Consider the following 122,438-nt stretch of genomic DNA (forward strand, 5'->3'; position numbering starts at 1 on the left):
TTGACAGCAGAAAATGTGCCAGCTACTAAAAAACACCAACAGTAAGCACAGGCTTACTGGTGGTGTCAGTCCCTGACAATCAAAGAGCAGGGGCTTCTTCTGAGAGTCAGGTTTGCACTGACGGGGAGGAATGCATGGGAGAGGAGGCAACGCAGAGAGAACACTTACCTCCTGTTAACATAAACCTCAATAGCTCATGTATGTAATTCAAACATGGCATTCTTCACTTTTACTTTTTCTCTTACTAACGTTATCACTGTTCATGAACCAACAAACTTTAATTTGAATACAAAATCTTCTTGCACATTCTTCATAAACTCAGTGAAGTAGAAATTCAGACAAGGTAGATTTTTATCACAACATCACTCCTGGAATGTTCGGGATTTAATAAACACAGATAGTGAAGAATATTGTGAGATTGCATTTAGTTTTCATTCCATGTCATTTATCTGTTGGAGCTAAAGTTTCTTAGAGTTGTAGATAATCTACAGTAGATGTCTCTGTATTGTTGGTATCAGACAGAGCTAGGTGTTTTAGGCTCCGTCATCCAATCCTGCGGAGGGAGACGCAGCCAAACCACAGCCCTTTTACACACTTGGAGAATGTCCATGTTAATACAGGAAAGCAAAGGTGATATAAGGTGAGTGAACAGGCCTACATGAAGCGATCAGAGCCATCCAAGGTACTGTATGCAGTACAAGGGCATTCACAGATCACTGCTGGAAGGCTTTGAAACCTTCCACTAATAATTTACCTGAAAGATGTGAGTCTGGCATTGAAGTAGAAAGAGATGTGGGACACACTGATACTTTCTTGAGTATAATTTATGAAGATGCAAAACTCTTTATTACCATATGTTGCAGTAATAACATAACATACAAAAACATATATTAGATAATACCACCTTATAATTGCAGACCAGACCGATTGTATTATGTAATGCATATAAATAATGTTAAAGTAAAAACACAACAACAACAACAACAACAACTAATAATAATAATATTCTCACACACAGTAAGTTGGAGCAATATGTTTCCTGCCTGGTCGGCATGTACCAGGCCTACAGTGAAAACAGCCAACCGCCAACGAAAAAAAAACAAAAAACTTGGGAGTTTGTAATTAGGGCGAGGCTTATTTCGCTCGGTTCCTGCCCGTGATTCTGCTCTCTGATTCCCCGTAGCGATCAGTCGGAGCGCTGCAAGTTACTGTGCCGTTTTTAAGCTTTGTTTTTCGGCTCCATGTTGAAGTTTTCTGCGTCCGGAGCACAGACTCTCGTAGCCGCATACAGTGTTCGCCCATACACACACAGATACAGTACACACACGGACACACACACACGCATAGCCCTCGCCTGGTTTGCACTAGCGCGGGTCATTTCAGGTTAAACCCTGGCGCTGTGTCCCGTCCAGTTTACCCGACGGAGATCAACACTGCTTCCAGCTGAGGAGGAATGCACAGACACTGGAACTCTGACTAATTTTTGGATACGAGCTTCTTCTTGCATATGCGGTATGTTTCATTTTCTGGCTATTTATGTCAACAGTCTAGCCAATGACAGCCTCTCCAGAAACTGGGTGTTTGACAGTATAGCTACTAGGTGAACGCACACTGCGTTCATTGACATAGTGTTCATATTAATATTCACGCTTTTAACACAGCCACTAATGTATTTTTGATGTCCTATGGACGAAATAGTGTTTGCGGAACTACATTAAAAATTTCTGCAATTCAACGCTGGCTTGCTAATCGGCAGACGTTTCACACACGGGTGAACATGACTTAGACCTTTCCAGAATTGACTGAGTGTTCATAACAATTCGGACTGCAGTTTATCCAAAAAAAAGTATTTTATTACTGTAATATTTGAACTTCATAAGTGGTTGACACTCCTCCTTTACGCCCACGATGGTGTGTTTTGTTGGAATGAGATAGCAGGAAAACAGGAGAATTTATCCAAAAAGTGTCATTTTATTTTGTTTCTGGGGTGTTTTATTCACGCCGAATTGAACGCCGGCTCATATTAATTCAGAGACGTACTTACAAGTTGTTGTTTTGGATTATTTAGTTTAAAAAAAGCAAGAGCAATTTAAATTGATTGATATTTTGCTCGAGGTTCTGTGAGTACTGGAGACCAGCACGTACCCGGGCTAGCTTTTATTAAAACTTGAGGTAGTTTTATGGGCCGTAGTTATCGCTTCCCTCACAGCCTGGGGGCCTAGGCCTGACGTCCAGCTTCTGATGATAATACTCGTGTGGCAGGCTCTGGCTCACTTTTACTTCTGTGGCCTTGAAGGTATGCCTTTCCATCCTACTGTGATGTAACCGCTGCTTTCGCTTTGAAAACACCAACTTAACTGAAGCGCTCGATCAACATGTTGTATTCAAAATAAACAAGCATCTTCGTAGTACATGAGTGACCTTAAGGCTTCTGAACATGACTGTTCACTGACATTACACAAACAAAAGTCTGAGTTGTTCGCTAATTTGACAAAACATGTGCATTTAGCCCCGGGGGACAGAATTGTTTGTAGGTGTAAAGGTGGTTAGGCTTATTGACAAATATTTCTAAACTGTCCTTTTGGCCCTGCCGTAGTTTGCAGTAGCATGACAGATGACATGTTACCTTCATGAACGATACGTTCACGGTTGCTTTATGAGCAGAAAATGATGCCTTCAAAGGCTGTCCGACATTACGGTTGTGATCCAGCAACGTGTCTGTGGGCGGCTTGTTTTGTCTGGGTGTTGAGTTGTGAGGTGAGGATTGTGCCAGAAACAAGGCACTTGACCAGAGATATGAACATATTCTTTAAATGTATTTTTAAACTCAGCAACAGACAAAGCTTTTCAGACACTCATCATCAGTTTTTGGTTTAATGAGGAGGCAATGAAAAATACAACCTTTCAGTCATGTGTCATATCAGTTTTTACTATTAAGTAAAAATATATTTAATAGTACCAATATTAATACTTTTTCAAGACATAGTTAAGTGTTTTATGTGCATACCTGGTTTATTTGTCTCTTTTGATGAAAAAACCATGGATACATACATAAAAAAGTACTTTTGATCCTTCATAAATAGTGTCTATTTATCTATGAACCAGAAGCAATAGTACGCATGACAAGTCATACTGACATCATGCAAATGTTGGAGTTTTCCGAGGAGGAACTGAAGGCAGCATCGGTTTTCAGCTGAGGGTATTTAAGGTCATCCCATCTGCCTATTTGCCACTGATTTGTGGGAGCTTGCATGAACAGTATCCACTCACAGAGCAGGCTCATATTTGCAATAGCGCAGCCTACAGCCTGTATATTTCTGCAAGTTGCATACAGCAGGTTTTTTTCAAATGATGTCATCGGTCTGCATTCGGCAGAAAGAGTTTGTGACGCCAGGCAAAAATCTGGAAAAGCATCAGTAATGAATGTTCAATTCATTAAGCTCTTTCATGTTTTTGTTAAAACTTGTTAGATTATTTTCAAGTGTAGAAGGATGCCCCACCCCTGTGATGACAGTGGTGAATATTTAATACCAAGCCCTGACTCCTAATAGGGTAAAGCAGAAGGATCGGAGCACATACAGTGAGTGAATTCAGTCTGTTGATCAAGACATCTTTGATATCTTGAAATCTGTAATTGTGCATATTATATTACTATTATCTATTATTTATCTTTTTTTTTATTTGATACTGACATTTGCAGTTTACTTTTCTCTTCCTCTAGTCACTTTGCTGCTGTAACACTGCAAATGTCCCCACTGTGGGACTAATCTGTTGTGCAAACTGAACTTGCAGCCTTCCCTTTACAGTGAGGTCTGTAAGATAATTACATGTAATTGATTCAAATCAGTTCATCAAATTAGAAATTGGAGTCATTTCAGCCATTTTGCTGTTCCATTCACATACAAACCCAAGACTGGATTCAGTAATTAAAAATTCTCTTCATTCTTAAATGAGCAGAAGCTTAATATGACTGATATTCCCATAAAAGGTGAAAACCGGGAGTATCATCAGATTTAAAGCATTATTTTTTTCATTTGGCACAGTTTATATCCCATGCATGGATCCAGCAAGTGATTCATTACAATCCTATTGTCTGCTCTACAAGTTTTATCATGTGGGCCTGTAGTTTGAGGGCAGTAAATATTAAAAGTGTTACACACTCAAAATAAACCCACACAGGTGTTTTCACTTACTCAGCCTGATAAGACCTTTTTAAGGAAAGTGTGGGTGTGTGCAGACAGTTTGATTGACACTTCTCTCACTCTTACTCTATTTTATTGCACTTAAGGCAGAACAGCTTTATTTATTTTATTCATTTTTATTGATTGAATTGTTTATTAATTGATATTATTGATTAGGTTGATTTATTTAGACATTTTACTAACAGTTTATATCAGTTTAACATTGCAAGCATAGATCTCATCATAGAACTTCAACCTGAAGCTGAAGTCCAATCACAATTAGGGAAAACACCAGTGTGGATGTTCAGGGTTTTAGGGCTTTAGCAAGTGAGCTAGTACAGCTTGATTAGCTCTACCTTTAATTAACCCTAACTTTTCAGGGTTAATTAAAGGTGAAGCTTCAATACCAGTCACCACAGCAGGCTTGGTATTGTTTTCACTTTGTGAGTCTGTGTGTGTGTGTGTGTGTGTGTGTGTGTGTGTGTGTCACGCCAAAATGAGGTCCTGGAGACACCTCCTGTAGTGGGAAGTGTTTGACAGGTGTTTGTATGTCTGTAGACCAGTCTTGTCTTCATGAGAATGTTGCGGCCACACACAGTTAGAGGGTGGTTGTGGTCTGACCCATGAGAACTCATCTCTACAATAATGAGTACTCAGTGCTCATGGGTCGGAACATCAGCGTGTTGTTGGGCGTCACGGCTGTTGCAAGATGGATCACACCAGCAAAGCTCCGTAATGCAAAGCTATACATCTTTCAAAGATGTATACACTGCCTTATTAATTTTACATCAACCAGGGGGGAAAAAGAAATAGTTTTAAATATCTCAGTTTTTATGTATTTATTTTTTTTATCTCCAGCTTGACTCCTGACACCTGCACGAGAGCTGCTTGTTTGTTCCGTTTTGCTCACCATGAATAAATGTTCATGTTTAACTGCGCTGCTGACTGGGAACTGTTTAACTTTCCAATAACTGCAAATATCTAACTGCTAACTGTTGTTGTCCTTATGTCTGTTGTTTTTGTTGTTGTTGCTTCAGAATAAAAGCACCATTTCATTATAACAGTGCTTATTTAACTTTATTGTAACAGTATTTCATTAAAGTAACAGGTAGATGATAACTACTTTGGATTATGGCCTAATGAGGTCATTAGGGGTCTTAAGGGGTTTTCCCAGTGACAAATTTTTGTCAGTGTGGTTTGAAGCTGTAGCAATGATGCTGCTGAAATAAAACTGAAAGGACTGGCTGTCATGATGTGCACTGTGTTTGGAAATATGACTCATGATATACGTAGTCTCTAGAAGTGACATATAAGTGTCTCCCCATGGTCTAGTGTTAAAAAAGTAAACCAATATCGCATTAAATCCAAACATCATAGAATCACATAATACATATTGAACTCCACCCAAGTAAGCAGAGATAAGCATATCATCCCCGCCTCAACGTCCAAAGTGTACACTGTGCAAATGTGTCATGTGCAGCTGCATTGAGTCGATTTATTGAAGAGTTGAGTGAGTTGAGATGAGTTGAAAATTACATGGGAAGTAATCAGATTATAGTTATTTGTCACTAAAATGCCAAAATGTGACGGTTCCACGTTGTTTATTGTAAGGATACTCTTGTCCTACAATATAGTAAATTGTGGTGCAGAATTTTTTTTTTTTTTTGGGCAGTTTTTTTACTGTTTCATAGACCAATTGGTTAATTGTGAAAATAACCTGCAAATTATTCAATAATGAAAATGATTAGTTGGTTACAGCCCTAGAAAACAATACATAATATTTATGAAAAATAAGAGATCTGACTGGCTAACGGCAGTTAACCAGTATTAAATGACTCATGTTGGTTACATTCATTTTCCAGATAAATTTGATTTATTTACACTGAGTGGGAATGTTCAGCTGTGATCTTTAACATATCACAGTCAGTATGTCAGTAGATATTCTAGGCCACTGTTATTGTAGTTGGCCTTTTTCCATTGTCACGGTCGAAAGTTTGACACAGTATGAAAGTGAAGGTGTAAACAAGACATGCAAGGTCTATTCCTAGAATCACCTCATGAGTCATCAGGTGCCTGTTGTGGTGTGACAGGGGATCTGTTGTTTGTCTCCTTAAGGGTTTAACTGCGTTCCACTTTGAAGTGAAGAGAACATAGCGATGTCCCAACATTCCTCTGCCCTAAGGCTACACGTCGCATTCATCCACTCAAACACATGAAGTTCAAAAGAAGTTTGTCCTGAGCCCGTGCTTCTGCCAAAACACTTTGAAAAGAGCGACTGCAAAACAGGTACTACAGTGTATTGTCAACAGATACACCCATAAATGCAACCCGTAAGTGAATGTGTAAGTCTTTCTTCTTGTTCTAGGTGAGTTACCACACTGATTGTGTATTAAGCTTTGAGCACTTCCAGAAAGTGCGTTCCTACATTTCAGCCGCGTATCTGAACCTGAAAATGAACGTGTCACAATAGAATACAGCGGATTACTAAAGTAACATGGTGCGATTTCTAAGAAGTCATCACGCAATCACTCTCTTATGATGAACAGCCAAATCCTCGACTGGCACTCTGGCTGTGTAAGTTGGCAAGTGTGTGTTTGTTTGCAAGTACAGGCTCATTCTGAAGGCGGTGATGTCTGGTATGAATTTATCTCATCTTGCAAAAATAGAGTGAAGTTTTGCAGTAGCTTTATCATTGACCATAAATCAGGCTGCAATTTAATGTGTGATCCATATTGTGAAATGACTGAATAAAAGGTTGAATACTGTTGTTGGCTTTATGGTTTAAGGTGGATAGAAGTTTTGGTAGCATGGCTTCATCACAAATGGGGCTATATTTATATATTATTTCAGTTATCTTGGAGCTTTACACCTTTCCAACTAACACATGTTTCTGAATTGATATTAACTGCACAGTATGAGAGGCACTGAGGGAAGTATGCTGGCCCCTGAGAGCTCAGCACACTGCAGCTTAAGAACAGACATGCAGATAGACAAAACACAAGCAAATCAATTTGACAACACATGCACTGCAAATACCTTCCAACACAGCCCAATACACAAACGTGCTGCAAGTGGCACAGATGACAACGGAAGGGTTTTGCCCAGGTTGTTTCGTGCTTTGAAACTTGTGAAAGCTAAAGAATTGGACACCAAGTGGGCACGGATGTACCAGGGCATAACCCATCCATCCGTCCCCTGGAAACACTTTGGTTGCCGTCTGTGCTCCTTGCAGCATATTTATTTTGCAGTGTAGTTGGTTTAGTGGTTGTTTTCGGAATTTGCCTGTGTTTTGTCTGTATACATGTGTTATCTGAAGTTGCAGTGTGTTGAGCTCTCAGGGCCACTGTAGAAATGGTATTGGAAATATTTCAAAATATTGAATTGCACGCACCCAGTTAAGACTGCAGCGTCCATAATAAAATGCTAATCCAGTGCACTTTATGCTACAGCAATCACAGTAAGATGTGGACCCTCGAAACTGAACAAAGGCAGTGAAATGTTATCAGACAAGTCAGAACCAATGCTAAACATTTCAAAAAGTTAGACAACAGGGAATATAAACTATTGGCTGAAGCACTGAAAGGCCTATTGTGATTTCTGTATTTCTCATGATCTCCTGTCTGCCACATACTTGACCAACATCCAACCCTTCATTCATGGCCATCTAATAGGTCCATATAAGCTGTTCCATGGGTGGATGTGGTGCCTCTGATGTAACACTATTCACTGCCTGTACATCATTATGTTTATTTTCATTTTGGCAAAGTAGAAAATAAAAACATATAAAAATAAAAAATAAATAAATATGAACAATTCATAGTTAAATTCAGTGTGAGGTATATGTGCCCTTTTGATTAGTACTGGCGAGCTAATATTAGCTTGCCTGCTAAAATACTAAAACAACTGAAGAGCTTTAGTGATGTTACTGTAGTGCACAATATATTGATGCCTAACATTTTCTACACTGGCTGATGTGGTTCTAGGAGGAAAGTTCTCTTAAATCTTAAAGAGTGACTCCACTGTTTTGAGTTAGTCAATATCTATTGAGGTACTGCAGGGGACCATATAGAGGCCTGTTCATATTATACAGCGAGTATTCGTGCTGCTCAGATCACCTCCATTGCTTCAAGTATGTCTCCCACATATTTCATCAGCTCACTGCGCCTCATCAATGAGCCATAACCACTTCCCTGCCACATGTGGAAGTATTTCGTTGTAACTTGCACATGGACTATTACAGTCAAAAGAAATGCATAATTGCAATCATGCATAATTCACCTTACCACGCCTCCCCCAAAAGAAATTACAGCACTAACAACAGCAATTACATTAATTTATATTGCACTTTACAATATTCAGTAATGGTCACAAGTTAGTTTCTAAGCTCCCAGCGGTGGGTCTTACAAGGAAAGAGATGATGGTTGGGAAATCCAGTTGCTCAGATAGAGATTTGAATGGCTGCAATTAACTGCTCATGCATTTTGCAAGTGTTAGGTTGAGCTGTTGTTAGTGGAATCAAATCACAATGATTGTTACAGTAACAGGGTGTAAGGGGACCTAAAAGCTCACACCAGGACAGTGAAGGTTGAGTTTAAAGGCAGCTGGTGCACTGAATCAGGCAGACAGGAAACCCAACAAGTAAACAGGAAGGTCTGAACGTTAAGGCAACTGATTTTACATACAAAGATCTGTGTACTAGTTGTAAGGAGTACTACTGAGGGCGTGAAAACAGTTGTGCAATTTCTTCTGTGACTCTGGAGATGTTTTCAAAAGCCAGGGAATCTCAGCTTGGATCTGGAGATGACACATTTTTAACAGAAACTGCATTAAAAATTGGGTGTGAAGTTTGGATAGTTAACAGGAAGAGAGGGTCTAATGAAGGATGTTATTAAGTTGTGTTATGGGGACCCAGTGTTTTTGCAGCTTGACTCTAATGTATAAGGATACTAGGGACTAATAGGATATTTTGGCCTCGGCTGCCTCAGTTTTGACTGTTCTTCTTTTGATTTTTGGTACAACTTGACCAATACTGGAGTTTTCAGGGAATAGCAACGTTTACATTTTAAAGTTAAAAAAAAACCAAACAATTCTTCAGGTAATATTATTTTTTAAAGGGCTAGTTAATTATTTTGAGAAGTACACCTATTTGCTGTATTTCTGGAAGTATGATGGAAAATCTTATTTGTGCATCTAATTTGCAAGCACAGAGCTGGAGTTGGTAGATTGAAGACTAAAGGCTGGGAGTAGGGGGAAACAGCCAGCCTGACTCTGCACAAAGTGAAAAAAACTATGCCTGCCAACACCTCGAAAGCTCATTGATTAACATGTTCTAACAGTTTGCTTAAAATGCTCAGAAACTAAATGTAAAAATGCTAATTTTTCGTTTCAGGGGGGAGCAACACTAGCTATTTTCCCCTGCTTTCAGGCTTAATACTCATCCAGGCTAATTACCTTCTAGCTCTGGGTTTCACCTCACAGGTGACATACAGTACAGACAGCCATACCTTAGGAGACTGAAGGGAAGACCTGCAGCCACTGCTCAAGCCAAAACAATACTCCACCACCTCTGACGTTTTCTGAATTTAAAAAAAAAACATATTTAGATTGTATTTTAGTTACAGTTTATATTCTCCTAAAAACACACATTAGTAAAAATCTATGATAGTAAAGCACAGAGCTCTTTCAAGCAAGGACAGAAATATCTTCCTCTTCTTTGTCGAGGAAACAAATCATGATTTTAACCAGATGTAGTGCATTAAAAGTCCAGCAAAGTTAACGTAACGTTTCTTTGTTTCACTACCATTCCAATGGAGTTGCTGATTTTATAATAATTTCTTATTTCTTAGATTGATATAAATGCAACAATGCTACTCTAACTGTATTTTAGTTGTATTTGTCTAAAAAAAAAAAAAGAAGCCAGCACCAGCAGTTCTCTTCAGTTACAACACTAACATAGGCTGTTGCCATTTCCGTGGAAATGGCTGCATGCCTCATTTTTGCCCTGTCAACAATAAGCTTGAGTAATGGCAATTGCAGCTACTGAAGATTATAAAAAATTATATCAAAGAAAGGTGGTCATGTAAGCTCAGTGAATATACAATAATATTAGGAATATAAAATACTCGGTTTTGCAAGGTCTGTTGTGTAAAGTTTGTAAAAACTCTATGGTGTTTCCCATGCCAAGGCTCTACAGGTAGATAAAATCACTTGGTTTGAATTTGGGTAAGTCTTACATTAGAACGCCTTATTTCACTCTTTTTGAACCAACTTTTGTGTGAGTTGTGTGCTGCAGTAACTGAGCGGGGGCTGGAGGTTTTTACACCCACACATTACTCAGTCTGACATCACATGGTAACTTCACAAGCTTGTTGTTCGCTCACTGTCAAATGTATACCACCCCTTGTCACAGCTGTTGTTAAAGAGATGATCAGTGTCATTTGCTTCATCTGTTAGAAGTCAGAAAGTTTTGGCTCATATCTGGACTTCAGTCAACACTTGAAGGGATTACTTACTATCGTGGGGAACAGAAGCATTTTGAAAAATAATGAATTAACTGTGGTATCATTACTGTTTATGTTTACTCATACAATATTGAGGAGGACTCAAATTTCAGTTCTTTGTGAAGCATACATTGAAGCTCAATACTGATGTCTCCTAGATTATACGTTGCTGAACATTGAGATTCATACAGACATCTGTAACCTCATGAGTATCAAAGCTGTTTGTCCGGTGTGAGATGACCTTTGGCCTTCAGTCAGACATCAGAAACCGTGGCATCTTAGACCTCTCAACCCTCCTGACGACTACACTGCAGAGTGTAATAAGTGCAGTATGGAAAAACATGCAGTGTTTTGTTTCCCTTTGCCATAATAATATGTTTGTAAGATGCTTTCTATAGTATTTTGACCTACATACTGTGTATATGAACAAGAATGTTTTTTCTTGGCACATCCTGCTACTGTGGTGCGGAAAACCACCGTGGTGACAATGAGGCAGAACTCTTGACAAACTGTGGCGGGTGGTGTGTTGTTTGGCTGGCTGAACATACTGTACTCTGCAGCTGTCAGAAACAACTGCTCACATGGCGTTAACATAAGAGATGGGTGATGGGACTTTTGAAATTATGAAAACAGGGGCCTCTTCAGCAATCAAGGCATCAAATTTGACAATAATTCACTTTTAAAAGTGCAGTTTGTGCTGGACTGGACCTCATGGTGTAGGCTTTCATTCACTTATAATTGCAACCGGCAAGGAGCTAGCACCACATTAATTAGGCATAATAATTTTTTTTTCAGTCTGTTAGTAATTGTTTAATTTAATTCACATAAATGTAATTTATTAACTATTACATTTTGTAATTTAGTTGTCTTCACTTGTTGCATTGATTCATGGGAGTTTTTTTGTACTGCTCTGTTGTACAAAGATAAAATTTTGTTGTCTGAATAAGGATGACTCTTTATGGTCCTTTTATCAGGTCGTGCTGCCCCGCATTGGCGGTACCAGTACACTACTACACTAAATGAAGCAGACTGACCAACTGCTAAACCAGCTGCTATAACAACACACAAAAAAATGATCGGTATCAGCCGTGGACATGATCGGTATTGGTGATCGGGGCATCCCTAAAATCAACATTTCCTATAACCATTTAAAATAGTCCTCTAGTGTACAGTGGATCTTTATTAACAGGGCTTTCGTTGCCGTGCTGATATGCTGCAGTAAAGCTGACCGGGATTTCTCCCAGTGCTCCTTATGGCCAGTCTGACTCTGGCACGGCCTACAGTCCAAACAACATTAAAATCTGATGTTTACTGTCAGCGCTTATGCTCCTGGGACAATCCCTGTTTATTTTGATGTTGAACTTTATAAATATTGAACTTTTTAGAAATAAGTATTTTGGCACGCCTGACCTAGTAGCACTCTCCATGGTACTGAAAAGGGGGTTTCTGCGCGTCAGATTAGCATTTAACCTTTTGTTTTGTTGTGTATGATCACATCCCCCATGTGTCAACATGAGGACAGGACAAGGCACTTGGTCGGACCAGGAAAGAAATTCTGCCTTGGACTTTCGGCTGATATGAAAACGCACCTTGTGCACACCCACATGTGGTTCCGCCACGGGCTTTTACCTAGTTTTATTTAGATGCTGTTATGGAGCTAACAGCACTTCACTTGTTGAATGCGTGATGTTCACCATAATACATTCAGTAATTTGGTTGAGCACAACAGTCAGTCTTAGAAAGGTTAACTGCAATATGTTATGCATGATAAGCTGTGTGAGCGCTGAGCACATGTCATTTCGTCTTTTTATTTTTTTTGCTCTCCCGTGCAAAGTCTCTCAGGTTTTTTTTTTTGGTCTGCCTCAGTTCTGCTCACATGTGCTCAGAAATAATGGGTCTTTGGCTGACTAAGCTCATTAAGCAAACACAAAACAGCATCATAAATACTTTATAATACTCCATGTGCTTGTGGGTTTGTGGTTAAAAAAAAAAAAAAAAAGCAAACACCTTAACTGAAACTGCTTAAACTGTGAAAAAAATGGTGCTAAAATTGGCAGTGGCTATAGGATTTTCATACAGTTGCCCTTGAGAAAGTTATTCTCTTGGCTTGTTTCAAACAACACACATTTCACATAGTCGATGTAGGATTATGGTTTTAAATAGTTGCTATACGGTTTACCTTTCCAGGATAATGGTGCATACCTAATCAATATGGCTCTCATGTCTCTGGTGCTTATCAGTGATCAACTCAAGACTCAGAGTCTAAAGGCTTGACCACATTCGGACTTAAAATGGCGAGTTTGCGCCGTTACCAGTAGCAAACTTGACCTTTTGAGGGCTTAGAGACCCAAAGAGTTAAAGTTCCTCTCCAGACATGGTTTAAACTACCAAAAAAAAACAAAACTCTGCAATGATTAATATTTCGTTTAATGTGGTTTTTTCCACATAAAAAGTGAGAAAAAAAAGTGAAAAACCGGGGCTGGAGGCTCATCTACTATCACTTCCTCATTGAGAAATTCTGGGTGCCTCATCGACCACCGGATGACAGGTGAAACAGCAAAGAGTATCAACATGGTTACAGGAGGAAACAGATGTCAGAGAGAAATTATTAAAATTTAGATTTTTATCGGCCGATACCGATGTCGTGCCGATAACATCGTGCATTCCTAATTGGTTCTGTAGGTTCTATGACGTATGTTTTTATGAGACCGTCTTTGCTTCACTGCAGTTCCAAGGTTGAAATATGCAGTCATGACTGATTATTGCACTCATGATGTGTCTTGTGTCATCTAAAAAACATCACATGGACAAGGTTAGAAACTTGATTTTCATTGGAGGGATCTTTAAAAATTGAGGGATCTAGCTCATTAGCTGTGTTGCACCATTAATTTATATTTAACCTCCTTTGTCAGAGTAATTGCTTGCTGACAGGAGACATGAATTGATGGTTCAACTGTGTCTTTTTAATAAACTAAAGGAACCTCTCCTATTGGTGACCAAGCAAAGCTAATAAGCTAACAAGCTAGCTGTCGGTCAGTTATTGGTAGCCGTGGTTCCACTACTTCAGGTGCGGTGGAATTCGTAGGTCGTATATGGTTCTTCATTAATCCTACAGGGGAACTGCACAATAACTCATAATAACTCACACACAACACACAACAACCAGGATACTAAAGTCAGTATAAAGATGCTTATTCATATGGTCCTCAGTAAACACGTCTTTCATGTGATATCTTTTTTAATAATATTTCCTGAACTTCATGTCAAAGTCAGCTGGGGTGGTCATGAAAGAGTGTGTATACAGAAATTAACATACCAGGTGTCGTGACCAGAGGTGTTACCATTAGTTAATGAATGGAAATCATACTGTAAGGTTGTATTTTGATTGAAAGCACAATATCATGGAGGTAGTAGTGAATGTAGTATGTGCATAACATTTCTTTAGAATCTGTCGTTTTGGGAACAGTTGTAACAGTCAGTGTGTATCCTGCTGCTGTGTCATTGAGCCAGTCACTGAACTCTCCTCCTATGATAAGGGCCTCAGTTATATAAAAAAAAAATGCTGAGCCTCCTGTAGGTTTTTTACAGTCTGCCATGTTTTTTTTTTTTTTATATCAAAGCATGAGTGTGAGATGAACAATTTTGCCAAAGGGTCACACATTTCAGTGCAGTGGAAACGGTCTATAGTGATCACAGTTGCAGCGATCAGTAGAGATGCACTGATTTTTTTTTTGTCCAATTCCAGTTTCTTAAAAAAACAGCTTGATTTTAGCCGACACTGATTTCTTTGTAAGAACTATAATTTACAGCTGCACTAACATTTTGTTACTTTTTTTAAGGTGCAATTCAATTGTATGTACAGAATAAAACAATTGACTATAAATTATATGAATAAATAACCAGCTGATGGTGTTTTAAGTGTCAGATTAAGTTTGTTGTTCTGAATGTTTTCGTGGTTGCTCCTCCATTGCGCCTCACAGGTCTTGCAAATTGTGAGCTTTGTGTGTTCTTCTTCACTCGTGGCGAAGTTGTGTCTCAGATACCTGACACTGATGCAAGCAGTCAGATGCTTCTGCTCTCTTCTAATTCATTTGTGCGAGGTTTTCCAACTGCCACTCTCCCAACACTAAGTTCAGTGCGTGTTTGTGTGTGTGTGTTTGCTGTGCGCTCAGTGAGTTATTTTCCCTCTCGACTCACGTTTTGAGACTTTTCGACCCCACTTTCTCACAGTGGCAGGTGTGTTACGTGAGTGGAGTGTGACGCTTTCACCCGGACCATTCAGACTGAGCATGGAGCAGGAAAGGGCCACAAGCGAGGTTGTTATTAAATAAGTAGCAAAACTGTCCGTTTCATTACTTTATATTCGTGCAATGAATATACAAATGTCAATTAGATGGTAATATGCATGAAAAATAAAGAAAAAGAAAAAAAAATGTGGTTACAGTAATCATCCATTTATAGTGATCAGCTTGACCTGGGCAGACATAATGACTGTAAGAGGTTTCAAAAGTAGAGAGGTGAGATGAGGGGAAATAAAGAATATAATTCATTAAGTAAAATAATAATAACTAAATGGAAGAACTAAACTAAATGGAAGAAAATTGCAAAAAAACAGTAGACACGTGGTCCTATCAAGATGATTATTTGTTACATTCAGTGATGTTGTTTGTGACATTGTGCAACTACGTATGCTGCATGTCCCCTCTGCTCATAGAATCTGTTGCTTTTCACCGTCATCCGGCTCTGTTAAGTTTGTTTTTGTGGAGTTCAAGTTCAAACTTTGGTTGGGTCATTCAAGGACACTCAAAGTTGAAGCTGCTCCAGCTTTGCCTTGGCTCGATGCCTTGGCCACTCGTGCTCTTCCTGTCTGAGGCTGTGTGCACTCTGCAGCAGGGTTCTTCTACGGTCTCTCTGTATTTGGCTGCATGAAAAGTGCCCTCCCTGCCTGCAAGACCCATTCCCACTAAATGATTCTGTCATCACCATGCCCCACAGCCAGCAGGGAAGGTGTTATCCAGATGTTTAAGTGGTTCTTGTTGTTTCCCCAGTGTACAGATTGGTAGTTGGGTCACAAGTTTGTTGTAATCATTTATCATTTAAAGGTCCCATATTTTGTGCTTTTCCATTGTTTTATTTGAAGTGTTGATATCATTAAGAAGATATATTTGTGGTTTTAAGGACTAAAAATGGCCTTAGTGTAGTTTTACATCTCTCCCAGGCTTCTTTCTGGAGTAACAATCTTGTTGTGACATCACAAAGTTACAGAAGTCCTGACGGCTGGTTTTAAGGCTCAGTCTCTGAATACAGGCTGTGTGCATTTCTCTGTGGACTGAGGCTTTGTTACTTTCACACTAATAATATAGAACCTAAATCAGCTTTATAATCAAAAAAGTCATGGAAATCTCACTTTATACAACATGGGACCTTTAAAGGATGGGTCCACTTACTGGAGATGGGGATGGACACAATTGCTGATAAGACTTTCTAATTGTCCATGATTGTGATAGGCAGGGTCTAAAAATTCTTCCATTATCATTACCAGTCATTTAAAACTATTTAATAGCAATAAGTTTTCAAAAAGAATTGGATCAACCCCACATGGCACAAATAAATGAACAGCGGAGGACACTAAAACACCATGGCCATTGTGTCTAAACAGACAAATATGAAGGATGCAGTTTTACAAAATTAGAAAATTACTATTACGAACAAACTGAATGTTTCTCCATGGACTTCAACTCAGTTTGATGTTTGTTCTGAAGGTGCTAAAAAGGGGGACTTCCCTCCTGTTGAAAACATCCACTGCATCACACAACAGTTGGCCCTTGAAAGCAGCCAAACTACTGACAGTATCCCCCACATAATAAAAATCAAGATGTTACTTTTGGCATGAATAATCACTTCAGGCATTCAGCAGTTTGTGCGCCCTGGCTGCAGGACATGGAAAAAATCCTGGCTGCAGGACAAGAGAAAACTAAGAATCATCGCCTTCTATTCTGCAACAGAAGGTGTGTACAGGTGTCGCGAACTGCTCGCAGTCATCCTTGAGCAAGAACCTGCTGCAATGGGAAAGGAAATTTTAAAGAACATTGACTCATGTCTGTTGTAGGGGGTTTTGGCAAGCATCATTTCAAAGCTTATGACAGCATTTCTCAATGCTCATAAGCTGACCTCCGTTGCAGTTGTCCTTCCTATATGTGTGATGTGAGAAGAGGCTACAGTGTTCAGAACATTTCTGTGGCACCACTTCACACCTATGGGAGAGCTCTGGAGAGATTTTCAGGTGATAGTATAAAAGTTAGTTTTATCAACATGAATATAGTGACAGCAATTGATTGTTTATCTCACGTTTTCCACAGTTTTCAATGAGTCAGCCACATAAATGTGGAGATCAAAATACAGTAACTCGTTCAAATTTTTAGTTTTTTTTCAGGTTCTTTGATTTCTAGAAAGAAATTGAAGAAAACTAGGATTTAGTTTCTTTGCAACATAAAAAAAAATCTCTTGATGAGAAGATTGTGACCAATGACAAGAATGCATCACTAGTGTTCTGGCCAACAACCTAAACAGCCATATAGGTCATTTGTCCCTATCCTGTCATATGACCCCTGGGGCAGTCTAGTGAAATAGTGCCCCTAATGCAGCAGGCTCACTGGACCTTTGTCGGCCATGTTTACAATAGTAAACACATGGTTGAGCTTACAGAACAGTCTCAGTTTGGAACAGCTCAGGCACCAAAACCCCTTGCTTAGGATTTGGGGAAGATCATGGTTTGGGTTAAAGAGGAGGAGGACCATCTTTACAGTTACAATAATAAACATGCAGTTCCTGCTGTGGAATGGTCGTGGATATAAAAAACAACAACCTGTGAGAGAGTCCTGTGTTCTGTTGACCCATCCATCCGCCCTAACCCCTGCAGCCATTGTTGCTGTATATACTAATACTAATAACTACAACTGCTAGAGGTTGCTTGGCAATAAAATATAACTATGGGTCTTAATAAGCTGCTTGCACAGAAGACCTATGTGCAATTTTTTTACAACAGCACAGTTTCATTATAGCCCCCCATGAAGCCCCCCTGTGATTGTCTAGAAAAGTGCTGACATGTATGGTTTGAAACTGTTAAGATCACACTGATGTGTTCACAAGAGTATGCAATTACCCTTAATGTTTCTTGGAATCCTCGATGAATAAATCAACCATGCGCTGTTTTTTGTTTTTTTGTTTTTTTTGCACATTGATAACATTTTGCTGTATCACAACTGGCTCCATTCCACCATATTTTATACATGCGAGTTAAAACATGTATAACAGCAGCGGTATGTTTAATAGGTCCTGTTACAATTCAGAGCCTGTTCTTAATACCTAACCCTACTGATAATCCCATTTGACCCCACTAAAACAATTTTGGCTCTCCTTTCTTTTAAAATTTGCGAGCCAATCTGATAAGATAAGCATGACACCAAAACTATGTATCAAGTAATGTGAGGAAACACTTTGGGTGTTACTTACAAATGGAAAAGTCTTGGATAAAAGTGAGGCTGTTTGCAAATTTTGTAAAATGCAACAAGTGAGGCAGCAGAGACAGTAAGAATGCACAGAATGTAAATTCTGAAATTATGGGGCAGTGAGTGTAGAATGATGAGGGACAAAAAGAATTGAAATGATTTCATCATAAGGCTCCAACATAGCAAAATGTGAAAAAGGTCTGAATACTTCCTGAATGCACTATAGCTTTAATATTATGGGGCAGCATTTGAAGATAAATGGCCAAAACATACATTTTATCGACAACAAAAAAAGTAGATTAAAGGGGTTGTTCTTCTGTGTGACAGTCTTTGTGTTGTCATGTTGTTTTCGGTAGCACTTCTTCACCTTCCTCTCATCTTCTCTCAGCGTATCACAGAGACAGACACTTAGACAGAGGGAAGTAAAAATGAAAGCTAAGCAGAAAGGAACCTGTCAGACAGCCCTGGGTGCAGCACACACTATCTAACTTACTGTGTTGTTTCTTTTTTGTTCGGCATTATGTAGACTCTGCGTGGACATACATGTATGAGTGTGCAGAAGAACATAGGTTAGCCAACCGTCCTTGCATTCTGTTTCTTTTTTTTTGCCATGAGGTGTACTTGACTCATTCCTGTCATTCTGCTTTCTCTTCCTGTGTCACTTCTTTTTTTTCTTTTCTTGTTCCTTATATATTGTGTCAGGCTCATGTAAAAAGTATATGAAAGTCAAAGAAAGAAAAACGCTGCAAATTCACTGAATTCTGAGTGAGTGGTTGTTTTTCAGACGTTGTATTTACTTGTCAGATAGATGCTGTGGTATAATTCATTTCCTTTAATTTAAAAAGATGTACTGTTTTCAGATTAAGATTAGCTAAATGGAAAAAAATGATAAACGATAATAGCTGATTCATGTCAGCAGGGCCGCAGGGGAAGTATGCATTTTAAGTTGTTTGCAATTCCTTGAAACCTTGAAAAGTGATTTAAAAAAACAGCATTTTTATGGTGGAAGATGAGGCATGGGGACACAAGTAGTGGGAAGAGAAAGACTCCACTTTTTTTTCTTCACAGTAGGATCTTCAGAGAAGACACATTAGGCTGATCACATTTAAGGATATCTTGTTAATTCGGTGATTCAGTCAGATTTGGAGGAAGTGGCACAGAAGTAAACAAAAGGCTTTGACGCTTCAGACACCCAGCCCTCAAACTGCTCTTAATGTTGGATTGAGACCAGTAGATTGTGTCTCGTACCTTGACCTCAGTTAGTTCTAAGAATATTATAGGTTTATGTCAAATCTGTTATGATTTAAAGAAGAAACATTAGGAACAAAGATTTTTTGATTCTCTGGTAATGTATTAGAAAAGCTTCAAGCTTTGAACCAGGGTTTTGGGTTTGCATGTGGTGTGATTGGCTCAGTACTCAGACGCAAGTGGTTTTAAAAATGCCATGATGAAGCATAATACAGTATGTACTTATTGTATTAAAGACTGTTAATGCATTTGTGTTCTGGGTGTGCTGTAGATGCAAGAGAAAATGGATCAGATAGATGTGGTATTTGGTTGCAACTCTAATAGAGATGAAATAACATGAACATGAAATAACACAGAAATGCATGCAGTATTACTCAATAAGTGGAAAAAATGTAATGCACAGGATATCTTCACCACAACACTAATCTGTGTTCTATATAAATAAATGAATTAAGACAATTTAGAAAAGTCTCACTGTCATTATGACTTGTTGTTTCACTATTCTTATTGTCACAGAAACCATTTTATTATTTTAGTATTTCATTACAAAATGCTCTTTCTCAAATGTCTGTTTAATTTCATCTTGTTATTTTCCCAGTCTTTATTTCATGAACACCTTTATTTCATGTAATACTTCATTTCCTCATGTCGCTTTTTATAATGTCTAATTTCTGTGTGTGTGTGTGTGTGTGTGAGACAGAGAGAGAGAGAGAGAGAGAGAGAGAGAGCTTTTTTCAGGCAGGTCCACTAACTACCAGGTAGAAAGAGAGATCCCACTAGCTAAAGCAACCGCATAGAAAGACTGTCTTTTTTTTCTGTCTTTCTCTTAAATCCATCCATCCATTTTTTTGCCACTTACCAGGAGTTAGGTCATGGTGGCAGCAGGTTAGACAAGGTGACCAGACATCCCTCACCCCAGCAACTTTTTTTCAGTTCCTCCTGGCGAACCCCACGGATGTCTGAGCTCCTTATCCTACCTATAAGGTTGACCTCATGGAGAAAACTCATTTTAGCCACTTGTATTCGCAGTCTCACTGATTTGATAATTACCCAAAGCTCATGACCATAGGAATGTAGATCAACTCATAAATTGAAAGCTTTGACTCAGTACCATCTTCACCACAACCGTCCAGTACAATGCCCGCATCGGTGCTGATGCTGCACCAAAAACCCTGTCAGTCTCACACTCCCCCTCCAGTCCTGAACAAGACTCCAAGATACTTAAATGCCTTCATTTTAGACAGCAACTTGCTTCCAACCCAAAGTGAGCAAGGCAAAATTTTCAGACAGCGAACCATGGTTTCAGACATGGAGGTACTAACTCTCATCCCAGCCGCTTCAACTACAGATGCACCTGGAGGTCATGGTTTCAAGAAGCCAACAGCATCTCATTGCCTGCAAAAAGCAAAGGCAATTCTGAGGTCCCCCAAACCTAGGTCACTCCTCTGACTCTGTAAAAATTTGGTCCACTGTTCCATGCCCAGGACAGAATCTGCATTGCCCCTCATGGACCTGAAGTTAAACAAATGGTTGAAACCTCCTTTTCAGTACTCACATAAGCTTTCCCAGGGAGGCTGAGCAGTGTGACACTCCAGTAATCAGAGCCCACTTTCTCATGGTCATGCAGCATTGAAGAGATGTTTCAGCCAAGACAGCCCAACAGATCCTTCAGCATCTCAGGGGGAATCCCTTCAACACCTGGTACCTCCGCAGTGAGGCGCTTTTTGAATACCTCAGAGACCTCTGCTAGAGGTATGAGTGAGGTTTCCTCTGAGTCCTCAAATTCTGCCTCCTTGTCAGAGGACATGTTGGCTAGCTTCAGGAGTTCCTTAAAATGTTCTTTCCACTGCCCAATAATATCCCAGTCAGAGTCAGCAGTTCTCCTCCCTGCTGAACAGCATGGGTCAAGCTCTTCTTTCCTTACCTAAGTTGTCTGATGGTTTGCCAGAACATCCTTGAGGGCAACTAAAAGTCCATCCCCACAGTCTCCTTGACCCCCCCCCCCCCCCACCCAAGTTTTTGTGTCTGTGACCACCACAGCCCTGCTGTCCCTCCAGTACCCAGCTGCTGGTTCAGAAGACCTCATGGTTCTCAAGTTTCTGCTACAACAGGCACCTAAAATGTTCTGACCACAATTCCGAACAGCTGTTCCCACAATGGAGGTGCTCAAGATGGCCCAAGCGGATTCCATGTCCCCAACCTCCTTGGGAACACATGAGAACTTATTCCAGACATGGTAATTGAAGACCTTTCTATTAGGGGTCTCAGTCACATGTTCCCAGGTCATCCAGCTGCCTCCCCTCCTATCTGATCCAGCTCACCATCAGGGGGTGGTCAGAAACGGATCAGATTATATGACTACAAAGTCAGGTTTTTTTTTCAGAATCAGAATCAGAATCAGAATCGCCTTTATTGTCATTATACATAGTACAACGAAATTTGAGCGCTGCTCCCTTGGTGCAAACAATGGTAATTAAATAAAATAAATAGGAACTTAAAGAGAACACAAAATTAAAATAAAGGAGGTATAAAAGGGCAAGTGATATGTACAGCTATTTACACGTGGTATGGATTTTTGGTACAAAGTACACTTATGAACTGCCCTATCCTTCAACATGGTGTTTGTTATGGCCAATATGTGATGAGCACAGAAGTCCAAAAAGAAAACACTGCATGGGTTCAGATCAGGCTGGCTTTTCATTCCAGTCACCTCTCTCCATGTTTCTCCATTGTTGTCTATGTTAGCATTGAAGTCTCCCAAGAGGACTATAGAATCCCAAGGTGGTATCCTTTCCAGGACCACACCCAGAGACTCCAAGAAGATAGTCTAGATACTCCGAACTGCTCATAGGGACATAGGCACAAATAACAGTCAGAGCCTTTCCTTCAACAGTTTGCAGTCACATAGAGGTTACCCTCTCATTCTCTGGGGAGAACTCCCACACAGCAGTGCTCAGCTGCAGGGGGCTCTGAAGTATCTCCATACCCACTACCTCATGCCCTGGACAACTCCAGAAAAGTAGTCCATCCCCTCTACAGGAGATTGGTTCTAAAGCGGAGGTGTGTGGGTTGTGCCCAACCATGCCCCATGGATGAAAGACATTATTCAGTGCTGTAACTCAGGAAGAGGAGGTTGCGACCATATTTCCTGCAACTTGACTGGTTGGGGGAGGCATACAATCAGCAAGGTGGTAATTCTAGTGTATTTAATATTGAGCAGGAGTCTTATTTGAAAGTTCAACAGTACACTCTGGCCTCTGAGGTTGACCGTTTTTAATTGGCATTTCAGTAAAACAGCCTGGAACTAATGAGTGTTGTATTTTGGTTGAATAGAAAAAGGTATTTGACATTTTTCTAAGAGGAACCCCTGCGGCTTGGAAAACACTGCTGTTGATCACAGAAATTACTGTGCTGCATACAAATTTAAAGTTCAGTGAGGAGCACAAACTGTACAGCCATTGCCAGGAAATGCATGTGCCAGCCAGAATTGCCAGTGTTTTTCCAATTTAAAAGATAGGCAATGAATAGGTGCACAGATTTTTAAGTAAAAGCTATTGTCTTGTCTTAAAAGTGGATTTTTTGTTACTGTCCTTTTTGTCCTATACTCAGTTGTTGACATTTGGTCCACGTCCTGACACCTTGATATTAGTACTTCAACCTGTACCAATTATCTGCAGTATCTTTGTCGTGCAAAACCAAACCAGAATTTGTAAAGCCGCAACCAGTATTTCGTATACAGTATTCTGTAGCTGCAGCCTTAGAAATCATATTGTTAACCAAATGAACAGAATACCTTTAAGGCAGGCTGAGGCAATAATGTGAACAATAGTACTGTATCGGTGGAAAATGTGCCCTGTATGGTTGACTGGGCAGTGATAAGCTTATTTCATTATGCACTAATTGTCTGGGGTATGGTGGTGTAGTGGTTACAAAAGGAAGTTCTGGGTTCAAACCCTGCCTGGGGGCCTGGGGCCTTTCTGTGTGGAGTTTGCATGTTCTTCCTGTGTCTACAGGGGCTCCTTCCTCCCTACTCTTGCTTCCTCCCATAGTCCAAAGATATGCACATTAGGTTAATTGGTGACTCTAAATTGCCCGTAGATGTGAATGTGAGTGTGAATGGTTGGTTGTCTCTGTATTTTTGTTGTCATACTGTTTTGTTCATTACAGTAAACATTTAATTTTAAATGGATGAAATTGCCATTTTTGCCCATCAATTTACATCAGTTTCAATAACCCATATTGACAAAGTGAAAACATGTTTTTGTCGTTTTACAATAAGTGACTCTACATTGTTTTTGCTCTTGGCTGTTACTGCAATTTACTTTCCCATTGTATTGAATATACTGTAACTGTAATTAAATGGAGCCACATTTGTTTCAATTTTGCAGACTTTGAAAATTTACCATACTAACCTAATTTTATCTGAAGTGGCCTCTACATGGCCTGGCAGTAGTAAAGTACTGAATCATATGTGACCAAAGAGCATAACTAAGTTAAAGGTGCTCTTACAGACATTGTCATTTCATATGTGAATAGACACAGAACTAGGTTTGACACACACACACACCTCCTTCACTATCTTTTACTAAGGAGGTCATTGCCAGCAAAGTTCAACACAGATATATCATCTATTCAGTGTGTGGTTGTCTTTTAACAAGTGTTTCAAAGCAGCTGCAGAAAAGGAGCAGCAAAGGGAGGCTTTACAGGAAATGTACTGTAATACTCACACAGCTTGAACTAGATTGGACTGTGAAGCCTGGCCTTGTTTACCAGTTTACCATCCTCAGAAATAAATAACTTGAATCTTTAAAGTTTTCATTTGACTGATCTACAGTACAATAAACTAATGTACCTTTTTTTTCTTTTCTTTTCTTTTCTTCTGTGACTGGAACATGACAATCAACCACTGACACCACTACAGGTAAGTTGTTATCTCATTTTATTTAATATGAACTAGATGCCTGTGTAGGAATCCTCTGAACTTTGATCGGTCTTTTCAGGTTCATAATCTTGTTCATTCTTCTGATTTTATTGGGGCAAAGTTTTTGTATGGTTGCTTGTGTTAAGACAACACTGAACATTTTAGAACTTTAGTTTCTTTTGTTGAATAAAAAAGGGTTAGACTTGAATGCACTCACGGATCTGGGGACAGTAGTCTAGACATTATGAAAGTTTTACAGTCATTGCAACAGCAATGACTTGTGACTTCACTTGGATTTTAGCCTTTTGACTTATATGCCCCTAAGCGATTAAACCTAAATATTATGTCATGAAAAAGTGAATCTTTGTAATTTAAAATTGCTATAATTTAAATCAGTGTCACAGCAGCCAGTCACTTTTTGCAAGATGGAGTAAAGTGTGTTTCGTGGTCTGGATGAGTAGACCGACAACAGATATTATAATATCCCTTGGATTATTACATGGAGCAAAATATCAAAACAAGTCGTTGCAAAATATAGGGCTTTAAAATCACAGAAATGGGTGCAACAACTTCTGACTTAATTTTACATTTTAGGCTGCACAGAGAACAGTAGATTAAGGTTAGCATTAAAATTCTGTGGCCAGCTATAGCTTATGTTAATATTATCTATCATTAGATGATTTAAGGTGCATTAATCAATCAAGTCACTTGTAGTGATAAACACACAGAGAATTATTACCCAAATCTGCAGGTCCTCTCAGCTCACCACAGAGCATTTTGGCCTCTTTTAGCTTGCAGTTTTGGTTCACTCACATAGCTCTCAACAGCCGTGTTGCCAGCAGCAGCAGGCAGCTGTTTACAGGGAAATCATTCTGATAAATCTAATGGGCACTACCTCTCCGGCACCCAGCAGCAGACCAAAAACAGTAAATGACTAGCTGGTGAACATAGTGGAGCTAAGTGACCAGTTGGTGGAGACCAAAACAGAGCTAATAGGAGAGTGAATATTGGACATCAAGTGGACATAAATATTACACCAAAGAAATGCTAATGTTGCACTGTGTCTGCTGGGGTTGTAAAGACACAACACATTAATGTTGGTGATATTAACTTTTTTCATTTTTCTTTTTTTTATCTTTTCATCCATGACTTGGTAGCCTAAATATTAATGCTAAAAATAAATGTTACAAATCAAACAACTGGCAAATTCTAACGTTAGTTTCCTGTTAGCTCTCAATAGGTGGTAGCAGCAGTAAAATTTGCCTAATGTTGCCACTGTTTCTACTTACTCCCTTGAGACGTGGGACTTCCAAAATAATGACTTTGTCCAACTAGTGGAAAAAAGTAAGATGTATTAATATCAAACATTCTCAAATGATACCCAATGCTAATTTTTATTCATACAATAAAACAAGCACTAATGTTTTGTGCAGATTTTAAAAGTCTGAATCTACAACATGCAAGAGAGTGAATAATACTAACACATATAGAAAGGCTGCAAAGTGTCACAGCATTTACAAGTGCTTTGTAAAACATGTGGTAACTGTTTCCAGATTTGAAATTATTTGCATTGTCTTCCATGTATAAACCAACCAGCTCTACTCTCATTCCATGTTGTGATTATTGTATAAAGTTGTTTTAGCTTTATCACTGAAACTGTTAAATCGGCAAATTTGCCGAAGCCTCATGTTATCTCTGGTTTCCCGCATTTATTTCAGATTTTGTTTGTAAATCCAGATTTCTTGATGCAGTGCATGATTTACACAAAACAGATAACACAGGGTCTTGTGTTATGGAGCTTAACACACTACCTGTGCCTGTGCCTTCAGCAAAACCTCTAGTTGTGTGGCTTAATGTGATCCTATTATAATCGGGAGTGGATTTATGTTAGGTATGAGGAGCTTATGAACCTCCTGGCAGTCAGTGTGGAGCTGTGCTGTGTTTTCATGCTTCAGGGAAAGTTGAAAAATGCTCTCAGACTTGGATGGGGTTGAATTATTCATGGCGATAGAGGGAGAGGAGCTGTAAAAGCCTTCATCTTCACTTTTCTCCCCCTGGCTGTGCTGATCAGTGGAGTGATGGGGTGAGTGGGGTAAGAGGGGATGTGATTATCCTCATGGAGTATCGATACCACATTGAGTAGCTGGAGAAATGTGGATGGAGTGGCTCCGCTAATGGTTACGCCAAGTGGATTTTCCTTGAAGATTCCCATCCAGACCGCAAATGTTTGGGATGTCTTTGATCCATCGAAACATCTGTTTTGTGTTTTGGGTCACCCATCATGCTGGTACTCAGGTTGACATTTTCACAAAGTACATACTGACGCTATCCTGGGTATCAGCAGGCTGTAAAATTAGGAAGAGTTATGACTATGTAATGATAGCAGGCATGGAGACAAACTGTAGCAGTGCTGGCATAGAGAACTTAGTTATATGGATGAGAAAGTTTAACCACCATTTCACATATTTCTCAGTCAACAAATCCCACGAAAAGACAAAAACTGACAATGAACTGATCCCACTAACAAGTATTGTCTGGACCAAATACTCACTAGAACAAGTGTGTATTACTTCATCACTAAAAATAGTCCCCAAAAAATGCAGTGTTCCCTGCTGTTTGCATAACAGCTGCCAAAAAACTACAATGCCCAGCCGTTTTAGCAGTCCTTTTTGAAATGAATGCATATATTTGTGACCCATATTTTAAATATTTACTTGTTTAGTGAGAACAAATGGGCTCTAGAGAGGGTAGGGAAATTGGAAAGTATTGAGACACGAATCCAGAAATGATGCTGTTTGTATGCTTTTTTTGTGGTATTACGAAAACCAGAAAATTTCCAGCGTTATTCTTTTACAAGAATGGTCTGGTCCGTGCATGACATCATGCACAATGACAAGAAGGTCTGTTTGACATTTTGATGTTTACAGATCCAGTAGATCAAAGAGCTAAGAGTAGGCACTTTTAAACCTTGGCATGTGTTTCTGCCTTTGTTGGCTTTGTTTGGTTATCCAATAGGAAGCAACATCTGGAGTTGAACGTTATGAACAAACTGGTAACCAAAGCAGCAGAAACATCCATTCCTTTGTCCATAAAGGTAGCATCCTGAACTACTCAAGGTTTGCCCGTTCAAAGTGCAGACGTTGTGGTTTTATTCTAAGCGCTCTTACTTGCCATTATTTTTTTTCTAGAGAAAGACCAGGCAGGGTTAGGGAGAAGAGACAGAAATATCTTTTTTGTAATAAGAGGGAAAGTTCACATACTGTGGATGATATTAAATCAGTTTGAGATATTTATACAGTATAAATTCAAGTGCACACAAGGGGATTATCTCTATTTATTAATAGTATGCATGATCGCAAATCTGCAGGCAAACACGTTTCGCATCGCTGCCGACAGTTCAATGAGCGGGCGTGAGTCAGCTGCAATGCAAAACGTGTTTGCTTCAGATTTGTGATTTTTAAACCTTGGTGTGATTGCAGCTGACTCATGCTCTTGTTTCCAGGGGTGGACAATATATTGAATACACTTGATGTATTGCGGCCTGTTCCACGTGGAATGTTGTAAATGACTAAATTGCATAGAGTACATGTCGTTGTTTTAAACCACCAGCATGAAGTTCATTTTGGCCTTTTGCTTCTCTCCCTCCCACAGACAACCCCCCCCCCCCCCCCCCCCCCCCCCACCTTTAGAGGAGATCTCAAATATATGGAGATACATATTGTGTATTGCGATATAGCCTAAAAACACCAGTGTTATTTGTAGGTCATGTCGACCAGGTCTATTACAAATACACTTACTGCAGAAGTGGATCATGCTGTTTGAAGGAAAGTGGGTCACTAAGAGAGCAAAATTAAGAAGAAAAATTAAAACAAACTACTGGACAGAGTTTTTTTTGCTTTGCTAGTGACATGGCCTAAGGATGGTGATACTGTTGGTCTGTTTGTCCAACACTTTTGTTCTCACAGCCAGCAGAAGATAATACTTAGTTTTGCTGAGGCCCTCATCTTTCTTTTCGTGCCACCATTAGGTAAATGTTTTGAAATTTCCTGTGGATATTCATGGTCCCACAGGATGAATCTGAATGTTTGGTCTTTTCCTGTGAGCATTTGGGCCAAAACTTAAAAATCCCATTGTTGATATCTCAAAATTTTGGAAATATCTCTTCCATAAAATACACGGCTGAGTTTAAAAATACCTTTGATTTTAGTGACTGATGTCTCCTCCTCCTGTAGTGTGACAAGAATTGACAAAGGCATAGGAGTTGACACACAAAGGTAAAAGGATCATAAAGTGCAGACACAAGAGACCACAGCAGTTACCTAACATCAAGACAATCCAGTGGGTTTACAGAATGAAGAGAGAGGATGTCAGATTCGGCAAATTTCCCTTTGAATTGTTGTTATGCAATGTATGTGCATTTTACTGATGTCGCGTTTGTGTGCTGCTGTATGTGTATGCATCCTCCTTTGAACATGGCAAATATGAAACTACATGAGGGTAGAATGAATGAATGAATGAATGAATTAATTAATTAATGGACTAATATTGTTTTGTAAAGTGTCCTGCATCTTTCTGGTGCCCAGCCCATATGGGCTTGCAAGACACTCAACCATAAACTTGAAGGCAGCACAACACATCAGTGCATACACTTCCACAGTTATTACAAAGTTCAGATCCGCTGATGCTGCTCCTGACAATCTTGCCAAAACAAAAGTCTCAACATCAAACAGCCAACTCAGCATATCAGCATCAGACAGCCAAAACCAATCAGGATTCTTTGACTGAATCTTGTCAAACAAATACTTTCTTAAATCACAATATAGAGAGCAGTGGAATACAAAATGAAATTCATCCTCAACAACCCCAAGATAGACATGTTTAAAGTTAATGAGAAATTAATAAGAAAACCATATATAAGCAGGTAGTTTTTAGTTTTGGTAAACTCTATAAGTAAATTATAGAAGTGATATTACATATCATTAACATATTTGGTACAACAAGTTATACCATCTAAAAGTTCATCATATAGATATTTTGAATATATGTACATATGCAAATTTTACTACGGGTATTTCATATGTTATGAACTTATATCTTCATTTATCCGGAGGATCTATATATTTTATAATAATACAGTATATCCCCTTATAGTTACCATATATGGCAACATCACTCTTGATATAGGGACATACATGTCATATATGACATTTCTGTATTTTTGGTTTTTTTTTTTAGAAGAAAAGAAAATGTTGAAAAATGCCTGCAATGTTAATAAGGGTGATTTTTAAAGTTAAAGGATCTGTATCTAAACTTAATAGGTTATTCCCTGGGCCATTCCTCATCCCTCCACCAAGTTTCAGTCAAATCAGTTCAGCGCTTCTTGTGCAATCCTGCTGACAAATGAGCAAACCAACAAACCGACACGGGTGGAAACATAACCTCCCTGGTAGAGGTAATAAGGTAATATACAAGCACAAATGACTTTTAAACATCATTTTACAAGCTCAGAATGTTTTAGATGCTTTTTTTATTCCGCATTCCTCATCCAGGTATTTCAAATATTAGAGTATAATGAGCCTTTTATCTTCTGTAGGCAGCTAGTGAGGCTCTAAGCTGTTTGTCTGCAGTGCTCCGTGAGTCCTCCTGGTTTGTGGCTTGTGTGCCTTCACCTTTAAGGGCTGTGCTGGAATGGGAGCATTCGGCACTGTGGCCTGTTATGTAAGGCTTTGGCTGTGGTGCTCAGAGCTGCGTGGCCCCTGTGCTGTCCCTCTGCCAACAAGCACAGGAGGTTTCATCACCCCGATGTTTCAAAGGGCCCTTTGGACTCTGGATATTGTTAACTGCTGCTCTGTAGTTCGCCTAATTCATTTTCTCCTTTCTCTTTCCTTTACACCAGCCATCTGTCATCCTTCCTCACTCTCCCTCTTTTAAACCCTCTGTCGTTTTCCTCATTCGCTCTCTCCTCTTTTGCTGACTCACTCTGCTCTCTGAAATTATAATGCACTGAAATAGCTGACTCTCTTTCACATGCTCTTATTGCACCATTTTGTTTTTATAGCTGATTCTCCTCTGATTCCCACTCCGCTGAGACTGTGCCGAACAAGAAGCTTTGAATAAAGATAAGGCGAGGACGACCTTCACCCACTGTTTTTATTTTTTCTGTTTGTGCTAAAATATGTCATTGGTTATACACACAGAAGAAAGAAGAGTCAATTGTTATTTGTCACATTGTATGAATCTAGATATCATCATCTGCCATCCTCATAATGACATAGAGATTGTTTTTGTGCTCATAGGACTTTCCAGGCACATTATAAAGATGTTACAGATTATTATCATAAGGATGTGAACTATGTATAAATGTGTGAAATAATTTCCAAGTGGAGGGAGAGACATGAGGAGAAGATGCTATGTGAGGTGAAAGGGAACGGTGCATGCAGGTGTTTTAACAACAATAGGGAGTTAGTTTGTGGTTTGGCCCCTTACCAACATGGTGAGACGCACAGGCACGAGACACACAAGCTCATACAGGCAACTAACGTACCTAAAAGCCACACTTTTGCACCAAAAATCATGCTCCTTTTCAGAGTCATAACTCGGTTAAATCTGAACTTGCAGACATAATAGTTCTAGATTCAATGTGACTTCCAAGGATATCGTTATCTCTGCAAAGGGGGGGATTGCAGGTGCAGAAAGTGCATGACAGGTAAACCACAGACTTGCAGTTTTTTCTGTATTAAACCAAACCACAATATTTCCATACCAGTGCTGTAGTCACTATAAGTGCATGTTGTACTTAATGATATGACATTTTGGTGAAAAACAAATATATTGTTTGTGAACCTCATTATATTAATAGAAAATATAATGGGGTTGCAGCTATGTGTCTGACAAAATGTATTTGCTGTTGCAGTTTTATAGAAGTGTAATTTTCAGGAGACAGGGTTGTAAGTGTAACCCAGCTGCCCGTGTGCGTGCTACGCCCCCCCCTACACCCGAGACTCTGCGTTGTGTTAATGATGTTGGGGCTGGGTGCGATGCGAGGGACGAGTCGGACGCACGGGTGGTCAGGATCGTGGCTGAGCGCCTGGTTTATTGACCATTGATGTTGGCGGCTTTTCATCCCTTGCAAACCATGAACAGAAACTGTGTGTCAGTAAAAACATCAAAAGTGATCATACAGTATTCAAAATAAAGCGCTGTACCTCTACAGGTATTAAACCTCTTAAAACAGGTTCAGTTACAAACTCAGAGCACAAGAGAAAATCCTAAATAGCTCACAGTAGCCACGGGGCTAACACACGAAGCTAGTAGCAAACACAGCCAACACACTCATACAAAACGGAGCTACAAAATCCTAAAACTTCATGGAAATAGTAAACAAACAGTTTAAACGAGTTTGTGTGCCGGATACCTCGTCTCAGCCGGACTCAAACCTCTGCTGGCGAAGGCTATGACCCTCTCTGCCCCAGCCTGGACCTGAACCAAGACGGCACCGAGCCCCTCTCCTGAGGCGTCTGTCTGGAGGACAAATGGCAGGCTGTAGTCAGGATAGCCCAGCACTGGAGCGGTGGTCAGCTTTTCTTTCAGGGACTGAAAAGCCATCTCACAATCAGCAGTCCACAAAAAAGGTGGGTCAGATGTCAGGCCCTTCTCCCCGCCCCTCTTCTTCTTTCTGGGGTCACCAGCAGTGAGGCGGTATAAGGGAGCAGCCAGGGCAGAGTATCCACTCACATACCGCCGGTAATAGCCCGCAAACCCCAGGAATTGCAGCACTTCCTTGCGGTTTGTGGGCCTCACCCAGTCCTTAACCCTGCTGATCTTCTCTGGGTCTGTCCGGACTCCCTCAGCAGACACCAAGTGACCCAGATACTGCACTTCCTGTCTCACCAGCTGACATTTTGAAGGCTTCAACTTCAAGCCGTGCTCCTTAAGCCGATCAAACACCAGCTGCAGTCTTTCCAGATGCTCATCAAAGGTTTTGGAAAATATGATGAGGTCATCAAGGTAGATCAAGAGATGAGTAAAGTTCAGATCCCCGAAGCAGCAGGTCATGAGTCTTTGGAAGGTGGAGGGGGCGTTCTGCAGTCCAAAAGGCATTCTGTTGGCCTCAAACAGTCCCATCGGGGTGCTGAATGCTGTCTTGTGTTTGTCATGCTCGGCCACCTCCACCTGCCAGTAACCTGACGTGAGGTTCAGTGTGGAGAAGAACTTTGCCTGCCCCAGCGCTTCCAGGGCCTCTTCTATTCTGGGCAGGGGGAAGGCGTCTCTTGTGCTGCAGGAGTTCAGCTTGCGGTAGTCGATGCACAACCTTAAAGAGCCGTCTTTCTTGGTCACAACAACTACAGGTGAAGCATATGGACTCTTACTGGGCCTGATGACTCCTGCTGCTTCCATCTCGATCAGCGACTTTCTCACATCTTGCCACTGTGACGGGGGGATCTTGCGATAAGGGAGCCGAAAAGGTCTAGAATCAACCAGAGGGATCTCGTGTTGCACTGTCTTTGTGTGGCCATAATCCATAGGATGCTGGGAGAACACATTTACATTCTTCTCCACGAGATCTTTAAGGAGGGAGCGCTGCTGCTCATTCTCAACTGCTGCTTCGCTCAAATCCACCCCACAACATGCAACGACCTGGTCCAGACTCATACATGTCTCCTCGCCTCCACCTTTGTGACATGGACTCTGCTTTTCCTCTGAAAAGTCCACAACACTGCTCACCAGGGAAACTTTGGCCAGGTGTGTGTGTGGCTTGATGGTAATAGTGTGCTGGGACAGGTTCATTACTCTCACAGGGGCATGGCCTTTCTTTACATCAGCAAGGACTTTGGCGACTATGAGGCCTTGGGGGAGCTGCAGGGGGGAGTGGGCTTCAATCATGGCAGTGTACGTCTTTCTTTGTGGGCCAGCCTTAATCCTACACAGGAGATCCATCTCTTTTCCTCCAGGAATGCGCGCTTTGCGGCCAGCGTACACAGCAGGGCCCACCACATCATCCACATCACAAGGCTCAGTGCTCCCAATCTCCAGCAGAGAAGTGTACCATTCTGGATGGCTCTGTTTGACCTGGTGGAGAAACTGCTGGCCATAGATTGCTTGGAGATGGCTTCTGGCAGCACGGAGGACATTAGTGCCCACCAGCAGAGGGACAGAGGAGCGATACTCGGAGTCAGTCACAACAAAAGCTGGCACGTTCTTGAACTCTTTTCCCAACACAGCTACGTTGATGCGCAGGACACCATGGTAGGTTACACTCTGGCCAGCTGCACCTTCAATGGGAATCTTAGAGGGCTGGAGCTTTTGATTCTGAAGGACGGGGTGGTTGCACCAGTATCTGTGTGTGATACTGGTTATTTGAGAGCCAGAATCAATGAGCGCCCTGCACTTCATTCCATTGACTTCCACTTCTCCCTCATTTCTGGGGCCCACTATGGGGGTGTCCTCTCCTCCATCACCAGTTTTGTTCACCTGCAGTGGGGGGTCTTGCTGCTTGCCCATAGTTGCCCCAGCGACTATGGGCTCAAGCCGTTTAAAGGCTGAGCTGGGTGAGGTGTGGTCCCTTCGGCAGGAGTCATAGGCTGAGGTCGGTGAGCCCATATCTGATTGGGATCTGGAAACACTGCTCTGCAAACCCGAGCTATGTGTCCTTGCTTCCCGCACCGGTGGCATGTGACAGTTGAAGCCTGGGTTGCAGGTCTGGGGGGCGGCCGGACTCCTGGTGGGGGGACAGGGGCAGAGAAGGGGGCAGCGATTCTTGCTTCAAGGTGAGTCAGCTTGGCCATCTGTTCCTCTTGGCAAAGGGCTAATTTCTTGACCAGCTCTGTTAACTCTGACCACTCTGATGTCTGTTTAGATTTCTCTGTCTTGTCTCACACTTGAGTGACACTCTGAGGCAACCTGGATCTGAGCGTATGTCCTCTGGGACTTGTTTGATGACTGGAACTTTTTTGTTTCTTTTGCCAGGTTTCTGAGCTCATCTTGGAGCTCCCGGAAGCTCAGAAGCCGAGGTTTCATTGGAGCAATCCTCATGTACACCTCCTCATTATTTAGTCCTCTTAGAAACTGTCGGGTGAGAAATAGTAAACAAACATCTCATTACAAACACTGTTTAGGTCACATAGCATATCAACTGTTATGGTAAAGATATTCGACCACAATGTGAAGAGCCACTTATCGTGCTGCTTACCTTGCAAACCATGAACAGAAACTGTGGCAAAATGGCGGCCACGCAGCGCCAAAGCAAACAAAACACGGTGCCCAGTAGGGTACAAACAGCAACAATCGCGCAGCACCTAAGTGCAAAAACAATGTACCAGCGCCATCTACTGACACTATTAGGCAACTGCCTTACATAAGTATATGTTTAGCTCACAGTGTAAGTCACTGACTCCATGGCAACAACAGATTATGGGATCTGTAGTTACAAAACTATAAGTATAATTGTTTCCCAAATAACAGTAAGACGAAGAATAAAAAGAATCACAAAACCCATTAATATTATAATATTATAAACAGCAGTGAATGACACTGAAATCCTGGCTTTAAACAACTTTATATGAGATCAGTTAAAGTGTTTCCAAACAATCTATGGAAATTTGACTATGTAAGTGTGAAAAATACAAGCATCTTTGTTTTGCTGTGTGTCAGTGGATGAAACTTGATTTCTAGCATTTTTTGTGCTGTGTGGTTCTAAATCACAGTTTGGCTCACTTTGTGCCAAGTCACAGGAGAAAATAATTGCTAAGAGACAACATTTAATGGCAAGTTTGTTTTGTTTTTTTTTTTTATCATAAAGCATGTCTACTGTAGATGCTGTATTAATACTGTGACTCAGTCCGTAGAAAAATGCACACAGCAGATATTCCGAAACTGTGCCTTAAATGAGCCGTCAGGACTTCTGTAACTTTGTGATGTCACAACAAAGCAGTCACCAGCTCCAGCCATGTTCCAGGCCTTGCCTGTCTGGACCCACCATCCAGCCTTGTGGGATTTGGTTTCTTTAGAGTGTTTAGCTTAAATCTGCTATATTTTTATTTGATCACTCAGAAAACAGCCACCCAATCAGAAGGGAGCCTCGGAGCCTCTCTTCTGATTGGCTCACCAACCTGTTGTTACTAGAGCTCAAGAGAGAAGCCTGAGAGAAGAGACAGAACTACATTGAGGTGGTTTTTGGTAGTAAATATATCTTCTTACGGATATCAAAACTTCAAATACAACATTGGAAAAGTGTAAAATATACAACCTAATAAGATAGTAACAAGTATTCTTAACTCAAGGTCCACTTACTAGCTTTTTTTCATCCGCATCTCACAATCTTCTCCTTGTGGTCTTCCTCTCAGTCTTTCATTACAAGTGAGCAAACACCATCCAAACATTGCATAATGCAGTATAAATGTCTAGAAAAAGTGCTGCTGTTTCCATAACCTTTCAATGCATCTCCATTACAGTTTTTCCAACTTTAACGCAACTTTTTTTCTCTTTTTTTTTCTTAAACGTATGAATCTCTGGTGTTTTGATTTTGTCCTTTTAAATGGAAATTCAAATTTCCACAGACACAGATGAAAACAAAGGAATGAAAATGTGAGTTGCTGCTGTCAGCTGATTTGTCCAACAAGATCAGTCACAGTCGTCTTCGACACCAACAAACTCGCCTAGCGTCCTCACGTTGGTTGACTTCCGTCTGCCGCTTAGCTGCACTTTCTTGGAAATGAACAGACGCCAGTTGATGTTGATGAGCAGTGTGAGCAGCTTTGCTGGCTGACAGGGGAAAATGGTGAATTACTGCAGAAATACAGAATTGTGAGCCCACACTGATAGATTTAGAATAAGATAATCAAGAGGCTGATGACAGCGGGAATATTTGTCAGATATTAGACAATCTAAATGCATCTATTACTCTGAACCGCGTGGCCTTTTTTATGTACTGAAACACAATTCTATGTTCAGGGCGCATGGATGCGTCCCAACACAATGGCCTCTTCTCGACTTACAGCTGTGGATGTGGCTTCAGCTGGACTCACTGCCCTAGTTTGGCTGCATATTGGCACACACACACACACACACACACACACACAGAGAGACAGTTGTGAGGACAGTCATTGACATAATGCATTCCCTAGTCCCTTACCAACCTTAACCATCACAAATAAATGCATAACCCAAACCTAAAATCCAATTCTGACCTTAAAACAAGTCTAACCATGGAACGTCAGACAACAAAACAACATGGAAGGACAACAGTATGTGGTATTAGAACGCTGAGTGTCCAGACTGACCAAATGAAAGAGACCCCAGTCTGTCTTGTTTGTCACACATTGTATTGTTCCTTGTTGTGATGTGGCCCAAATTCCCCAAACTGGGTGCCGTGGCTAAAAGTAGCTCTTTGTACACACAGGCTACTCAGTTAAAGTATGTGTGGTTCTGTCAGCACTCAAAGATTTGTAGCATTAGTTACGTCTTGCCTGAGTGATTGCACTGGGTTCAGCCATCTGCAGTCACTTCCAGGGGGATGTGGGTAGGGAAAAAATTAGGATTGGCTTAAAGTATAATATCACTTTTGTTTTTGCTGGTCCTAACTTGTTCCAGAGCCCAAAGGAAATTCATGCAGACCCTCTGTCAAGAACTTAGAGAATATTCTTAGAAGGCAGCTCTTAGTGTTGGTGAAAGTATTTCCACTTTTCTCTAAATACATCATGATAGTTTCATTATCATGAGTGTGTGCTTGGAAAAACATGGATAAGGTTCAATTCCAAACCTGATAACCTACAATATTCTCATGTCAAGGTGATTATGCAAGAAGCTTGGTATGGGGCATGATCAGACAATGTGAAATGGGTGGTTACTGTCTAAACGCTGATCCAGCTGTATTTAACCTTCAATGGTTTGAAAGTGGGCCATTTGGATATGGAACAATATAAGCATTGAGGCCTAACCCATGTTGAGTGCAACCAAGTACCCAAAGGAACTCTCTCCTCATATTGGACAATTCTGTGCCTTTGAGCAAAGCTCACTACCAATGCAGGAAGTAGTCTTTCCCTTATGCAGAAAGGTGGTAGATAAAGGAGTCATTATTCTTAAACTAAAATGCATCCCATTATCCCATCCAACATCCAGGCTGTGTTCAAAACTGATGGTCCCCCAGGTATGCCCACTACAAACAGCAATTCACCAGAAAGTTGGCAGGTTTTGAACTTAACACAATTACTACATGTGTCACTTTATTTGTACAAACAAGTGCAACACAATGACTGTGTTTGAGGGCAGAAAGTCATAAAATGTGCACCATCCTTCCCTTTTATCGCGTCTTGGCCCTCTCCATGATTGTCGTTTTTTTTTTCCCTGCCATTGAGTGTTTGCTGTTCAGAACAGCTATAAACACTTTCGCCTTCAGACACAGTCAGATAATATGTTGCATAAATTTGTTTTGAGTTTACATTGAGTCAGGGCTGTTGATAGGCAAGTGGTGCATCCCACTTCCATGCAAAAGGCTGTGCCAAAGTGTATTTGGTATATAGTCTTTACCTGTTAAATTATCTTTCTGTAACATTAACCATACCATAGTTGCTATTCACATATATTACAGGAAGGATGAATTAAAAATGTTAGCATAGAATCAAATCCATGGTTCTGAAAATTGACCAGTATTGGTATTCTTGTCCGATGTTCGGGTTGTCCAGTGCTAGTTAGGTATAAGGGGTATGAGTAACTAAATTCCTTGTCAAAGGAAGAAGGTTTTCTAGAAAGGAAAACAATCCAAGTGAGCAATCTGATGCTTTTCTTGGAAGCCCCTTTAATTCTCAATTGTATGACCAAGATCTATTTCTATTTCCATCTTGCTTGAGTTTGACCTTTTTTGGAGTCGTTTTTTGTGCCAAATTTTTACATTTTGGCAGAGTTCACTGATATTCTCACCACAAGTTTAGCCTTGCAAAGACTCCCTCATGATCTAGCAAGTCTTACTTAGCATTTGGCTTTGGTTTAGGTCTTCATCAATAAACATCAGACAAATTGCCTTGCAGAAAACTAGATGAGCCCTTTAACCTCTTGGAAATAAAAACCAGTCACAGCACCCAGTTTAAATTCAAATTGCAGCCCTTCCTGTTGTTGTCCATCAAATAAACTACTCTGTGAATTTGCTCATTGGTCTGGCCTTTTCCCAGACCAGTTCTGCATTCATATGGTGAGCCTGCACTGTTAAGGACCTGATTACACCGCACACACTCCACCAGATCACCAATCACCAGAGTGATCAGGCCTTTAATATTCTCAAGACAGAGCAGAACTGCTGGCAGTGTCTTTTTGTTCTTTTTCTTTTGTCACATAGATAATGTAGCTGACGACATTACCTAATGTTGTTAACTAATGAAGAAGAAGCTCTCCATTCATAGTGGCGTCACTCCAAGCCTGGGGCTGCTTGTTGATAAAATGTGATGGGGAAATAGGATGCGCAAGAACAACAAATATCATCTTTTCTATCTTTCCTATTTCCTTGAACTAATGAAATACAGGCCTCTTTTTCCCCTCAGACTGGAAAGGAGAGAAAAGGCTGTGATTGAACTCCGGGTGCCTCAAGTGTTTCTTAAAACGCATTTGGTACACAGCATGGATAAAAGTTTGCATGAGCACTGCACAAAGCACTTAAACAATTACAAGAGATGTGGTTACACTCCAGCATGTGTGTTTCCATTTTGGTATGATTAAGGGTGTCCTATGATTGGCTGCACCAGTGAAGTTACAATTGGGTTTTCATGCCAATGTTGTGTGTTATTGTGTTGTGATTGCTGGCTCAACCAAAGCTACACTGGTGTCAGTATTATAGATGAATGGTGTAAGATTTATTTAGCACCATGGCATTGTTCATTCAGTATTCTGAGAGTGAATGAAAGTCATTTGTAGTCTACGTGTATCTTGAGCTTACTTTGCACCGCACATCTCTAGTATGTGGACCAGATGGATTTTGCTTTTTGCCAAACGCTCAAATTAGAAAAGGGAGATCTGTGTCACATGCGAGAGGAAGAATCAGATCTAGGACCTGCCCCTCTCCCTCAGATGTCTCTCCTCAGTGTCCGTCCAGCTTTGCTTTAGTCTGTTTTGAGGCAATGTTGCCTGGAATAGTCACAGATTTATGTTCAAGTGATATAACTGCACAAAAGCCTAAGTCACCCCTCAGTTCCCTCAGTCTGTCAGCTCATGCCAAGGATTGTCTCAAAAACAAAAGCAGCCCAAAAAAAAAAGTACTTCGGGGTAGGGGGTGAAGGGGAAGCAAGGCGTCTGCCAAAATATGTGAAAGCTGGATTGCTTTCAAGGGGGAAAAGGGGATAGAGAGACAGAGGGAAAGGAGGAAGTAAAGGATGAATAAGGCAGAGAGACATATTGTGGAACTATTTTTCCATATGCTGGGACTCCAGAGTCACCAGCATCACAATCAAACCAAGTATCCACATGTCCTGTGGGCCTGTAGGTAGGTCAGAGGGGGGAAAGAATTGTTTGTTGTCATTCCCTCTAAATGGAGCCGTCAGCAAAGAGGGAGGGGAAGGTTTCTAATAACATGTTAGAGCTCATTGATTTCAACATGTCTCCTTCTTATTTTGGTTTCATGGTTTTAATTTGGGGCAGAGTGTGTTCTGGCTTCGCCCTCGCTTTCTTTTTTCCAATTTTGTATGTGGTTGCACAGTGAACGGATTATAAGTGTGAGTTTTGCTCCGGTGCAACAGCAGTGCAAACTGCCTTTTTTAAGCAGAGAATCATCAATGAATCCAGTTGGTTTGCATCCCTGATGAAAAAAACAAAAGAAAAAATGTACTAAATGTATTGCGAAAGAGTGAAAGAGAATGGGAAATATTATTGATAATAGCCTCCATAAACAGGGATAGACTGATGTTTAGGTTTCCGGTTTCAGCTATTGTTTCTGGCAGGACAATTTTAGGGGTCCATATTTTCCCAGGAGGTGTCCTGGAATTTCCCAGTTTCTCCTCTGGGCATTAATTGTAATTCAATACTAATTATAGGAGGAATTATGACAAACTTCTGAGAGTATTTCAGAGTTAGTTATGTTGAAATGATAAGCAAGTGATGTGGTCCTTAAAAGAACTGCTCTATTTAAACCAAAGCAAATATTAATTTACTGTTCAGTTAATATTGGAAAATGTATTCTTTATTACATGTTTGTCACTTGATTGTCAGTCCACTGTTTAGGTCCAAATTGAAATATGTCAAGAACTGTTGGGTAAACTGGCATTGACTTTGATTGCCTCTTCTGTACAGCTGTACCTTACCACCTTACGATACCATTATCCAATCATATTCACAGAGTAGTTTATTTGATGGACAACAACAGGAAGGGCTGCAATCATAAAATCAAGCATATACAGGTCAGGAGCTTCAGTTAATGTTCACATCAGACTTCGGAATGGGGAATAATATGATCTCAGTGACTTTGACTGTGACATTTTTGTTGTTTCCAGAAGGGCTGGTCTGAGTGTTTCTGAAACTGGTGATCTCCTGGGATTTTCATACACAACAGACTCTGGAGTTTTTACTCAGAATAGAGCCAAAAACAGTGAGCAGCAGCTCCGAGGACAGAAACACCTTGTCGATGAGGGAGGTAAGGGGAGAATGAACAGACTGGTTGGAGCTGACAGATGGGTTACATTAGCTCAGATAACCACTGTTTACAACTGTGGTGAGCAAAGATGCTTCTAACAACACGTCAAATCTTGAGGCGGATGGGCTGCAACAGCAGAAGACCACTTTGGGTTCCACTCCTGTCAGACAAGACCAGTGGGGGAGTGGAGAGCAGTGGGCATAGGCTCGCCAAAACTAGATTTGTATATATACGTATAACACAATATATTAACTAGAGATCAAGGTGATGGTGGTGGGAGCTTTTGTGTCTTTCTTTCCCTGTAAATATGTAAAGAACTGGATCCACTGTCTAGCCGTCATGGAAATACGGTAACCACATTAGTCATCCAATTAATGTTTTTAAGCCTGTTTCTGCCTGACTGGATTGGACATTTTACACAGTAACCTCCTCTTGTCATTGCATCGAGAACTGAAACTTTTTATTTGACATGTATGCAGCCGTATGGTGCACATTTCAGCTTAACCCTGCTTGCAGTGCCAACAGGGCGTGTGTTTGTCTGTCTGTCTCCAAGTAAAGCACTGGAGATACAAATAGGAGCACAAGCCATTTCTAGTTTTTCATCCAGATCATTGATTGTTATCTTGATATCACATCATGTCATCTGTGTTATTTTCTGTCTTGGCTCGTGTGAATGATGGCTAAGGGCTTCTAAGTGGTAAGAATGAATAAGTTGGTAGCACTGACACAGTAAGGGTAGACTGTGTATCGTAGTCTATTTCTGGACTTTGCCTGAGGTCAGATACTCAGGAGTTACACAGATGTTGTTGCCAGATGTGGATCAAACTGTGACCTCATCGTAGTGCTCCACCTTTTTTAAGTTGCTTGCACATGAGAGAGCACACACAGGAGTGGAGTGTATAGCTAATTAAATACCGCCGCTGTGGTCCTAGCATGTTTCCACAGTCATGCAGCAACAGTGCCAAATCACTTCTTCTCTGCTTTCATTTAACTCATTGATGGAGTCACTGGTCAGTAGTGGCACTAATAAACAATATTAGATCTGCTTGTCAATGTATTTATATCACCAGCAAATGCATGATTTCACTAAGCCCTGCCCTGTCACTAAAGCTAACCAAATTCATAGCAGGTTCTTATTGAGCTGAACTGACACTAGCTGATTGTATTAGCTGTAACTAGCTATAATTAAGCTAATATCAGCAACATGAATCGGTTGAAAACATGGACTGTATGTAAAGATGGACGTAGCCTCTGTGACATCATCCATAGGTTTCTGAGGAGTGGTTTCAAAGCTTGGAGTGAGCTGCTCCGCCATCGCCATCTTGGCAGTGCCTGACTCCCCCCTTAACTCCCAGCTAATCCAAAAATGGGCAAAGAGGTGGGGCGTGTGTGGAGCTGAGACACTGGTGCATGCCAGTTCGTGGCAAGCATACGCTCACCCATCTGTCACTCAAAGCGAGTTATATAAGAACTCACCTCTGTACAGTTGCCATGAAGGAGAAAATTAGCTATTAGACCAAAATAGTTTGTTTTTTTTTGTACCAGGCTTTAAACGTGTATTTCTGCTGTAAAGTTTGGCATTTTAACACGAGAGGCGATGGGGACTGACACGCACGTTCAAGGAGCTGCAGTTTTTAGCATTTCAGTGTTAGCTTCATTTTTCGGTTTTGTTTTTTTTTTTGATGGTACCAGCTGACTTTTCAAAATGAGCACCCTGTAAAAGTGGTCCTCAATGCACTTGATGGCCACATACCTGATATAATGCTAAAAGACATGCAGAATACATGGAAATAAAGAATCAGCAATGCTCTTTTGCATTACTGTTTGGCTGCTGAGCTTACATGCTTGTTCTGTACATTTTCAGTTTTAACATTGCAGCAGAAAAAGGTTTTGAGGACTAAGCAACGAGCAGCGGAGGTTGCTGGAGTGGCCAATTCTACAAATCTAAGAGAGTAAGACAGAGATGCTGAAATTAGCTTAAGTTCTTACTTTCTAACTATTGTAGTTAGTTAACCCTTTGACACCTGAGTCTCAAAATGGCCGCCCGGATTCCTTTGCTTATTTTGACCATAAAAAGGTCAGAAAATGTCCTGTGAGTAAGTGCTTTTGTCCATGTCTCCAGAATACTTGGAACTTTCAATATCTGGCAGTTATTTTCAATTTACTGCATGGTCTAACACTGCAATAAGAGTTTAAATGAAGGGACAACACAAAGAGGGAATTTGAGTTTAGAGTTTTAGTAAAGAAAAAACACTGAAACTGTACATGAATAACAGGTTTTCCATCCTAAATCTGAAATTTGAAAAGTATAGAACTATTTACAATATAATTTGTGAACTTACAATAAACCTGTAGTGCATAACAGACCATAAAAATAAAACTATATACAGGGGTTGTTTCCCCACACAGGGCAATTGCTCCTCTCTGGCTGCGGACTCAAACACCTTGGTGGTGCTGCCAGTAGCAGTTCCTCTCTGGCTGCAGACACAGGCACATCACAGTCCTGACACTGCCAGGAAGTCCTCTTTTTACAGAGCTTGCAGCGCCGTCACCCCATGCTGGCTCTGTCAGACTTTGTGTGGCCCATATTGAGAGGGGGTTGGACACCTGGGGTGCGTTTGGGGTTGAACCTCGGTGGCTGATGGACTCCATCATCAGGCTCTGCCTCAGTCTTCCACCTTTGATGACGCGGTGAGCGGCTACGGTCCCTAACACCATCACCGGAGCCTCCAGCATCCCCACGGCTTCTCCCTCTACAGCCCTGAATATGACCTCTGATAGATAGATAGATAGATAGATAGATAGATAGATATAACTTTATTCATCCCCGAAGGGAAATTCAATTATCTAATAGCTCATCGAAACATAAAAACGTGGTGGACACGTGCATGTAATAACACACACAGAATAATTTGTTACACAAACAAGACTTGGTAACGTAAGGTTGCATGATTCTAAAAAAGTCACCACGCAATACAAGCGTCGATTTACACATACAATAACGTAAAGAAAGTAAAAACTAGATAGAGAAAAGTTAGAGAGAGCTTCATTCATTCAGAAATTCAACTTGGAAATTCAACTCGTCTAACGTTACCTTTCTTCATCGGAGGTTGCTCCTTCGTCCTCAAACCCATCTGTGACCGTCCACGGAGGTTTTGTTGCGCGGGAAGGCCGTTTTGCTGACATTTTTGATCAGTAATGTGCTGTATTACTCCACTCTGCTGTCTCTGTAATCGGGGCACTTTCCCGGTTTTATGGTAGGAGCGGGAGTGAAATTACCATAATGACATCTATATGCCTATAAAGCGCAAGGTCTTAGCTTTCAGAAACCGTTGGAATTTTTCCGATCGCTCAAACCGTTACAGTGTTATGGTAATCCAAAGTGCGCCTGCGCAAATGTGTCGTCGACGACACACTCAGTTTTAGAGGGTTAATGATGTGCTCCTTGGCCTTGGAAACAATACTCAGTTACGACTGTTGGTAGTAAGATAGTTAGCTGGATGCCCTCCAAACTCTTGAACCTGTCATGCATCTCTTACTACAGCCCCATACACACCTATTCAGCACATGGAGAAATCCAAAGCTTGTAGAATTGCTAAGCTATGGTTGGACAACTGCTCTGCAGGGGTGGTTTAGCGACTGGTCGGTACTTCAGAAGAAGTACTGAAGAAGTCAACAGTTGGTGTCGGTAATACCATGTATTAATAGAGCTGGAGTTGGCAGCCATATTGCCAGTTTTTCACAGCCAAAAAAATCCCCTGATGAATGTAAAAAAATGTTTGTGAAACAAATACGACAATTAACCAAGGCCAGTGTCTGCTGAGAACGAGAGCTGACTTCTGCAACTTTGCATTGGGATAGATGCACTGGGCAATCTGCACGTTCATTCTGCACCTGAGGGAGACTGTTTGGATGCTGTGTGTTGACAGCAGTGTTGTGCCTGTACTCAGCTGATGATTTGGGCTGAACCTGCTGCTTTTAGTTTTAAATTTACGATAAAAAAAAATGCCACCTCTTTCTGATAAAACCAAATCAAATAATCCTTTTTTTATCTTTTCCTGAGCACCTAAAACATGCTGCTACTATTCACGCCAGATTTCTCAGAAAAGCAAGCACTGTACTGTGCAAACATAATATTTTGGGGTGATGATCAAAAGCAATTTGTGTGATGTGCACTTTGTTTCTGTGGTGACAGATGGCTTTAGCTGGCTGTAAACAGCACTCTGGAAAAAGCATTTTTGCATTCAAAATATCATTGGATTAAATGTGTTTTTTGGGAGTTTTCACAATTATGCATTTCTCTTTTGGTTTATCACATTAAGCACAGCGGGTCATGTGGTCTTAATCAAAAATAAAAACAGAGGCAACATATTTCATTCTGCCTCTGCAGCAGAGACAGCCAGGGACAGAGTCATAATGTTTTCCAATTGACCGTTCCTCCCATTCTCATGAACGCCTTGAGGGACCTTCTTCAAATTTGGCTTAAACATTATTTTGGATGCAAGGATACACTAGATTTTGGTGGTCAAAGATCAAAGGTCAAGGTAATGGCTTGCCTTCCTGAATGTGATATCTCAAGACCAACATTCACTGAAAGATGACCTTATTAGATTTTGGTGATCAAAGGTCAAAGATCAAGATCACTGTTTAACTCAAATGTCTATAAAGATAAATGAACTGATGACATTTTATATCCAAATGGTCAAAGGTTTACTTCACTGTGTCATAAAACATTTCTGGCCATTATTCAACACTGTAACTTAGACAGGGGAAATCGTGATCATATGTCCTGCAGCTAGGCTAGTTGGTGGAATTTTACCACTGCAGGGCCATAATTCTAGTTTGTATAGATAAATTTTTTAATAACCCTCAGTAATTAACTCAAATAGTTGTCATTTTTAACAAATGTTACTCAAATAGGACAAAGTGTATTTGTTTGGGGCTGTTTTCAGTAGCAGAGTGATTCACGTTTGGTAGTCTAGTGAGTATTTAAGGCAGCAGGTGTAGGTAGGATTTTGTGTATGTTCATGGTAATGCAGGAACATGTCAAACAGTGCAACAGTGTGTTTGTGTTAATAGTTTTTGGAAAACAGTGGAGTTCTGTGGCACAGAGGAATGATATATATCAGGCTTTTGATATACACACAAATCAAAAACGAAAAATGTAGAATATTAAAGACCCTTAGCCTTGAAAAATCACTGTATTATAGTTTGGATCACTGATCATGTAATTTCAACCTCACCCTTTGACATCTCTCTTCTCTTATTTTCTATCTGAGCCAGAGGATGCAGAGGATGGTTTCTGTTTGTAAGACCTCGATACTGGCTTATCACATATACAGTGTATTGGCTTACAGTAAGTTCTTCTTTGCTTCTCTTGCCTTTCATTCAGCACGGTCTAGTACTGAACAAAGCCACATTTACTGCAGCCTGTGCAAGTGACTGGCAGTCTCGTGTTATGAGAAAGATCCAACTCGTCCTTCGGTTGGATATTTTGGTATGTTATTTAATGCAAAAAAAGAAAAGCTTGTCCTTGAATCCATCCAGAGTGTTTGCTTCTGTTTCAGTCATCAGGACATTTGTTAGATAGATAGATAGGTAGGTAGGTAGATAGATAGATAGATAGATAGATAGATAGATAGATACTTTATTAATCCCTTGGGGAAATTCAAAATAGTGGTCCTACAGCTCACTAATCTATACAGTTAAGATTTTAGTCCATGACGTGAGCCACTGCGTTTGTCTGAGGTGTTGAACAGTCTGATAACAGTGGGAACAAAGGATTTCCTGAAGCTCTCAGTGGTGAGACGTTCGCTGCTGCTGTAGCTGCTTCTCTGTTCTGCGAGGTTGATATGGATGGTTGGTATTGTCCTAGATGGCCTGCATCTTACCCTGCATTTGTCTCTCCACAACAGTCCTGAGTGAGTCCAGACTCCAAGTATTATTTTCCAAGTACGCATTGACTGGGTTACTGGCAGGTCAAAAGACATCTGGATGTCTGGGTTAAGACTGGGCCTTATAAGAGTCCATCTTCAGACGTCTATGTTACTTGCAGCTATAGTGTCAACAGTCTTGTGTGCATCATCATCAACATACCATTCTGCCTATAACGTTCTTCAGACATCTCTGCTGAATCTCAGTTGTACTGAATGCTGACAAAATGTGTTTTATTCTTGTGTTCCAGTTTGCACCTCTCTGTCATCCATATTCTTTATAGCACTGAAATTCTCCCGTCTGATTTGACCAGACAGCAGTCTCCTGCAAGAGCTGCCCGAGTATATCACTTACCCTTCCACATTTCAAACCCACTACCCACCATTACAGGATCTCTGGCCAGTTTAACTCTAGTCATTCCCTGGACCTACTGAACGTCTTCTATTTTGCACCTTATAAATGCAAACTTCACAGGCCAACGTCAGACTTTACCTTGTTTAGGGACGTCTGTGATTGTCTGATGCTGTAGGTGCTTTTATTATGTCTAGCTAGATTCTTTGTATATACAGTTGAGGTCATTTTTGCTTTCACTGGACCTGAATGCATTTTGTGCATTTGTGGTTATGTTTGTTGTATGTATTTGTCCCTTTTTTTTCGAGATGTCTTTTGAGCTGGAAATCACAGAATCAATGCTCACTCAGTTGTTTTTCAAGAGTGTATTGTGCAGTATGCACATACAAAAAGATTGTTATGTTGATGTATGCAGGCAGACAACAGGTGATGTTTCCATTGTCATGTAGAATAGGAACAAATCTCATTTCTGCTGAGGTTACCAGGTGCGTTTTGCTGTTTGCCGTCACTCATCATAGCTTCATTCCAATGCCATGAATAACATAACAGATGTAATCCTCTCAAATTCTGGAGGGTGATACTGTCATAATTCTGTCCTCCACATTAAAAATAGATACACACTACACTTAATTTATTCGTCTTTAAACGGCGACCTGTAATGCGTTTCCTTATTTTCTGTCATTTATGAAATGCTATGAAGCTGGATGTCCACATTCTTCAAATAATGAGGTAAACAACCGCTCAGGATTCAGTCTGTTCTGAACACCAGATTTCCAAAGTTTACTTCTAACTCTGCCACAAGCTAACATCAGCTCATCACGGATTTCTTTGTATGGCCGTTCGCTCCAAACACAGTTCTCTCTCCCAAAGCAGTTGACTGGAGTAGCATCATAGGTATCTAATGTGAAGGAGCATACATGTAACCGATTGAAACACACATTAACTGTACAGTCATTTAAGGAGAAGAATGTATTTTTACTTGCAAAGAAAACTGCCCTGTGGCAGCTGTGCACGGGGATGGATTTTGCAGGCTGGATTTCTCTTCCAGATAAGTTTGGCGAACTCAGAAGTTTATTTACAACCTGTCTGACGGCTTGTGTTTCTCACCTTGTTTCACTTCTTCTTAGTGATGTTACCATGTTTCCAGATCTGGAAATTGATAGTCAAAACTATTTTAAAAAAAAGACCCAATTAGACCTAGTAATAAATTTAAATAAATTTTATCCTTTAATACTCTGTGTTTTTACAAGAGAGCAGAGGTGTGTTCTGTCAGTAGATGAACAGCTTTAACTGTCTCGAGCTGTGCCTGATCCTGATCCAGCTGTTGGGAAAAGCTGTGTGCTGTTCTGAGTCAGAGAAATCAATCCTTCAGGGCCTTGTGGCCCCAGCTGTTGGGTGGAGTCGAGCCCAGTGCACGCAGAAAAAGCTGACCACCCGCCGAATCTTTATGGATCCAGAGTCCAAAGAATTCAGCCTCTGGTTTAGCCCAGTGTGACATCACCATGTTTACAGGCTTGTACGTATGCTGAGAATGCTCACATGCTGGGGGTCTGTCTGGACATGTGTGGGGTATTTTTGGCCATCCACTGTTCCACATGCAGAAAATGTTTGTTGTGTAATGTCAGGGTTTTAACACAGGTTCACAGGTTGAGTGTGTGGGTATGTATACGGTATGTGTGTGTGTTTCTCCTAAAACCTGGCAGGGTTGCTCGCTAGTGAGGCTTGCGACAGTGTGGTATCCAGGTTTCTGCCCCAGAGACGTGAAAACCGACCAATCAGAGGAGTAGTTTTGGAGAAAATCCTGGGATGCCCATGACTGACCTATTTGCAGTTAGGCAAGCTTTTGCACTCTTTGTAAACCCCACTAGTATCAGAGCAGCCTTATTAGGAAGATACATGCAGATAAAGGCTCTTGATTTTGTTTTTTTTCCCGCAAATTATGCTCCACACGAGTTCCTCATTTTAATTTGCCTACTTTGCTCCTCTTTTTCTTTGTTTTCCTGTATGTCTTTCTTTACTGCCTGGAATGCTGCAGCAAACAGATCCTTGCACATCTGCCAAGAAACATATTGTTCATCCAGTACCTTGCTATGAAACTAGCAGCCTGGCACTCTCGCCTCCATCCTTCCTTTCCCAGCCCTGGCTGCCTCCCCGCCCGCCTGTCTGGGAAAACCTAGTGTTTACTGTAGGCAGCTGGGCAGTGCTGCAAAACCAGTGGGAGGGAAAGCCTCCCAGACCCAGCCTTCACTGGTTTATAGCTTTCTGAATTTAGATCGTGAGTGTTAAGCTCACTTTCTATCCTATGCACTGTCTTTGCGGTGGGACCTGGAATACTGCTGGAAGAGTTAAACTACCAAGACTAATGAGCAAAACATTTGTTCTAAAACTATATGGAAGGCTTTCTAACAAAGACAAGCCTTTATTGTGGCACGTTCTATGAATAGGCTCTGCTTTGTTGTACATGGTGAGGCGATCACAGCAGTTTTAATGTGTCTATGTGCAGTTTTATTGCCCTTGTTAGTAACTAGTATAAGAACAATTATGGCTGAGGTGAAGGGATGAAATTAGCTCTTTCATTTCAAGTTCAGACACCCTGAAATGTAAACTGTAAATGCTCCAAAGGTCACCTCTTGAAGCCTGCACACAAACAGCTGCACAATGGGGCTGAATTACAAGATAGCTTTCCAGTTTCATTTTTAGGACAGTGCTGTGTCTGCCAGAATACACTGTGTCATTGCTCAGATAGGGTATAATGCACATTGTGCCTTCAGGGATTGTGTTTACATTCTGAATTCTGAATTCTGAATAATAGATAATGCCTTGCTTAAGGTCTTGTCTGGGATAAGCTGTTGAAAAGCATCTTCATATGCAATTCAGGCAGTTCAGTTATCTTTGTGCGAGCAGTCTGGGTGGGCAGTCAGTCAGTCAGTCAGTCAGTCTATCTGTGCCACAATGTCTCCTACACTGCTGTGAAATCAACTGCAGTTATGTGCACATAAAGTCCCAACTGACTTAGTTATAACAAAATGTTCTTGTAGGTAATATTCTGGTCTGTTTGGGTGTGTTGTTTCAGGCTTAGGTACCTGTGCATGCACTGTTCAGCCGAAACTACAGTGTATAGAGACACAGCTCCCGGTGCTGCTGGTTTGTATAGGCTGTGCTATGTTTTTGTGCTCTGTTTCGCTTTGTTGAATTGTTTTCACTTCTCTGGTTGTTATGATAAGTAGTGATTCTGTTCCTCCTGAGACGTGACATATGAAAGCCAGAGGTCTTCATGGTTCCACCCACTTTCTCGTAACAAGATCTGGGATATGAGCTGGACCAGGTCCAGAGAATGTGCCTTGACTATTAACTTGTTTGGTGCTGTTCGAACAAATTTTCATGTTTTTGCATGTGTGGATTAAAGAATTGGACCATGACAACCTGAGAGGGGGTATCCAAAAAAAACAAACAAACTCTGGTGCAATATGTTAATGGTGTAAAAGCACACGGTTTTGCGACAGTAGATGTGATTGCATCATAAATTTGAAAGCTAAACTACTTTTAGATAGATTTGCAGATTGTAAACTGTCAAGGGAATAAGTTGGGCACAGAAGCTGAGCGATTTGCTACAGTGGGCGGGGCCATCAGCAAAAACACGTGTTCTTAAAGAAATGTCCTCTGAGAAAACTAAAATCAGGTGAAGTCTTTGCTTTATTATGAATATTTTCCCCACTCTATCAGCCCTTTCCTTTGGAACTGCAGTTTGTGTTAACTGGCAACGCCCTGATCCGAATCTACTGCAGGTAATGGATGCACTATAGATAAGTACCTCGCACAACTCGGCCTCAAATAACCTGAACTATCACTTTAAGGTGTCAGACTGTGTTAAACAAAGTATGTAGTGTGAGACTGTTGAGCAGCATCTGAAACCCCCTCCTCCAAGACCTTTCCCACGTCAGAAATGGGGGACAAAATTTTTTGAAAATTTACAATCCAACAATCACATGCAGTGATTGGTCAGGTGATTGGTCATGTGATTGTCATGTGATCGGTTATGTGTGCAGAGGTGTGAAAGCGGGCAGCAGTTGTACGGCTCTCTGAGGCTCTCTCCGTCCCTCACACAGCTACTTGTCACTTTTCATGTGAACGATTCAGTGCAATACCATGAGTGCCTTTGAGGAGAGAGTGCATTGTTATGCTGATTTGTATGGTTTATTGCACCTCACCTCTCTCTATGAAGACAGGCTCTGTGCACCATGACAGTTGGGAACAGGTGTAAACACTTTGGGTTTCGTGTTGTGTTGTTCGTCGTGATGTGTTTTATTATCAAAAAGATGTTGGTGTGGTATGAATACAGTGCCTCTGTGCCGTCACACCAAATATGACTTCCAGTTTAGTTAAAGATAGGTTCCATAATAGGAATCATTTCTTATAAATTACTAGTTGCATGTCAGCTAAATGCTCAGCATGTGAGACAGACAGTAGCTCTACACATTAACAGTGTTTGTGTCCATGCAAATGTAAATGTGTTTTTATCAGCAGCGTTAAAGTGAACTACCAGGCTTCCTGGGCGGAGAACAATGAGAGTTTGATTTTCTAATGCACCAGCTCATTTTCATATGACCACAGAGGACAACTGGGACAGTTTGGACTACGTTAGTGGGCGGTTGAGGTGCACAAATATTTGATTTGGCCGCAAATGTCACCACAGGACTATCTGGTGGATAGATGTATCCTAATCACTGTTAGTTGTCCTTAGTTTTTAAAGTTGGGTCTTATTAGGTTTTGAAAGGCAGCGTTAGTACAGTCTATCACTTTATATATACAGTTATAAATCATACACTTTAAAGGTCCCAAAGGCTTCATTTTTGGAATTTTGGATATCACCCAAGCCTGGTGCCAAATGTTTACTTGATATCAAACTGAAACAACAAAACTATTTGTCAAAGCCCTCAAAATAACTGTTTCTGATTTGCTACCTCGAAAACTCTGGTTAGGGTTTGATTGAGTTTAAGCAATTAAAACTTAAGGTCAGGGAAAAATCTACCTCAACCTCTGGAGGTTTTGTAACATTATACAAAGCCGAGCTACTTCAGATGTTTCATATCTGAACTTCTTAGTGACAATAACCATTATTAATCATCATTAAATACAGATTGTTTGAAGTTGTTGATATTACTAGTTGAAGTCGTAGAGCAGGTATGTGCTGCTCTGGGGGAACTCCCTCTGGCCTGGCCTCAGTCTGGGCACTGGCAGCCTCGCTGTCACATGTGGCAGGAAGCAGCGCAGCTGATCAGTGCTGACACAGGGGATGTGAACATGTATTTCCTGTAGCCTTCCCTGTCTGCTTGGGGCGTGCACTCTCAGCACTGCTGGTGAAACTAATTCACACACTAACACACTTCAAATACGGCTGTATACAAACAAAGGTTGTGCAGAGGTCAGGGTCTCGCATAGTACGATATGGCAGATGCTCCTGTGTCAGTGCTGTGGTGGTCGCAGTGGCTCTGCACAGTTAAATGTCAGCAGGGAGGCGGGGGGGCTTAGAACAACATGCAAGGTCAGTGTCAATGACACTGCCAGGATAAAACTGTGTGACCCGGGTTAGATGGGCACCCAAGGCTGTTTAAGAGAGGCCAGATGCTTTCTTTTTTTTTTTCACTTCATCTCTTCTTTTCCTCATCAGGGTTAAGCATAGAATCTGCATACGATGTGCTGTTTGTTAACACTATTTATAATTTTCAGTTTATATCCAACAACACACCCTTCCTGTCATCCCTCCTGCTGTCGCACCTCCTCACCGCCTGTACCTAAATAAATCCTCCACAGCAGAGTAGAGCCAACCATTGTCTACTTTACATTATGTTTACATACCAAATATGTTTTCGAGGAAACATAATTACCATCAACATCAGTTACCTCAACATAAGAATAAAACTATTAATCATACTTCAGTTGCTATAAATAGAGATTGTGGAAAAACAAATTAAATACATTGTCAGTGAATCTTTTGCAGATATGTTGAACATTTTGCATTTTTGATCAGATTCACTGATTTCAGAAACAATTTCTCCTTCTTGTTGCTGATTAATCAGTAAAGTAGTCAAATGTTACTACTGCTGTAGTAGATCATATTTAGGAGAAAGGGTTAGTAGATGATAACAAAGTATTTTAATACAAAGTAAATACAAGAACATTTTATATATATGTGTGTATGTATGTTTGTATGTGTATATATAAGTATTTAAGAATTAAGTATAAATACACATCAACAACATTTTCAGGTGGTTTTAATTTAAAATGTAACATCGTATCAATATAATGATTTTGATGTACTACAGTGCATGTTTTAATTAGTATATAATTTAGTAAAACATAACATATTTACTGTTATTACATATTACATATTACATCTTTATGAAAAAAAAAAACATTAAAAAAATGTATATGTTGATTCATAATGAAAATAATTGATATTTTCAGCCCTAATTCTTGTAGGCTACAATTATATTTTTGCATGTAACATAATCAATTTGATTACATGAAGCGTTAATGAACCATTTAAATAGTCATAACATACCACTTGCCTCGACCTGTAAAAAATAATTAGTTCATCCAGCTTTTCATGAGTCCATGTACTGGTTTTATTTTATCATCGTGCATTTATGATAACCTTTATAAAAGGCTTCTTAAAACAAAACAAAGAATACTGACATGAAATAAACAAACACCCTAATATATCTCAAATGCTGTGGACTAATCTGTTCATCCTTACAAAATCGCGTTTTCCTACTGGTGCACTGATGCACATCTAATGACAGGAAGAGTTAAAACAGACAAAAGCTGCGTCAGACATTGTCATATTTTTCAGAATGAAATGTTATTTGAATTCCTCCATCCTTCACTGATCTTTCCAGTATTTTTGTCTCCTTTCCCTCCCCCTGCTGCACCTCCCACCCTCCCTCCCTCTGCATCTTTTCCCTTTTTTTTTTTTCATTGTGAACAGCTTACTGCAGTATCCTTAAAGTCCCCGCATGTGTCCTGAGTTGTCCTCTCCTACCCAGCATGCACTGCAGCGATCTAGAGCTGTGTCGGCTCAGGATGGGCACATGCTTTTGATGTCGGGGGGGGGGGGGGGGCAGACGCTATGATTCTGCTTTATATACTTCTTTCAATGGTTTCCCTCAGCGCCCACTGCTGTCATCAATTTGAAAAGGGCTTTTTTCAAACACACACACACACACACACCCTCCTTTTTGCTTTTTTTTTTTTTTTTCATTTTGGCCCTGAAATAGTGTCCATGAGGCTGAAATACGGGGAAAAAAACTTACTGCTGCAAACAGTCTGCGAGCCAGTGCATTGTCCTGATGTGACCCACACTCACTCAGAGAGGCGAAAACAGCTACTGTCAGCCTGAGAGGGAGGAGTGTGTGTGTGTGTGTGTGTGTGTGTGTGTGTGTGTGTGTGTGTGTGTGTGCGTGCGTGTGTGCGTGCGTGTGCATGTGTGTGCATGATGCCTGAAATTTAAATATTTTTCTAATCTTTATCTACAACATTGCAATAATGCATTATTTTACACACTCCCTACGTTCTCAGTATTAACCAGCATGTCTCCCACTAAGCCCTACAGTAACACACACACTTGCTTAATAAGACTCACATAATTTGCTCTGTGGTTGGAGTTTGTTCCTGGGGTTGCAACTAGTAATTATTTTCATTGTTGATTAGGACGAAATTGACGTGACTATTTATTTAAATACAAAAGCAAGATCACTAATAACAATTAAATGACACCTACATGAAGTGAAACAAAAAAAACAGTTATGTAAACAGGAAACAATCACATGCGCACATCCAACAGCTTTGTGTTTTCTGGTGAAAATAATGTTTTGTATAATCCTAGACTTACCACATGCTTTTCTATAATGTACCTGGATTACAATATGTAACACTCACTTCAAATTAGTTCAGAGCTACAATATAGAACAATGTGAATTAAATTGATTTCAATTAAGAAGTCAAATCAATTATTTTTTTTTTTTTGGTATGGAGCATTTGGACTATTACATTCTCTAAGGACCAACCTAATTACTAGACCCATAGATAATATATTTGCATATGCAGTATTTTATCCAATCCAGATACATTAGAGAAATAATAATCAGTATAACCATGGGCACTTTTAATAACACACCCCCAGATCATCTTCCATGTAATTCAGTTTTTTTGTTGTTGTATTTTTGGCTGGACTGCAACAGCGGGGCCAGCAATATGAACACACATTTCCATGTCTGACTGGCTGAGTGATAGAGTTGAGTGATCAGTTAACACCATTGGTCGGTCAGCTTAATGTTGGACTTTTCCTCTCGGCTGTTGCTCTTTCAAAATGAATTGGCAGTTTCAACTGGGGGGGGTTCCTGCCTGCCGTGTTGCCAACTTAGTGCATTCATCCCAAATATGCTGTCAATGCAAAAAGAAAGAAAAAAAACAGACACATGTTGGTGCAGCAGTTGCTGGAAGCAGAGGTTGTTGCAGTTGTGCATACAGTTACGATACAGGCTAATTAATTGAAACTCTGAGGTCGACTTTGTTTCAACACCAAATTGAAAATCTTTAGGTTTTTCTGCTGTTAGTATGACTAATCAAGAAGTTTGAAGATGACACCTCAGGCTCTGGGAAACTCCACCACTCCATTTTCCTGCAGGCGCTATGCCAGCGCTAAGGCAATTATCAAGTTTGCAGACCTGTACCCAGAGGAGGTATGCAGAGGAAGAGATCAACCTCGGGGTGTAAATGAATTAGTCTGTAACATAATTGTTTGCACAACTGTCAACCAGCAGTGCTGATATCTCACCAGCTGCTGCACCAGCCTATATGGAATGTCTATTCTGGCGTTGAAGGCATATTTGAGCCAAGGTATATTCATTTTTAGGGTGTGTTTTTTTTTGTGTTTTTTTGAGCTTATGTAATCGTTCATTACTGAAGCCTGCTCATATTCTGTATCCCTCCCACAAAAAGCATATTAACCCTCTCTTCAGTGTTGTGTCCTGGCTGTGCCTGTGGACACCAGAATTGCAAATAAATTGCTTGTCACACCGACTGACATACATACATGTATGTATATGACATGTGTCCACCATTGGTCAGACAAATGTGATGTGACTGACTTGGAGTTTCCCCATAGGTCTTTTTGAGACATGTTGCTCTTTCAATATGATTTGGCGGTTCAGGTTCTGTTAGGGGATGTTTACAGCCTGCAGTGTTGCTAGATTTACAGACTCTTCTTCAAACAAGACGGGGTTTAAACCTGGGACACGGGTGGAACATGTATGGATGCCAACCGTGGTCTTATGCCTCTTGCTGTGGGGCAGTCTACTGAGCCACTCTGCCCCCCCAACAGCTCTGAGGCCGTGGGGAAGTGGAGAAGTGCTTCCAATACACTGAGCCTCGCCTCCATCACAGCAAGTAACCTATAAAATAAACTAAATAAACTCATGACGAGGTCATTATTACTAAAGGAGGCAGAGGAATAAATAAACAGAAGACACGCCAAACAAGACAGAGCAGGAAAGAGGGAGGGAGGGAGAGAGAGAGAGGTCATTGGTAACTGCTAAAGAAACTAGCAGATGTGAACAGGCACAGGCGCTCGCAAAAAAAACAAAAAAAACCATCATTCTATCTCTCATTTGGACATCACGTCAATATCATGTCATGTGGGTCAGAACAGGCACTCTTTTGAGTTTTTGAGTCTCCTCTCTCACTCTCAGAGGTGGTGGGAGATGGGGAGAGGGCTAGTTTTGACCACCGGGGGACGCATAAGCTGGGACCGCCACTGGGTTGACATGTATTCTTGATGGGCCACGTTTCAGTCACTGTTTAAAAATGTGCTCCGTCATCTTTATTGTGAATCCAGCTGTATTAAAACGCTGTATACAAACAGATAAACAGATCACGGGCTGAAACAGCTGACACTGGGCTGAATGCAAATATAACGCGATGATGTCAGTTGTTTACAGCACTTCCACAACAGTTTTCGACTACGACTCCTCAATTTCACATATTGACCATATGTGGTGCAGCCACACTAGGTTATGACCTAGTCTTGTTTAAACAAGTGCAAAGTTTGTCAAAATGATCCCAACTCAAGGTCCAAGGTTAGTTTTATCTGGAGCCTGCAAATGTGTCACACATCAGTGGATGTTTGAAAGTACTTTAGCCCATCATAACCAGGGATCTTTTTGGTCTTTTTTTTCCCTTTGAGAATCACAGACTGGTAAAAGTAAATACAAAAATAAATGGACTCAAGACCATAACCAGAACAATTTCCTAACCAAGGTCCAGCGGTAGCCATAGCGGTGGTGGAGAGAATTTGAAATTTGCAATTTCCTGTAGCTTCCATCCATTGTAAAAATGCACATTTCATTTGATTCTCCTCTGTGTGTATCATCAGCCTCCGTCTCTGTAAGCCTCACTCTAAGATGACTACAAGTGTTTTCTTTGGACAGAGAAGGTGATTTTTTTCTTTTCTGTACTCACTCATGCGCTTCAGGAAAGCAAATAAAGCCAAATATCAGTTAAATACATCACAGTAAATCTAAACTCGTGGTAAGTTCAACATATAAAAAAATTTGATTTAAATGTTTAGCCTACATCAGTAACAATTTTACACTTACAACGATATAAGTAAGCTTGCAGTACAATTAAATTTTTTAATATGGGATGCGACAGTAATGAGCAGATCACACTTAAAATTCTGAAGTCTCTGATGATAGATATTAAAATGATGATATCAAGAATCTGAGAGTTTGGGATTTGATCACTGTGTTGCTTGAGACATCATATTAATTTCTCATTGTTTTATTGTTATTTCATTAACTAACAAGCAGCTTATTAGCTGCTGCAAATGACAGAAAAAATTAACCAGCGAGAGCAATCACTTTGTAAACATTCTCAACCATTCAAGTTGCCATGGAAACTGAATGCTCGCTGGCTCACTTCATACGGTATCTGCCCTAGTCTGATTTGCTGGATCCAGGCTGCGGGGTCATGCTACCACACACTCAACATACGCCGTTGCTGTTTTTTTTTTAGGTGTTTTCTTAACAGGGAATTAGCCATTTTAATGATGCATTTTAATGCAAATGTTCCACAAAAACAAGTTCTTGTCCAACGCTATTTTACAGGAGCCACCCAAGAACATTGTGACTGGTTTAAAGAAATGCAAACAAGCCAGAGCGATTTTTTTTTCCCTGAAGCAGAATGGTAATGGATACAGCCAGACCAGTCTCCAGCAGCCGTAGCTCTCTGAAGACCAGTCTGGCTATGTGAGCCTCAGTCTTCAACAAGACTAAATAAAAAATTAAAGATTCAGATTGTCAGCAAACTCAGTTTTCATCTATGGAATAACATGAGTTAACATTCTGCAGAACACTGGAGAAATGCAAGTCAGTTTTGTTACCTTAATTTTTGCACTTCGATCATTATTAATGTAGGAGACAATGTTGTTATCCTACATGTTTATGTATACTGTGCAGGCCTATGCAAGCGCCATATGTACTACATAAGTTGATATCCACAGGCTCAGTTACAGTGATGTTAATCAGAATCAGAATCAGAATCAGAATCAGTTTTATTGCCAAGTATGCTTTCACATACAAGGAATTTTTTCTGGTGATTGGTGCAATTGATCAGCAACAGTGGGGCTCTCTAGCCTTGTTGATGAGGCTAATAGCAGATGGGAAGAAGCTATTTTTGTGGCGAGAGGTTTTGGTCCTGAAGGACCGCAGCCTCCTGCCAGAGGGGAGTGTCTCAAAGAGTTTGTGTCCAGGGTGGGAGGAGTCAGCTACAATCTTCCCTGCACGCCTCAGAGTCCTTGAGGCGTACAGGTCCTGGAGGGACGGAAGATTGCAGCCAATCACCTTCTCAGCAGAGTGGATGATACGCTGCAGTCTGTTATTGTCCCTCTCCGTGGCAGCAGCGTACCAGATGGTGATGGAGGAGGTGAGGATGGACTCAATGATGGAGGTGTAGAAGTTCACCATCATAGTCCTTGGCAGGTTGAACTTCTTCAATTGCCTCAGGAAATACATCCTCTGCTGAGCTTTTTTGATGAGGGAGCTGATGTTTAGCTCCCATTTGAGATCCTGTGTGATGGTGGTTCCCAAGAAGCGAAAATGCTCCACGGTAGCCACGGGGGAGTCACACAGGGTGATGGGGGTGGGTGGGGCTGGGCTCTTCCTGAAGTCCACTATCATTTCCACTGTCTTCAGAGCGTTTAGCTCTAGGTTGTTCTGCCTGCACCAGGTCACCAGACGCTCAGTCTCCCACCTGTAGGCAGACTCATCGCCATCAGAGATGAGTCCAATGAGAGTGGTGTCGTCTGCAAACTTCAGGAGCTTGACAGACTGATGGCTGGAGGTGCAGGTGTTGGTGTACAGGGAGAAGAGCAGAGGAGAAAGAACGCAGCCTTGTGGGGATCCAGTGCTGATGGTCTGGGAGTCAGACACGTGCTTTCCTAGCTTCACGTGCTGCCTCCTGTCAGACAGGAAGTCGGTGATCCACCTGCAGGTGGAGTCAGGCACGCTCAGCTGGGAGAGCTTGTCCTGCAGCAGAGCCGGGATGATGGTGTTGAAGGCAGAGCTGAAGTCCACAAACAGGATCCTGGCATAGGTCCCTGAGGAGTCCAGGTGCTGGAGGATGAAGTGGAGAGCCATGTTGACGGCGTCGTCTACAGACCTGTTGGCTCTGTAGGCGAACTGCAGGGGGTCCAGGAGTGGGTCAGTGATGGATTTGAGATGGGACAGGACAAGACGCTCAAATGATTTCATGACCACAGAGGTCAGGGCAATGGGTCTGTAGTCATTTAGTCCTGTGGGCCTTGGTTTTTTGGGGACAGGGATGATGGTGGAGGATTTGAAGCAGGCTGGCACGTGGCAGATCTCCAGTGAGGTGTTGAAGATGTCTGTGAACACTGGAGACAGCTGATCAGCACAGTGCTTCAGGGATGATGGAGAGACAGAGTCAGGACCGGCTGCTTTGCGGGGGTTCTGCTTCTTAAAAAGCCTGTTGACATCTCTCTCCAGGATAGAGAGAGACGTTCCTTTGGTAGGGGAGGAGGGGGGTTCTGATGTGGCTCTGATGTGGAGGTTAGTGTCAGGCTTGTCCCACTGTCTTTCAAAGCGGCAGTAGAACTCATTCAGATCGTTGGCCAGACGGAAGTCATTAGTGGAGTGGGGGGGTTTAGGTTTGTAGTTAGTGATCTGTCTGAGCCCTTTCCAGACAGAAGCAGAGTCATTGGCTGAGAACTGGAGCTGAAGTTTCTCAGAGTACAGTCGTTTAGCTTCTCTCACCGCTTTGCTAAACCTGTACTTGGACTCTTTAAACTTGTCCCTGTCCCCACTCCTGAAAGCTTCCTCCTTTTGCCTCCTGAGCTGACTGAGCTTAGCTGTGAACCAGGGTTTGTCATTGTTATAACTCACCCTGGTGCGTGATGGGATACAGCAGTCCTCACAGAAGCTGATGTATGACGTCACAGCCTCTGTGAACTCATCCAGACTGTTGGAAGCAGTCCTGAACACCTCCCAGTCAGTGCAGTCCAAACATGCCCGCAGATCCTCTATGGCTTCACTGCTCCACTGCTTCGATGTCTTCACAACAGGTTTACACAGTTTTAGTTTCTGCCTGTATGTGGGAATCAGGTGGACCATGACATGGTCAGAGTGGCCCAGTGCAGCCCGGGGGACGGCGTGATAAGCACCACTGATTGTGGTGTAACAGTGGTCCAGAGTGTTCCCCTCTCTGGTCGGGCAATTAACAAACTGTCTGTATTTGGGCAGTTCATGACTGAGGTTCCCTTTGTTAAAGTCACCAAGGACAATAACTACGGAGTCCGGGTTGGTCTGCTCCACACACAGTATCTGGTCGGCGAGCGCCCGCTGTGCCTCCTGCACGTTGGCCTGTGGTGGGATGTAAACACCGACCAGGATGATTGAGGTGAACTCACGGGGGGAGTAGAAGGGCCTGCAGTTTATGATGAAAGTCTCCAGGTCAGGAGAACAGTGCTGCAGGATCACTGTCACGTCTTTGCACCAGCCACTGTTTGCATAAAAGCAGATTCCTCCACCTTTGGTTTTGCCGGACAGCTCTGTGTCGCGATCCGCTCTGAAGAGCTGGAAGCCGGCCAGCTCCAGCGCAGAGTTCGGAATCGATCCACACAGCCACGTCTCCGTGAAGCACAGGACGGCAGATGAGGAAAAGTCTCTGTTCTTCTGCACCAGTAGCTGAAGTTCATCCAGTTTGTTGGGCAGTGAACGCACGTTGGAGAGAAAGATACCTGGGAGAGGTGTGCGGAGTGCGCGCCGGCGGAGACGCGCAAGCGCACCGGCACGTTTTCCTCTCCTCCGGCGTTTCACTGCGAGAGCAACGGTCAGTGCACCTCTGACCAAAATGTCCAATAATCCCACAGATGAGTCGAGAAAAGTAGGAAAAAAATCCACTGGAGTTGTTTCTCTGATATTAATGAGCTCTTCTCTGGTGAAAGAGCTCCGGAAACCAAGGCAGAAAACTGGATTTATAAAGAAAATAAGGCAAAAAAATGCGCACCAAAACACCGAGGCAGCCATCCGCGGCGCCATGGCAACAGAAGATGTAATGTAGACTACAGAATTCACTTTCATTTACAAAAAAAAAAAAAAAAAAAGAGCAGCCCGTGGTAAAAGTGTCAGACCTCCGCAGTAGCACCGTTACCCCAAAGTCAGCTCCTGCCAGTCACTGAACCTAACTAATTAACAACATCATGACCTAAGCTTTCCACCGTTTTACTTGTTTACAAGACACCACAGATGTACTCCGTGTCCCTGTGTATGTTTTTGACAGAACAGGAAATGCCACAGTCATTAAGGACATTTGAACATTTAGTAAAAGTGCTATTTAAGCCTAACCCACAAAGGCACATCAGGTTTCTGTAACACAGCAATAACAACAGCGGTTGTACTGTTGTGAACAACTGAATAGAGGCGCCTCTCACTGCAGAGGATGTGATGGGGGTGTGGGGAAGGCGGGGAGCGGGTGCGGGGGGAGCAACTGCAGCTAATATGAGCAGATTCTACAGAAACAGAGTAGCATGAAAAAACAATGATGTCATTTGTGTGAATGTGTGTGTGAGCTTAAAAAGCCAACAATATTGGTACTTGTATTAATGGCCATTACATTATTGAATATATAATTATCAGATGTACTCCAGAGCTCACATTCAGTCTGCAAGTTTCATCATGAGCACTCATTTCTTGGAGTTAATAGAAAGGTAATTGGAGGCTGAGCACACAGTACTTATCAGACTGGAAACATGAAGCAGGAACTAGCGAGTTGACATCACAGGCACAAGAAAGCCTTGCATTCATTTATTTCCCACAGACCACTTGACACGCCCCTGGAGGAAAATACTAAAGAGGAGCTCAGCCCGACCGAGCCTTTACTTAACCATTTACAGCCATTACAGTCCAGCCTGTCAACACTCATCCCAACCTCTTTTCTAGACCTTCTGCAGGCTCAGACACAGGCCCGAGCACATTTTATCTCACTCTTCTTTGGTGTAGACACCATTCATACTTTGAGCTCCATGCACTGGAAAAGATGAAGATGACTAACAGCAGTAGTGGATGCTGAAAATGTGCGTCACATTGTCAAATATAACTCAAATCACCATGGAAACTGGGTAACAGAGTGTATCAGTGGGTGTTTTTTTTTTTTTTTCACCATTCTCTGTCTCTCTCCCAGACAAACACAGACTTTCTTTCTCTTCTTCCCTATCCTTGTGTCTTTGTTCATCCACATTATACACGCTCATTTCTGACTTGATATTGGCATCGCAGGCCAGATTCACTTGTTGGTAGAAAATATATTGGGAACAGCTGCATTTTTTGGGGAGGAAAACATGACAAGTAAAGAATCAAGATCATGGAAGGCATCTCCACTGTCACTGTCTCAACCAAATGTATTTATTTAACAAGATAATAACTAGTTACTTTACAGCGTGTTGAAGTCTCGCCCAGGGGAAGTGATTAGAAACAAATGGTACAAAACCACATTCTCAGCTTAATATGAATTATATGTTATATATTAATGAACTGAAAACAGGATAATACATTCTGAAGTGTAAAAAAGGAATCAGGCATCAGTCTAGGCTCTGAGCCTCTCTTCTGATTGGCTAACTGTTGTCTGAGTATAGCAGATTTCAGGTAAACACTCAGAGAAACCAGATCCTGCAAGGTTGGATGGTGGGCCCAGGTGGGTGGGGCTTGGGGTGTGGCTGAGAGCAGTGACTGCTTTGTTGTGACATCACAAAGTTCCAGCAGTCCTGACAGCTGGTTTTAAGGCTCAGTTTCTGAACACAGGCTGTGTGCATTTCTCTGTGGACTGACTCTTTGATACTTTCACAGTATTAATCTAGAACCTAGACCTGCTTTATAATCAAATACACATGGACATCTCACTTTATACTATGTGGGGCCTTTAATTATTTTCATATGCTATGATGTTTGGCTATCTCTGCTGTTTGTAACAGTGATGTTGTACTTGTTATGTTATCCAGGAACGCAGCACGACTGCTAAAACAGAGTAAGGCAGAGCATAAGATATAAGTAGAGCTCTTTTTTTCATGACGGGCAGAAGACAACAACCACGCAGTAGAAACGTATGTGGGTGTGACCAACTTAGTTTTGTCATATGATAACCATTGATGGTTGTACAAGCCAGACACAGCATTGTGCAATGCAGAAAAGAGAGACCACATACATTATTAGTAGAAGGAGTACATAATCAGCAAGTGGATTTGGGGCTAAGCTTCAGTTCCTCTCATCTACTTTAAAAGCAGCTCACATGTGAAATGAACCGTGGAGAGAGGCTGAGGTGTCATAAGCTCATCTGTACTGTGGAGCACCGTGAAGCTCCAAAACACAGATATACATCACCTTTTATATCAGTATACTGTACATCACAAAAATTCTGTTATTCATGTATAAGGACGTGCAATAACATGTGCAATGTGCCTTGTTACTGTTGGTGCTTACTTAAAGGTCCCATATTTGTTTTTTTTAAGATTTGTTAGCCATCAGAAGATAGACTTGTGGTTTTAACCAAAAACTGTGTCAGTGTAGTTTTACATCTTCTCTCTCAGGTTTCTCTGTGGAGCTCTGGTAACAACAGTTCTCCAAGCCTCTCTTCTGATTGGTGAATAAAAATACAGCAGATTTCAGGTAAACACTCAGAGAAACAAATCCTGCAAGGCTGAATGGTGGGTCCAGGTGGGCGGGGCTTGAGACATGGTGACTGCAGAAGTCCTGACGGCTGGTTTTAAGGCTCAGTTTCTGAATACAGGCTGTGTGCATTTCTCTGTGGACTGAGGCTTTGATACTTTCTCAGTATTAATATAGAACCTAGACCTGCTTCATAATCAGAAACACATGGACATCTACCTTTATACAATATGGGACCTTTAAGTGGGGAGAGAGGGTAAGTGTATAGATATGCTTACCTGTGCAGTTACTGCACTAGTGGCACAAACCTTTGGGGCCAGGAAAATATCAGACAAGTACCAGTGCAAAAACAGATAGCACTAGAGAAACAGGACCCAGAGTGGTTTATATAATCTGACTAAACTGGTGGCCTGTTTACAACCTTCTGATTGTCAGACTTCATGGGTTTCTGGCTCACATTTGCCCCATTGTACTAAGTTTGAGTATTCAAAGGAAATGCTGGTTAAAGCTACAAAAATAGCCAAGTTGTAATAAACCAGAATTATCTGGCAATGAGCAATTTAGCTGTATTGTAACATAATATGTTGGAGAGCAGGAGGAGATACGAGTGAGGTTTAACCAGCTTCTGCAAATGAATGAATGCAGGCAAATGAGACCTGAAGAGAATATGAACCAGGCAAATATGCAAATGAGCATCACACACAAATAGGACCTGATTATGTTGTATTGTTGTGGATAGACAGTATTATTAAAGCAGTTATTCCCTTTCAGATGGAAGTGCAGCGTTACATTCCCCAGATGAGTTGCAAATATGCACACATGCATGCATGTGCACACTTTGTTTGTGTGTGGACCAGTGTGTTTCAGGCAGAGCATGGAGGGAGGAAAAGCATTCCCTTCAGAGTGCCCATTAAGTCTGATTACAAGTGATTACCATCTGTCGAAGGGAGATGACCAGTCCTGTCCTGCCACTGAATTAATGACAAGCAAATGCTTTCCTTTCTCAATCTCATCATAATCCAACCTCCTGTTTTTTTTTTTTTCTTTGTCCCTTGAGATCTCACCATGAAATTAACATGACTTCCAGTGATTTCCTTGGCAAAACCAGACTGAGTGAAACAGGTTTTGCTTTCCTGCACATCCTTTTTTTGTCACTGTTTTATTTATGGTCATTTTAGTCTAAAAACGTCATTCTTTTCTTCACGGGCCAACACACGCAAAAAGACAGACTCATACGAAAACTGTGGGTCTGAAAGGGAAAGGAAATGAATGCTGGGATTCCTCCACCCTGACTGCAGCGTGGGGGGAAGTATTTATGGTTGTAACCACATGTGGCAACCACCAGAGGTTAAGTGCATTTGAAAGACACTGTGGGAGTTGCTTTGTTGAGGGAAATGTTGCATATAGGTCATAGCTGTAGTGCTCTGACTACTTCCTGCCACACAGACTCGGCTTCAAAACTGATGTCACTGCTTCAAGGCGACGTTGATTTCCTTTAAATTCCACCTAATGATATATGATTTCAAAGAGGGGAAGAAAACATGGGCAGAGACCTGGATTGTAGGTGTTTTTAAAGCCTCAGCCCTCGACAGTGTGAAGCTTTTGAAACTTTAAAACTCACACCATTCTTTGGGTAAATGTTTAATATCACAGCAGCATGTTTGAGATCATTTCTAGCCGTCCTGAGGACCGACTGGTTTTTGTAGCTGTACTGTGATTTTTATCTTGGTTGCATGTCAGTCTGACTAGTGTGTGTGTGTGTGTGTGTGTGTGTGTGTGTGTGTGTGTGTGTGTGTGTGTGTGTTTGTGTTTGTGTTTGTGTGTGTGTGTGTGTGTGTTTTTGTAGGTGTTTCTCTCGGGGAGCTCAGCAGCTCCTCAGCGCTGCCTGGAGTCAGTTCACCACTTCCTCTGGTAAGACCTTCATGTTGCTCAGTTCCACACAGCCAAAGTCCTGCAGCCTGCAGAATGCCAACACACAGCACTTCCACTAGACCTCCCTGCTGTGGCTGAGACACATACACATACACACACACACACACACACACACACACACACACACACACACACACACACTAGCAGTTGAAAGTTGTGATGTAAAGGTAATCTTGGTTACATTCCAGGCCAAATCACGATGTGCCAGACTGGTCATCTGTCTTTATTCTGTGTCTTGTGTTATAGGTGCGATTATGGTTAAAATTTAAATCAGTGTGATATTAAACTCACAGTATGTAACCTCTGCTGCTAGGGGTCTCTGAATAAGAACAAAAACAAAAGATGGTGTTGGGTGACGTCATGAAGTAGCGTGGGATAATGGGAGATATTGTCTTCAACACCATTGCCATAAGCTTCACCCGGTTTGGATTCCTTCAGTGCCAGTCGGTCAGGAGGTTTTTACCAGCATTCAAATCATTCACAGAAGTGATGGGAAGATAAAGCGCTGAAAAGATTCTAAATGAAGCGTATGTTTCAGGGGATCTCCGATTGTTTCGGTGGACATCTAAAACAGCTTTTTATTTTTCTGATGGTCCGTCCACAGCAGCACATCACTCTGCTTGCATGCCCTGTTCCTTGCTGCCTCTCCTAACTGGCAGCCGCTGATCTGAATCTACTGCAGGTAATGCCCTGACTACGCATGAATACCTCACACAAAAACAACAACTAAAGCAGTTTCACTTCAAAAATCAGTGATTCGCAGATGCTCTTCGACAGTCACAGGACGTCTCATGGGAGCTGAGGTGCCTAACACTTGCCTGGCTTTTTAGTTTAGTAGTTAGATATTGAAATGTATCTTAAAAATGTGGCTTAAAACTGGATAAAAGTCCATTTTAAGCTTCTGGCAGGCTACCAAATGAAATGTATTTCTCTAGGTTTGAGAATTGCTGGAAACATTTGGGATAATGTACAACCCGGTTTCCGAAAAAGTTGGGAAATAAAAACAGAATGTGATGATGTGCAAATCATGTAAATTATGTAAATTATATTATCATCATATTTAACTGAGAATAGATCAAAGACAACATATCAAATGTTGAAATGCTGATATTTTACTGTTTAATGAAAAATATCTGCTCAATTTGAACTTAATGCCAGCAACATGTTTCAAAAAATAATGCTAAAAAAAAAAAAAGAAGACACCTGGCCACTCTGAAAGACTGTGTTGGCAAATAGTGTAACAGTTTAAGAAAAATGTTCCTCAACGTAAAACCCACGACCAACCAATATTGGATGGTCGTGGTCTTCACGTCCTCATTAAAAACAGACATGATTCTATAGTGGAAATCACTGCATGGGCTCAGGAGCACTTCTGAAAACAGTTGTCTGTTCAGACACAGTTCGTCCCTGCTCAACAAATGCAGGTTGAAACTCTACCATGCAAAGAAGAAACCAGATGTAAACATGATCCAGAAATGAGGCCGACTTCTATGGGCCCGAGCTCATTTAAGATGGTCTGAGGTGAAATGGAAAACTGCCCTTTGGTCTGATGAATCAAAGTTTCAAAATCCTTTTGGAAAATCCAGAATGGACTCCAGGCTACAGAGGAGAGACATCATCCAGACAAAGTCTTTTTCAGAGAAGGCCTTGCATATTTCAGCAAGACAACACCAAACCACATTCTGAGAGTATTACAACAGCATGGCTCCGTAGTAGAAGAGTCAGGACACTAAACTGACCTGTCTGCAGTCCAGACCTGTCACCCACTGAAAACATCTGGAGCATAATGACAAAAATACGACAAAGGAGACCCTGAAGTGTTGAGCAGGTGAAATCCTGTATCAGACAAGAATGGGACATTTCACTTTCAAAACTCCAGCAGCTGATCTCCTCAGCTCCCAAACGTTTACAGAGTGTAGTTAAAAGAAGAGCTGATGAACACAGTGGTAAACATGAACCTGTCCCAACGTGTTGCTACATCAAATTTAAATTGAGCAAATATTTTTCATAAAACAATAAAATTTCTCAATTTCATTACATACTGTTCTTAATTTACATTTTACACAGTGTCCCAACTTTTTTGGAAATGGGGTTGAACACAACAAAACTCTGAAACAACACACACTAATAATAAATGAAGTTCTGTATTTTTCAGACATTTCTCTTATAAAAGCAACAACTGTACAAGCCCTGTTCAATCTTGACATGTACATTTTTATCTATTTTTATCTAGTGGGTCTAAGTTTAGCTTCTATTAATGGCTTCCTATCACGCAGGAAAGTGCAGCAGTCTGCCAGTGACATGTACTGGGGTTTTTGTGCTCACACCACTATCAGGAAGTTGCACAATAGGACACTGCACATTTCAGCTGTGAGACAGGTTTTCCTAGCAGCAGACAGTCAAATGATCATAGGTGGAAACCATTGTATTTAGATGTCTAGAGGCTGCTCAGTGTCAGTTTAGTTGGATTTCAAATTGAATCATTTTGAACATGTGACTGTTTTCTACATGTGATTGTATTTCCTTTTGTGCCGCCTTACTGCTGTCTCAGCAATACCAAAACACACTTTTATTATATTTGTCATCCACACATGAAAAAAACAGTGAGACCCACAACACATCAGCAAGAAAGCTGATTTCTCCAAGAGCTGAATATCAGGTTTCTCTAATCCCCAAGCCCCATTAATAAGAAATGAGATTACTGCAGATCGACAACTGTTACTTCCTGATGAACAATTTGATGGTATGCCATACGATATGATTTTAAAGTTCCTCTCCAGATATGTTTTAAATCATGTAAAAGTAGTACTCTGCTAATGGAAAAGCTGGGGCTGAAGCACATCTACTCTTACTTCCTCACTGAAAAATCTGGATCAGGCCTTGTGCTCCACCCACCACCACTGCTTGTACTGGGTTGACAGGTAAAAGAGCACATAGTATCAAGATGGTTAGAGGAGGAAACATCAGAGAGACTCAGCCACATTTTTGAGCGCCAGACCCAGACTGACTCAGGAGTTTTTGAGGAGTTTGTGGTGACCAAAATCAGTGACTAGCAGACATATCAGAATGGTAAGCGCAGTTACCTGTCTGTGTTGTTTGTTAGCTTGAAACTGGCAGTGGCTGACACAGTGTTAGTGGCTGTACTAATGCAAACTCTCACTCTTTGTTCTGACGAGCTTTCCGTGACTGGTGAAACAGCAGTGAGTATCAAGATGGTTAGTGTTGTGTGAGGAAACATCAGAGAGACTCTCAGTCAGACCCAGACTCAGATGAGGAGTCTGTTGAGACCGGAATCAGCGACTAGCAGATGGATCAGAACAGTTACCATCTTTTATTTGTTTATGTTGTTTGTTGGCATAACTGGCAGTGGCTGACACAGTGTTAGTGGTTGTGCTAATAGAAACTCTCGCTCTCTGTATTGACAAGGTTTTGGTTTTACTTTGCTTTATGGACATGTTAACAAGATTAAAAACTTGAATATTTTTCTAAACCCATATTCGCTTGCAATAACCATCAAAGGAATCCCCAGTTTTAATGATGCTAAGTTACAGTCACAGCTGAGTTCCAAATATTATTAGACTTAAAGAACAGTGGATGTTTTGTTCTCCAAAATCCAATCAAACGGCCGTCTAGCTAACAGTTTGACAGTCACATGGATGCATCAGAGCGGAATGTTGGCTATAAAAAGCACAAAATTCAAACTCCTACCCCTATAGGCGTATTTAGCTTCTCATTAAGGGCAGTGAAAGTTTTGCTGCACTCAACACTGGCTGTCACCATTTCAAGCAACATCAAGACCTCAGTGTGACAGATTTAATGTCAGCTAATTAAAAAGAACCAAACCCTCTGACTAAAGTGGTTTTGAAGTAGCATCTACATTTATCCAGCTCGTGTAACCCTAAAGATTCAACTGTGTCTAAATCAGCATTGTGTAGAGTACACTGCAAGGAGGGAAATATGAGGTGTGTGACAGCTTGTTAAAAAAAAAAAAAACACACTGACCATGTAGTTCCGAGGTATCTGAACAAAGGCTTTCATTTGCATACACAAAATGGGAAAATGTGTTAGGGCTTAAATGTAATGATGGTAACTTTGACGCCAAACATCATTCATGGGTCTGCAGGCGACTGTTATAGCCACCTGTCAGCCATTTGTCATGCACCATGCTTGTGTTCTCATTGCTGGTCGTTGCAGTAGTGCATGGATTATTGGTCATAATACCCCTGATGTATTATTTGCTCAGCTCTCAGTCTCCAGTGAGGGATCCTGCTCATGACTGGGTACAGCATAACAGGAACACTGTAGCATTTCTAAAACACACTGGCCTGTATGTTTCTTGTTTTTTTTTTTTTCCCCGGCAGCTTGAGAACTTAATGTAACATGATAAGTGCACCAGAGACTCCCAAACAAAGTCATTCAGTTGATTCTTTTATCAGCTTGAATTCTTTAATGAAAACACCATCTGCTGTCCTTTTTGGGATACTAGTTGCCATGATGATGAGCCTGTATCGCATTGCATAGTGTGATGCAGCTTCGTAAATTAAGTATTAGAGAGCTCCAGGCATAATGGTCGGCAGATCAAGATTGACTGTTATCTGAATGCCACCCCGAATAAGATGCATATTGGTCAAGGCCGTGGTTATTGTTTACTGCTGCTTGGCAGTGTTGATTCGTGATGCAGGCAGATGTTGTGCACAATGAGATTACCACTGAAGACAGTTAGGAGGGCTGACATTTAAACATAGGTAAGGTCATGATGCCCTTTGTGGAGTTTTCAAAACAACTACTGCAATAATTTTTATTGCAGGTGGATACAGAAATCCAGGTAGATTCAGTTGGTGTTAATGTTATTAATGCTGAATCGTACAACATTATTTTGCTAAATAGTTCCAAAGGTCCCCAGGGGATTAACATGAAAAACATTATTATTATCATTATTATTATAATTTGTCGGCTGCACATTCATGCTGCCAATATCCTGTTCTACCACATCCCAAAGGTGGGACCACTTTTGCTTTGTGACATCATACATTATCATGCTGGAAGTAGCCATTAGAAGATGGTCAAAATGGGCACAGATCTGCAAGACGGACAAAGGGCTGCATATGTTCAGCAACAACCCTCAGATAAGATGTGGTATTCAAACCATGTTCTGATTGGTGTTAAGGCCCCAAAGTTTGCCAAGAGCACATTCCCTGCACCATTACACCACCACCATCATCCTGAACAGTTGATGCAAAGTGGGTCCATTCATGCTCTTGACACCAAATTCTGACTGGATTTTGTCACAACTATCATTATTCTTTATCTTACCTCTTTTTGATAGAAAACCATGCAAAGTTTTTGAATAGGAGTTCCAAATATGCTGAATTAGCTATTAGCAATTCCAGTTTGCAAACAACTAACACCAGATTACTTTGTTACTGAAGTAAGCTTAAAAACATGATGGGCCAGAGAATCTCTTTTTGTCTGTGCTTTCCAAAACAGATTCATGATGTCTCTTCAATGGAAATCTGATATAATCCTCTGCAAGTGTAAAACACACACAATCTGAACAGCAACCAGGGGCACAAAGACTTTGAGGTACTTTGAAGTGTGTGACATCCAACAGCTGACTGTGTCAATAAACAGCCCATGCAAATGTTCCTTTCACTTTACACAGTAACTCTGCATGGTGCACTAAATTTGGACATTGGTGGTCCTTGGGAGTTTGAACTTGTTGAAATCAGGAGAATGCAATCCCCTCACTTTACAACTGGGACAGAAGTTTTCTTGTTAACAACACCAGTTTAGGCTCTGGTGACAAAATAATGTAAACTTAAAGATCATCTGGGATTGACCCAGACACCTCAGGAGTCGCGCTGCCAGCTGCCAGTCATCACATACCCAAAAACATCAAAGCAAATGATCAAATAGGCATTATTTTCATCATCAGTGCTCCTTCAGAAGCTCATCCCCCCCAAATTAATGGATTGCCAAGACAACAGCACAATGGCAGAATTGAGAGCGTCTAATACAGCACAGAAGTGGATACCCTTTCTCACAGCTGAAGCAAACACACAGCACTGTAAACACAAAGGAGTAAAAACCAGTCAGAGTTAGTTTTTCAGATTGTTTCTAATAAACTAGGTTTGTAGCTAAGCTAAGGGAGGTAACATTACCTGGCATAGCATTTCAAATTACATTGTTTTTGTTGTCAAATTACAATTGCATCCATCTAAATAAATCCATTTGCTAACAAACTTTTTAACAAATCCTCAGCCTGTTGTACAGACAAACGGCAAACAAGGCGGCAAACAGTCGCTGCAGTTGCTGCTGCAAAGCTAACATGCAGAGAGGACATAACTGCTTCCCAAAGCCAGCACAACACCTCTGGACAGTGATACTCGCAGCTCTCTTGCTATTTTATCTAACATCTAACAACCAGGGCTGTCACTTTTTTTTCAAAGTTCCAACATTCATTCGCACATCGTGGGAAAAAGTTAATGTTCAAACTGTAATGACCAGTTCAAATTCAAAATTTACAGCTCATAAGCGTAACAGACCGTTTGAAGTAGTTTGCCTTGTGATCCAGCAGAGGGCGCTCTAAAACGTCACTATCAGCTTGCCCTGGGGCATGTCTGACTGACCTGTCAGTAAACTAAGCAGCTAGAATTGTTATGTTGTTTGCTGCAAAAATTACACCAGCAGTGTGTGGAAGTATTCTGGGGTCTACACTGTAGAAAGACACACAAATGTAACACACCGCTACCTGCTTGCTAACTAACCAGTTGAAATTAGCTGTAACAAACACTGGCAAAACGGGACAAAGCAATACTGACCTACTAGATCTAATAAACATGGCTAAACTAATGTTGGCTGAGTGTCAAGCAGAAACTTCAACCTCTGGTCCTGTCTGTGTGCCTGTCATTCGGGGCTGGGCTGGTTATAGTGGAAAGGTTCAGGGCTGAATTTGTTCCTCAACCTGTGTCCACCATTGGAAAGCCTCACTTATGTTAACACAGCTCTTAAAACGCCCCCTGATGCTGACTGGATGGAATGGTGTTGCGTTGTGTAATTCAGTCCAAGCCACTGTATTTATTTCCCATTTACGAGCCAGGGCTGTAGTGACTCAGAATTTGACAATCTGACAAAAAAGTGCATTGAATCAGAATCGTTTGCTCCACCTTTTAATTTGTGACACGGTATTGTCAAATTCTCCACCTTTGCTACTAGGTGATGTGTCAGTCTTTAAAGTGTGGGAAAGTCTGTATATGCACTGAATCATTTTGCTTTCCACATCTAACTAAACTTACAAGAAACTGTTTGCAGATGTGGGAGCATGAACGTGGTGAGAGTGAAACCTTCAATCCAGTCATTCACAGGCTTCCTCTTTCTCAGTCTGACACTCACTGGTTTACAGGATGCTTTCTGGTAATGGCTCAACAATGCATTACAGAGAAATGCTATCCTGGTTCGAAAGTGAAGGATGCGGATTCAAAGCATGTGTGTCTTTTATTAACTCTATGTCAGACTCAAAGAATGTCGACTTCTTTTATGCATCCAGCTTCTGCCCTTTTTTGACTTGAGATCCATTGCCCTTGTTCATGCTGACAGAAATGTTTTACAGGTTAGCAAGTAAAACCAACTGATAACAGGAATATATAACAGGAATATATAATAGAAAATGCTCACCTAATAGTGAGCTGAAGGCCTTCATCTGTATGTTTATACACTGTTGTAGCAAATAATATCTGCTGTACACAAGTGAAGTGCTAAGACACCAGGATGATTTAAGACATCTTTGTCTTTCACCTTTGATCAACTGTAAAAAAAAAAAAAAAAAAAAAAAAAAAAATACTCACAGATAATAAAATTTGGATAGAGCTAGTCTAATTTTCCTATTGGTGTCATGAGCCTGTTACCAATAATCTGTTCTTTGTATGCTAGCAATGAGGAAAAGCACAGCATGTACCCCGTTACAGGCCTATTTCCTGTTTCCTGCCTTACCTCAGGCTTGTGAGTGTACACTTGTAGGTTATTTTACCAGGTTATTTTTGTATTAGCTATTGCCTCCCTGTGTCGTTGCATCAAATGTGTGTCCATGTTAAGCTTGGAGTAACTGTTCATTCAGAGATGGGATAAAGCAGTGTCCGTGTTAATATGTTGTTATGTGGAGATTGAAATTTGGCAGCAGAAAAAGGTTTAAGCAATCTTTACGTCAGCAGCAAAGTAGGGTTGGGCGATATGACCTTTTTTGTTTTTGTTGTTGTTTACAGTGGTGGTGTCATATCACGGTATTATAAAATTAAAAGGGATACATTACATTACATTTACTCCTTGGACAGATGCTTTTATCCAAAGCAACTTACAGGTGAAGGATGCTCCACTCAAGACATGATTCTACCTCTTTTCATTCTATTAGGAATGTAAGCATGAAAACATATTTCAAAGAAAATAAAAATGTTTTAAAAAAACAGATGGCTCAAAATAACAATGAAAATGAGGTATAGGTCTGGGCTACATGTGTTTTAGGAGGAGTAATCGATCCCATGATGCAGTTTAATTTGAAACGTGATTCATTCTCAAAGTTAGTAGTTTTCAGCTGTGAGAGGAACTGTAAAAATGTCTCTGTATGACTGTCAGATAAAAAAATACAACCTGATGTGTATATTTCATTTAATATTAGTATTTCAGTTACAAATAAAATAAATTATAACAGCATTGCTTCTTTTACAATAACAAACTGAACTAGACAGTTTTTACAGCTTTCTGGGTGGAAATGAAAACTATAGTGTTGGTACCTGTATTTTAAAAAACGATCTGCCAGAAAGAGAAGGACATCAATTAGATTGCATCCCCTTTGTGAGAGATAACATACCACACATCATGTGTATCAGTGAAGCCCTGAGCCAATCAGGGCACAGTGCTGTCATCACAGAGGTGGTTCCCAGCGCAGCCGGAGGAGAACACTCACAGCCGCCTTGCTCCTGCAAGTTCTAATGTCATGTGACACGGTGATGCTCTGCAGTGCCATCAAAAGTCACACAAAATTTCGAACCAACATGCACCGTTTTAGGTCCCACATGATCCACATTAAGTCAGTTGAGCCATGTGATGTGTGTGTGACACTTAATAAAACCAATATGTGTCCTTCTATCACAGGAATGACAGTATTATAAAATCCATGTCATGGCAAAACGTGGCAGAACGCGACATCAGTGATCATCTCTGGAATATCTCAGTCAAAGACAATCAACAGTCACACTCTACCATACTTTTCATGTTATCGTCTCTCCACCCACACATGTTGCGGCCAAATTTAAAGTAATTCTTGGAAACCAATGAGGTTGACATAGACCATAAATCAAAACACTGGATTACAACATGTAATCACTGAATAACAGTATCAGTGGTTGTCATTTCCCAATAGAGGGTCCACTCATTAGTAAAGCAGCTTCTGAAGAAAAATATTTTCCCTAACAATTCTCTTAAGACACAGATTGAAAAAAGATTGGTCAAAACAGAAGCAGCAGTGGCTGAGATATTCTGACTTTCAGTGTCCACCATGGGTCAAAGTTCAAAAATGCCCTCACCATGTTGAAACAAACTGTTTATTCTGGTTAGACCTCACCAACTTAACCTAACCTAAACATTTCATCACACTTTGCCCCAGTTTGTGACAAAAACTTTCCATTAAAGCTGCGTTTGTCTTTTTTTTGGCAACTTTAACTTGCGTAAATGCGTAAATGCCACTTTAAAGTTGTTAATGCTAATATGTGAGCAAACAGTTGCTTATTACATCCCAGACACAGACCACAGAGCAACATTAGCATTTATTCAGGCTCTTTTGCATCACACGTTGTCATTTATATACAAAAATGCTTAATTGAGTACATGATAAAATAATGCAATTTTAATTCTTAATTTATTTATTTTTCCCCCATACAAAATAGTAAAACATACCAATAAGAACGGCTGAAGTACCTGATTGATAAGCAGTATGTGTAAAAGTAGTAGTAGTATGGTTAAAATCTGGTTGGGTTGAGAAAGAAAGAGGGGTAGGGAAGGAGAGAGAGCAAGAGCAAAGAGAACATAATGTACAGTCCAAGTTCCTCATAGATATGTATAGTAATAATAATAACAACAACAACAATATACTTCTATTACTATTTAAGATATTCAACACATGATCAAAGTTGCATAATGCTTTTCAAGAACTATCTGAGACAACGTTTGATCAGAGTGTACTTGTGAGTTTACATCATGTTATGATACATTTATGTTGTTTTGTGCATTACAGTAATGCACAGAACATAGTGTTCTTTCACCTCTTATCATACAGGATGTGGTAGCTGTTGTAGCGGAGAAATTATGTTTCCCAGTGTAGAGGAGGAAGTGCTCACCCACAGCCTTCAGAGTGTTGCTCCTGTCTGTAACCAGAGGCAGAAAACATTCAAACCCATGAGTCAATCTGACTTCCAAGCACAGTGTTTCTCCTAAGTGTTTGCATTTGTAGGAAGCTGTCAAAGAAACAAGGAGGGTGGTTCTTTTAAACTGAAGATCAAAAGGTTTGCATTAACTATAATGTAACAGTGACAGCCACAACTCAGTAATCTGAAATTTGATGACTTTGGTGACCCCTGGAGTCTCCCAAGTGGAATTGTTTTACATTGTTAGTGTCAAGGACAGTTCATGCCAAATCTTCAGACAACGCCATTTGAATGACTCACTTACAGTCTTTGGCTCGTGCCTTTTCTCTAACTTTTGGCATTACTGGCTTCCAAACATTCACTCTGGACATTAGCTAAGTCAAATCAAAGCAAAACAAGCCATCTGTGCTTTGAATTAGCTGTGAAAAATAAACATCTTAAAGTCATTGTGTCTATTTATACTCAATGAAATCATTGTTTCAGTTGTCTTGAGACAATTGGAAAAAGCTGTCAGCAATTTTGATTATTTTATATGTTTGGAATATACAGTGAATTTAATTTTAAAACCTTTGAATCAAGTTGGATCTCTCGATATTGGTGGATTGGTGGTATCTGCCTTGTTCTCAGATGCAAGCGCTCAGCCCAGAAACACTGCATGAAGTGAAATTATTTCACCCCAAAGACAAAGCAAGCTAGTTTTCAATATATGAAGTCAGATGTCCATGTCTTTTTTTCTATATTAATACTGTAAAAGTATCAAAGCCTCAGTCCACAGAGAAATGCACACAGCCTGTATTCAGACACTGAAACTTAACTTTGTGATCAGTCACTGATTTCAGCCATGACCTCAGCCTGGCCCACCCAGACCCCACTATCCAGCCTTGCGGGATTTGGTTTCTCTGAGTGTTTCTCTGAAATCTGCTACATTTTTATTCAGTCATTCAGAAAACAGTCACCAACCTGTTGTTACTAGAGCTCCAGAGAGAAGCTTGAGAGAGGAGATGTAAAATTACACTGAGATTTTGGTTCTTAAAACCACAAATATATCTTCATATGGATATCAACACCTAAAATAAAACACAGGAAAAGTGTAAAATAAGTGACCTTTAAAACTATATCAGGCATCATAGATTTCCTGTCTTGACATTAAGCCAGGATGTGCCAGTCTTCCGCTCATCAACTTGTTAAGTCCAACACACTGTCAGTTCACTGTCATGGGCAGCCTCACCTGTCTGGATCTCCTTCCCATCAGAGCAGACGAGTGAAAATTGTATTATTAAATGTTTTACTGGAACAGTGCTACTCCTGAAAACTGGCATGACACATTCAGCTAGAGAGGGGACATACCATTCTATTGGAGCTGTTGGAACTACACAGTGGCTCCCCTTGCAGTTATATTGTGGTGTTGCGGAGTGAGAGGTTTTTCCCTCATAAAAGATCTTTGGCTGAGTAGAGGGCACAAAACCTGACAACAGACAAGTTTCATTTTGATCATCAACTTGGATCATCAAATTACTAATTGAATTAACACTCATCAACGACAGCTGATGTGACCTGCTGTGTCGTCAGTGTTTGTTAGTCTGACAGGTCAAATAAGAAGCTGTTACCTGAATGCTTTCTACACCAAGCTTTGCTAAAAGAAAAGAGGGACTCAGAGTCAGTGCTTAGCAAATCTGTGTAACATTATTTTGCCAATCTATGTGTCATAACTCAGTCACTCACTGGTCAGCACAAATACATTCACGCACTCTAATTTTCACTTGCACGCCAGCAAAATGGTGCACTGTGGTAAAGGAGAGCCATGTTGCAGCATTGGCAGACTGAAAGGGCCAAAACACAGTCGAGTACATAATGGAAGATGCACATTTTGATGGGGGTTATTTAAATTAGGCCTGGATTGTACCCAATACTGATACTTGAGACATTTCTCGTGGTACCACGAAATCCCAACCAGTCCTTGAACCTGAACAGAGAGAGGTCATTTTTTTCAACCCTTTCATACTACACATAGGAGCTTCTCCTGAAAAAGCGCCCCTATGGTGGCAGGCATACACAACCTTGGTTGTCATGGTTACAATAATAAACACATACTGAGTCTGTACTGAGAGTGGTGTACCTACCTTCGTCACATTCGTTCACCATATAATAACAGTCATGGCTTGATTAGGTTTGGGCACCAAAACTATTTGCTTAGCTTTTGGATTTGGGTTAAAATAAGTTCCTCCTCAACATTAAACAATCTTTGTTGTCATAAAAAAATAATTAAAAAAATAAATAAATAAATAAAAAAGAAAATAAATTTTAAAAATGTGGTTAATTTTGTGAAACAGTCATGGTTTATAGAAACAGCGTAAACTGCTACTTTCACATGGGCTATAAATACAGTGTCACTGCACTTTTCCCTTTGCTCCTGTCATAACTACTACAGCCACTAGATGTCACCTGACAACAAAATGTAACTATAACCATTAGAAAAGAGACATCTGTAAAACCAATGACAGGATAGCTTGAACTGCAAACAAGGTCACTTGTTGTTGTATAAAGAATTTTTAAATCACGAAGGTTTACCATTTGTAAAGGTCCCAAAAGCCATTATAATGTGCATAACATCATCCCATTATAAAGTCTATGTGTTGTGACTTGCGGTAACAGAAGGGCCAGGTGGGATCGATTGGGCAGGGCAGCAGGAAAACCTTTTTGGATAATGCATTCGGCGAGGAAACTTCCATTAGCTGAAGGGGTGCCATCTTGGGGTCTGGTATCCAGTTCTAATAACAGGACCCATGGTGCACTCAAAACAGAGAAAGGGAAGTTGGCACTCATCCACCCAACACATCCCCCACAAGAAAATACATCATTTGTAATTGCTCTCAAGAACGGTGCATAGAGGCATTTCCTGATCTGATGCCCCTGTTAGCAGGACAACATTATCTGTTACACATCACTATTGGAAAAATAAATCCATTTACTGATGTGATAACACTATCTTAAATGTTTTAGTAGGTTTAGATACAAAAACAGTTCTGTTAGGTTTAGGGAAGGATCGCAGTTTGAGTTGAAATTACTACGGCTAAAAGAAACAAGAATTGATTGTTGGTGGGACTTGAGGAATGAAGTATGATGTTTTGTTGACCTCTCCATCCACTCAGACCTCCTCCCTAAGGTGTGTGTGTTTTAGACAGTCTCTCATGCAAGTTTGTTGATGCCATAGCCTAAAACATCCTGCAGATCAAAATAGATACTCCATACTTGTGTTATTCAGCTCTTTCTGTTATTTATTTTAATAGCACATGCCAGTTCTCTGAAGCAGTAGCAAATTGTGCACTGGTTGATTGAAATAATCATTAGTCTTTAATTGTGTGTGATTTTGTAATTTGTGTGTACTGGAGATGAAGCAGTTTAAAATACCTTACACAGCTGATAATAGTTACAAGAGTACTGATGTGATTCAAGCTGCATAGACATATAAAGACAGGCAGCCATGTCTTGTTGTGGTGGTGAAGCAAGGCCAGCATGACGGCTACAGCATGTTAGCTTATGCACACACATGCACACACACAAATACCATTCCACCGACACCATGACGCACAGTTTTCACAGTCACAAAGTAAACATGAGTCAGCAGATTAAAATGCTCTTGAGCTCTTTCTCATCAGGGAAAAATGTGGATTCTTTCAGGACTCTGTTTGGACTCCTGGAGCTCTTCCAGGACAGTTAAGGGTAGAAATTAGTATAAGCACATTAAGTACAAGCAGAGAAAATGGGAGACACACAGTAACTCCATGTGATGCATTCTCAAATACAGGGAGTAATATAGGATATACTCTATACAAGTTTGAAAGATTCTGAAACGACTGTAACGACTCACATGATGGGCGGTGGGTCAACAAATCACATGTGGGCCTCAATGAGAAGAGGTTAAATACCTGCAACTACCCATCAGTCAGTTGGGCTACATCCACACTAACACATTTTAGTTTTCAAAAACATCTTCTTTACTACGTTTATGCCTGGCGTCCACACTACTCCGGAGTTTATGAGCACCTAAAACTGAGGCTTTTACAGAGACCTTTGGAAAGGATGACACCCACTGCCATTCCCTGATCAGGTCTTATCAGCCTTGACTACCAGAGGTGAAAGCAACATGGATAACAAAATACGAGAATTACTGACCTAGTTGCCTTTGCCAGCTCTTGTGAGGTTAAATTCTGGATTTCAAAGCTACTACTGCCTATGTTGTTCCTCGTTCGTAGAATTTTATGCAACTATCAGCTGCAGAGTAGACAGTCTGCCTCCTGTTTACACTGGCACACGCATGCCCAACATACGTGAATGGTCATGTATGTATGTATGCTTTTTCAGTTGTGTTTGCATGGATGGAGTTTGTTTCTGATACAGAGCTTTAAACAGTCGTATGGATTGAGATCATTATTATTTTAAAACATCCTTTAAAATGAAAATGTGTGGATGTAGCCTTAAAACTGAAGAAGCCAGGGCGGCCCGATGGCGGAGTGGTTAGGGCGCGCACCACATGAGCGGATGCTCTCAGCAGGCGAACGCCGGTTTGACTCCCGACCAGCCTGACTCTTTCCTGCGTGTCATTCCCCCTCTCTCTCTGCCCCTTTCCTGTCACTCTCTACTGTCCTGTCAATAAAGGCAAAAAATGCCCAAAAAAATATCTTTAAAAAAAAAACAAAAAAAAACTAAAGAAGCCTTTCGGATGAGAGGTGAAACATCTTTACGAACCTAAAGCAAGTCCAGTTTCCTTTGTATAGCTCTCAGAGACACCATAACCTGCATGACTGATAATCTTAACAGACATATCATCAGTGTTGATTAGCATGGACCATATTTCCAAGTCCAAATTAGCTTTGTAGAAGTTGGCACCAGGCTCTGTTTTGGATCTGGAAAGAAAATCCTTGCAAAGATAGCAGAGGCAGGAATAAAACAACTAAGTACTCTAGCTGTCCAGCCAAAGCCACAAATAGTTCAACCCAGTTTTCTTTCCTTTTAAAGTATAAAAAAATAAGAAGGGGCAAACAGGAAAGTGGAAAAGGCCAAAGCTCGATTAGAAGGGAAAGGGTGGACTGGGGCAACCCTGCTCCCTGTCGCTGCTGCTAATTTACGCCTGCGGAAGAAGTCCATTATTGTCACTTTTGTTTATTTGGGACACTAATGTGAAGAAATGGCAATTAGACAGCCACAAAAGCACTCAGCCACATGACACCCCACCCCCACCCCCCCTTCAAAATAAATTGGCCATCTTTGGACCTCCAATGTGATGGAATCAGGTTGTCCTAATTCAAATCATATTTTAGCCCAGATAATATATTTCTCCAAAGTCAAAACATCAACTTTATATTAAGAAAATACTAATAAAGTCTGTGTGAGACAGCGTGTCAGGTCTCCAGGGTTCAGAAAGGAAAAGTTCATTTTCTTCATCCTCACTACAGTTTGAATGGCAGTTGCAGCGCCTCCAAGGTTTTGATGAAACTCTCTTGGTAGAGTTAGAAAATAGATTCTAACATCAATGTTACAAACTTTTGTGCAAAAAAAAAAAAATGTGAGCAGGGGAGTCAACTATCACTCTCGTGATAAATATTTAATCGTCTCCCTTAAATAACAGCTGTATACACTGCTAACTGCAAGTGGAAGCTAAAAGTTAAGCTTTCCAGAAACCTGGTGCAACCAGAGGACGTAGTCTGTGGTGCTGCTGAACTGCACTGCACTGTATTGACAGCTGTTCCTGTTATTTTTCCACCACATTTGAATCAATGAGGGTAGGCTGAACACAGACACACCTCTCTGTAATGCAATACAGTTCATGTGAGAGTGACGATTTCATCCTGTCACAGACCATTGTCACAAACCTGCAATTAATATTTGCTTCTATCTTTCCTTAACCTTAACCAAGTGTTTTACTTGCTTTACCACACTGTTAATCATCCTGTAATTCCGAAAAAAATCAAGCATCTCTCACAAATAACTTTGAAATTAATTAAATTAATGGCAATAACACAAACCTTAAAGGTCCCATACTGCATAACTGTCTATATGAGATTTCCATGTCTTTTTTTACAATAAAGCAGGTCTAGGTTCTATATTAAAGTATCAAAGCCTCAGTCCACAGAGAAATGCACACAGCCTGTATTCAGACACTGAGCCTTAAAACCAGCCGTCAGGATTCCTGGAACTTCGTGATGTCACAACAAAGCATTCACTGCCCTCAGCCATACCCGAAGCCCTGCCTACCATCCAGCCTTGCGGGATTTGGTTTCTCTGAGTGTTTACCTGAAATATGCTTTATTTTTATTTGATCACTCAGAAAACAGACAGCCAATCAGAGGAGAGGCTCAGAGCCTCTCCTCTGATTGGCTGACTGACCTGTTGTTACTAGAGCTCCAGAGAGAGGCCTAAGAGAGGAGATGTGAAACTGCATTAAGATGGTTTTTGGGTCTTAAAACCACAAATATATCTTTTATAGATATTAATACTTCAGGTAAAACACTGGAAAAATGTAAAATATGTGACCTTTAATTTATGCAGGAGTCTCTACTGTTTGTGTGTCCAAGAACATTGAGGCTATCAAAATGAAATTGGTAATTTAGAGTGGCAAAAAGCATTTTGGGAATAGAAGGGCCCTCCCATGTGCAACTCAATTAAAAAAACAGATAGTATTTATAAGTATTTATGAGAGAATTTGAGAATTAAGAGCTTTGTTAGTGCTTTACAAATGTGGGTATTTTACCAACTTGAAACCAGATCCAGAGTACAGTTTTAAGAGCCCAGTAATTAGGGATACATACTTCGCCTCAACATCTGGTGTAACTTTGAGCCAACTGTCGTCCTTCAGCCTGCTTGCTTAGTCAATAAAAATCCACTGTTGACTATGATATAGAAATCTGATAGGAGGTTATTTATAAAAATGTTCCCATGAGGAGTTTCACTTTGCTGAGTGTCTGTTGTATCCAGTTATCTCAGCACCCTACTGTGACCTGCAATCATTTATCTTCACAGGCTTCGTATTTACATAACAGCCCATACATTGTCTGTTTTCCCAGTTTTTGTCCTCCATCTCTTCATATTTGTTCCAGCCAGAAGATCACTGAGCATGTATTTGACTGTGTCCTCATTAGAGCCGCAGAAAACCTGTTGTATGGATGAACCAGCTTTTGGGCTTTTGCCAGCTGTTGTCTAGATATTAAATGCTCTCTGGGGTAACAAGCAGTAAACTGAAGCACAGTTTCCCATAATGCTTTTCAAGCCAGCTGTTGTTCCAGTGCCCAGGAATTGTGAAAGCTGTAATACTTTTTGTATTTCCTTTGCTGGCAGTGGGCTTTTGTCTTAGCAGTTGGTTGTTTTATTTGTTGATATGTCCGGGCTTTATAGTTAGAGGTTTTTCTCAGCATCACACATTGTTTCATGGTTAGAGCAGGTAAAAGCTGATTCAGATGAGAACATGTTATGCTGTATAAAATCTTGTTCACCTGAAAGTGACCCCTCAGGGTAGATACATTTAATCTTTTTCTATCTACTTCTCAAGGATTTAAATGCTGTTAAACATTCATAAAGGATCTTAGAATGGTGCTGTGAGAAATCATCCCAGTCCAACAGAATTATTACCTGAATGTTAGACAGTTTACATTTGTACATTTTTGTTTTAATTTCTGAACTGTTTCATGTGTCCATTGTAATAACATCAACATGATGAAACATGCAAACAGTCTGGTAGCTGCAGCATCCAAGGAAAAGCCTTGGAGCTAGCCTAAAGAGATTTTCAGTAAATTATCCAATAAAAGTTGAATCAAGGGAAACTGAACTTAGTTGTGCATATTTGAAGAACAGAAAATGAGATCTTATGGTTTTGGAGCTATTTCTTATAATACGTGACTTTTCCACATTAAGATGTCTAAAAATTACTGGACCTATGTAATATAACTTTTGAGTTGTGTACCTACATAATTTCCATCAATTCTGAAACTAGAGAAATATGTGATTTTAATCATGGTAATGATCGGTTCCATTTGGTCTCCTGTCAATGATATCATATCCTCTGTGCACGTTGTGGTTGCCTGCCAGAAACTCAAAACGGACGTTTATCCAGTTTTAAGCCTCATTTTTCAGATACAGTTTTTAAACTATATATTTCAACTGGATGAAGGATTTTAGTCACTGGATGTCTGGATCTTAAGTCATCAGAGACAAAAAGCCAGGTAAGTGTTTGGCCGCTCAGCTCCCAGCCACTCCGAGACATCCTGTGTCTGCTGAACTGCATCGGTGGATCACTGATCTTTGAAGTGAAACTGCCTTATTTGTTGTTTCTTCTGGTCTGGTTTTAATCCCCTGATTCATTTATTATGGAGAGGAGGACACCTCTGTAGATAATTTGGCTGCCAGTGGAAACCTCCTGAACGTTTGGTTCATAAGTTATTAAAGAAAGAAAAGTCAGGAGTCTCAGCCCTCTGAGACATCCTGTGTCTGCTGAAAAGTGTCAGCAGGTCACTGAATTTTTTCTTTTTTTTTTAAGTGTTGTGTTTTAAACAGTTATAATCACCTGGTGTGTTTGTTTTGGAGAGGAGGACACCCTGAAGATAATTCAGCTCCCTCCAAAAACCTCCTAAATAATGGTGGTGAAGATGAACTCCCATGATTCCTCACCACTTATTGATATCACCCAACGCCATCTTTTGTTATTAAGCTGGAGAAGTTACATAATGTGTGTTTAACAAGTTGGGTCCAGTGGCTGCTTGTAGCATTTCAAAATACCAGTTGTGGTATCAGATTTGTACATGATAATAACTCCATTGTGAATCAAAACGAGTGACTGACAGGATACGATATGTAAATGGGACAGTTCTGGTGTTGTTCAAAGGGTAAGGCAGTTTCCTTTGACTTCATTTGCTATGCTACACTAAGCTAACAGGTCCTGGACCATTGTTTGCACTGGATGAACTTCATCATCACTGGGGACAGTGGGTTTAACTAAATGACTGAGTGTACCTTTAAGTTCAGAGTTAAATTTGTCAGTGGGTAGTCAACCAGGACATGTTAAATATTCTGACAGCTTCCACTTCCTGTTTTTAAAAGTATTTTCATTTTAAAAGACATCTCACAAAGTCTTAATTATGACTTGATGAAACCCACAGATCCTCTTTGTGTACTATTGTAAGGTCTGCAGCATGCACTTTAAAAAGGTCATGAAATTCTTTATTTTGTTCACCTAGGTCACAAATGATCCTGAACATGGTTAAAAGGGCACTCTGCCTCTTTAGCTTTGTAAATCTCAAAAAATGTTCCAAACTGATGGCTGCAGGGCATCTGTCCAAGTGCCGCAGGTGGATGTAACGAAGCAACAGCACAGATAAGAAAGTAATTTGAACCTGAGGCTTGATTAGCACCCAGTGAGAGGATGCATGCCTCTGTAAACTGATTTCTAGCCCCCACTTCCTCCAGCTTATCATCACAATCAGGAGTCCTCCCGTTGTGGCTTCAGCTGCAGGAAAGTAGCTGAGTGTATGTGGAGGCGGACTCATGAGGACAGCCAGTCAAGGACATCTAGCTTCCTGGTTTCTCAGCTTAAAACAGCCAGTTATAGTTCAGACAGATGCACAGCATGACTCTCTCCGTGGAGACGAACGCTGCTGCTGCTGTGTCATATACAGTAAGGGAGGAGATGCTGCAGCAGGGCTCAGTGTGCTCCATCCTGTGATGTGTAAATGGACCGTGTATCCGCTGTTGTGGTCTGATTTTAATATTAGCTGTTCTGTTGAGTGCTGCACTGACAGGACTGTTGATTCAGGATAGACTTGTGAACAAGGCAGTACATCAAGTATTGATGATGACAGCAATATCATGGAATTTGAAAGATGATTATACACATTTGATTAACATAGAATTTACATACATACATAGAATTAGTGAGAAAATATAGATGCAAAAATAAAAGCAAGAGGAAAAAGTAAGAGTAAAGGGTGAACAATTGTGGAGGGGAAAAGGTGAGAACATGCTGCATTTACATCCAAAAGAAAAACCCAAAATACATTTACATAGATAATATAGAGATATGCAGGCACACATGCACATACATAATACACACTCATGCACACACACATGTACGCACATATAATAAAGAAATATTTAAACTATTGGCTGCCTGTTCAAAACAGAATTGATTTAAAGGTCCCATATTGTATAAAGGTAGATGTCCATGTGTTTTTGATTATAAAGCAGGTCTAGGTTCTACATTAATACTGTATATATGCCTGTATTCAGAGACTGAGCCTTAAAACCAGCCGTCAGGACTTCTGGAACTTTGTGATGTCACAACAAAGCAGTCACTGCTCTCAGCCACACCCTAAGTCTGGCCCACCTGGACCCATCATCTAGTCTTGCAGGATTTAGTTTCTCTGAGGGTTTACCTGAAACCTGCTATATTTTTATTTACCAATCAGCTCACCAAGTGGCTGAGATCCTCTCTTCTGACTCACTCACCGATCTGTTGTTATTACAGCCGCATAGAGAAGCCCGAGAGAGAAGATGTAAAACTACATTGATGGTTTTTGGTTCATAAAACCACAAGTATTCTCATGGATATCAAAGCTTCAAATAAAACACTAGAATCCTTCGCCTTTAGCAGCCTGAATTTGAACTGAAAGCACATTAGGAAGTGATCTCCTCATGTCCAGTATGAACAGGAAGAACAATCAGAGCAGGCAAAACAATGTACAAATTGGCATTCATGAGGCTGGTATTGTTTTCACCCTGTGAGTCTGGAAAAATCTCCTGGAGCAGGAACTACCACAGAGGTGGTTTTGAGGAGTTTGGCAGGTGTTTGTATGTCTGTGGGCAGATGTTTATCAGCTGGATGGTGTCACAGTCTTGCCAGATGCAAATCACAAAAACTTCACAGGTGTGTAGTTAAGATCAAAATTGAGCTCATGTAATAATGCAGCTATGACTACTGAGTACTCACAGGTAGGAATGTCAACATGTTGACGGGCGCCGTGAGACTTTACTGCCCTGTCTGTTGTGAGGTTGAGTGAATTGTTTTAACATTTCAACCTTGACCACTAGATGTCACCCTGCACAGAGCCAAACTGTTGCGAGAGCCATGACACCTTAACAGCCTGTGTGCAAAGCTCCCTCTAATAGGCTGCCAATGCAGAGACAGTCTTTCAGATGGTTTCTTCAAACTGAAGAGGATTATTACATCCAATTAGTGGCACTTTTTTTTAATTCTTCTTCTTCACACATTATTTTAGTTGTTGCATTAAATGGCAGAGCAGATACGGCTCAGCACTAAGATATAGGGAGAAAAATGTGACTGTGTGAACTGAGAATAAGAACAGATGATTGATGATTTCTTGGATCTGTCTCCAGCTAGGTAGGTACCCAGATGTCTGAGGAGGCTCTGAGGATGACATCTTGGCCTTGAACCCCACCAGTATGTCAGGTAAGACTCACTCACAGTCTTACACTCCTAAGGTTTATTGCAAATATGATCTATAGAGTGCAAGTGATACACCATTTTGGAGTTAATGGTAGTGGTATGAAAAGGATATTCAAACTCAAAATGACAAAAACAATGAGCACTCCATGTTTCCACCGGATAATAATTTTGTCTGGTTAGAAAAGAAGCTGAAACAGCATGAAGAACATCATCAGACACTAAAGCTCTCCACTGAAATACAAACATTTAGGGTTATTATTTCTGTAGGGCAGTTAATCAGATCTCAGATCACATTAAAACAGTTATTTTCAAAATAAAAGCAGAGAACTTATCAGTATTAAATTTGAATAACAAGATCGTTGTCGGTGGCTGAATGACATTGCTTCTCCGTGTCATTCTTTTCCTGTGATTAAAGCGAAGGTCCCAAACCTGCAGCGATGATCCCACTGGTGTTGTGCACCAGCCAAATTTTACATCTTGCTGCTGCACTCAAAATTCAGTTATTTTCAACTTTGACCTTTGAAGTCTGGACCTTACGTTGAGAGTTTGTTTTTTTTGGTCAACTGACTTTTCCATGGTCAAGATTAAAACCAATAGTCATGGAAGTTTCAACATCTGCAGAAATGACAACTGACAGCAACAAACTCAATCTGCTGATGATGGCAGTGTTCAACTAGTGCCATGAAGGCTAATAGAGTTGTGAAGTGGGAGTGGGCGCTGGTCCCAGAAATGTTTTCCCCTTTTTAAACATGACCACAATGTAATTTTATGTATAAACATGCAACTGTCTCAAATGTTATATAATATTGGTTTGTTATGGACACCAGCTTTAATTATTTCAACCTTGTTTCTGAGAAATCATGCTCAGTCTTCTTGTTTGGTGTGGCGGATGGCTCTACATACTACAGTGCCCATGAGCCTTGGCCACTGTTACTAGGGAGACGAAGCAACCATAAGTGGGAACCCAAGGTGTTGCCAATTCAAAATATTCCGTCATTGAATTTTTGAACAAAAGACACAGCTGGTGAATGAATCCAAAAAAGATTCAAAACCTGGAATCCAATTAACTTAGATACATCTGATTATGTATATCTATGTATAGATTACATCAGCGTAATCTTTAGCTTCTGCCCATTGTTAGCGGGGCACAAAACAAAATCAAAGAACCAGATATTTTCCAACACAGTTACGGTTACTGATGATTTAAGTGTTAAGACTTTCGTGTCCATCCAAGCCCTCAAAGAGCTCCAACTGTGAGTCACCTAATATTGTCTATGGAGAAAAACTGTGGTCATTTGCTTCTGGAACCAGCAGCTCCCAAAATAACTCCATAGACCTCTCAACAGAATCAGTCAGAGCAGCCTTTGTCACTGGCAGATATAAACAGTGATGCTTTGATGATATCTATGGTACGTTTGGTGACGTAAATCTACACACTGTGCCCCACCCAGTCGTGCGCCCAGTTCATACAGCAGATCAGGTGTGAAATGCCACAGATTGTGTCACCATCAGCATACCAGCAGAATACCATTTATGTTGTGTCTTTTTAACGGTTGATGGTGAGCTGTCCTGTGTAAATGTCAGATGTAGTGAACACTGGCTTCTGACAGCAGGAAAATAAAAGGGAGGGAAAATAGAATGTGGTGTAAAGCAGTTTAAATCAAGATTTCAGATCAAGATTTTTTCAGCCAAAAAAAATTTTAAAAAACCATTAAGTCTAATCTCACAGTTATAGTCAAACACAACTTTTAACTGAACAAAAACAAAATGCTTTTTTTCCTTATTTGCACAGTGATTTGAGAGTTTGAACTTGGAAAAGCCAGTTTTTTGTTTTGTTTTGTTTTTTTTTTTCACCCATAACCATTTATTACAGTTCATTCAGTGCACACAGGGAAAATCATGTTCACTTATGTACTTCAAAAGCCATTTAAGGACATGTTGACATGTTGTGGGACATACATATTGCTGACAAACACACAGGTACGCTGAGTCACTCAGTGCATTGATTGACTCTGCAGAGATTGTGCACAGGCTGAATTGGCCGTCACATGTAGATCTAACCGGTCCCGGTGACCTCACTGGCCCCACACATGTTAACGATCTCAGCATGGTAAACAGACACCGGCTTACATGCAGCACATGACGAAATGAACCTGAACCCCATTACTCAGAGTAACAACATGAGAGCAACAACAACAAAAACACACTGTTAAAAAAAAAAAAGTGATATTTCTGATGCTGTTGTTTTTAGGATTCACTTTGACCTGCTGTTTTCTTAGACTAGCTGTTGAATGCTTTTGATTTGATGTGAAAAAGCAGAGAGGCGTCAGTCTGCCTCTTGTCACCTGTTTCACTGAGCAAGTAGCTTTTTTTTAAAGTGCCTCTCCCATCTATTTTAGAGCCAGCAGAAAAATGCTCCCCCCGCTGGAAAGATGAGGCCATTCAAAATGGTAATATTTATCCTCCCTCTCTGCACTGCTTTTCCTCCTCTCTGTCAGTGTGGCTGAGCCCTGGAGCACTCATGAAAAATGTAGAGCTTTTCACTGAAAACTGAGAAGCTGCCTCAGATTCTAACCTCCTTTGGCTTTTGCTTTACATCTTTAACACCTTGAATGACATGATTAACTTAAGATGAGATGACTTGGGTTAAAAAAATCTTTTCTCTTTTTTTTTTCCCATCCATCACCACTCACCAGGCTTCTGGGGAATGTTTTACTGAAATCTAATTTAAATGCCATTTTTGTGTAGATATGTCTCTGCACACAGTCATCCTGTCTTTTATTTTCATTGCATTAATTTTACCTGAGGTTAGAAGAGCTAAGTTTTTGGTTGTCCAGGTTGTGTGGTAATAAATGCAAAATAATATCAAAATGTATTTAATGCAGTCATTTTTACAATACTGTGTGTGCCCAGTTAAATTAATTCATGGTTAAAAGTACAGTTAACCATTAAAGTCCATAAGTTCATCAGGGTTTCCTTGAAATTACTATAGTTAATTGTTCAGTTATAGTTCAATTGGTACATTTTGAATTAACTCGTTTTGATTAAATGCAAAGCATAATTTAGAGGTTGTGTTCAGACTGTTCACTTGTTCACTCATTCACCCACTATATAGCGTTTGCTACATAGAAGACTCACTACGGGTGAGCGCAGACAGCAGTTGGCACATTTCGGACACTACTTGGATGTTAAATTGTTACATAATTTTGCGCCAAAAATCTGTAATTATTATCTTTGATTATCTTTGTCGCATGAAAAAAAAGCCAGAGCATCTTCATCACGTAGAGTCAAAATACATTCAAATAGATGCTGTCTTAAAAGACATGCAACTTTTACACATATTTCATGTGGTATGTTTGTTTGAATTTGTTTCTACAGAGTTTAGTCTGTTTTTTGTCAATTCGTATTGTTTTGACAGTTTGTGTTGTTTATAAAAATATGGTCTTGACAGGCGCTTTAACAATAATTTTTGAAAGCCTGCTGTTCAGGCAGAGGAGGAGACGGGCAACTGCACGGTCCAGATGTCTGAGGAGTGTGATGCTCCCCAGGCACTCTCAACGGGTAGTGAAATGTCATTAGGCAGCAGCTAGCCTGTTAGCAAGCGACTGCTTCTGCAGCATTTTCACGAGACAAGCCACAATGCATGATGGTCTAGCTTGATCGATCTAGTGTACACTACAAAATGACCAATCCTCTATATAGTGGACTATGTGGTGAGTGAGTCTATAGTCACTGCACGGACAGTTAGCTCAACAAGTACACAATTCAACATATATAAAGAATATCATTTCCACTCATAAAATAATAAAGAATTCAAACTTAATTTGGGTTCAATGGATCAAATATTTGAGGAAAATCTAGGAATCAAAACACATTTTTAAACCCAACGCAAACTTAAAATAAACTCCGTCATTAGTAGCTAATTCTAGTTCTTCTTCTGGCTTTTTTTCCAGGACACTTTTGGATATTTTTAGGAATTAAAGGACCCATACTAAAATGTTCAAATTTCTCTTCATGTCATAATTGTCATCAACCAACCAATCTAGTAAAGACCTAAGTGCAAATGACATAACATGATGATAATAATTTGACAATGTGATAATAAAATGACACATCCACTATGCTGTGGTATTCAGGAACAAGGACAAAGTAGCTAAACAGAACACAAATAAGTGCACAACAGTTGTATGAAGCATCAGAAATGAACAAAATGAAAGAGGCAGGAAATGTTTAACCTGTATAGCATACAGAGGAATGTGTGAGTGACAAGCCTGAGTTGTTACATATGCATTTTAATGACAAGCATGTAAGGTGCTGCCTGTGTTAAACGGCCCAGCCTGGTTGTTCCACATGAACATGTGATGAGGTTAGAAGATGACATGTGGAAGAGTCATGAAGCTAAAAGTCATAGGACAAGAAATTCAGTGATTTCATCTCGGTCTCCAGGATGTTTTGATGAGCGCTCTTCATTGTTTTCAAGTTTTATAGACTAATTGGTTCATCAAAAAATAATTGGCAGATGATTCAATAATGAAAATAATCTTAAACTACATCATAGTCCTGCATCCTAGTTCTGGGCTAAATGGTTAAAGCTCCTATTGAGACAAACTGGTTGGGAAAGCACTGGAGAACAGCTTCACTTGGACTAACTAACTAACTCATTTGCTTTGCTCTATGTTTGGCTCCTCAGTTAATCAACTAACAAGTAATTAGTCATGGGTCTGTAAGCATGCAGTGGAGGCTTTCCACTTTCCTCTGTCTGTGTCTTTTCCTCACTCTTTCCCACCAATCAGCAGAGCTTTTCCTACCACTGTAGGACACGAAGGCCAATTTCAAAAGCTTTTGCTAATAGACACATTTTAAATGAAAGAAGCGCACAGTCTTTCAGACATCACGCCTGGCAGCTGTTTTATACTCTACACCGGTCACTGGTGCATTCAAGGACACTTCAGTCAGTGCTGTTACAGCTTTAAATGACCTTTTCATAGAGCGCTGCACTGTGCTGCTGTGAATGGGCCAGACTAATCTCTGGTCCTCTCTAATGACTGTCGACATAAAAGGATGACTTTAAAAACTGTCTCAGTGCAGTTTGAAATAAGTTTTAGAGGAGTGTAAGAATTATTTATTCATGTAAATACAAGATAGTATGAATTCAGTTTTCTTGATAGCACATTCTATGTCTTTCCACACTGCATCACTTTGTCCTTGATTTAGATTAATAAGCCAAATACACCAACTTAAATTTGTCTTTGATTGAAATTGCATAGTTCTCCAGTAATGACAGCGTTGCTAATCGATGCCGACTGTGCAGGGAGTCAGTGGTCTTCTACATTTACTGCAGTGATGTCTTTCATCAGGGAAGAGCGACCAGACAAACAGGGACAGATTTACTGTAAGAAAACGGTTCAGCACAGAGGTCCACAAGCAGACGGTCCTGCAGCTCAGTGTGCAGCAGTGGAGGCAGAGGCGGTGGCAATATGGCTGATTTCTGAGGTCGATGGGGCCAAACACTCACTGTAAATGTACATCCAGGGCAAAGACGAGTGCGCCTTTAGCCCGTAGTGAGCTCACACTTCACTGATGGTCAAGTTCAAATTGAGGTTTAATCACCAAAAACTGCAACGCCCTGCCCTCTGTTCAGTTACTGTTTGAAAATAAATGAAGGTAATTGTTGCGCTGTGCTTTTCATACTTATATTTATCCCCACCTGTAAATCCTGTCTCATCTATTGCACCTGTTTTTCTTCACAAAACCAGTGCTTGCAAATAATGTGACCTCAGTAAATCCAGCATTGTTATAATTAGTCTTTTGTTAAAAGCGTGTCTTTCTGTTTTTTTGTGATTAAAAGATACACAATCTATTTGAGTGTTGGTGAGTGTTTTAGCACAACAGAGGAGTTTAGTTTGTTGAAGCACGTTGTATCTTCATGGGAGTGAACTGGGCTGTTATCTTGCTCCTGTTTGTTGTCTGCGGAGCAGCTGGCATTTGTCTCTGTGTGACATCATCATCATTACAGTCTGTCTCTCGGCTGCTCGGCTCAAGCAGACACGTGTTCAAATTCAAACTGAGACGCATGTTTGTTACTGTATGTCCAGCATTTAGTTTTGTTGTCTTCCCTGCCCCAAATTTAAAGCCTCATATATTTTCTTCTCTGTGTTCAAATCGAAATAGTCTGGTTTCGTCAGCTTTGTTGTGGTGTGTAAGTTTAATTGGGGTTCAGTTCTGTGCGTCTCAGGAGAGATCTCACTCAATAATGTTTGGTCTCTGGAGATCGCTGCGTGACAATTCACTCAATCCATCTCTGTCTCTGCAGTAGCTCATTTCCAGATTTAAATGAGGCCAGTGATGAGAACAACAGCTGTTCTGACAAACCATTCATGACAATGACAATGGATAGAGCCACTTGTAAAAGTATAAGTCTATAGCTATTAAAAAAAGCTTTCAATGCATGACATACACATGTGCCAGAGCAAGGATTAGGGCGCATTTGTTAAATATATTTTTTTCACGAAATATCTCAACATCTCCTTGGATGTTAAAATATAAAGAGGGGCTTGCCACACACCACACAGCAAAAACTCAGCCCTGGACCCTTTTCTGAACTTTGAATGATAATAAATAGTGTTTTAGCACAACAGAGGATATATATATATATATATATATATATGTGTATGTGTGTGTGTGTGTGTGTGTGTATGTATATGTATATGTATATATATATATATATATATATATATATATATATATATATATATACATATACATATATACACACACACACCTATAACACCTATATACACACATACATAGATTAAAGTAAAAAACATGCAGTTTAATTGAGTAACATCATTTCCGTCACTTGCTAGTTACTAGGTGACAGAAAGGTAGGTGCATTTTAAATAGTCAGCAAACCACCTTGACCTTCTGTGATGTTAAAATGTTTGAACACTGGGTGCTTTAACAATCCATTAAAGCTCATTTTTGTTCATTAACCCCCATTTGTAAGAATTTATTATATTTTTATAATCTTACCTTTTTTTAATGTGATCACATGCGGTCAGTAAGACAAACGTTTTCTGGCTAAAGGGCTTTTATCCTGACTGGCACCGACCTGCACTCTATGTTGCCCCCTGTTGGGTCAGGGTGGGTTTTAAAGTGCTGGTAAATGTAATGATATCTCACTAACACTTTGAGATTTACAGTATTAATTACTCAGGATGCATAATATGAACACAGGACATGGTATCAGGCCAATGATAATTTACTGCTATTGCACAGTGATTTTTAACGATGAGTGGGATTTGTATTTTTTTTTGCAAGCCCTCAGTGAATGTGTACAGCTCTAACCATATGTAGGCCTCTCCATCCTTTTTTAGCTCTGTAGGGGAAGCTCTGACAGTATTTATAATGAATGACATAAAAAAGAGATCCCTGCACTTCATTCTAAAGTGCAGGATAATCTTCTCAAACTTTAACCTTCACCAATGGGAGCCTTCTGTTGTTCCCCAGAGCTTACCCTGAACTTTAAGGGGAAAGGTTCACCAACTAATGTGCCCTCCTCAGGTAAGACAGAGTAACCAGGGACATCTGGCTCAGAGCATCATGTCAATTGAGGGCCCAGGGTAAAAGAGATTCCCCACATCCAGAAATTATTCATGACCGGCTTTGACCTAAAGTAATCAATCAGGGAGGGAATATATCTGTGCAAAAGCCTGCTGCAGGGCCGCTGTGGTGAGGCGCCATCAATAGCTATGTTCCTGTTTGCAAGAGTAAAGTAGAACCATTAAGGAAGAATACTGTTGTTTAGAATAGATAGGCCCTGTTGTTTACCTCAGGGGTTTGTCAGGAATGCTTGGAGGTAGCTGCTGGAGCGTAATTACATGGATATTTACTCTAAAAAGATACAACTGGTAAAAAAAAGACATTTGGGGTAAGTAGAGAAATTTAATTAAGGTAGTCTAAAAAGTTTTTCAGATTGATTGTGCTATTTTGAAACTAAAATGTATTTTATGTACATGGAATTTCAAGGTGCTTCTAAAAATATTGAATGTGATAGTCGTACATTTATCTTGAATTTTTGTATATACTTTCATATCGAAAGAAATGCAAAGTGCTTCAAGTAATTCAAGCTCCATTTGTGTCAAGAGTTTTATATATATATATATAATTTGATATTTAATTTAAATATAATAAAAAATCATTTAAAAGTATTTAAAAAATGACAAGTTCACAGTTGCATGTAATGTGAGAGCATGTGTAATGTTTTTATAACATCAGCATCAGCTTCACAGGACATTTTACATTTTTTATAAATAAATGTAATAAATTATAATAATAAATTCAATATTTTTGTGTTGTTCAGCCTTCTTTACAGAACCATTGATCGTTAGCTCAATGAGGCTTAGCTAAAAGTTCTACATTTATTCAGTCCAAATACATAACAGAATAATTTGTAGCTACCCACAGAGTGATCCCAAGAAGCAGGAAACGAGGAAAAACTGTAGCCGTCAGCTCTGTCCTCTCAGACAACAGATTGTTTCGGTGTTAGACTCTGTCTGATGAACGCTTAACAGTTGTTTAACAAACTCCAAACAAGATAAGTCCATGGCAAGGACATCACCTCACCAAAAAGTTAAACTGGTATCAAGCCTTCTTTGCAAGCAGATTTGCCTCATAGGACCTGGCTGTTAGCATCTGTTGCATGTTGATCACATCTACTTGTCACACACTCACACTTAGTAATGGAGTCAGTAATCCCACGGTAAGCATTTTAACTGTCAGTCGGATTATATAGAGTAAATACTGACTCTTCATTAACTCTCAAGTTTGTACAAGTGCACTTAAAAATAAATACAAATAAATAAAGAAGATGTCATTTTGACTGTGGAAAGAATGAGTCCAGGTTTCTGTGTGCATAGTGAAGTAGATCACTAAAAATGTTAGCTGTTGATGTACCTACTAGCTGCAGGAATGATTGTTGCAGCTAGTTTGAAAGAAAAACAGTGTGAATAAGTGAAACAATTTATTGTTTCATTTGTTTAAATCAGTAATTCCTGATACAGTGTCAGTTCAATTCTCTTCAAACCCTCATGTATTATATTTTACAATGTTTTTGTGTGACCTTCATATTTATTTTTTTAATTCTTACTTGTACTTTTATTATAATTATTATTTTTCCTTGCACACTATTCTTTTTTCAGCACAGCATGCCACCTTGCATTTCACTGCACATGTTTTATGAGCATATTAAAAACACATCTTTTGAATTTTGAACCTTAATCACTATAATGAGCTACATACAGAAAAATATTGTAGCCTTACATTTAACGCCAGCCTGTCTGTGTTTAACATTTACAGTCTTAAGTGTTTGACCTTTCCATTGCACCCGTCCTTAATGGAGTATTAATTAAGTCTGAGAGCTTACCAAAGAGTTGGTCTGAATAAACAGCAATATAAGACACTCTCTCAGGAATCACAGAGAAGTTTCTATGTAGATTTTATGTGTTAGTGCAGCGGGCACAACGTTTTCCAGCTCATGGCCCACTTTAATAATCTCATAAATGTTTGTGGCCTATGTCCAACCCCATAACAATACGGAGGCCAAATGATGTGTTCTCAGAGCAATTGTTACTGGAATGATAATGATCAAACACTCAGGACTGAACTGAAAGCTCAGTTTTTTGTTTTTTTTTTTGTTTTGTTTTGGTTTTTTTTGTTTGAGGGAGGGGGGGAGTCATTTGTCAATTCACCACGTGGCCCTTGACTCTCAATCAATCAATCAATCAATCAATCAGACTTTATTTGTATAGCAGTTTTCATGCAAACACAACTAACACAAAGTGCTATACATAATAAAAACTCCCTCACCCCCCACTGCAACACACACACACACACACACACACACACACACCTTTCAATGTAATTTTCCCTGTTGCTAGCCAGCTACCTATTTTGATACAGTTTTTGCCTTGGATATAACACACACAATAGCACAAACACACACAGTCAGACTCAGGTAGTATTGGATGTGGCTGGGTGGTCTGGCTGGGGACAGCATAGAAGCTCCTGTAACTGGCTTATCACAGTGATTTAATTTGAATCACTTTAATCAGCTTTAATATGAAAAAAAAATAGAAGAACTTTGAAAATTCTAATGTTTTTAAAGATCACTGCATTTTAAAACTAAAAATTATTCTATTATTACTTTCTTTTTTTGTTTTACCTAAACCGTACTGCTCTGCAAATGATTTGCAATACCTTCACAGCCCACCAGTTGGCCCACAGATTGGGCACCACTGTTGTTGTAAGGTAAAACAGAATACGTTGCCTGTTGTGTGGAATTACACTAAACACAAATGAGATCATTTTCAGTTGGAGCGAGGCCATTTTCAATAAAATCACCCTATTCCCAACTCACTTCTGTTAGTTAGTGTATATCTGTCAGTCCGTCCAATATCACAGTTCTAACCTGTAATATTGGACGGACCTTGGATTTGTGGGCAACTCTCTCGATGTGACTCAATTTTAATTAGTTTTTAAATAAACTATTAACCATCTCATGAACCTCCTGTTTATCATGAACCTCATTAAAACTGTCACATATTTGCAATGGTTGTTAGAGATATGTGTGGTTACCCGTAAGTCACAGATAAATCTACCATATGTGGACAATTGTATTATGTTTACGCCAAACTTTAATGTAGAAATACGCGATTTTTATTAGTTGTAATGGACAGTTCAGAATTCATTATGCAATTCATGAAATCAGGAAGGAAATCCTACCAAAGACCCAGCATTCTACAGTTGATACAGAGATATCTGGACGTGCTTTTTTAACAAGTTGGAATTTGATGTTCTGTCTATTAACTAGTCAATCTTAATTTAGATTTTAGTAGTAAGATGTTTATACTGTATTTACATATCCTAGATAAAGTTTTTGCTGATATGCACTTAATATACACCTTCAATATGAATCCATATTGATGTATTTTACATCAGCAAAACCGCCATATCTTCTATTGGACTTTCTGATCACGTTAAAATGCATTGTTTATACCTTGTATGAAAATTTAATTATAGGGATATTTTTCCCCAGTGACAAAATTACAAATATCATCAATTAAAATTTTGGTACTAAAACTAAAACTAACTAAATTGTAATTAATACACATAAAGATGACCTTCAAAAATTAAATATTAACACTGCTTAGCTTCAGTATAGTGAATCTTTAGATTCATGAATATCTCACTTTTACACGTTTGAGCTCAGATTGCATCTCAACAGGGAACTGCTGCTGTTTTTGTAAAAGTTTCATCTGTGAAATTTTGTTTCTATGTGTTTTCTATCAAGATAATTCCTGAATTAATAAACCATGTACGACCACCAACATAATTTCCATGATTATACCCAAATTAAAAAACAAATTCAATTAAGTCTACAGTACCAGTATCTTTGGGTGAAAATGTCACAGTATGTAAATGGAAGCATATGTAACTCTTCTGCATTAAAATGTCTAAAAACGAATATAAAGATGTACTTATATTATCCCATATGTTTCCAGCAATTTTGAAACCTAGAGAAAGCTGTAATTTTAATTACATCATTTGGTCTCCTGTTAATGGCGTCACATCACCTTTGTGCTTGCATCAGTATTGTGGTCAACATTTTCTTTGTGTCCAGACGGCCATATTTTTAACAGAATATTTTAACCAGATATAGGATTTTAGTCATCTGACATCAGGATCTTAAGTTACCGGAGAAACAAGCTGAGCAGGCGTTAGCGGCAGCTCAACTCACAGCCCGTCAACTCGCAGCCCCTATGGGGAAATGTGAAACTGCTTTATTCAGTGTTTTCACCTGTTTTAATCACCTGATCCATTTGTTTTTGAGAGGTTGAAACCTCTGCAGATAATTCAGCTCCTGGTAAAAAAAAAAAAACCCTGTAAATATGAATATGGCACTGAGTCTGACAATACTATGATAAGAAAGTTAAGAGATATGTGTTGCAGTTTCTTCATAGTTGGTTTACTCTTGTAAAAATAAGTTATTGGCGTTCCAACAAATCCCAACAAAATTTGAGAGTTTTAAAATATTTTTAAAATTATATAAATATATAATAAGTGCATTAATGGGCAACTGTGCTTTTTTTTATTTTAATTTTTTTTTATTTTTATTTGTAATTGCTGATGTATGACTTGGAAGAAAAAGTCCCTTACAACCCCATGTAAAATGTGTGAGGGACATGTGGAGCACCAGAGGGTGTAAATCTGCCAAGTTTGTACCTTGACTACCTCACAATGTTTCAAGAGTCAGTGGCCCTTAATTTAATACGACTGCCAGGCCCATCTCAGTCTATTTTTACAATGTGTGTGTGCTTCACAGCACATAGATGCAGTGCTGTCCAGATCATCTTGTTCTCCACAACTAATGAGATTAAAAAGCCAACACTCCACAGTCAGAAATGTCACTTCAACATAAGTGGGGTGACATGTTTAAGTCGCTTTAGTGTCATATTATATCTGGACCATAATCCTTTTGTCAGGCTTTCCGTCTCCGGGTTTCCACCTGTATTACAGGATTATCGGCACCTCACTGTACACAGTTGTCAAGGTTGTCTCGTATAAGGGGAATCCTGATATATTTTATTATTCATAGATCTCAGAATTGTTATCCAGACAAAGCAGAAGAGAACATTGTCACATTGAACTAAATGTATAGTTAATTTACATATGTCAAATGTAAAAGCAGCAAGAATAGATTAAAAAAGCTCTGTATTCATAGTTAGAGTTTTACACCACTGTCTATATTTTTCAAACCTGTGAAGGGAGCCTAGAACGATGAGTTGTTAGTTAAATCCAGTCTAATGTACTTGATGCTGAGTTCCCATTCTACATGTTCAAATCCACTACAGTTAAAAACATTATTTTTATTCTGAATCTATAATGAGGGGAAAGTAATTTAATTCAGAATTAAGTGACAAGACTATAATTGTTGTTGAGAGTGTACAGGTTGAGAGCATTTGTCACATTTCATTCACCTTTGTTGAACAATTAAATCCTAACTACTGTTCAATAATGTATGTACAAATACTGAGCCAACAATTATTAAACCATGTAATGGTTAGGCTGAGGGTGAGTTTGAGGGTTTGTGCAAAAATGTTGAATTGTTGGTCAACTATCCAAATAAAGTTACTGAATTGTTAAATAGCTGAATACCTAAAAAAAAAATAAATCTGCTAAATAAATAAGCGGGTAGTTTTTAATCACACTGATTCAAATCCCCTGTAAATCACGAGGAAATTAAATGTAAATGACACTGTAAACAATTACATTTGAAATGCACATGAAATGATTTTGTGACATTGATATTCAGTCACACACCTTAGGCTTGGTTTTTAGGAAAAACTATTTAATATAGAGCACTAATTAAAATGTGACAAGAGAAAAACTTTGCTGTAGTACCCGCAAGGCAAAAACTAAAGGAGGGCCCTTAACTAATCCACAATTTGCAAACGGTATAGGGTGATATACTTGAGAAATACAACCGAGGTCCACAGCTTTTCAAACTTCTCAGTACTGCACATCAACCCTAATTATCTGTATTTCTTCATAATCCTGTGCACGAAGAGTATTGATCGTGTGCAGCCAGTGTGCAAGCGTGCAGACTGGCCGTGATTCAGAGAGTTCAGACAAGTGCAAGCAGCAGGGATTTTAAAGCCAAAACTGCACGCATCTTTACTCAGACATCGCCATGTGTTCACGCATTCACATGCTTCCATGTTTCTGGTTCACTTCTGTGATCCATTAACCAACAACATGTTCTTTGTTCCTGTATTTAGTAGCCTGGTAATTTGCTAAGAAGGTAAGAGGCATCTGTAACCAAACCATCTCTAAATGAGCATGGAAGCTTTACGGACAATTTCAGAGAAAAACAAAAAAGTTAATATAAAGTTCATATTCTGGAAACAAATTGTATTTTTCACTTTTTTGCATAAATACTGGTCTGTTGCTTGTCTATTTCAGATGTTCTTGTGTTTCTTGATAAGCAGACAGGATCATAGGAGACTGGCGCTAGAAATTAATTTGTAATAGCTTTAGTGAAATTGCAGAGTTAATAATGTTTGAAATATAGGTATGCCATTATTTCTTTGCCCCTCTGTAATCAGTTTCAAGCTCTCTCCATGCGCCTCGAAAGAGAAAAATAAATGATGCCATACTCAGATTCACAGGACAACTTGATAAGCTGAAGTAATTGGTGGACTTGTGAGAATGTTCGGAACTAAAAATGAAAGGCTGGCTTACTCCTGAAGTGTCAATATAATTCTGTGTATTTCTTGTCTCAATTTTCTTGTCTGACTTTATTGACTTTACTGGCTTTACCATACCATAGCATCATCTCCTGTAATTTTTACAGTTACAAATAAAAATTCAATTAATATTGCAGTTAGTTATGAGTTGGCTCTAAATTTAAAAGAACTATATATATATATATATATATATATATATATATATATATATTCAAAATATAAAAGAAAGTTCTGTATAAATGAAAAGTGAAAGTAAGCACATGAATTGATAAAAATAAATAAAAATAAAAAATAAAAATCATATTTAACTACAGAAATTCGTTAGCTGGTAGTACAGTGCTAACTGATTTCTGAAGTTTTATCCATAACCTGAAATGTAGCAACCAGGAGCTCCTTTTTATGATTCTTAAAGGTTTTATGTCTACATATGTGTGTATTTACATTCACATTCATAGCAAACAGCATTTTGTAAAACTACTTTATACAACAACCTGTTATGGTGAAGTATTGAAGAAATGTTGCTACATTATTGAAGAAGGCATTATTGATCCCAACAGATACACATCCTCGCCATAAGGCTTATCCCATCTTTATAGAACAGGAGGCCTAATCAATATGGCTGCGTGTAACTAGGATAATAGGTGTATTATCTGAAACAGATCACGCAATTTGTCGCTCAGCGTGTTGCATTCGTGTGTCTTACATTTTGGGGAACCAATATTGATTTTGCAAATAACGGCCATTCTTGCTTTGGGCTGAAAAGTGTCATCACCAGACTTTTTTTTTTTTAAGTTTTATTTTTTTAAGATTTTAGTATCAATAATACAGAATTAATGAGTTTAATGAAAAAAAAGTTTTTTCAGAACAGTAAAAACTTTGGTCTGTTTTGCTGTGTGTGTGCATTTTTTTTTTTTTTTTTTTTAATCTTGGGGTGTATATTTGGATGTATATACATGTTATTGTATACATCATAACAATAGTTCATAATTAATTTAAATGTTGTTTTGTCCAGTAATCTAAGTAAAGTTAGTTTTTAATCAGCTTATTGTTCTCATTATGTTTTCTCAGGAATTCTCAAACTAAAATACTGTTAAGATCTCTGTCTTTCATCCATGCACTAGAGGTTAAGTACATAATCTTAATTGTAAAAAGTCTGGGTTGCATGTGAACTAAAAACTCTTAAAATCTTCTTTGTGTCATAACATTCGCGAAATAGTTGGCAGGAATAATTATATGGCTTTAATCTAAGCGAGCTTGTTTACGGATTCTGTTTAAAATACCCACAGGATAAGCAAGGGAGTTAATACACAGAGGTTAAAGGTTAAAGTGTTAGGAAAGGTATTCAGAGTTAGGAGAAATACTGATTCTTAAACAATATGAGAAGCCTCTTTAAACAGGTTTTTCACCTCAAGCCTTTTTGGAACTTTTCTCCGCTTTCTTGAGAATTCTTTTCCACCCGGTGGATGTTACTGGATGGTATTTACTGTAGGTGCGACACGCAATGTCTTAATCTGTGACATCACCAAGGTCTGTGGCACATCAAGGATTTGTGGAGTATAAGATTAGAGCTCTGCGTCGTCATAAATCTCTGCTTCACAATTCAGTGGGTGGTGGCGGGTGGGATGGTTGCTAGGTGCAGTCCGTTGTCTGTGGATAAAATGTTTGTTCGTCTATGTGAGGTCAGCCTCTATGAAGTTTTTTTTTCAGACCAGGAAACTTCTGATTGTTGCATTCACATGGCTTTACGTCTCGGAAAAGATTTTTTTTAGGACCTATTGATATTGTTTTGGTTTTTTGGCAGGGGGTTTTGAGAAAAGAGTTTACCCAGAACTTTTGAGGGTGTTCTTCTGTGGCTCTCCATGATGAACTACTGCATACCAGACATGTATGAGATGCCTCATGTTGGAGTAGGGGGATACACAATGCAGGGCAGTGGGGAACCCTGCATGTACCCAGGCGAGGGGCCAGGGTATGGACACTGTGAGCCCCAACCCCTGCACCACCCACCCTGCATGGAGCAGGCTTGCCTGCCCAGCCAGCACTACTCCTGCTCATACGCTGGTGGCCCTCCTGTTTTTAAGAGTGAATTTTGCAGCTTGGAGATCCCTCTTAGTCACTACCACCATCAGCCTGAGTATTTCCCTGAGATCAAATCGGACTTCTCACACCTGCAGTGGATGCAGGAGGCACACAAGAAAGGTATTACGTCTTGATTGTGTTTTGCTTCCATCTCCTCGGTGAACGGGGGATTTTTGGTTGGGAACAGTTGCTGTGTGTGTTCTGTCAGGCTGTGAACTGAATGATGAAACTGTTTTTAAGGTTTGTGGTTGTCTCTCTGGACTGAGTGTTCCGCATTTCTTGCTGTTTTTTCAAGATAGTTTGGTAATTAGTGATGACTCCTCCTTAATCAATGAATCAATGATGTCTGGGATTTTCAAATTAAGTCTGATAAGCGTAAATCCAAGACTTAAGGCATCATGTGGTGGCGAGTCTGTGAATAGGACTTGGTGCATCTGATGGTCAGAGATTCTGAGGCGGGTGGGGGGTTCCTTATTGATTGGTGTTGGGGCAACAGAAGGCTGACGCACTTATTGATCGGTTTCTTAACCTCTGGTGTCTAAGGTCAAAGTGCTGATCTCATTAAGCCAAATCTCAGAAATGGGCCAGGTGTTAACTCAGCGAGTGAACCAGGAGCAACGGCGCTATCTGCAGAAGTCAGCGCCAGTCAAATTTTAGCTGTTGTCCCATTGGAGTCAGCCTCCCTATGTGACTTTCCACAGCAGCACCATTTACATACCAATTCACACTTACATGTTACAAACTGACACAAAGGAATCCAAAAATAAAACAACACACCTCTTAATTTACCAGGTAATTTAAAGTAAACATTAATGAAAAATGTGGTGGAAAACTTGAGAAATGTGAGTGAGACATCCCAGTGAATGAAACCAAATAAAAAAACTGTTCAGACTACGACTCCAGGGACCTTTTTTATTTTTCAATTAAATCTAATATTAACAATTTGATCTTCTCTCCAGGTTACATACCAAGTTACCTAGACAAGGATGAGCTATGCGTAGTGTGTGGGGACAAAGCCACAGGCTATCACTATCGCTGCATTACCTGTGAAGGTTGCAAGGTAATGCCAGCGAATCTTTGAATGAATAATAGCGTCACCATCATCATCATCATCATCATCATCATCATTTGAAAAACAAGTTCTGAGCATTTGACCATCTGCTCTTTAGGGTTTCTTCAGACGGACAATCCAGAAGAATCTTAACCCGACCTATGCCTGCAAGTACGAGGGGAAATGTGTCATCGACAAAGTGACCAGAAACCAGTGCCAGGAATGTCGCTTCAAGAAGTGCATTGCGGTGGGAATGGCAACCGACTGTAAGTTGTGTAGGCCCGGATCGCCTCAGTAACGTGATACTCACAGCAAATTCATGTGGGTTTGTCTGCGTCTTCATGTTTTGTCTTATTTGTTTATTTTAATGTGGAACATCCACCTGCACACATGAAAATTTGCCTTTCATTAAATATGACAAAAAGAAATTGTGCAAATTAGCAACTATAATGATAACTGATTAATCATTTTTAAAGACCATTTTTAATACTTTTTCACCTTGATTGCACAGGCATAGCTCTTTGTAAATGTAATGAATTGGAGCTGACAGCAGCCTCTGAAGGAGTAAAGTACCAACTTAAAACAGCCACATTTGATTTTTTAAATCTTTCTTTTTATTTGAGTAGAAAGTCAACAGGTACAAACCATCTGACATTATATGCTTTTGTTAAAACAGCTGCATTTCAAGCTTTTCAATGACTGCTTGATAGTCCAAATACAGACTTTGGATGGAGCATCGGTGACAAATGCATGTGAAGGTCCCATATAGTATAAAGGTAGATGTCCATGTGTTTGTGATTATAAAGCAGCTCTAGGTTCTATATTAATACTGTGAAAGTATCAAAGCCTCAGTCCACAGAGAAATGCAGTTTTTTAACTTTAAGCAGCCCAGCCCACCATTGGTTTCTCTGAAATCTGTTATATTGTTGTTTAATCACAAAACTACACTGACATGGTGTTTGGTTCTTAAAATCACAAATATATCTTCTTATTGATAATTTCAGACACAAGTGTAAAATATGGGACCTTGAACCTAAATCTCAAGCCTCTTCTAATGGTAATGCAGTTGTATGATTTCTGTAAAACCCTTCAAATTCACCGTGCAAGAACATTAAGAACAGAACCATTTAACCTTAAGTAAAGAGCTGCTTGTGAACATTGACCTTGTACTTACAGTTTTATTCTATATGAGCACCACTGAAAGTTAATTGTCACCTGAATTGTATGTGATTTGCTTGTGTTTGAACAATTAATTTCTGCTTTTTTCAGGAATGAAAAATCAGCAGCAGTGCCCTGCATTTTCAAATATATCACCAGTTTGTCATGTCATGCATTTCCCTCCTCCTCCTCCTCCTCCTCCTCCTCTTCCTCCTCCTCCTCATTCCTGTCCACCCTCATTGTCTCCCTTTTTCTTCTTCTGCTACTTCCCCTCCTTCCACCCCAGTGGTGTTGGACGACAGCAAGAGGCTGGCCAAGCGGAAGTTAATCGAGGAGAACCGGGAGCGCCGTCGGAAGGAGGAACTGCAGAGGACGGTGTGGGACCGACTGGAGCCCACCCAGGAGGAGTGGGACCTCATCCGTATGGTGACTGAGGCCCATATGGCCACAAATGCCCAAGGCAACCACTGGAAGCAGAAGCGGAAATTCCTGGTGAGACATCCTCCTCCCTCCCTCCCCTCCTGACCACAGCCTTCATTGTATTGATTACCCTGCCTCATCCAATCCCCCTCCCACCCCCTACCTTCCCCACCCACCCCTCCCACCCATCCCAGACCCTGTCCAAGTCATGCCCTTGTCTCCTCCACCTCCACCACGTCCACTCTGCCACAGTTCCCTGTGTTAATATGTCCATGTGTTTTTTGTATCTCCTTGTAGAATGGGGAGAATTAGCTGGACGATGGAGAAAAGTGTGTTCCTCAACGCAGCTGCACTAATTTATAATGGAACATCTTATTCTTGTCTTTTTCTTTATGTCTTACAACGCAATGATCCTTAATCGCTAATACTAATGACTGGCTTTTTTTCATGCTCTTTCATTTTCCTTTCTTTGTGTTTGTAGCTTTTGATTTCACACCTCAACCTTTTTGACTAATTTTGTTTCTTTTCTGTAAAGTTTTAATCGCTCTGTCCAGATTGAAAGCCTGTTAGCTGCTGACTTTATTTTGGGTTTCTATGGCGCGATCAGAGGAGACACTCCCTGGATTCCACTGAGCGTGGGTCCACAAAGTCGCGTCCGTGACACGGTTTTGTCTCTGTCTTCCGTACAGCTTCATACCACACTGTGAGCGCCCAATTTTGTTGACTTTTATTCACTCCGTCCCACCCATGGTGAAAATTGTCTGATATGATATATGATTGGTATGCAGTACAGAGTGTTTTATTTTGAAAATTGATAGGATGCTCTAGGCCGGTCCTCTCTCCGACTTCCTGTCTGGCTCAGTCAGCTCTGTGTAGCTTGACATGACTTCTGTCAAAGATAGACAGCACGTATCTTTAATCCACAGACATGCTTTTACTTTTTTTTTTTTTTTTGGTCCGGTCGCACAAACACACCTGCGGTTCGTTCTGGCGTTACTTGTGTGCGCTTTTCCCGATCCATAAGCAAATCCAGTTGGTGGCAGCAATGCATCACAATGTTGTTCGCCATTGCCTACAAAACAAAAAGAGAAAATATAATGTACAAACTCTTAACGAGAGAACGGGAGCACCATTAGGCTCTCTGTATTGTTTCGAGAAGAATCATATAAATGACGGCTCACCTTGCACAACCTCTCTTTGTTATCTGGAGGATGTGCAGTCAGCACACAGTCCACAGGGTCACACATTTCTTTGGGCAGCACGCAGACATCCACACAGGGGTCCTCGCAGACATGGGCAGACATTTACATCACACAGACCCTTGCGGACATGTGGATGCAGAAAGCATGACTTGGCCCTCAGTGGAGCGGAAGGAGAGCTGCTACTGTAACACACCGATGCTTCTGGTGGAATCACAGACTTTGTCTAATTTAAACACTTAAGCTTTACACATACAGTAGTACTGATTTCACTGCTCACACACTTTCATCACATTAATTGGTGGTGCTGTGCTGTGCTGTCACCACTTAGACATTTTTTATTTTTTTTAATAGTAAAAACTTGATTGAGGTTTTGGTTGATTGGAGTCAGTGAAGTCTCCCAGCCCAACACAGAGCGTGGTTTAAACGTTTCAGTGTTGTCGTTGGAGTGTTTCTGAGGACCTGTTCAACTTTGTGGTCCTCAGCCTGAGTCTCACCATAGAAACCCAACTTGGATTTCTCTCCTCACCTGTTCTCTTTCTGCACTTTCATCTGTCCTCAGTTTTAACTTGTTTTCTTTTTAGTTGGCTTGACACGGGTTCTTCATTGAAACTTCACGATTCCTGTTGATTATCCAACAGGTCGAGGAAGCTATGCTTCTTAATGAAATAACATGTAATTTATTCTATACTTCTGACCAGAGTGCAGCGGGGGTGAAGGAAACTAAGGTAAGAAAACTATGTATTGAAAATGACATACAGCCAATCAAATGGTGCCTGACACAGACTGTAGTCTTATCCTCCAGCATCAGTGTTGAGGATGCAGGCTCACTGTGTGTCATGAAGAGATGAGTGTGCAGTCATTTACATGCATTTAATTAAGCAAATTAGATACATGACAGCTGCAGTCTTTGGTGATATGTCCCCAATTCCATCTTTACATCATGTTACCCAATTGAAATTTTGTCAGATCAATAAGATCCACATTCAAGATCCTCCATTTTCTTACTTGGCCATGAATGCATCTTAGTCTTGAACTCGTTTCATATGCAGCGTGTAAGTTCAATACTGTTCAACATGCTGTTTCATTTTCTTGATTCAAACCTGGAGACAGTTGAGACACCGGCCCTCCCTCTTTGTCGTTTCAGCCTGAGGATATTGGTCAAGCGTCCATGGCCAATGCCCCTGAAGGAAGCAAAGTGGATATAGAAGCCTTCAGTCAGTTTACAAAAATCATCACCCCTGCCATAACCCGAGTGGTGGACTTTGCCAAAAAACTGCCTATGTTTTGTGAGGTAAGTGTAGCTGCACATTTAACCAAAGTTTCATAAAATGCAGAAAGAGAATAGAGGGTCTGTAATGCTCCCTCTGGTGGCTGCAGCTGCTGTTGACACCGGCTTGAGTTTCTTCACATGAGCCGCGGTCACATCACAGTGGACTTACAGTAACAAAACCCGATAGGTTTTGCCAATATTAGCTTGTCACAGACTGATCTGCAGCTCAGGAGGTAGAGCGGGTCATCCACTTATCAGAAGGTCGGTGGTTGGATCCCCGGCTCCTCCAGTCCACATGTCGAAGTGTCCTTGGGCAAGGCACTGAACCCCAAACTGCCTCTGATGGCTGTCCCATCAGCGTATGAGTGCACTGCACTGTAGATGTAAGTGCTGCATGACTGTGTGTGTGTGTGTGTGTGTGTGAATGGGTGAATGCGGCTCACGTTGTAAAGCGCTATATAAGCAGTCCATTTACCATTTAACAATAAGTAACATTAAATTGCTGAACAAAATACACCAAAGATGTGAGTGTCACCACGACATGGTTTGTAAAGTGTTCTCATGTTGCTCAGGTTTCTTTTATTAACACATTTAAAGAATTCTGTTAAGATGTTGCTTAAAGTTAAAAAACTAATATTGAGTTCATTTTTAAAATCTCAGATCTTTTGATTTATTTTTTCATTTATTTATTTTTATTTTTTTATAAATTTTATAGCACTTTATCTTTTTACAAAATGCTTGACAGTAAAACAGAGTAAAAAAAAGGCTATAAATAATTAGATAACCTGAATAACACAGTACAAGTAGAGCAGAATAAATCAACAAGGAGCTAGAAAAAATAAAACCAAAAGGAATTTGTTAGTCAATTTTTTTTTAATGCAGCACTGCCAAAAGTCTTAATATCCATCAGACCTCAGTACAAATCTGGCTGTCATCACAGATAGAAAATCCACTACAATAAAACAACAAACATGGAGCGGTTATCTCCTAATTATTGCTTGAAAGCTTTCCTTAAACAAGTATGAAATTACTGACTTAATAAGTAAAATTAGTAACTAAATTACTAAATATAGGCAAAGCTTTGAGACTGTTAGTCTAGTTAGTTCTGTTGAGTTCTGTTGATGTCCAAAGAAATTTCCTTTAAATAACTGCTGCATTTAAACCCAAGAAAAGAGTTATTCATCAATCATGTATTATTGTAAACTATATTTATTATTTTTAAGTTTACATGTTCATCTGAGCAATTAATTGAAATAAATTAATGGGTATTTTAATGTTCAAAGATTTTGTTTTGTAACTTTCCACAATTTGAATAGTATTTAAGTTTGAATTTTCCAGTTTTAAAATGATGAAACAAAAAATAAAAAACAAAAGATGAGCCGTATCCTTCTACTAACAGTGCTCCTCTGTGTCTTCTTCAAATCAGTTGCCTTGTGAAGACCAGATCATTCTGTTGAAAGGCTGTTGCATGGAGATCATGTCACTGCGAGCTGCCGTTCGCTACGATCCGGAGAGTGAGACTCTCACACTGAACGGGGAGATGGCCGTCACGCGGGGTCAGCTTAAGAACGGAGGCTTGGGCGTGGTCTCGGATGCCATCTTTGACCTTGGCGTGTCGCTGTCCTCCTTTAACTTGGATGACTCTGAGGTAGCTCTTCTACAAGCTGTCATCCTGCTCTCATCTGGTAAGCACCTGGTGTCTGGGTCTCTCATTAAAGTCAACTTGCTAACAGACTTATATATATAAGAATATATATTATATTATAAACTGTACATATTAGTAAAGCAATCATTTATTATGAGATTGCGCGTGTTTATAACATCATGATCATATTTATTATAAAAAAGATTGTCGTCTCCTGCACAGATTGTGAGAATACTTGTTGTTGATGTGAAATCCATACAGAACTACAGGTCAATCAATAAATCACCATAATCATTCTGAGCAGCTTTGTCCAGCTAGCGTGGTTTTGAACCCACCGCCATTTCTCCGAGAGTATTGTTCTGCTGTGTGCTGTGCTTGTAGACGTGACATGGGGTTAACCTGCCCATCTGTTTTGTCCTCTGACACACTTACGGTCACAACCAAGATTTAATCAATACCGCTGTCAAGGTTTAAAGTGGAAAACCAGTATCCTTGCATTTGCAATTTGATTTTTTTGTGCAAAAGATGAAAATATAAAATATGAAAAATATGAAAAAAAAATGATACTAGAAAAGTTATACCAGATACGGTTAATAACAGCTGGCTACATTGTACAGGTACATACATAACAAAAATTAAGACAACAAAGTTGCAGCATCTACTTGGTCCTGTTTCACAACTTAATGCAACCAGGCCAAGCAACATTTGGAACAGTTCTAATTAGAGCACAACAATTAATCAAAATATTATTGAAATTGCAATATCCAAATCATAGAAGCTGCAGTTGTTTGTGTGTTGACTGGCAGTCAGTTCTGACGTAGCTTAAAACCCCACAGCGCAAAAAACATGACCACGAGTCAGATGATCAAACAGTTTGAAGTTCGACTTTGACCTTCTATACTTGACGTATTTGTGCACAGTCACAGTTTACAGCACTCGTTAGATTTTGGTTTTAAAATCCTAATAAGGAACTTTAGAACTGTGGTTCTCAAACTTTGTGAACATATTGAACACATTAGATCCCATCTGATAAGGTTTTTGCTTTTAGATGTTTTAATACAGAAAGTAATAAAAAAAACAGTCATTCATTCTGTCTTAGTGTTACTTAAGGATGCAAAAGATATTTCCTTTTTTCCTGGTAACCCCCAGGAACCCCGTCTAGGACCCCTGGACCACACTTTGAGAACCACTGCTTTAGATAATCTGGCTAAACTGTCAGTATACACAACCTGATCACTCACATTTGTTGCCCTATCAGACCTATTTTTAACATTTTAATGAAAATACAATCCTGATTGTGAAAAACTGAATTATACTTTAGTTCAGAGGAAATGAGGAATAAGTTATCAGGTTTCTCTGGCAGCTGCTTTCTTCACAAACACTGTACGAAGCTCTGCCTTAAATCCCCTGCGGTGCTCTGAACTAACACCACTGTCAACCACTTTCTGCCATCAGATCGGCCAGGCCTGAGTAGTGTGGAGCGAATTGAACGCTGCCAAGAGGAGTTCCTGCTGGCCTTTGAACATTACATCAACTACCGTAAACACAAAGTGGCACATTTCTGGCCCAAGCTGCTAATGAAGGTGACGGACTTGCGGATGATCGGCGCCTGCCACGCCAGCCGATTCCTTCACATGAAAGTGGAGTGTCCCACCGAGCTATTCCCTCCTCTCTTCCTGGAGGTCTTTGAGGACTGACCAATGGATTTATTTGTGTATGTGTGTGTGCATCCATGTATGCATGTATGTGTGTGTGTGCGTGTGCGTGTGCATCCGTCAGCGCCTGGGCACCCTGGTGGTCTCAGGGGTGGAACTAGCAGAGGGCCCGTCACAATGAACTTTCTATTAGCACTACTGAGTGTCACTTCATTCCATAAGTTAGGAGTAGCTCTCTGGTCTAGTTTTGGATGGAACCATTCCTTACAGTGCGGGTACTTTTTTTTTTTTTTTTTTTTTTTTTTTTTTTTTTTGTGTTAATGTTGTGGATATAACCTATCACCTCGGATATGTGTTAATGATTGTATGGTTGGCATAATGGTGATTTTTATCAGCACTTGTTTATTGAATAGAAACCATGCACCATTTCCTTCCTTTATGTTGGAAATTTCAAAATGGCTGCTCACCTGACACCCAAAATAAGACATTATTAGTGATTTGTTAGCCTTTCCTCCCACCTGCTCGACTGTATTGGACCCATCTGTTGGTTGATATATTAACTGTCATGTAGTCTCATCCATCTGGTGAGTGTCTGAACTGCTCAGTGCCTCACCCTAATCATACTGTGACCTGACCCATTAATAGCAGCACTCACTTTAACGGACAACAGCTCGCAGGCCTTTGTACAGCCACCCATCACAATGTTAACATCATCATGCTGCATTCCAGAGATGTCGGAAAAATCTGAATTTCGCAAGAGAACAACATCTGAAGAAGGAACTTGTCATTTTAATCATAAAAAAAAATAAATAAATTAAAAAAAAAAGATTTATTTTGGAAACAGAAGTTAGATTTCTGAAATTTATTTTGAAAATGCATGAGCTGTAAGTTGTTTTGGACAAAAAGCATCTGCCAAATGAATGTAAAGAATGTTTATGACACTGAAGTCAGAAATATGCAAGAAAGACGTGTTGCTTTGCCTTCAACATACTGTATGTTCTTATATGTAGGAAATGTCACAACAGAACTCCATTCAGAAATCTAGTAATTTAATCACAGCTTATTTCCATAGCATGTCTTCAAGTTCAGAAATGATCAGGTCCACACAACATTTTAGAAGCAAAATACCCACTCGGATGTGTCACACTGTGCTGAAGAAAGTGACGGAGAGCATAGAGGGAATAGCAGGCGAACCAATTCATTTGCAAAGAGCTGCCTCATGCATATTAACCATTCTGCATTGAGGAGTGGAGACAAAATGCATTAAGGCTTTTCTAGGAATGTTGACGATTGTTGGGACTTTTAATGTAACAAACACAGAGCCCTCTTTAGTCAATATAATTGATTAGTCAATCAACAGATTTTTTTTTTTTTTTGATATTGAATTTTTGATATTCAGTCAAGAGTTGAAGTCATTTTTCAAGCAAAAAACATTCCCTAGTTCCAGCTTCCCATCTGTTTCATTCAGCTTTTCTTTGTCCTATGTGATAAATTTGTGAATTGTCTATGTGTGGATTTTTGAGGACTGGCTGTACAAATTAAGCAATTTGGTGGCATCATCTTAACCCCGCGGAGATAGTTTGGGGGCATTTTTCAGTATTTTCTGTGAATCAAAAAATTAATCAAGAAAATAAGCCGCACATTACATATATCGGTAATAAGAATAGTTTGTAGTTGCAGTATATAAACAACTCCATAATTTATGAGCCAGCACTTGGAATGGTGGAAGCATTCTCTTATTCCACGGCCCTTATTCTCACTCAACTATCTATGATTGTTGCCTTTATTTTTTACAAAGCAAAGACTGGAAACTCACAAAAGTTCCAAGTCCAACCGACCGGCTGTTGATTCAGACTTCTGACATTGAAAGGAATGCAGCGGCAGCATTAAGACGAGCCTGTTCATCGTTGCTAGAAACTGTTCAGGACTAACTAAAGCACACAGTGACACACAAGTGTTGTCACGAAAAAGACAATCAAGTATGACTCGTTTTTTGGTGTAACGATGCCACATGCTGTGCCAAAACCAAGTGAATGATGCTGACTGAATCCCTGCAGGGCTGTCATAGCGATAACCAACACTTGACTGGTTATGGTAGTTATAGCGCATGCCTCTGGCAGAGTAATTTATCTGACTCGTGTTTTAGTCCACATTAACAGAACCAGTATGAGTTTTAAGTGTTTCATCTCGGCCATGTTGCCTCACTAGTCACACAATGATTTCAACCGTTTTGCTTTTGTTTTTGTTCTTTTGGGTTTTTTTTTGTTTTTTTTTTATTACACCTCCCTGCAAACGGGAGACTTTATGTTAAAGCAGTGACGTCATGGTGCTATGGTGGGTTGGAGAAATGGCTGATTGAACTGTCTTACCTACATGCAGAAATGAACATTATCTGTTTGTAAAACAGCCAGCCGCCCTCTTATGATGGCATGCATATACACTAACACACAAACATGCACATATACAGAACATACAGTATACCTTTACACATAATGTACACATGCACATATATGCATGTGCCTAAGTAACATATAGGTCAGACCCCACCACTGTGACCAGTGGGATTTGGAGGCCAAGTGAACGTTGGCTGGCCCAAAAAAAAAAAACAGTATGATTCATCATCAGCAAGGTACACTGAGAGAGCTGGCGAGATTGTGAAAACGTAGCGCTCTGTCCTTCATTTTAGCTGATGTGTTCATTTTTGTTGTTGTTCTAAAAACTTCTCTATGGTATTGTTGTTTGCAATGTGACAAACATTTGCTTTGTATATCTCGCTTTTTTCAAGCTTCACACTACTCCTCAAAGCCGCTTGTGTTTTTTTTTTTTTTTTGTTGTTTTTTTTTGTTTTTTTCTCTTTTCTGTGAAGTGATGCCTTTTATCAAAGCAATAGAATTGCTGCAGTGTTTGAATGACCCGGACCTCACACACACACCTCGCAAACTGTACAGACTCAATATAAATGCACAGACAATCAGAGGGAGAGAAATGAATGGGGGGTGGGGGGGTGGGAGGGGGAACAGGCACCCAGGCTCAGACAGTCCGGCTGGCGTGTTACGGCCAGGCCATGCTGAGACAGAGCCATTTGGAAAAGTAGTATTGGCTACGTTTCCATGCACCCCTGACGTCCACAGTCCTGTTGACCTCATCTTAATGTTGTGTGCAGCAGCCTTGTGACTGAATCTGCCCTGTGACCTGAAATGATTGAGGGAATGTCTGAGGGCCTCAGGCAGTGACAAGATAAACAACAGTGACAAAAACGTTCAATAAATTTGGTCAGTTATTACAACCAGGAGCTAGCTGCACAAACATAAGAGATGTTAATCTGATCTATAGCATTAGGTCAGTTTTTATTTTGTTTTTAGACTAGTATAATGGCCTTTATCCACCAAATAGTCCCAGGGGCTAAACTCAGGAACTAAAAAAAGGACCTAAAAGTCCCTTTGGTGTATTTGTGTTGCATTTCAATTGCATCTGAAGAACCATAAAGATTAGACTAGCAAATTACATTAGCAAATTAGTTCTGAAAAGGATTAAAAGTGAGAACTTTGTTTGAGACTTGATTTCTTTCTTTCTTTTTTTTTATGCAGTGAGATGACAACACTCATCTCGTTGTCTTTTGTAATTCACTATTGCATGACTGTTTAATGTTCTACTTTAGTATGTAACAACATTGAATCAAAACTCTAAAGTCATCCTCCTCTCTCTTACCTCTTTTTTAAACTTTGTAGACTTTTAGACTAGACTCAGGAATTCGGCTGCATAACTTTCTTTAACCATCAACAATACGTAAAGGTCCTGTGTTTCACACTTTCCCTGTGTTTTAATTGAAGTTTTGATAAGAAGAAGTTATATTTGTGGTTTTAAGAACCAAAAACCATCTCAGTGTAGTTTTACATCTCCTCTCTCAGGCTTCTCTCTGGAGCTCGAGTAACAACAGGTTGGTGGCTCTGAGCCTCTCTTCTGATTGGCTGATGTGTTTTCTGAGTGATCAAATGAAAATATAGCAGATTCCTGATAAACACTCAGAGAAACCAAATCCTACAAGGCTGGACGGTGGCACTGAGTGGGCTGGACTTGGGTCATGGCTGAGAGCTGTGACTGCTTTGTTGTGACATCACAAAGTTCCAGAAGTCCTGACGGCTGGTTTTAAGGCTCAGTTTCTGAATACAGGCTGTGTGCATTTCTCTGTGGACTGAGGCTTTGATACTTTCACAGTATTAATATAGAACCTAGACCTGCTTTATAATCAAAACACATGAAAATCTCACTTTATACAATATGGGACCTTTAAAAAAATTCCATGCTATGCCCCAGTATGTTAGGAACAACTCTAGCTTGCTTGCTTGTAGAGTTATACACATGCTATAGCAGTTTGTATGCTTGTGTTTGACCAGTCACTGACATACAGTACTGTTAACACCACATACTACCTCAGGAGCAGGGACTTTTCGGAGGGCACAAACTGTGGCCTGGGAACCAAAACTGGAACTATGTTCCTGCAGTCAAAATGCAATTTCTGTAGGTGTTTCTGGATTCCTGCACAGGTAAAAGGCCACAATGAGAGTTAAGACACTTGCACAAAATAAAAAAAGTCGTCATATTAAAGCTGCATTAATTGATTTTATTTTATTTTTTTGTGCCACTAGATGGCAGAACTATACAACAAGCTGACGAAAACACAGCCTTAACAATTTCTTTTGATTTAGCTAATGTGTTAGCAAACAGTTAAATATTTGCACTGAGCAAAAGAGCAACATTAACATTAATTTGAAGGTGTGTATATGTCCAGCTGACGAATGTTAGTCTTACGTTAACTCTCGTTGTAGTTTAGCGTCTACCAAATCCTGAGGGGAAATATCTGACCTTTTAGCTGCCAGATTTCAGCTTTCTTCAACCATTAACAGTGGGTTTATCAGAAAACAGCCTAGAAACAGGGTTGATGAGAGCGGTGAGACACTTTTTTTCATCAAACTGCTATGTGCATAAAAGTACAACAACCCCCAACCCACCATCAGATATATTTAGTGCACTTCCTTTGATATCTTTTCAGTGCTACTTCTTTTGTTTAATTTTTCCCAAATCAAGATTTGCAGAATATTTTCATGCATTCCCTTCAGTGGTCTTGAGCATCAGCAACTAACGCTGCTGGGCCAGTGTGGACAAGAGGATTCTTGCGACCCAGTACTCTATCTTCCTGCTTTTGATAGACTTCACCAAAATCTGAACCTGGCAAGATCAGACTCTTAGTAGAACTGGAGTTTTACATCAGTCTAGTGTGCAACTTTTAGTTAGATCTAAGTTATGTCCAAAGTCTGTCTGTGCAGCCAGCCCCAGGTTTCTTGTAGTCAGTATGAACTGATCTGCCTTACTGTGCACCGAAGAATTCACCATGTGCAAAAGAGAACCAAAAATGTTTTAAAATAAACTGACAAAAGTCTGAATTCTAATCCAAAAGGAGTAAGCCGGGCATTACAGCAGTATTCTTCAGTCATGACCTTTCATATGTATATAAGACATAAAAGAAAAAGACTGTTGGCTCAACCAGGGTGGATTATTTATGGCAAAGTGAGCTACAAAATCCTCACCCTGAAATTATTGACAGTAACCTCAAAGTTGTATTATCAGTTTTAGTCAGCAGTTTGGTTGTAGAGCTCCACAAGAAGCTGAAAATCACTCGATTAACAGATTATGTCCTTATTAAAGTTGATGTGGCTACTGTTCAGCAAACTACCTACAACCCTTGCAGAAACGGAGCTGCATTAGCTCTAAATTGTGGAGTTGTGTTTCTGGTGACCTGTTGAATGTAAGTCTAATATAGACTCTCCTTCAGTCTCTGTTTTGGTCTTTGACAGCCTCTGTAAGAAGTACAGTATCTGGCACTAAACTGCTTCTGTAAGCCCTCTGTTATCTTTACCAGCTTGTTGCTAACTTTGTCTTTCCGTGCGTTGCTGGGCAGGTAGTGTAGAGTTTTCCTTCCAACGGCTGCCTGTTTACATTGAAGAGAGGGCTAAGTACAGATGTGGGTCATAAAACCAAAACAGTGAGCTGGAAGATGCTAAAATGCTCCATAAAGTAGGTGGGAACTGAATGAGATGATTGTTCCCTTTGGGTTCATCACTGTGAGTGACCCTTTTCACATTACAGTTAGACATTGGACTCGTTGTTCATATACAAATAATAATTAGTGCAGCTTCAACTCAAATCAGAGTAAAATTTGAGTAAGCATTACAAACCTTAAAGGTCCCATATTTTACACTTTTCCAGTGTTTTAGTTGAATCAAAAAAAAGAGACATGGAATTGTACAATATGGGACCTTTAACTTTCTGTAGTCTACATGTGTGATACTAGTGTGTGTTTGTACCATGCGTACAAACTGGAGTGAATGGCCCAAGGAAAATGTGTTAAATTTATACGTCACAAACATTAATCATAATTACTTGAATTTTCATATTTACAGAGCTGTTGGTGCATGTAAACATAGTCAATGCTGACCACTGGTCCAGGAGATGTTTCTGAAGAGGTGCCAGTACGCCGTTATCTCTCCCACGAATTGTTACATAATGTCACTCAGTTATAAACCAATAACAAGAGTTGCACCATAGAAAAGCTATTTTACAGTACAAAGGAAAAAGGATGTATATTTTCAGACTGCAGATTTTTTTTTTTTACAGATGTTGTTAGCATAATATGAACATACTGTTTTGCATAGTGTTAAAAAAAAAGTATCTTGCTCTCAAATCTATTTCCACGTCTCTCGGAAAAAAAGAAAAAAAATTCTATGAGCAAGAAGTTATGAATCATAAAAACACTTAAATTTGTGCAGCGTTCTACGATTTTAAAAAAATCTGTTATTACTGTAACTGGACTTCACTGTCAGTACAAAGCAGCACAGCTACACATGAACACAGTTAAGGACAACATCTTGGTCAAAGTGTAACCAACATCAGAGAAACAGTCATCCACTGTCAACACAGATTTCTCTCCTTGTGTGTTTGAGTGTCTTCTTGTTCAACTCATCTGTTCAACACGTACTGGAAAAACCGTCACAGGAAGAAAGGGAGTGAGATGAAGTGTGTGTAGGTGTTAAGGAGTGAATCTGTGGCAGCGAAACCAGAGGACGCAGAGAGTTCTGTTCCAAATTTGCACTCTGTGTTTGACTGGAAATATATTGTCCAGTGATCCACTGTCCAGCTGTGGACAGTGCTTTGACATGAGCATGGAGGACTTGAAAAGGAAACATGCTCATGATTAACAGTGATTGCAGTTAATGTGAATTGGCTCTTGAGAATAAAGATGGTTTTGAGAGAATTTGGTTTCGTGTTTTTGTGTTTTTTGCTTCAGTGGCTGAATTTTCTTACTTTGATTGTGTCATTAATTAAACATTTATTTTATTTTTATTTATATATGTGTGTATATATATATATATATATATATATATATATATATAGAATGTTTTATTTTTAACCATAATTATCATTATTTGTCCTCAGCTGTCTTTTGCACTGTAATATTATTCATCTGAATGACATGACTTTGGTTTTGGTTCAGGATGATAATCATGATAACTGGCTCACTGTGCATTGTGCCAGGTTTGCTGTGAGGAAATTCTATTCAATATAAGTTAGTGTATGAAGATGGAACATGTACTTAATATGAGTTGAAATAATTAAGGTCTTAAACTGGAAGGACCTCTTCAAGTCAAGCTAGGCGAGACAGGAGATCAGGTAATAAAGCAGGCTCCAGTTTCTGGCCCTTGCATGCTAAGTGCATTTTATTTATATTCAGAATCAGAATCAGTTTTTATTACCAAGTATGTTTCCACATACAAGGAATTTGTGCTGGTGGTTGGTGCAATTGGGGATCAGGGGGATCAGTGACAGTGGGGCTCTCTAGCCTTGTTGATGAGGCTAATAGCAGACGGGAAGAAACTGTTTTTGTGGCGAGAGGTTTTGGTCCTGAAGGACCGCAGCCTCCTGCCAGAGGGGAGTGTCTCAAAGAGTTTGTGTCCAGGGTGGGAGGAGTCAGCTACAATCTTCCCTGCACGCCTCAGGGTCCTTGAGGCGTACAGGTCCTGGAGGGACGGAAGATTGCAGCCAATCACCTTCTCAGCAGAGTGGATGATACGCTGCAGTCTGTTATTGTCCCTCTCCGTGGCAGCAGCACCAGATGGTGATGGAGGAGGTGAGGATGGACTCAATGATGGAGGTGTAGAAGTTCACCATCATAGTCCTTGGCAGGTTGAACTTCTTCAATTGCCTCAGGAAATACATCCTCTGCTGAGCTTTTTTGATGAGGGAGCTGATGTTTAGCTCCCATTTGAGATCCTCTGTGATTGTGGTTCCCAAGAAGCGGAAATGCTCCACGGTGGCCACGGGGGAGTCGCACAGGGAGATGGGGGTGGGTGGGGCTGGGTTTTTCCTGAGGTCCACTATCATCTCCACTGTCTTCAGAGCGTTAAGCTCTAGGTTGTTCTGCCTGCACCAGGTCACCAGACGGTCAGTCTCCCACCTGTAGGCAGACTCATCGCCATCAGAGATGAGTCCAATGAGAGTGGTGTCGTCTGCAAACTTCAGGAGCTTGACAGACTGATGGCTGGAGGTGCAGGTGTTGGTGCACAGGGAGAAGAGCAGAGGAGAAAGAACGCAGCCTTGCAGGGATCCAGTGCTGATGGTCTGGGAGTCAGACACGTGCTTTCCTAGCTTCACGTGCTGCCTCCTGTCAGACAGGAAGTCAGTGATCCACCTGCAGGTGGACAGCCATGTTGACGGCGTCGTCTACAGACCTGTTGGCTCTGTAGGCGAACTGCAGGGGGTCCAGGAGTGGGTCAGTGATGGATTTGAGATGGGACAGGGCAAGGCGCTCAAATGATTTCATGACCACAGAGGTCAGGGCAATGGGTCTATAGTCATTTAGTCCTGTGGGCCTTGGTTTTTTGGGGACAGGGATGATGGTGGAGGATTTGAAGCAGGCTGGCACGTGGCAGGTCTCCAGTGAGGTGTTGAAGATGTCTGTGAACACTGGAGACAGCTGATCAGCACAGTGCTTCAGGGATGATGGAGAGACAGAGTCAGGACCGGCTGCTTTGTGGGGGATCTGCTTCTTAAAAAGCCTGTTGACATCTCTCTCCAGGATAGAGAGAGACGTTCCCAAGGCTGCCTCCTTTCTCCTTGTCTCTTCTCCCCATACACCAACAGCTACACCTCCAGTCATCAGTCCGCCCTGAAAATTGTGGATGACACAACCCTCATTGGGCTCCTCTCTGGTGGGGATGAGTCTGCCTACAGGGAGGAGACTGACCATCTGGTGACCCAGTGCAGGCAGAACAACTTGGAGCTCAATGCTCTAAAGACAGTGGAGACGGCTGTGGACTCAAGG

At 40.3% G+C, this 122,438-nt stretch overlaps 1 protein-coding gene across 12 annotated transcripts; it reads left to right on the forward strand.

The window, feature by feature from the left end:
- The first annotated feature begins 900 nt into the window (after positions 1 to 900).
- thrb (thyroid hormone receptor beta) lies at positions 901 to 116,610 on the forward strand. 12 transcript variants are annotated; one of them, XM_071500562.1, is made up of 12 exons: positions 901 to 1,512; positions 6,297 to 6,467; positions 66,330 to 66,394; positions 88,207 to 88,279; positions 90,676 to 90,726; positions 105,621 to 105,721; positions 105,831 to 105,978; positions 107,157 to 107,362; positions 109,131 to 109,217; positions 109,637 to 109,783; positions 111,189 to 111,447; positions 112,863 to 116,610. In XM_071500562.1, the coding sequence occupies exons 4-12, from the start codon at positions 88,273 to 88,275 to the stop codon at positions 113,102 to 113,104; spliced, it is 1,248 nt and encodes a 415-aa protein (XP_071356663.1). In that variant the 5' UTR covers positions 901 to 1,512; positions 6,297 to 6,467; positions 66,330 to 66,394; positions 88,207 to 88,272; the 3' UTR covers positions 113,105 to 116,610. The 12 variants fall into 12 exon arrangements, with proteins under 12 accessions (XP_071356663.1, XP_071356662.1, XP_071356661.1 ...); XM_071500561.1 differs by lacking the exon at positions 6,297 to 6,467 and adding an exon at positions 29,677 to 29,818; XM_071500560.1 differs by lacking the exon at positions 6,297 to 6,467.
- Positions 116,611 to 122,438: the final 5,828 nt, after the last annotated feature.

The sequence above is a fragment of the Trachinotus anak genome, unplaced genomic scaffold (assembly GCF_046630095.1).
Source record: "Trachinotus anak isolate AG129_WGS33_773 ecotype Australia unplaced genomic scaffold, CSIRO_AGI_Tana_v1 ptg000016l, whole genome shotgun sequence".
Lineage (NCBI taxonomy): Eukaryota > Metazoa > Chordata > Actinopteri > Carangiformes > Carangidae > Trachinotus > Trachinotus anak.

Excerpts from the sequence above, each read along its gene's own strand:
- thrb (XM_071500557.1), top strand. The coding sequence starts at position 104,442 with ATGATGAACTACTGCATACCAGACATGTATGAGATGCCTCATGTTGGA. Across the intron at positions 105,722-105,830 it reads TTACCTGTGAAGGTTGCAAG|GGTTTCTTCAGACGGACAAT; the intron begins GTAATGCCAGCG and ends TCTGCTCTTTAG. Across the intron at positions 107,363-109,130 it reads AGCAGAAGCGGAAATTCCTG|GTCGAGGAAGCTATGCTTCT; the intron begins GTGAGACATCCT and ends ATTATCCAACAG.